Raw genomic sequence first — 144,179 nt, 5'->3', positions numbered from 1 at the left:
TCCAGAGTGTTTTCTAGCCTTTCTTTTTGGATTCGCAAGATTCCGTTTCCCTTCCCGAAAGGAAATGAAATTTCCTTTCGGGAAGGGAAACGGAATCTTGCGATTTCAATGGGCGCCAAGACAGGAATCTTTGGTGCTTGTCCCGGCACTTGATGACATACCATGCCTTTTGATGGCTTGGACTTTGGGAAAAATTTTTTTCCTTTTTTTTTCAGTTTTTTTTAAGTGTCCATCCCATGTCCCTCATAGCTTCCCATCCACGTTTTTTCTTCCTCCTCTGCTTTTTCCCATGCTTTTGCAACGTCTGTGAGCTTAGTTTTGGCATGGTTTGGTGTTTTGCACTGCTCTGAGAGAATCCCGGTCCATTTTCTTATAGTCTCTAAATTGCCCAAATTTCCCAAATTTTTTTTTTTTCTCCTCCAATTGCAATTCCTTTGATGCTATCTCCTTTCCAGCGTGTTTCTAAGTCCTTCTTTTCTCTTTTGGCCTTCAGCGGGGATCCATTTTTGCAAGCTTTGCTGCATCCTCCTGCACTTGATAGCATATGGGAAAAAAATTTTTTTTTTTTTTTAATTTTTTTTAAGTGTCCATCCCATGTCCCTCATAGCTTCCCATCCACGTTTTTTCTTCCTCCTCTGCTTTTTCCCATGCTTTTGCAACGTCTGTGAGCTTAGTTTTGGCATGGTTTGGTGTTTTGCACTGCTCTGAGAGAATCCCGGTCCATTTTCTTCTAGTCTCTAAATTGCCCAAATTTCCCAAATTTTTTTTTTTTCTCCTCCAATTGCAATTCCTTTGATGCTATCTCCTTTCCAGCGTGTTTCTAAGTCCTTCTTTTCTCTTTTGGCCTTCAGCGGGGATCCATTTTTGCAAGCTTTGCTGCATCCTCCTGCCCTTGATAGCATATGGGAAAAAAATTTTTTTTTTTTTTAATTTTTTTTAAGTGTCCATCCCATGTCCCTCATAGCTTCCCATCCACGTTTTTTCTTCCTCCTCTGCTTTTTCCCATGCTTTTGCAACGTCTGTGAGCTTAGTTTTGGCATGGTTTGGTGTTTTGCACTGCTCTGAGAGAATCCCGGTCCATTTTCTTCTAGTCTCTAAATTGCCCAAATTTCCCAAATTTTTTTTTTTTTCTCCTCCAATTGCAATTCCTTTGATGCTATCTCCTTTCCAGCGTGTTTCTAAGTCCTTCTTTTCTCTTTTGGCCTTCAGCGGGGATCCATTTTTGCAAGCTTTGCTGCATCTTCCTGCACTTGATAGCATATGGGAAAAATTTTTTTTTTTTTTCAGTTTTTTTTAAGTGTCCATCCCATGTCCCTCATATCTTCCCCTCCAAGATTTGTCTTGCTCCTCTACTTTTTCCCCTGCTTTTGCAACGTCTGTGAGCTTAGTTTTGGCATGGTTTGGTCCTTTGCAATGCAGCTCCTTTCCTCACAGACCATTTCTTGAAGACACTAAAACTCCCCATTTTCTGGGTTTTTTGGGCTTTTTTTCAATTGCATTTCATTTGATCCTATCTCCTTTCCAGAGTGTTTTCTAGCCTTTCTTTTTGGATTCGCAAGATTCCGTTTCCCTTCCCGAAAGGAAATGAAATTTCCTTTCGGGAAGGGAAACGGAATCTTGCGATTTCAATGGGCACCAAGAGAGGAATCTTTGGTGCTTGTCCCGGCACTTGATGACATGCCATGCCTTTTGATGGCTTGGACTTTGGGAAAAATTTTTTCCTTTTTTTTTCAGTTTTTTTTAAGTGTCCATCCCATGTCCCTCATAGCTTCCCATCCACGTTTTTTCTTCCTCCTCTGCTTTTTCCCATGCTTTTGCAACGTCTGTGAGCTTAGTTTTGGCATGGTTTGGTGTTTTGCACTGCTCTGAGAGAATCCCGGTCCATTTTCTTCTAGTCTCTAAATTGCCCAAATTTCCCAAATTTTTTTTTTTTCTCCTCCAATTGCAATTCCTTTGATGCTATCTCCTTTCCAGCGTGTTTCTAAGTCCTTCTTTTCTCTTTTGGCCTTCAGCGGGGATCCATTTTTGCAAGCTTTGCTGCATCCTCCTGCACTTGATAGCATATGGGAAAAATTTTTTTTTTTTTTAATTTTTTTTAAGTGTCCATCCCATGTCCCTCATAGCTTCCCATCCACGTTTTTTCTTCCTCCTCTGCTTTTTCCCATGCTTTTGCAACGTCTGTGAGCTTAGTTTTGGCATGGTTTGGTGTTTTGCACTGCTCTGAGAGAATCCCGGTCCATTTTCTTCTAGTCTCTAAATTGCCCAAATTTCCCAAATTTTTTTTTTTTCTCCTCCAATTGCAATTCCTTTGATGCTATCTCCTTTCCAGCGTGTTTCTAAGTCCTTCTTTTCTCTTTTGGCCTTCAGCGGGGATCCATTTTTGCAAGCTTTGCTGCATCTTCCTGCACTTGATAGCATATGGGAAAAAATTTTTTTTTTTTTTTAATTTTTTTTAAGTGTCCATCCCATGTCCCTCATAGCTTCCCCTCCAAGATTTGTCTTGCTCCTCTCCTTTTTCCCCTGCTTTTGCAACGTCTGTGAGCTTAGTTTTGGCATGGTTTGGTCCTTTGCAATGCAGCTCCTTTCCTCACAGACCATTTCTTGAAGACACTAAAACTCCCCATTTTCTGGGTTTTTTGGGCTTTTTTTCAATTGCATTTCATTGGATCCTATCTCCTTTCCAGAGTGTTTTCTAGCCTTTCTTTTTGGATTCGCAAGATTCCGTTTCCCTTCCCGAAAGGAAATTTCATTTCCTTTCGGGAAGGGAAACGGAATCTTGCGATTTCAATGGGCACCAAGAGAGGAATCTTTGGTGCTTGTCCCGGCACTTGATGACATGCCATGCCTTTTGATGGCTTGGACTTTGGGAAAAATTTTTTTCCTTTTTTTTTCAGTTTTTTTTAAGTGTCCATCCCATGTCCCTCATAGCTTCCCATCCACGTTTTTTCTTCCTCCTCTGCTTTTTCCCATGCTTTTGCAACGTCTGTGAGCTTAGTTTTGGCATGGTTTGGTGTTTTGCACTGCTCTGAGAGAATCCCGGTCCATTTTCTTCTAGTCTCTAAATTGCCCAAATTTCCCAAATTTTTTTTTTTTCTCCTCCAATTGCAATTCCTTTGATGCTATCTCCTTTCCAGCGTGTTTCTAAGTCCTTCTTTTCTCTTTTGGCCTTCAGCGGGGATCCATTTTTGCAAGCTTTGCTGCATCCTCCTGCACTTGATAGCATATGGGAAAAAAATTTTTTTTTTTTTTTAATTTTTTTTAAGTGTCCATCCCATGTCCCTCATAGCTTCCCATCCACGTTTTTTCTTCCTCCTCTGCTTTTTCCCATGCTTTTGCAACGTCTGTGAGCTTAGTTTTGGCATGGTTTGGTGTTTTGCACTGCTCTGAGAGAATCCCGGTCCATTTTCTTCTAGTCTCTAAATTGCCCAAATTTCCCAAATTTTTTTTTTTTCTCCTCCAATTGCAATTCCTTTGATGCTATCTCCTTTCCAGCGTGTTTCTAAGTCCTTCTTTTCTCTTTTGGCCTTCAGCGGGGATCCATTTTTGCAAGCTTTGCTGCATCCTCCTGCCCTTGATAGCATATGGGAAAAAAATTTTTTTTTTTTTTCAGTTTTTTTTAAGTGTCCATCCCATGTCCCTCATAGCTTCCCATCCACGTTTTTTCTTCCTCCTCTGCTTTTTCCCATGCTTTTGCAACGTCTGTGAGCTTAGTTTTGGCATGGTTTGGTGTTTTGCACTGCTCTGAGAGAATCCCGGTCCATTTTCTTCTAGTCTCTAAATTGCCCAAATTTCCCAAATTTTTTTTTTTTCTCCTCCAATTGCAATTCCTTTGATGCTATCTCCTTTCCAGCGTGTTTCTAAGTCCTTCTTTTCTCTTTTGGCCTTCAGCGGGGATCCATTTTTGCAAGCTTTGCTGCATCTTCCTGCACTTGATAGCATATGGGAAAAAAAATTTTTTTAATTTTTTTTTAAGTGTCCATCCCATGTCCCTCATAGCTTCCCCTCCAAGATTTGTCTTGCTCCTCTCCTTTTTCCCCTGCTTTTGCAACGTCTGTGAGCTTAGTTTTGGCATGGTTTGGTTTTTTGCAATGCAGCTCCTTTCCTCACAGACCATTTCTTGAAGACACTAAAACTCCCCATTTTCTGGGTTTTTTGGGCTTTTTTTCAATTGCATTTCATTTGATCCTATCTCCTTTCCAGAGTGTTTTCTAGCCTTTCTTTATGGATTCGCAAGATTCCGTTTCCCTTCCCGAAAGGAAATTTCATTTCCTTTCGGGAAGGGAAACGGAATCTTGCGATTTCAATGGGCACCAAGAGAGGAATCTTTGGTGCTTGTCCCGGCACTTGATGACATGCCATGCCTTTTGATGGCTTGGACTTTGGGAAAAATTTTTTCCTTTTTTTTTCAGTTTTTTTTAAGTGTCCATCCCATGTCCCTCATAGCTTCCCATCCACGTTTTTTCTTCCTCCTCTGCTTTTTCCCATGCTTTTGCAACGTCTGTGAGCTTAGTTTTGGCATGGTTTGGTGTTTTGCACTGCTCTGAGAGAATCCCGGTCCATTTTCTTCTAGTCTCTAAATTGCCCAAATTTCCCAAATTTTTTTTTTTTCTCCTCCAATTGCAATTCCTTTGATGCTATCTCCTTTCCAGCGTGTTTCTAAGTCCTTCTTTTCTCTTTTGGCCTTCAGCGGGGATCCATTTTTGCAAGCTTTGCTGCATCCTCCTGCACTTGATAGCATATGGGAAAAAAATTTTTTTTTTTTTTTAATTTTTTTTAAGTGTCCATCCCATGTCCCTCATAGCTTCCCATCCACGTTTTTTCTTCCTCCTCTGCTTTTTCCCATGCTTTTGCAACGTCTGTGAGCTTAGTTTTGGCATGGTTTGGTGTTTTGCACTGCTCTGAGAGAATCCCGGTCCATTTTCTTATAGTCTCTAAATTGCCCAAATTTCCCAAATTTTTTTTTTTTCTCCTCCAATTGCAATTCCTTTGATGCTATCTCCTTTCCAGCGTGTTTCTAAGTCCTTCTTTTCTCTTTTGGCCTTCAGCGGGGATCCATTTTTGCAAGCTTTGCTGCATCCTCCTGCCCTTGATAGCATATGGGAAAAAAATTTTTTTTTTTTTTTAATTTTTTTTAAGTGTCCATCCCATGTCCCTCATAGCTTCCCCTCCAAGATTTGTCTTGCTCCTCTCCTTTTTCCCATGCTTTTGCAACGTCTGTGAGCTTAGTTTTGGCATGGTTTGGTGTTTTGCACTGCTCTGAGAGAATCCCGGTCCATTTTCTTATAGTCTCTAAATTGCCCAAATTTCCCAAATTTTTTTTTTTTCTCCTCCAATTGCAATTCCTTTGATGCTATCTCCTTTCCAGCGTGTTTCTAAGTCCTTCTTTTCTCTTTTGGCCTTCAGCGGGGATCCATTTTTGCAAGCTTTGCTGCATCTTCCTGCACTTGATAGCATATGGGAAAAATTTTTTTTTTTTTTCAGTTTTTTTTAAGTGTCCATCCCATGTCCCTCATATCTTCCCCTCCAAGATTTGTCTTGCTCCTCTACTTTTTCCCCTGCTTTTGCAACGTCTGTGAGCTTAGTTTTGGCATGGTTTGGTCCTTTGCAATGCAGCTCCTTTCCTCACAGACCATTTCTTGAAGACACTAAAACTCCCCATTTTCTGGGTTTTTTGGGCTTTTTTTCAATTGCATTTCATTTGATCCTATCTCCTTTCCAGAGTGTTTTCTAGCCTTTCTTTTTGGATTCGCAAGATTCCGTTTCCCTTCCCGAAAGGAAATGAAATTTCCTTTCGGGAAGGGAAACGGAATCTTGCGATTTCAATGGGCGCCAAGACAGGAATCTTTGGTGCTTGTCCCGGCACTTGATGACATACCATGCCTTTTGATGGCTTGGACTTTGGGAAAAATTTTTTCCTTTTTTTTTCAGTTTTTTTTAAGTGTCCATCCCATGTCCCTCATAGCTTCCCATCCACGTTTTTTCTTCCTCCTCTGCTTTTTCCCATGCTTTTGCAACGTCTGTGAGCTTAGTTTTGGCATGGTTTGGTGTTTTGCACTGCTCTGAGAGAATCCCGGTCCATTTTCTTCTAGTCTCTAAATTGCCCAAATTTCCCAAATTTTTTTTTTTTCTCCTCCAATTGCAATTCCTTTGATGCTATCTCCTTTCCAGCGTGTTTCTAAGTCCTTCTTTTCTCTTTTGGCCTTCAGCGGGGATCCATTTTTGCAAGCTTTGCTGCATCTTCCTGCACTTGATAGCATATGGGAAAAATTTTTTTTTTTTTTTAATTTTTTTTAAGTGTCCATCCCATGTCCCTCATAGCTTCCCATCCACGTTTTTTCTTCCTCCTCTGCTTTTTCCCCTGCTTTTGCAACGTCTGTGAGCTTAGTTTTGGCATGGTTTGGTGTTTTGCACTGCTCTGAGAGAATCCCGGTCCATTTTCTTCTAGTCTCTAAATTGCCCAAATTTCCCAAATTTTTTTTTTTTCTCCTCCAATTGCAATTCCTTTGATGCTATCTCCTTTCCAGCGTGTTTCTAAGTCCTTCTTTTCTCTTTTGGCCTTCAGCGGGGATCCATTTTTGCAAGCTTTGCTGCATCTTCCTGCACTTGATAGCATATGGGAAAAAATTTTTTTTTTTTTTTAATTTTTTTTAAGTGTCCATCCCATGTCCCTCATAGCTTCCCCTCCAAGATTTGTCTTGCTCCTCTCCTTTTTCCCCTGCTTTTGCAACGTCTGTGAGCTTAGTTTTGGCATGGTTTGGTCCTTTGCAATGCAGCTCCTTTCCTCACAGACCATTTCTTGAAGACACTAAAACTCCCCATTTTCTGGGTTTTTTGGGCTTTTTTTCAATTGCATTTCATTTGATCCTATCTCCTTTCCAGAGTGTTTTCTAGCCTTTCTTTTTGGATTCGCAAGATTCCGTTTCCCTTCCCGAAAGGAAATTTCATTTCCTTTCGGGAAGGGAAACGGAATCTTGCGATTTCAATGGGCACCAAGAGAGGAATCTTTGGTGCTTGTCCCGGCACTTGATGACATACCATGCCTTTTGATTTTTTCTTCCTCCTCTGCTTTTTCCCATGCTTTTGCAACGTCTGTGAGCTTAGTTTTGGCATGGTTTGGTGTTTTGCACTGCTCTGAGAGAATCCCGGTCCATTTTCTTCTAGTCTCTAAATTGCCCAAATTTCCCAAATTTTTTTTTTTTCTCCTCCAATTGCAATTCCTTTGATGCTATCTCCTTTCCAGCGTGTTTCTAAGTCCTTCTTTTCTCTTTTGGCCTTCAGCGGGGATCCATTTTTGCAAGCTTTGCTGCATCCTCCTGCCCTTGATAGCATATGGGAAAAAAATTTTTTTTTTTTTTTAATTTTTTTTAAGTGTCCATCCCATGTCCCTCATAGCTTCCCATCCACGTTTTTTCTTCCTCCTCTGCTTTTTCCCATGCTTTTGCAACGTCTGTGAGCTTAGTTTTGGCATGGTTTGGTGTTTTGCACTGCTCTGAGAGAATCCCGGTCCATTTTCTTATAGTCTCTAAATTGCCCAAATTTCCCAAATTTTTTTTTTTTTCTCCTCCAATTGCAATTCCTTTGATGCTATCTCCTTTCCAGCGTGTTTCTAAGTCCTTCTTTTCTCTTTTGGCCTTCAGCGGGGATCCATTTTTGCAAGCTTTGCTGCATCTTCCTGCACTTGATAGCATATGGGAAAAATTTTTTTTTTTTTTCAGTTTTTTTTAAGTGTCCATCCCATGTCCCTCATATCTTCCCCTCCAAGATTTGTCTTGCTCCTCTACTTTTTCCCCTGCTTTTGCAACGTCTGTGAGCTTAGTTTTGGCATGGTTTGGTCCTTTGCAATGCAGCTCCTTTCCTCACAGACCATTTCTTGAAGACACTAAAACTCCCCATTTTCTGGGTTTTTTGGGCTTTTTTTCAATTGCATTTCATTTGATCCTATCTCCTTTCCAGAGTGTTTTCTAGCCTTTCTTTTTGGATTCGCAAGATTCCGTTTCCCTTCCCGAAAGGAAATGAAATTTCCTTTCGGGAAGGGAAACGGAATCTTGCGATTTCAATGGGCACCAAGAGAGGAATCTTTGGTGCTTGTCCCGGCACTTGATGACATGCCATGCCTTTTGATGGCTTGGACTTTGGGAAAAATTTTTTTCCTTTTTTTTTCAGTTTTTTTTAAGTGTCCATCCCATGTCCCTCATAGCTTCCCATCCACGTTTTTTCTTCCTCCTCTGCTTTTTCCCATGCTTTTGCAACGTCTGTGAGCTTAGTTTTGGCATGGTTTGGTGTTTTGCACTGCTCTGAGAGAATCCCGGTCCATTTTCTTCTAGTCTCTAAATTGCCCAAATTTCCCAAATTTTTTTTTTTTCTCCTCCAATTGCAATTCCTTTGATGCTATCTCCTTTCCAGCGTGTTTCTAAGTCCTTCTTTTCTCTTTTGGCCTTCAGCGGGGATCCATTTTTGCAAGCTTTGCTGCATCTTCCTGCACTTGATAGCATATGGGAAAAAAAATTTTTTTAATTTTTTTTTAAGTGTCCATCCCATGTCCCTCATAGCTTCCCCTCCAAGATTTGTCTTGCTCCTCTACTTTTTCCCCTGCTTTTGCAACGTCTGTGAGCTTAGTTTTGGCATGGTTTGGTTTTTTGCAATGCAGCTCCTTTCCTCACAGACCATTTCTTGAAGACACTAAAACTCCCCATTTTCTGGGTTTTTTGGGCTTTTTTTCAATTGCATTTCATTTGATCCTATCTCCTTTCCAGAGTGTTTTCTAGCCTTTCTTTTTGGATTCGCAAGATTCCGTTTCCCTTCCCGAAAGGAAATTTCATTTCCTTTCGGGAAGGGAAACGGAATCTTGCGATTTCAATGGGCACCAAGACAGGAATCTTTGGTGCTTGTCCCGGCACTTGATGACATGCCATGCCTTTTGATGGCTTGGACTTTGGGAAAAATTTTTTCCTTTTTTTTTCAGTTTTTTTTAAGTGTCCATCCCATGTCCCTCATAGCTTCCCATCCACGTTTTTTCTTCCTCCTCTGCTTTTTCCCATGCTTTTGCAACATCTGTGAGCTTAGTTTTGGCATGGTTTGGTGTTTTGCACTGCTCTGAGAGAATCCCGGTCCATTTTCTTCTAGTCTCTAAATTGCCCAAATTTCCCAAATTTTTTTTTTTTCTCCTCCAATTGCAATTCCTTTGATGCTATCTCCTTTCCAGCGTGTTTCTAAGTCCTTCTTTTCTCTTTTGGCCTTCAGCGGGGATCCATTTTTGCAAGCTTTGCTGCATCTTCCTGCACTTGATAGCATATGGGAAAAATTTTTTTTTTTTTTCAGTTTTTTTTAAGTGTCCATCCCATGTCCCTCATATCTTCCCCTCCAAGATTTGTCTTGCTCCTCTACTTTTTCCCCTGCTTTTGCAACGTCTGTGAGCTTAGTTTTGGCATGGTTTGGTCCTTTGCAATGCAGCTCCTTTCCTCACAGACCATTTCTTGAAGACACTAAAACTCCCCATTTTCTGGGTTTTTTGGGCTTTTTTTCAATTGCATTTCATTTGATCCTATCTCCTTTCCAGAGTGTTTTCTAGCCTTTCTTTTTGGATTCGCAAGATTCCGTTTCCCTTCCCGAAAGGAAATTTCATTTCCTTTCGGGAAGGGAAACGGAATCTTGCGATTTCAATGGGCACCAAGAGAGGAATCTTTGGTGCTTGTCCCGGCACTTGATGACATGCCATGCCTTTTGATGGCTTGGACTTTGGGAAAAATTTTTTTCCTTTTTTTTTCAGTTTTTTTTAAGTGTCCATCCCATGTCCCTCATAGCTTCCCATCCACGTTTTTTCTTCCTCCTCTGCTTTTTCCCATGCTTTTGCAACGTCTGTGAGCTTAGTTTTGGCATGGTTTGGTGTTTTGCACTGCTCTGAGAGAATCCCGGTCCATTTTCTTCTAGTCTCTAAATTGCCCAAATTTCCCAAATTTTTTTTTTTTCTCCTCCAATTGCAATTCCTTTGATGCTATCTCCTTTCCAGCGTGTTTCTAAGTCCTTCTTTTCTCTTTTGGCCTTCAGCGGGGATCCATTTTTGCAAGCTTTGCTGCATCTTCCTGCACTTGATAGCATATGGGAAAAAAAATTTTTTTAATTTTTTTTTAAGTGTCCATCCCATGTCCCTCATAGCTTCCCCTCCAAGATTTGTCTTGCTCCTCTACTTTTTCCCCTGCTTTTGCAACGTCTGTGAGCTTAGTTTTGGCATGGTTTGGTCCTTTGCAATGCAGCTCCTTTCCTCACAGACCATTTCTTGAAGACACTAAAACTCCCCATTTTCTGGGTTTTTTGGGCTTTTTTTCAATTGCATTTCATTTGATCCTATCTCCTTTCCAGAGTGTTTTCTAGCCTTTCTTTTTGGATTCGCAAGATTCCGTTTCCCTTCCCGAAAGGAAATTTCATTTCCTTTCGGGAAGGGAAACGGAATCTTGCGATTTCAATGGGCACCAAGACAGGAATCTTTGGTGCTTGTCCCGGCACTTGATGACATGCCATGCCTTTTGATGGCTTGGACTTTGGGAAAAATTTTTTTCCTTTTTTTTTCAGTTTTTTTTAAGTGTCCATCCCATGTCCCTCATAGCTTCCCATCCACGTTTTTTCTTCCTCCTCTGCTTTTTCCCATGCTTTTGCAACGTCTGTGAGCTTAGTTTTGGCATGGTTTGGTGTTTTGCACTGCTCTGAGAGAATCCCGGTCCATTTTCTTCTAGTCTCTAAATTGCCCAAATTTCCCAAATTTTTTTTTTTTCTCCTCCAATTGCAATTCCTTTGATGCTATCTCCTTTCCAGCGTGTTTCTAAGTCCTTCTTTTCTCTTTTGGCCTTCAGCGGGGATCCATTTTTGCAAGCTTTGCTGCATCCTCCTGCACTTGATAGCATATGGGAAAAAAATTTTTTTTTTTTTTTAATTTTTTTTAAGTGTCCATCCCATGTCCCTCATAGCTTCCCATCCACGTTTTTTCTTCCTCCTCTGCTTTTTCCCATGCTTTTGCAACGTCTGTGAGCTTAGTTTTGGCATGGTTTGGTGTTTTGCACTGCTCTGAGAGAATCCCGGTCCATTTTCTTCTAGTCTCTAAATTGCCCAAATTTCCCAAATTTTTTTTTTTTCTCCTCCAATTGCAATTCCTTTGATGCTATCTCCTTTCCAGCGTGTTTCTAAGTCCTTCTTTTCTCTTTTGGCCTTCAGCGGGGATCCATTTTTGCAAGCTTTGCTGCATCCTCCTGCCCTTGATAGCATATGGGAAAAAAATTTTTTTTTTTTTTTAATTTTTTTTAAGTGTCCATCCCATGTCCCTCATAGCTTCCCATCCACGTTTTTTCTTCCTCCTCTGCTTTTTCCCATGCTTTTGCAACATCTGTGAGCTTAGTTTTGGCATGGTTTGGTGTTTTGCACTGCTCTGAGAGAATCCCGGTCCATTTTCTTCTAGTCTCTAAATTGCCCAAATTTCCCAAATTTTTTTTTTTTCTCCTCCAATTGCAATTCCTTTGATGCTATCTCCTTTCCAGCGTGTTTCTAAGTCCTTCTTTTCTCTTTTGGCCTTCAGCGGGGATCCATTTTTGCAAGCTTTGCTGCATCTTCCTGCACTTGATAGCATATGGGAAAAATTTTTTTTTTTTTCAGTTTTTTTTAAGTGTCCATCCCATGTCCCTCATATCTTCCCCTCCAAGATTTGTCTTGCTCCTCTACTTTTTCCCCTGCTTTTGCAACGTCTGTGAGCTTAGTTTTGGCATGGTTTGGTCCTTTGCAATGCAGCTCCTTTCCTCACAGACCATTTCTTGAAGACACTAAAACTCCCCATTTTCTGGGTTTTTTGGGCTTTTTTTCAATTGCATTTCATTTGATCCTATCTCCTTTCCAGAGTGTTTTCTAGCCTTTCTTTTTGGATTCGCAAGATTCCGTTTCCCTTCCCGAAAGGAAATGAAATTTCCTTTCGGGAAGGGAAACGGAATCTTGCGATTTCAATGGGCACCAAGAGAGGAATCTTTGGTGCTTGTCCCGGCACTTGATGACATGCCATGCCTTTTGATGGCTTGGACTTTGGGAAAAATTTTTTCCTTTTTTTTTCAGTTTTTTTTAAGTGTCCATCCCATGTCCCTCATAGCTTCCCATCCACGTTTTTTCTTCCTCCTCTGCTTTTTCCCATGCTTTTGCAACGTCTGTGAGCTTAGTTTTGGCATGGTTTGGTGTTTTGCACTGCTCTGAGAGAATCCCGGTCCATTTTCTTATAGTCTCTAAATTGCCCAAATTTCCCAAATTTTTTTTTTTTCTCCTCCAATTGCAATTCCTTTGATGCTATCTCCTTTCCAGCGTGTTTCTAAGTCCTTCTTTTCTCTTTTGGCCTTCAGCGGGGATCCATTTTTGCAAGCTTTGCTGCATCCTCCTGCACTTGATAGCATATGGGAAAAATTTTTTTTTTTTTTTAATTTTTTTTAAGTGTCCATCCCATGTCCCTCATAGCTTCCCATCCACGTTTTTTCTTCCTCCTCTGCTTTTTCCCATGCTTTTGCAACGTCTGTGAGCTTAGTTTTGGCATGGTTTGGTGTTTTGCACTGCTCTGAGAGAATCCCGGTCCATTTTCTTCTAGTCTCTAAATTGCCCAAATTTCCCAAATTTTTTTTTTTTCTCCTCCAATTGCAATTCCTTTGATGCTATCTCCTTTCCAGCGTGTTTCTAAGTCCTTCTTTTCTCTTTTGGCCTTCAGCGGGGATCCATTTTTGCAAGCTTTGCTGCATCTTCCTGCACTTGATAGCATATGGGAAAAAAATTTTTTTTTTTTTTAATTTTTTTTAAGTGTCCATCCCATGTCCCTCATAGCTTCCCCTCCAAGATTTGTCTTGCTCCTCTCCTTTTTCCCCTGCTTTTGCAACGTCTGTGAGCTTAGTTTTGGCATGGTTTGGTCCTTTGCAATGCAGCTCCTTTCCTCACAGACCATTTCTTGAAGACACTAAAACTCCCCATTTTCTGGGTTTTTTGGGCTTTTTTTCAATTGCATTTCATTTGATCCTATCTCCTTTCCAGAGTGTTTTCTAGCCTTTCTTTTTGGATTCGCAAGATTCCGTTTCCCTTCCCCCTTTCGGGAAGGGAAACGGAATCTTGCGATTTCAATGGGCACCAAGAGAGGAATCTTTGGTGCTTGTCCCGGCACTTGATGACATGCCATGCCTTTTGATGGCTTGGACTTTGGGAAAAATTTTTTTCCTTTTTTTTTCAGTTTTTTTTAAGTGTCCATCCCATGTCCCTCATAGCTTCCCATCCACGTTTTTTCTTCCTCCTCTGCTTTTTCCCATGCTTTTGCAACGTCTGTGAGCTTAGTTTTGGCATGGTTTGGTGTTTTGCACTGCTCTGAGAGAATCCCGGTCCATTTTCTTATAGTCTCTAAATTGCCCAAATTTCCCAAATTTTTTTTTTTTTCTCCTCCAATTGCAATTCCTTTGATGCTATCTCCTTTCCAGCGTGTTTCTAAGTCCTTCTTTTCTCTTTTGGCCTTCAGCGGGGATCCATTTTTGCAAGCTTTGCTGCATCTTCCTGCACTTGATAGCATATGGGAAAAATTTTTTTTTTTTTTCAGTTTTTTTTAAGTGTCCATCCCATGTCCCTCATATCTTCCCCTCCAAGATTTGTCTTGCTCCTCTACTTTTTCCCCTGCTTTTGCAACGTCTGTGAGCTTAGTTTTGGCATGGTTTGGTTTTTTGCAATGCAGCTCCTTTCCTCACAGACCATTTCTTGAAGACACTAAAACTCCCCATTTTCTGGGTTTTTTGGGCTTTTTTTCAATTGCATTTCATTTGATCCTATCTCCTTTCCAGAGTGTTTTCTAGCCTTTCTTTTTGGATTCGCAAGATTCCGTTTCCCTTCCCGAAAGGAAATTTCATTTCCTTTCGGGAAGGGAAACGGAATCTTGCGATTTCAATGGGCACCAAGAGAGGAATCTTTGGTGCTTGTCCCGGCACTTGATGACATGCCATGCCTTTTGATGGCTTGGACTTTGGGAAAAATTTTTTTCCTTTTTTTTTCAGTTTTTTTTAAGTGTCCATCCCATGTCCCTCATAGCTTCCCATCCCCGTTTTTTCTTCCTCCTCTGCTTTTTCCCCATGCTTTTGCAACGTCTGTGAGCTTAGTTTTGGCATGGTTTGGTGTTTTGCACTGCTCTGAGAGAATCCCGGTCCATTTTCTTATAGTCTCTAAATTGCCCAAATTTCCCAAATTTTTTTTTTTTCTCCTCCAATTGCAATTCCTTTGATGCTATCTCCTTTCCAGCGTGTTTCTAAGTCCTTCTTTTCTCTTTTGGCCTTCAGCGGGGATCCATTTTTGCAAGCTTTGCTGCATCCTCCTGCACTTGATAGCATATGGGAAAAAAATTTTTTTTTTTTTTTAATTTTTTTTAAGTGTCCATCCCATGTCCCTCATAGCTTCCCATCCACGTTTTTTCTTCCTCCTCTGCTTTTTCCCATGCTTTTGCAACGTCTGTGAGCTTAGTTTTGGCATGGTTTGGTGTTTTGCACTGCTCTGAGAGAATCCCGGTCCATTTTCTTCTAGTCTCTAAATTGCCCAAATTTCCCAAATTTTTTTTTTTTCTCCTCCAATTGCAATTCCTTTGATGCTATCTCCTTTCCAGCGTGTTTCTAAGTCCTTCTTTTCTCTTTTGGCCTTCAGCGGGGATCCATTTTTGCAAGCTTTGCTGCATCCTCCTGCCCTTGATAGCATATGGGAAAAAAATTTTTTTTTTAATTTTTTTTAAGTGTCCATCCCATGTCCCTCATAGCTTCCCATCCACGTTTTTTCTTCCTCCTCTGCTTTTTCCCATGCTTTTGCAACGTCTGTGAGCTTAGTTTTGGCATGGTTTGGTGTTTTGCACTGCTCTGAGAGAATCCCGGTCCATTTTCTTATAGTCTCTAAATTGCCCAAATTTCCCAAATTTTTTTTTTTTTCTCCTCCAATTGCAATTCCTTTGATGCTATCTCCTTTCCAGCGTGTTTCTAAGTCCTTCTTTTCTCTTTTGGCCTTCAGCGGGGATCCATTTTTGCAAGCTTTGCTGCATCTTCCTGCACTTGATAGCATATGGGAAAAATTTTTTTTTTTTTTCAGTTTTTTTTAAGTGTCCATCCCATGTCCCTCATATCTTCCCCTCCAAGATTTGTCTTGCTCCTCTACTTTTTCCCCTGCTTTTGCAACGTCTGTGAGCTTAGTTTTGGCATGGTTTGGTCCTTTGCAATGCAGCTCCTTTCCTCACAGACCATTTCTTGAAGACACTAAAACTCCCCATTTTCTGGGTTTTTTGGGCTTTTTTTCAATTGCATTTCATTTGATCCTATCTCCTTTCCAGAGTGTTTTCTAGCCTTTCTTTTTGGATTCGCAAGATTCCGTTTCCCTTCCCGAAAGGAAATTTCATTTCCTTTCGGGAAGGGAAACGGAATCTTGCGATTTCAATGGGCGCCAAGACAGGAATCTTTGGTGCTTGTCCCGGCACTTGATGACATACCATGCCTTTTGATGGCTTGGACTTTGGGAAAAATTTTTTCCTTTTTTTTTCAGTTTTTTTTAAGTGTCCATCCCATGTCCCTCATAGCTTCCCATCCACGTTTTTTCTTCCTCCTCTGCTTTTTCCCATGCTTTTGCAACGTCTGTGAGCTTAGTTTTGGCATGGTTTGGTGTTTTGCACTGCTCTGAGAGAATCCCGGTCCATTTTCTTCTAGTCTCTAAATTGCCCAAATTTCCCAAATTTTTTTTTTTTCTCCTCCAATTGCAATTCCTTTGATGCTATCTCCTTTCCAGCGTGTTTCTAAGTCCTTCTTTTCTCTTTTGGCCTTCAGCGGGGATCCATTTTTGCAAGCTTTGCTGCATCTTCCTGCACTTGATAGCATATGGGAAAATTTTTTTTTTTTTTTTAATTTTTTTTAAGTGTCCATCCCATGTCCCTCATAGCTTCCCATCCACGTTTTTTCTTCCTCCTCTGCTTTTTCCCCTGCTTTTGCAACGTCTGTGAGCTTAGTTTTGGCATGGTTTGGTCCTTTGCAATGCAGCTCCTTTCCTCACAGACCATTTCTTGAAGACACTAAAACTCCCCATTTTCTGGGTTTTTTGGGCTTTTTTTCAATTGCATTTCATTTGATCCTATCTCCTTTCCAGAGTGTTTTCTAGCCTTTCTTTTTGGATTCGCAAGATTCCGTTTCCCTTCCCGAAAGGAAATGAAATTTCCTTTCGGGAAGGGAAACGGAATCTTGCGATTTCAATGGGCACCAAGAGAGGAATCTTTGGTGCTTGTCCCGGCACTTGATGACATGCCATGCCTTTTGATGGCTTGGACTTTGGGAAAAATTTTTTCCTTTTTTTTTCAGTTTTTTTTAAGTGTCCATCCCATGTCCCTCATAGCTTCCCATCCACGTTTTTTCTTCCTCCTCTGCTTTTTCCCATGCTTTTGCAACGTCTGTGAGCTTAGTTTTGGCATGGTTTGGTGTTTTGCACTGCTCTGAGAGAATCCCGGTCCATTTTCTTCTAGTCTCTAAATTGCCCAAATTTCCCAAATTTTTTTTTTTTCTCCTCCAATTGCAATTCCTTTGATGCTATCTCCTTTCCAGCGTGTTTCTAAGTCCTTCTTTTCTCTTTTGGCCTTCAGCGGGGATCCATTTTTGCAAGCTTTGCTGCATCCTCCTGCACTTGATAGCATATGGGAAAAAAATTTTTTTTTTTTTTTTAATTTTTTTTAAGTGTCCATCCCATGTCCCTCATAGCTTCCCATCCACGTTTTTTCTTCCTCCTCTGCTTTTTCCCATGCTTTTGCAACGTCTGTGAGCTTAGTTTTGGCATGGTTTGGTGTTTTGCACTGCTCTGAGAGAATCCCGGTCCATTTTCTTCTAGTCTCTAAATTGCCCAAATTTCCCAAATTTTTTTTTTTTTCTCCTCCAATTGCAATTCCTTTGATGCTATCTCCTTTCCAGCGTGTTTCTAAGTCCTTCTTTTCTCTTTTGGCCTTCAGCGGGGATCCATTTTTGCAAGCTTTGCTGCATCTTCCTGCACTTGATAGCATATGGGAAAAATTTTTTTTTTTTTTCAGTTTTTTTTAAGTGTCCATCCCATGTCCCTCATATCTTCCCCTCCAAGATTTGTCTTGCTCCTCTCCTTTTTCCCCTGCTTTTGCAACGTCTGTGAGCTTAGTTTTGGCATGGTTTGGTCCTTTGCAATGCAGCTCCTTTCCTCACAGACCATTTCTTGAAGACACTAAAACTCCCCATTTTCTGGGTTTTTTGGGCTTTTTTTCAATTGCATTTCATTTGATCCTATCTCCTTTCCAGAGTGTTTTCTAGCCTTTCTTTTTGGATTCGCAAGATTCCGTTTCCCTTCCCGAAAGGAAATGAAATTTCCTTTCGGGAAGGGAAACGGAATCTTGCGATTTCAATGGGCACCAAGAGAGGAATCTTTGGTGCTTGTCCCGGCACTTGATGACATGCCATGCCTTTTGATGGCTTGGACTTTGGGAAAAATTTTTTCCTTTTTTTTTCAGTTTTTTTTAAGTGTCCATCCCATGTCCCTCATAGCTTCCCATCCACGTTTTTTCTTCCTCCTCTGCTTTTTCCCATGCTTTTGCAACGTCTGTGAGCTTAGTTTTGGCATGGTTTGGTGTTTTGCACTGCTCTGAGAGAATCCCGGTCCATTTTCTTATAGTCTCTAAATTGCCCAAATTTCCCAAATTTTTTTTTTTTCTCCTCCAATTGCAATTCCTTTGATGCTATCTCCTTTCCAGCGTGTTTCTAAGTCCTTCTTTTCTCTTTTGGCCTTCAGCGGGGATCCATTTTTGCAAGCTTTGCTGCATCCTCCTGCACTTGATAGCATATGGGAAAAATTTTTTTTTTTTTTTAATTTTTTTTAAGTGTCCATCCCATGTCCCTCATAGCTTCCCATCCACGTTTTTTCTTCCTCCTCTGCTTTTTCCCATGCTTTTGCAACGTCTGTGAGCTTAGTTTTGGCATGGTTTGGTGTTTTGCACTGCTCTGAGAGAATCCCGGTCCGTTTTCTTATAGTCTCTAAATTGCCCAAATTTCCCAAATTTTTTTTTTTTTCTCCTCCAATTGCAATTCCTTTGATGCTATCTCCTTTCCAGCGTGTTTCTAAGTCCTTCTTTTCTCTTTTGGCCTTCAGCGGGGATCCATTTTTGCAAGCTTTGCTGCATCTTCCTGCACTTGATAGCATATGGGAAAAATTTTTTTTTTTTTTTAATTTTTTTTAAGTGTCCATCCCATGTCCCTCATAGCTTCCCATCCACGTTTTTTCTTCCTCCTCTGCTTTTTCCCCTGCTTTTGCAACGTCTGTGAGCTTAGTTTTGGCATGGTTTGGTCCTTTGCAATGCAGCTCCTTTCCTCACAGACCATTTCTTGAAGACACTAAAACTCCCCATTTTCTGGGTTTTTTGGGCTTTTTTTCAATTGCATTTCATTTGATCCTATCTCCTTTCCAGAGTGTTTTCTAGCCTTTCTTTTTGGATTCGCAAGATTCCGTTTCCCTTCCCGAAAGGAAATGAAATTTCCTTTCGGGAAGGGAAACGGAATCTTGCGATTTCAATGGGCACCAAGAGAGGAATCTTTGGTGCTTGTCCCGGCACTTGATGACATGCCATGCCTTTTGATGGCTTGGACTTTGGGAAAAATTTTTTCCTTTTTTTTTCAGTTTTTTTTAAGTGTCCATCCCATGTCCCTCATAGCTTCCCATCCACGTTTTTTCTTCCTCCTCTGCTTTTTCCCATGCTTTTGCAACGTCTGTGAGCTTAGTTTTGGCATGGTTTGGTGTTTTGCACTGCTCTGAGAGAATCCCGGTCCATTTTCTTATAGTCTCTAAATTGCCCAAATTTCCCAAATTTTTTTTTTTTCTCCTCCAATTGCAATTCCTTTGATGCTATCTCCTTTCCAGCGTGTTTCTAAGTCCTTCTTTTCTCTTTTGGCCTTCAGCGGGGATCCATTTTTGCAAGCTTTGCTGCATCCTCCTGCACTTGATAGCATATGGGAAAAATTTTTTTTTTTTTTTAATTTTTTTTAAGTGTCCATCCCATGTCCCTCATAGCTTCCCATCCACGTTTTTTCTTCCTCCTCTGCTTTTTCCCATGCTTTTGCAACGTCTGTGAGCTTAGTTTTGGCATGGTTTGGTGTTTTGCACTGCTCTGAGAGAATCCCGGTCCATTTTCTTATAGTCTCTAAATTGCCCAAATTTCCCAAATTTTTTTTTTTTTCTCCTCCAATTGCAATTCCTTTGATGCTATCTCCTTTCCAGCGTGTTTCTAAGTCCTTCTTTTCTCTTTTGGCCTTCAGCGGGGATCCATTTTTGCAAGCTTTGCTGCATCTTCCTGCACTTGATAGCATATGGGAAAAATTTTTTTTTTTTTTCAGTTTTTTTTAAGTGTCCATCCCATGTCCCTCATATCTTCCCCTCCAAGATTTGTCTTGCTCCTCTCCTTTTTCCCCTGCTTTTGCAACGTCTGTGAGCTTAGTTTTGGCATGGTTTGGTCCTTTGCAATGCAGCTCCTTTCCTCACAGACCATTTCTTGAAGACACTAAAACTCCCCATTTTCTGGGTTTTTTGGGCTTTTTTTCAATTGCATTTCATTTGATCCTATCTCCTTTCCAGAGTGTTTTCTAGCCTTTCTTTTTGGATTCGCAAGATTCCGTTTCCCTTCCCGAAAGGAAATTTCATTTCCTTTCGGGAAGGGAAACGGAATCTTGCGATTTCAATGGGCGCCAAGACAGGAATCTTTGGTGCTTGTCCCGGCACTTGATGACATACCATGCCTTTTGATGGCTTGGACTTTGGGAAAAATTTTTTCCTTTTTTTTTCAGTTTTTTTTAAGTGTCCATCCCATGTCCCTCATAGCTTCCCATCCACGTTTTTTCTTCCTCCTCTGCTTTTTCCCATGCTTTTGCAACGTCTGTGAGCTTAGTTTTGGCATGGTTTGGTGTTTTGCACTGCTCTGAGAGAATCCCGGTCCATTTTCTTCTAGTCTCTAAATTGCCCAAATTTCCCAAATTTTTTTTTTTTCTCCTCCAATTGCAATTCCTTTGATGCTATCTCCTTTCCAGCGTGTTTCTAAGTCCTTCTTTTCTCTTTTGGCCTTCAGCGGGGATCCATTTTTGCAAGCTTTGCTGCATCTTCCTGCACTTGATAGCATATGGGAAAAATTTTTTTTTTTTTTTAATTTTTTTTAAGTGTCCATCCCATGTCCCTCATAGCTTCCCATCCACGTTTTTTCTTCCTCCTCTGCTTTTTCCCCTGCTTTTGCAACGTCTGTGAGCTTAGTTTTGGCATGGTTTGGTCCTTTGCAATGCAGCTCCTTTCCTCACAGACCATTTCTTGAAGACACTAAAACTCCCCATTTTCTGGGTTTTTTGGGCTTTTTTTCAATTGCATTTCATTTGATCCTATCTCCTTTCCAGAGTGTTTTCTAGCCTTTCTTTTTGGATTCGCAAGATTCCGTTTCCCTTCCCGAAAGGAAATGAAATTTCCTTTCGGGAAGGGAAACGGAATCTTGCGATTTCAATGGGCACCAAGAGAGGAATCTTTGGTGCTTGTCCCGGCACTTGATGACATGCCATGCCTTTTGATGGCTTGGACTTTGGGAAAAATTTTTTCCTTTTTTTTTCAGTTTTTTTTAAGTGTCCATCCCATGTCCCTCATAGCTTCCCATCCACGTTTTTTCTTCCTCCTCTGCTTTTTCCCATGCTTTTGCAACGTCTGTGAGCTTAGTTTTGGCATGGTTTGGTGTTTTGCACTGCTCTGAGAGAATCCCGGTCCATTTTCTTATAGTCTCTAAATTGCCCAAATTTCCCAAATTTTTTTTTTTTCTCCTCCAATTGCAATTCCTTTGATGCTATCTCCTTTCCAGCGTGTTTCTAAGTCCTTCTTTTCTCTTTTGGCCTTCAGCGGGGATCCATTTTTGCAAGCTTTGCTGCATCCTCCTGCACTTGATAGCATATGGGAAAAATTTTTTTTTTTTTTTAATTTTTTTTAAGTGTCCATCCCATGTCCCTCATAGCTTCCCATCCACGTTTTTTCTTCCTCCTCTGCTTTTTCCCATGCTTTTGCAACGTCTGTGAGCTTAGTTTTGGCATGGTTTGGTGTTTTGCACTGCTCTGAGAGAATCCCGGTCCGTTTTCTTATAGTCTCTAAATTGCCCAAATTTCCCAAATTTTTTTTTTTTTCTCCTCCAATTGCAATTCCTTTGATGCTATCTCCTTTCCAGCGTGTTTCTAAGTCCTTCTTTTCTCTTTTGGCCTTCAGCGGGGATCCATTTTTGCAAGCTTTGCTGCATCTTCCTGCACTTGATAGCATATGGGAAAAATTTTTTTTTTTTTTCAGTTTTTTTTAAGTGTCCATCCCATGTCCCTCATATCTTCCCCTCCAAGATTTGTCTTGCTCCTCTACTTTTTCCCCTGCTTTTGCAACGTCTGTGAGCTTAGTTTTGGCATGGTTTGGTCCTTTGCAATGCAGCTCCTTTCCTCACAGACCATTTCTTGAAGACACTAAAACTCCCCATTTTCTGGGTTTTTTGGGCTTTTTTTCAATTGCATTTCATTTGATCCTATCTCCTTTCCAGAGTGTTTTCTAGCCTTTCTTTTTGGATTCGCAAGATTCCGTTTCCCTTCCCGAAAGGAAATGAAATTTCCTTTCGGGAAGGGAAACGGAATCTTGCGATTTCAATGGGCGCCAAGACAGGAATCTTTGGTGCTTGTCCCGGCACTTGATGACATACCATGCCTTTTGATGGCTTGGACTTTGGGAAAAATTTTTTTCCTTTTTTTTTCAGTTTTTTTTAAGTGTCCATCCCATGTCCCTCATAGCTTCCCATCCACGTTTTTTCTTCCTCCTCTGCTTTTTCCCATGCTTTTGCAACGTCTGTGAGCTTAGTTTTGGCATGGTTTGGTGTTTTGCACTGCTCTGAGAGAATCCCGGTCCATTTTCTTCTAGTCTCTAAATTGCCCAAATTTCCCAAATTTTTTTTTTTTCTCCTCCAATTGCAATTCCTTTGATGCTATCTCCTTTCCAGCGTGTTTCTAAGTCCTTCTTTTCTCTTTTGGCCTTCAGCGGGGATCCATTTTTGCAAGCTTTGCTGCATCTTCCTGCACTTGATAGCATATGGGAAAAAAATTTTTTTTTTTTTTTTAATTTTTTTTAAGTGTCCATCCCATGTCCCTCATAGCTTCCCATCCACGTTTTTTCTTCCTCCTCTGCTTTTTCCCATGCTTTTGCAACGTCTGTGAGCTTAGTTTTGGCATGGTTTGGTGTTTTGCACTGCTCTGAGAGAATCCCGGTCCATTTTCTTCTAGTCTCTAAATTGCCCAAATTTCCCAAATTTTTTTTTTTTCTCCTCCAATTGCAATTCCTTTGATGCTATCTCCTTTCCAGCGTGTTTCTAAGTCCTTCTTTTCTCTTTTGGCCTTCAGCGGGGATCCATTTTTGCAAGCTTTGCTGCATCCTCCTGCCCTTGATAGCATATGGGAAAAAAATTTTTTTTTTTTTTTAATTTTTTTTAAGTGTCCATCCCATGTCCCTCATAGCTTCCCATCCACGTTTTTTCTTCCTCCTCTGCTTTTTCCCATGCTTTTGCAACGTCTGTGAGCTTAGTTTTGGCATGGTTTGGTGTTTTGCACTGCTCTGAGAGAATCCCGGTCCATTTTCTTATAGTCTCTAAATTGCCCAAATTTCCCAAATTTTTTTTTTTTTCTCCTCCAATTGCAATTCCTTTGATGCTATCTCCTTTCCAGCGTGTTTCTAAGTCCTTCTTTTCTCTTTTGGCCTTCAGCGGGGATCCATTTTTGCAAGCTTTGCTGCATCTTCCTGCACTTGATAGCATATGGGAAAAATTTTTTTTTTTTTTCAGTTTTTTTTAAGTGTCCATCCCATGTCCCTCATATCTTCCCCTCCAAGATTTGTCTTGCTCCTCTACTTTTTCCCCTGCTTTTGCAACGTCTGTGAGCTTAGTTTTGGCATGGTTTGGTCCTTTGCAATGCAGCTCCTTTCCTCACAGACCATTTCTTGAAGACACTAAAACTCCCCATTTTCTGGGTTTTTTGGGCTTTTTTTCAATTGCATTTCATTTGATCCTATCTCCTTTCCAGAGTGTTTTCTAGCCTTTCTTTTTGGATTCGCAAGATTCCGTTTCCCTTCCCGAAAGGAAATGAAATTTCCTTTCGGGAAGGGAAACGGAATCTTGCGATTTCAATGGGCGCCAAGACAGGAATCTTTGGTGCTTGTCCCGGCACTTGATGACATACCATGCCTTTTGATGGCTTGGACTTTGGGAAAATTTTTTTCCTTTTTTTTTCAGTTTTTTTTAAGTGTCCATCCCATGTCCCTCATATCTTCCCCTCCAAGATTTGTCTTGCTCCTCTACTTTTTCCCCTGCTTTTGCAACGTCTGTGAGCTTAGTTTTGGCATGGTTTGGTTTTTTGCAATGCAGCTCCTTTCCTCACAGACCATTTCTTGAAGACACTAAAACTCCCCATTTTCTGGGTTTTTTGGGCTTTTTTTCAATTGCATTTCATTTGATCCTATCTCCTTTCCAGAGTGTTTTCTAGCCTTTCTTTTTGGATTCGCAAGATTCCGTTTCCCTTCCCGAAAGGAAATTTCATTTCCTTTCGGGAAGGGAAACGGAATCTTGCGATTTCAATGGGCACCAAGAGAGGAATCTTTGGTGCTTGTCCCGGCACTTGATGACATGCCATGCCTTTTGATGGCTTGGACTTTGGGAAAAATTTTTTTCCTTTTTTTTTCAGTTTTTTTTAAGTGTCCATCCCATGTCCCTCATAGCTTCCCATCCCCGTTTTCTCTTCCTCCTCTGCTTTTTCCCATGCTTTTGCAACGTCTGTGAGCTTAGTTTTGGCATGGTTTGGTGTTTTGCACTGCTCTGAGAGAATCCCGGTCCATTTTCTTCTAGTCTCTAAATTGCCCAAATTTCCCAAATTTTTTTTTTTTCTCCTCCAATTGCAATTCCTTTGATGCTATCTCCTTTCCAGCGTGTTTCTAAGTCCTTCTTTTCTCTTTTGGCCTTCAGCGGGGATCCATTTTTGCAAGCTTTGCTGCATCCTCCTGCCCTTGATAGCATATGGGAAAAAAATTTTTTTTTTTTTTTAATTTTTTTTAAGTGTCCATCCCATGTCCCTCATAGCTTCCCATCCACGTTTTTTCTTCCTCCTCTGCTTTTTCCCATGCTTTTGCAACGTCTGTGAGCTTAGTTTTGGCATGGTTTGGTGTTTTGCACTGCTCTGAGAGAATCCCGGTCCATTTTCTTATAGTCTCTAAATTGCCCAAATTTCCCAAATTTTTTTTTTTTTCTCCTCCAATTGCAATTCCTTTGATGCTATCTCCTTTCCAGCGTGTTTCTAAGTCCTTCTTTTCTCTTTTGGCCTTCAGCGGGGATCCATTTTTGCAAGCTTTGCTGCATCTTCCTGCACTTGATAGCATATGGGAAAAATTTTTTTTTTTTTCAGTTTTTTTTAAGTGTCCATCCCATGTCCCTCATATCTTCCCCTCCAAGATTTGTCTTGCTCCTCTACTTTTTGCCCTGCTTTTGCAACGTCTGTGAGCTTAGTTTTGGCATGGTTTGGTCCTTTGCAATGCAGCTCCTTTCCTCACAGACCATTTCTTGAAGACACTAAAACTCCCCATTTTCTGGGTTTTTTGGGCTTTTTTTCAATTGCATTTCATTTGATCCTATCTCCTTTCCAGAGTGTTTTCTAGCCTTTCTTTTTGGATTCGCAAGATTCCGTTTCCCTTCCCGAAAGGAAATGAAATTTCCTTTCGGGAAGGGAAACGGAATCTTGCGATTTCAATGGGCACCAAGAGAGGAATCTTTGGTGCTTGTCCCGGCACTTGATGACATGCCATGCCTTTTGATGGCTTGGACTTTGGGAAAAATTTTTTTCCTTTTTTTTTCAGTTTTTTTTAAGTGTCCATCCCATGTCCCTCATAGCTTCCCATCCACGTTTTTTCTTCCTCCTCTGCTTTTTCCCATGCTTTTGCAACGTCTGTGAGCTTAGTTTTGGCATGGTTTGGTGTTTTGCACTGCTCTGAGAGAATCCCGGTCCATTTTCTTCTAGTCTCTAAATTGCCCAAATTTCCCAAATTTTTTTTTTTTCTCCTCCAATTGCAATTCCTTTGATGCTATCTCCTTTCCAGCGTGTTTCTAAGTCCTTCTTTTCTCTTTTGGCCTTCAGCGGGGATCCATTTTTGCAAGCTTTGCTGCATCTTCCTGCACTTGATAGCATATGGGAAAAATTTTTTTTTTTTTTTAATTTTTTTTAAGTGTCCATCCCATGTCCCTCATAGCTTCCCATCCACGTTTTTTCTTCCTCCTCTGCTTTTTCCCCTGCTTTTGCAACGTCTGTGAGCTTAGTTTTGGCATGGTTTGGTCCTTTGCAATGCAGCTCCTTTCCTCACAGACCATTTCTTGAAGACACTAAAACTCCCCATTTTCTGGGTTTTTTGGGCTTTTTTTCAATTGCATTTCATTTGATCCTATCTCCTTTCCAGAGTGTTTTCTAGCCTTTCTTTTTGGATTCGCAAGATTCCGTTTCCCTTCCCGAAAGGAAATGAAATTTCCTTTCGGGAAGGGAAACGGAATCTTGCGATTTCAATGGGCACCAAGAGAGGAATCTTTGGTGCTTGTCCCGGCACTTGATGACATGCCATGCCTTTTGATGGCTTGGACTTTGGGAAAAATTTTTTCCTTTTTTTTTCAGTTTTTTTTAAGTGTCCATCCCATGTCCCTCATAGCTTCCCATCCACGTTTTTTCTTCCTCCTCTGCTTTTTCCCATGCTTTTGCAACGTCTGTGAGCTTAGTTTTGGCATGGTTTGGTGTTTTGCACTGCTCTGAGAGAATCCCGGTCCATTTTCTTCTAGTCTCTAAATTGCCCAAATTTCCCAAATTTTTTTTTTTTCTCCTCCAATTGCAATTCCTTTGATGCTATCTCCTTTCCAGCGTGTTTCTAAGTCCTTCTTTTCTCTTTTGGCCTTCAGCGGGGATCCATTTTTGCAAGCTTTGCTGCATCCTCCTGCACTTGATAGCATATGGGAAAAAAATTTTTTTTTTTTTTTAATTTTTTTTAAGTGTCCATCCCATGTCCCTCATAGCTTCCCATCCACGTTTTTTCTTCCTCCTCTGCTTTTTCCCATGCTTTTGCAACGTCTGTGAGCTTAGTTTTGGCATGGTTTGGTGTTTTGCACTGCTCTGAGAGAATCCCGGTCCATTTTCTTCTAGTCTCTAAATTGCCCAAATTTCCCAAATTTTTTTTTTTTTCTCCTCCAATTGCAATTCCTTTGATGCTATCTCCTTTCCAGCGTGTTTCTAAGTCCTTCTTTTCTCTTTTGGCCTTCAGCGGGGATCCATTTTTGCAAGCTTTGCTGCATCTTCCTGCACTTGATAGCATATGGGAAAAATTTTTTTTTTTTTTCAGTTTTTTTTAAGTGTCCATCCCATGTCCCTCATATCTTCCCCTCCAAGATTTGTCTTGCTCCTCTCCTTTTTCCCCTGCTTTTGCAACGTCTGTGAGCTTAGTTTTGGCATGGTTTGGTCCTTTGCAATGCAGCTCCTTTCCTCACAGACCATTTCTTGAAGACACTAAAACTCCCCATTTTCTGGGTTTTTTGGGCTTTTTTTCAATTGCATTTCATTTGATCCTATCTCCTTTCCAGAGTGTTTTCTAGCCTTTCTTTTTGGATTCGCAAGATTCCGTTTCCCTTCCCGAAAGGAAATGAAATTTCCTTTCGGGAAGGGAAACGGAATCTTGCGATTTCAATGGGCACCAAGAGAGGAATCTTTGGTGCTTGTCCCGGCACTTGATGACATGCCATGCCTTTTGATGGCTTGGACTTTGGGAAAAATTTTTTCCTTTTTTTTTCAGTTTTTTTTAAGTGTCCATCCCATGTCCCTCATAGCTTCCCATCCACGTTTTTTCTTCCTCCTCTGCTTTTTCCCATGCTTTTGCAACGTCTGTGAGCTTAGTTTTGGCATGGTTTGGTGTTTTGCACTGCTCTGAGAGAATCCCGGTCCATTTTCTTATAGTCTCTAAATTGCCCAAATTTCCCAAATTTTTTTTTTTTCTCCTCCAATTGCAATTCCTTTGATGCTATCTCCTTTCCAGCGTGTTTCTAAGTCCTTCTTTTCTCTTTTGGCCTTCAGCGGGGATCCATTTTTGCAAGCTTTGCTGCATCCTCCTGCACTTGATAGCATATGGGAAAAATTTTTTTTTTTTTTTAATTTTTTTTAAGTGTCCATCCCATGTCCCTCATAGCTTCCCATCCACGTTTTTTCTTCCTCCTCTGCTTTTTCCCATGCTTTTGCAACGTCTGTGAGCTTAGTTTTGGCATGGTTTGGTGTTTTGCACTGCTCTGAGAGAATCCCGGTCCGTTTTCTTATAGTCTCTAAATTGCCCAAATTTCCCAAATTTTTTTTTTTTTCTCCTCCAATTGCAATTCCTTTGATGCTATCTCCTTTCCAGCGTGTTTCTAAGTCCTTCTTTTCTCTTTTGGCCTTCAGCGGGGATCCATTTTTGCAAGCTTTGCTGCATCTTCCTGCACTTGATAGCATATGGGAAAAATTTTTTTTTTTTTTTAATTTTTTTTAAGTGTCCATCCCATGTCCCTCATAGCTTCCCATCCACGTTTTTTCTTCCTCCTCTGCTTTTTCCCCTGCTTTTGCAACGTCTGTGAGCTTAGTTTTGGCATGGTTTGGTCCTTTGCAATGCAGCTCCTTTCCTCACAGACCATTTCTTGAAGACACTAAAACTCCCCATTTTCTGGGTTTTTTGGGCTTTTTTTCAATTGCATTTCATTTGATCCTATCTCCTTTCCAGAGTGTTTTCTAGCCTTTCTTTTTGGATTCGCAAGATTCCGTTTCCCTTCCCGAAAGGAAATGAAATTTCCTTTCGGGAAGGGAAACGGAATCTTGCGATTTCAATGGGCACCAAGAGAGGAATCTTTGGTGCTTGTCCCGGCACTTGATGACATGCCATGCCTTTTGATGGCTTGGACTTTGGGAAAAATTTTTTCCTTTTTTTTTCAGTTTTTTTTAAGTGTCCATCCCATGTCCCTCATAGCTTCCCATCCACGTTTTTTCTTCCTCCTCTGCTTTTTCCCATGCTTTTGCAACGTCTGTGAGCTTAGTTTTGGCATGGTTTGGTGTTTTGCACTGCTCTGAGAGAATCCCGGTCCATTTTCTTATAGTCTCTAAATTGCCCAAATTTCCCAAATTTTTTTTTTTTCTCCTCCAATTGCAATTCCTTTGATGCTATCTCCTTTCCAGCGTGTTTCTAAGTCCTTCTTTTCTCTTTTGGCCTTCAGCGGGGATCCATTTTTGCAAGCTTTGCTGCATCCTCCTGCACTTGATAGCATATGGGAAAAATTTTTTTTTTTTTTTAATTTTTTTTAAGTGTCCATCCCATGTCCCTCATAGCTTCCCATCCACGTTTTTTCTTCCTCCTCTGCTTTTTCCCATGCTTTTGCAACGTCTGTGAGCTTAGTTTTGGCATGGTTTGGTGTTTTGCACTGCTCTGAGAGAATCCCGGTCCATTTTCTTATAGTCTCTAAATTGCCCAAATTTCCCAAATTTTTTTTTTTTTCTCCTCCAATTGCAATTCCTTTGATGCTATCTCCTTTCCAGCGTGTTTCTAAGTCCTTCTTTTCTCTTTTGGCCTTCAGCGGGGATCCATTTTTGCAAGCTTTGCTGCATCTTCCTGCACTTGATAGCATATGGGAAAAATTTTTTTTTTTTTTCAGTTTTTTTTAAGTGTCCATCCCATGTCCCTCATATCTTCCCCTCCAAGATTTGTCTTGCTCCTCTCCTTTTTCCCCTGCTTTTGCAACGTCTGTGAGCTTAGTTTTGGCATGGTTTGGTCCTTTGCAATGCAGCTCCTTTCCTCACAGACCATTTCTTGAAGACACTAAAACTCCCCATTTTCTGGGTTTTTTGGGCTTTTTTTCAATTGCATTTCATTTGATCCTATCTCCTTTCCAGAGTGTTTTCTAGCCTTTCTTTTTGGATTCGCAAGATTCCGTTTCCCTTCCCGAAAGGAAATTTCATTTCCTTTCGGGAAGGGAAACGGAATCTTGCGATTTCAATGGGCGCCAAGACAGGAATCTTTGGTGCTTGTCCCGGCACTTGATGACATACCATGCCTTTTGATGGCTTGGACTTTGGGAAAAATTTTTTCCTTTTTTTTTCAGTTTTTTTTAAGTGTCCATCCCATGTCCCTCATAGCTTCCCATCCACGTTTTTTCTTCCTCCTCTGCTTTTTCCCATGCTTTTGCAACGTCTGTGAGCTTAGTTTTGGCATGGTTTGGTGTTTTGCACTGCTCTGAGAGAATCCCGGTCCATTTTCTTCTAGTCTCTAAATTGCCCAAATTTCCCAAATTTTTTTTTTTTCTCCTCCAATTGCAATTCCTTTGATGCTATCTCCTTTCCAGCGTGTTTCTAAGTCCTTCTTTTCTCTTTTGGCCTTCAGCGGGGATCCATTTTTGCAAGCTTTGCTGCATCTTCCTGCACTTGATAGCATATGGGAAAAATTTTTTTTTTTTTTTAATTTTTTTTAAGTGTCCATCCCATGTCCCTCATAGCTTCCCATCCACGTTTTTTCTTCCTCCTCTGCTTTTTCCCCTGCTTTTGCAACGTCTGTGAGCTTAGTTTTGGCATGGTTTGGTCCTTTGCAATGCAGCTCCTTTCCTCACAGACCATTTCTTGAAGACACTAAAACTCCCCATTTTCTGGGTTTTTTGGGCTTTTTTTCAATTGCATTTCATTTGATCCTATCTCCTTTCCAGAGTGTTTTCTAGCCTTTCTTTTTGGATTCGCAAGATTCCGTTTCCCTTCCCGAAAGGAAATGAAATTTCCTTTCGGGAAGGGAAACGGAATCTTGCGATTTCAATGGGCGCCAAGACAGGAATCTTTGGTGCTTGTCCCGGCACTTGATGACATACCATGCCTTTTGATGGCTTGGACTTTGGGAAAAATTTTTTTCCTTTTTTTTTCAGTTTTTTTTAAGTGTCCATCCCATGTCCCTCATAGCTTCCCATCCACGTTTTTTCTTCCTCCTCTGCTTTTTCCCATGCTTTTGCAACGTCTGTGAGCTTAGTTTTGGCATGGTTTGGTGTTTTGCACTGCTCTGAGAGAATCCCGGTCCATTTTCTTCTAGTCTCTAAATTGCCCAAATTTCCCAAATTTTTTTTTTTTCTCCTCCAATTGCAATTCCTTTGATGCTATCTCCTTTCCAGCGTGTTTCTAAGTCCTTCTTTTCTCTTTTGGCCTTCAGCGGGGATCCATTTTTGCAAGCTTTGCTGCATCTTCCTGCACTTGATAGCATATGGGAAAAAAATTTTTTTTTTTTTTTTTAATTTTTTTTAAGTGTCCATCCCATGTCCCTCATAGCTTCCCATCCACGTTTTTTCTTCCTCCTCTGCTTTTTCCCATGCTTTTGCAACGTCTGTGAGCTTAGTTTTGGCATGGTTTGGTGTTTTGCACTGCTCTGAGAGAATCCCGGTCCATTTTCTTCTAGTCTCTAAATTGCCCAAATTTCCCAAATTTTTTTTTTTTCTCCTCCAATTGCAATTCCTTTGATGCTATCTCCTTTCCAGCGTGTTTCTAAGTCCTTCTTTTCTCTTTTGGCCTTCAGCGGGGATCCATTTTTGCAAGCTTTGCTGCATCCTCCTGCCCTTGATAGCATATGGGAAAAAAATTTTTTTTTTTTTTTAATTTTTTTTAAGTGTCCCTCCCATGTCCCTCATAGCTTCCCATCCACGTTTTTTCTTCCTCCTCTGCTTTTTCCCATGCTTTTGCAACGTCTGTGAGCTTAGTTTTGGCATGGTTTGGTGTTTTGCACTGCTCTGAGAGAATCCCGGTCCATTTTCTTATAGTCTCTAAATTGCCCAAATTTCCCAAATTTTTTTTTTTTTCTCCTCCAATTGCAATTCCTTTGATGCTATCTCCTTTCCAGCGTGTTTCTAAGTCCTTCTTTTCTCTTTTGGCCTTCAGCGGGGATCCATTTTTGCAAGCTTTGCTGCATCTTCCTGCACTTGATAGCATATGGGAAAAATTTTTTTTTTTTTTCAGTTTTTTTTAAGTGTCCATCCCATGTCCCTCATATCTTCCCCTCCAAGATTTGTCTTGCTCCTCTACTTTTTCCCCTGCTTTTGCAACGTCTGTGAGCTTAGTTTTGGCATGGTTTGGTCCTTTGCAATGCAGCTCCTTTCCTCACAGACCATTTCTTGAAGACACTAAAACTCCCCATTTTCTGGGTTTTTTGGGCTTTTTTTCAATTGCATTTCATTTGATCCTATCTCCTTTCCAGAGTGTTTTCTAGCCTTTCTTTTTGGATTCGCAAGATTCCGTTTCCCTTCCCGAAAGGAAATGAAATTTCCTTTCGGGAAGGGAAACGGAATCTTGCGATTTCAATGGGCGCCAAGACAGGAATCTTTGGTGCTTGTCCCGGCACTTGATGACATACCATGCCTTTTGATGGCTTGGACTTTGGGAAAATTTTTTTCCTTTTTTTTTCAGTTTTTTTTAAGTGTCCATCCCATGTCCCTCATATCTTCCCCTCCAAGATTTGTCTTGCTCCTCTACTTTTTCCCCTGCTTTTGCAACGTCTGTGAGCTTAGTTTTGGCATGGTTTGGTTTTTTGCAATGCAGCTCCTTTCCTCACAGACCATTTCTTGAAGACACTAAAACTCCCCATTTTCTGGGTTTTTTGGGCTTTTTTTCAATTGCATTTCATTTGATCCTATCTCCTTTCCAGAGTGTTTTCTAGCCTTTCTTTTTGGATTCGCAAGATTCCGTTTCCCTTCCCGAAAGGAAATTTCATTTCCTTTCGGGAAGGGAAACGGAATCTTGCGATTTCAATGGGCACCAAGAGAGGAATCTTTGGTGCTTGTCCCGGCACTTGATGACATGCCATGCCTTTTGATGGCTTGGACTTTGGGAAAAATTTTTTTCCTTTTTTTTTCAGTTTTTTTTAAGTGTCCATCCCATGTCCCTCATAGCTTCCCATCCCCGTTTTCTCTTCCTCCTCTGCTTTTTCCCATGCTTTTGCAACGTCTGTGAGCTTAGTTTTGGCATGGTTTGGTGTTTTGCACTGCTCTGAGAGAATCCCGGTCCATTTTCTTCTAGTCTCTAAATTGCCCAAATTTCCCAAATTTTTTTTTTTTCTCCTCCAATTGCAATTCCTTTGATGCTATCTCCTTTCCAGCGTGTTTCTAAGTCCTTCTTTTCTCTTTTGGCCTTCAGCGGGGATCCATTTTTGCAAGCTTTGCTGCATCCTCCTGTACTTGATAGCATATGGGAAAAAAATTTTTTTTTTTTTTTTAATTTTTTTTAAGTGTCCATCCCATGTCCCTCATAGCTTCCCATCCACGTTTTTTCTTCCTCCTCTGCTTTTTCCCATGCTTTTGCAACGTCTGTGAGCTTAGTTTTGGCATGGTTTGGTGTTTTGCACTGCTCTGAGAGAATCCCGGTCCATTTTCTTCTAGTCTCTAAATTGCCCAAATTTCCCAAATTTTTTTTTTTTCTCCTCCAATTGCAATTCCTTTGATGCTATCTCCTTTCCAGCGTGTTTCTAAGTCCTTCTTTTCTCTTTTGGCCTTCAGCGGGGATCCATTTTTGCAAGCTTTGCTGCATCCTCCTGCCCTTGATAGCATATGGGAAAAAAATTTTTTTTTTTTTTTAATTTTTTTTAAGTGTCCATCCCATGTCCCTCATAGCTTCCCATCCATGTTTTTTCTTCCTCCTCTGCTTTTTCCCATGCTTTTGCAACGTCTGTGAGCTTAGTTTTGGCATGGTTTGGTGTTTTGCACTGCTCTGAGAGAATCCCGGTCCATTTTCTTATAGTCTCTAAATTGCCCAAATTTCCCAAATTTTTTTTTTTTTCTCCTCCAATTGCAATTCCTTTGATGCTATCTCCTTTCCAGCGTGTTTCTAAGTCCTTCTTTTCTCTTTTGGCCTTCAGCGGGGATCCATTTTTGCAAGCTTTGCTGCATCTTCCTGCACTTGATAGCATATGGGAAAAATTTTTTTTTTTTTTCAGTTTTTTTTAAGTGTCCATCCCATGTCCCTCATATCTTCCCCTCCAAGATTTGTCTTGCTCCTCTACTTTTTGCCCTGCTTTTGCAACGTCTGTGAGCTTAGTTTTGGCATGGTTTGGTCCTTTGCAATGCAGCTCCTTTCCTCACAGACCATTTCTTGAAGACACTAAAACTCCCCATTTTCTGGGTTTTTTGGGCTTTTTTTCAATTGCATTTCATTTGATCCTATCTCCTTTCCAGAGTGTTTTCTAGCCTTTCTTTTTGGATTCGCAAGATTCCGTTTCCCTTCCCGAAAGGAAATGAAATTTCCTTTCGGGAAGGGAAACGGAATCTTGCGATTTCAATGGGCACCAAGAGAGGAATCTTTGGTGCTTGTCCCGGCACTTGATGACATGCCATGCCTTTTGATGGCTTGGACTTTGGGAAAAATTTTTTTCCTTTTTTTTTCAGTTTTTTTTAAGTGTCCATCCCATGTCCCTCATAGCTTCCCATCCACGTTTTTTCTTCCTCCTCTGCTTTTTCCCATGCTTTTGCAACGTCTGTGAGCTTAGTTTTGGCATGGTTTGGTGTTTTGCACTGCTCTGAGAGAATCCCGGTCCATTTTCTTCTAGTCTCTAAATTGCCCAAATTTCCCAAATTTTTTTTTTTTCTCCTCCAATTGCAATTCCTTTGATGCTATCTCCTTTCCAGCGTGTTTCTAAGTCCTTCTTTTCTCTTTTGGCCTTCAGCGGGGATCCATTTTTGCAAGCTTTGCTGCATCTTCCTGCACTTGATAGCATACGGGAAAAAAAATTTTTTTAATTTTTTTTTAAGTGTCCATCCCATGTCCCTCATAGCTTCCCCTCCAAGATTTGTCTTGCTCCTCTACTTTTTCCCCTGCTTTTGCAACGTCTGTGAGCTTAGTTTTGGCATGGTTTGGTCCTTTGCAATGCAGCTCCTTTCCTCACAGACCATTTCTTGAAGACACTAAAACTCCCCATTTTCTGGGTTTTTTGGGCTTTTTTTCAATTGCATTTCATTTGATCCTATCTCCTTTCCAGAGTGTTTTCTAGCCTTTCTTTTTGGATTCGCAAGATTCCGTTTCCCTTCCCGAAAGGAAATTTCATTTCCTTTCGGGAAGGGAAACGGAATCTTGCGATTTCAATGGGCACCAAGAGAGGAATCTTTGGTGCTTGTCCCGGCACTTGATGACATGCCATGCCTTTTGATGGCTTGGACTTTGGGAAAAATTTTTTTCCTTTTTTTTTCAGTTTTTTTTAAGTGTCCATCCCATGTCCCTCATAGCTTCCCATCCACGTTTTTTCTTCCTCCTCTGCTTTTTCCCATGCTTTTGCAACGTCTGTGAGCTTAGTTTTGGCATGGTTTGGTGTTTTGCACTGCTCTGAGAGAATCCCGGTCCATTTTCTTCTAGTCTCTAAATTGCCCAAATTTCCCAAATTTTTTTTTTTTCTCCTCCAATTGCAATTCCTTTGATGCTATCTCCTTTCCAGCGTGTTTCTAAGTCCTTCTTTTCTCTTTTGGCCTTCAGCGGGGATCCATTTTTGCAAGCTTTGCTGCATCCTCCTGCCCTTGATAGCATATGGGAAAAAAATTTTTTTTTTTTTTTAATTTTTTTTAAGTGTCCATCCCATGTCCCTCATAGCTTCCCATCCATGTTTTTTCTTCCTCCTCTGCTTTTTCCCATGCTTTTGCAACGTCTGTGAGCTTAGTTTTGGCATGGTTTGGTGTTTTGCACTGCTCTGAGAGAATCCCGGTCCATTTTCTTATAGTCTCTAAATTGCCCAAATTTCCCAAATTTTTTTTTTTTTCTCCTCCAATTGCAATTCCTTTGATGCTATCTCCTTTCCAGCGTGTTTCTAAGTCCTTCTTTTCTCTTTTGGCCTTCAGCGGGGATCCATTTTTGCAAGCTTTGCTGCATCTTCCTGCACTTGATAGCATATGGGAAAAATTTTTTTTTTTTTTCAGTTTTTTTTAAGTGTCCATCCCATGTCCCTCATATCTTCCCCTCCAAGATTTGTCTTGCTCCTCTACTTTTTGCCCTGCTTTTGCAACGTCTGTGAGCTTAGTTTTGGCATGGTTTGGTCCTTTGCAATGCAGCTCCTTTCCTCACAGACCATTTCTTGAAGACACTAAAACTCCCCATTTTCTGGGTTTTTTGGGCTTTTTTTCAATTGCATTTCATTTGATCCTATCTCCTTTCCAGAGTGTTTTCTAGCCTTTCTTTTTGGATTCGCAAGATTCCGTTTCCCTTCCCGAAAGGAAATGAAATTTCCTTTCGGGAAGGGAAACGGAATCTTGCGATTTCAATGGGCACCAAGAGAGGAATCTTTGGTGCTTGTCCCGGCACTTGATGACATGCCATGCCTTTTGATGGCTTGGACTTTGGGAAAAATTTTTTTCCTTTTTTTTTCAGTTTTTTTTAAGTGTCCATCCCATGTCCCTCATAGCTTCCCATCCACGTTTTTTCTTCCTCCTCTGCTTTTTCCCATGCTTTTGCAACGTCTGTGAGCTTAGTTTTGGCATGGTTTGGTGTTTTGCACTGCTCTGAGAGAATCCCGGTCCATTTTCTTCTAGTCTCTAAATTGCCCAAATTTCCCAAATTTTTTTTTTTTCTCCTCCAATTGCAATTCCTTTGATGCTATCTCCTTTCCAGCGTGTTTCTAAGTCCTTCTTTTCTCTTTTGGCCTTCAGCGGGGATCCATTTTTGCAAGCTTTGCTGCATCTTCCTGCACTTGATAGCATACGGGAAAAAAAATTTTTTTAATTTTTTTTTAAGTGTCCATCCCATGTCCCTCATAGCTTCCCCTCCAAGATTTGTCTTGCTCCTCTACTTTTTCCCCTGCTTTTGCAACGTCTGTGAGCTTAGTTTTGGCATGGTTTGGTCCTTTGCAATGCAGCTCCTTTCCTCACAGACCATTTCTTGAAGACACTAAAACTCCCCATTTTCTGGGTTTTTTGGGCTTTTTTTCAATTGCATTTCATTTGATCCTATCTCCTTTCCAGAGTGTTTTCTAGCCTTTCTTTTTGGATTCGCAAGATTCCGTTTCCCTTCCCGAAAGGAAATTTCATTTCCTTTCGGGAAGGGAAACGGAATCTTGCGATTTCAATGGGCACCAAGAGAGGAATCTTTGGTGCTTGTCCCGGCACTTGATGACATGCCATGCCTTTTGATGGCTTGGACTTTGGGAAAAATTTTTTTCCTTTTTTTTTCAGTTTTTTTTAAGTGTCCATCCCATGTCCCTCATAGCTTCCCATCCACGTTTTTTCTTCCTCCTCTGCTTTTTCCCATGCTTTTGCAACGTCTGTGAGCTTAGTTTTGGCATGGTTTGGTGTTTTGCACTGCTCTGAGAGAATCCCGGTCCATTTTCTTCTAGTCTCTAAATTGCCCAAATTTCCCAAATTTTTTTTTTTTCTCCTCCAATTGCAATTCCTTTGATGCTATCTCCTTTCCAGCGTGTTTCTAAGTCCTTCTTTTCTCTTTTGGCCTTCAGCGGGGATCCATTTTTGCAAGCTTTGCTGCATCCTCCTGCACTTGATAGCATATGGGAAAAAAATTTTTTTTTTTTTTTAATTTTTTTTAAGTGTCCATCCCATGTCCCTCATAGCTTCCCATCCACGTTTTTTCTTCCTCCTCTGCTTTTTCCCATGCTTTTGCAACATCTGTGAGCTTAGTTTTGGCATGGTTTGGTGTTTTGCACTGCTCTGAGAGAATCCCGGTCCATTTTCTTCTAGTCTCTAAATTGCCCAAATTTCCCAAATTTTTTTTTTTTCTCCTCCAATTGCAATTCCTTTGATGCTATCTCCTTTCCAGCGTGTTTCTAAGTCCTTCTTTTCTCTTTTGGCCTTCAGCGGGGATCCATTTTTGCAAGCTTTGCTGCATCTTCCTGCACTTGATAGCATATGGGAAAAAATTTTTTTTTTTTTCAGTTTTTTTTAAGTGTCCATCCCATGTCCCTCATATCTTCCCCTCCAAGATTTGTCTTGCTCCTCTACTTTTTCCCCTGCTTTTGCAACGTCTGTGAGCTTAGTTTTGGCATGGTTTGGTCCTTTGCAATGCAGCTCCTTTCCTCACAGACCATTTCTTGAAGACACTAAAACTCCCCATTTTCTGGGTTTTTTGGGCTTTTTTTCAATTGCATTTCATTTGATCCTATCTCCTTTCCAGAGTGTTTTCTAGCCTTTCTTTTTGGATTCGCAAGATTCCGTTTCCCTTCCCGAAAGGAAATGAAATTTCCTTTCGGGAAGGGAAACGGAATCTTGCGATTTCAATGGGCACCAAGAGAGGAATCTTTGGTGCTTGTCCCGGCACTTGATGACATGCCATGCCTTTTGATGGCTTGGACTTTGGGAAAAATTTTTTCCTTTTTTTTTCAGTTTTTTTTAAGTGTCCATCCCATGTCCCTCATAGCTTCCCATCCACGTTTTTTCTTCCTCCTCTGCTTTTTCCCATGCTTTTGCAACGTCTGTGAGCTTAGTTTTGGCATGGTTTGGTGTTTTGCACTGCTCTGAGAGAATCCCGGTCCATTTTCTTCTAGTCTCTAAATTGCCCAAATTTCCCAAATTTTTTTTTTTTCTCCTCCAATTGCAATTCCTTTGATGCTATCTCCTTTCCAGCGTGTTTCTAAGTCCTTCTTTTCTCTTTTGGCCTTCAGCGGGGATCCATTTTTGCAAGCTTTGCTGCATCTTCCTGCACTTGATAGCATATGGGAAAAAAATTTTTTTTAATTTTTTTTTAAGTGTCCATCCCATGTCCCTCATATCTTCCCCTCCAAGATTTGTCTTGCTCCTCTACTTTTTCCCCTGCTTTTGCAACGTCTGTGAGCTTAGTTTTGGCATGGTTTGGTGTTTTGCACTGCTCTGAGAGAATCCCGGTCCATTTTCTTATAGTCTCTAAATTGCCCAAATTTCCCAAATTTTTTTTTTTTCTCCTCCAATTGCAATTCCTTTGATGCTATCTCCTTTCCAGCGTGTTTCTAAGTCCTTCTTTTCTCTTTTGGCCTTCAGCGGGGATCCATTTTTGCAAGCTTTGCTGCATCTTCCTGCACTTGATAGCATATGGGAAAAAAATTTTTTTTTTTTTTAATTTTTTTTAAGTGTCCATCCCATGTCCCTCATAGCTTCCCCTCCAAGATTTGTCTTGCTCCTCTCCTTTTTCCCCTGCTTTTGCAACGTCTGTGAGCTTAGTTTTGGCATGGTTTGGTCCTTTGCAATGCAGCTCCTTTCCTCACAGACCATTTCTTGAAGACACTAAAACTCCCCATTTTCTGGGTTTTTTGGGCTTTTTTTCAATTGCATTTCATTTGATCCTATCTCCTTTCCAGAGTGTTTTCTAGCCTTTCTTTTTGGATTCGCAAGATTCCGTTTCCCTTCCCGAAAGGAAATGAAATTTCCTTTCGGGAAGGGAAACGGAATCTTGCGATTTCAATGGGCACCAAGAGAGGAATCTTTGGTGCTTGTCCCGGCACTTGATGACATGCCATGCCTTTTGATGGCTTGGACTTTGGGAAAAATTTTTTCCTTTTTTTTTCAGTTTTTTTTAAGTGTCCATCCCATGTCCCTCATAGCTTCCCATCCACGTTTTTTCTTCCTCCTCTGCTTTTTCCCATGCTTTTGCAACGTCTGTGAGCTTAGTTTTGGCATGGTTTGGTGTTTTGCACTGCTCTGAGAGAATCCCGGTCCATTCTCTTCTAGTCTCTAAATTGCCCAAATTTCCCAAATTTTTTTTTTTTCTCCTCCAATTGCAATTCCTTTGATGCTATCTCCTTTCCAGTGTGTTTCTAAGTCCTTCTTTTCTCTTTTGGCCTTCAGCGGGGATCCATTTTTGCAAGCTTTGCTGCATCCTCCTGCACTTGATAGCATATGGGAAAAATTTTTTTTTTTTTTTAATTTTTTTTAAGTGTCCATCCCATGTCCCTCATAGCTTCCCATCCACGTTTTTTCTTCCTCCTCTGCTTTTTCCCATGCTTTTGCAACGTCTGTGAGCTTAGTTTTGGCATGGTTTGGTGTTTTGCACTGCTCTGAGAGAATCCCGGTCCATTTTCTTCTAGTCTCTAAATTGCCCAAATTTCCCAAATTTTTTTTTTTTCTCCTCCAATTGCAATTCCTTTGATGCTATCTCCTTTCCAGCGTGTTTCTAAGTCCTTCTTTTCTCTTTTGGCCTTCAGCGGGGATCCATTTTTGCAAGCTTTGCTGCATCTTCCTGCACTTGATAGCATATGGGAAAAAAAATTTTTTTAATTTTTTTTTAAGTGTCCATCCCATGTCCCTCATAGCTTCCCCTCCAAGATTTGTCTTGCTCCTCTACTTTTTCCCCTGCTTTTGCAACGTCTGTGAGCTTAGTTTTGGCATGGTTTGGTTTTTTGCAATGCAGCTCCTTTCCTCACAGACCATTTCTTGAAGACACTAAAACTCCCCATTTTCTTGGTTTTTTGGGCTTTTTTTCAATTGCATTTCATTTGATCCTATCTCCTTTCCAGAGTGTTTTCTAGCCTTTCTTTTTGGATTCGCAAGATTCCGTTTCCCTTCCCGAAAGGAAATGAAATTTCCTTTCGGGAAGGGAAACGGAATCTTGCGATTTCAATGGGCACCAAGAGAGGAATCTTTGGTGCTTGTCCCGGCACTTGATGACATGCCATGCCTTTTGATGGCTTGGACTTTGGGAAAAATTTTTTTCCTTTTTTTTTCAGTTTTTTTTAAGTGTCCATCCCATGTCCCTCATAGCTTCCCATCCACGTTTTTTCTTCCTCCTCTGCTTTTTCCCATGCTTTTGCAACGTCTGTGAGCTTAGTTTTGGCATGGTTTGGTGTTTTGCACTGCTCTGAGAGAATCCCGGTCCATTTTCTTCTAGTCTCTAAATTGCCCAAATTTCCCAAATTTTTTTTTTTTCTCCTCCAATTGCAATTCCTTTGATGCTATCTCCTTTCCAGCGTGTTTCTAAGTCCTTCTTTTCTCTTTTGGCCTTCAGCGGGGATCCATTTTTGCAAGCTTTGCTGCATCCTCCTGCACTTGATAGCATATGGGAAAAAAATTTTTTTTTTTTTTTTAATTTTTTTTAAGTGTCCATCCCATGTCCCTCATAGATTCCCATCCACGTTTTTTCTTCCTCCTCTGCTTTTTCCCATGCTTTTGCAACGTCTGTGAGCTTAGTTTTGGCATGGTTTGGTGTTTTGCACTGCTCTGAGAGAATCCCGGTCCATTTTCTTATAGTCTCTAAATTGCCCAAATTTCCCAAATTTTTTTTTTTTCTCCTCCAATTGCAATTCCTTTGATGCTATCTCCTTTCCAGCGTGTTTCTAAGTCCTTCTTTTCTCTTTTGGCCTTCAGCGGGGATCCATTTTTGCAAGCTTTGCTGCATCCTCCTGCACTTGATAGCATATGGGAAAAAATTTTTTTTTTTTTTTTTAATTTTTTTTAAGTGTCCATCCCATGTCCCTCATAGCTTCCCATCCACGTTTTTTCTTCCTCCTCTGCTTTTTCCCATGCTTTTGCAACGTCTGTGAGCTTAGTTTTGGCATGGTTTGGTGTTTTGCACTGCTCTGAGAGAATCCCAGTCCATTTTCTTATAGTCTCTAAATTGCCCAAATTTCCCAAGTTTTTTTTTTTCTCCTCCAATTGCAATTCCTTTGATGCTATCTCCTTTCCAGCGTGTTTCTAAGTCCTTCTTTTCTCTTTTGGCCTTCAGCAGGGATCCATTTTTGCAAGCTTTGCTTCATCTTCCTGCACTTGATAGCATATGGGAAAAATTTTTTTTTTTTTTTTTAATTTTTTTTAAGTGTCCATCCCATGTCCCTCATAGCTTCCCCTCCAAGATTTGTCTTGCTCCTCTACTTTTTCCCCTGCTTTTGCAATGTCTGTGAGCTTAGTTTTGGCATGGTTTGGTCCTTTGCAATGCAGCTCCTTTCCTCACAGACCATTTCTTGAAGACACTAAAACTCCCCATTTTCTGTTTTTTTTGGGGTTTTTTTCAATTGCATTTCATTTGATCCTATCTCCTTTCCAGAGTGTTTTCTAGCCTTTCTTTTTGGATTCGCAAGATTCCGTTTCCCTTCCCGAAAGGAAATGAAATTTCCTTTCGGGAAGGGAAACGGAATCTTGCGATTTCAATGGGCACCAAGAGAGGAGTCTGTGGTGCTTGTCCCGGCACTTGATGACATGCCATGCCTTTTGATGGCTTGGACTTTGGGAAAAATTTTTTTCCTTTTTTTTTCAGTTTTTTTTAAGTGTCCATCCCATGTCCCTCATAGCTTCCCATCCACGTTTTTTCTTCCTCCTCTGCTTTTTCCCATGCTTTTGCAACGTCTGTGAGCTTAGTTTTGGCATGGTTTGGTGTTTTGCACTGCTCTGAGAGAATCCCGGTCCATTTTCTTCTAGTCTCTAAATTGCCCAAATTGCCCAAATTTCCCAAATTTTTTTTTTTTCTCCTCCAATTGCAATTCCTTTGATGCTATCTCCTTTCCAGCGTGTTTCTAAGTCCTTCTTTTCTCTTTTGGCCTTCAGCGGGGATCCATTTTTGCAAGCTTTGCTGCATCTTCCTGCACTTGATAGCATATGGGAAAATTTTTTTTTTTTTTTTCAGTTTTTTTTAAGTGTCCATCCCATGTCCCTCATATCTTCCCCTCCAAGATTTGTCTTGCTCCTCTACTTTTTCCCCTGCTTTTGCAACGTCTGTGAGCTTAGTTTTGGCATGGTTTGGTCCTTTGCAATGCAGCTCCTTTCCTCACAGACCATTTCTTGAAGACACTAAAACTCCCCATTTTCTGGGTTTTTTGGGCTTTTTTTCAATTGCATTTCATTTGATCCTATCTCCTTTCCAGAGTGTTTTCTAGCCTTTCTTTTTGGATTCGCAAGATTCCGTTTCCCTTTCGGGAAGGGAAACGGAATCTTGCGATTTCAATGAGCACCAAGAGAGGAATCTTTGGTGCTTGTCCCGGCACTTGATGACATGCCATGCCTTTTGATGGCTTGGACTTTGGGAAAAATTTTTTTCCTTTTTTTTTCAGTTTTTTTTAAGTGTCCATCCCATGTCCCTCATAGCTTCCCATCCACGTTTTTTCTTCCTCCTCTGCTTTTTCCCATGCTTTTGCAACGTCTGTGAGCTTAGTTTTGGCATGGTTTGGTTTTTTGCTCTTCTCTGATAGAATCCCGGTCCATCTTGTCACAGTCTCTAAATTGCCTACATTTCCTAATTTTCTTTTTTTCCTCCCTCAATTGCTTTGATGGTATCTCCTTTCCAGCGTGATTTACCAGAACCAACTAAAGAAAGTATCTTCTAGCTAGCAGGTCTTACCCTTTTATGAGTGACCAGCCCCTTAAAAAATAGTTGAACAAACATTAAAGCATGACAAGCCTTCCTTGTTTTAGTCCTTCTGTACAGATCCTGGAGAAATAAATAATAGATTTTCATTGCTCCCTGGTGCTGGCACTAAATATCTCTCTTTCCAGTCAAATTGTTCAACATTCTACTTCCAAACTTTAGATGTCAAGTGCATTTTGATAACCAATGAAGAGAATGCTTCCATTTGTTGCCTAAAGACATCTAAAAATAATGAGTTGTTTTGTCCTCTCTATTTTCATATCAGTGTGCAGTTACATCATAGTCATTGAAGTAAAGCAAAGGCTTAGCAAGATTTTCTCCTCTGAGAAGTAGCCAATTCAGTGAAAAAGCCTGAGGACCCTGACCTAACCCAGCATCTGGGAATGTAAGGTTATTCCCCATCCACTGTATGTTTTTCTGTAATTTAATTCATTTTAATTTTACATGAATATCACAATTGATATTTAATCACTTCTCATGGCAGAAAATCATTAGTAGCCCACTATTTTGTGTTCCAGTAGAAAAAAAGACAATGTGCTAATTGTAATTATTTTCTAGCCAAATAACAGCATAAATTTCATTTGGTTTTGCCTCTAGTATTGTGTGGTGGAATGCCAACATCAAAAATAATAATGCAAGTACATAATACCAAATTATACATCAACACAACTGCAGTAATTACAATCAGTACTCTTGCATTCCAATGTGACCCAGAATCGAGACAGATTAAAACATTAATCTCTACCTATGCATTTGCTAATGAAGCTTTGTCAGCTGAGATGACCCAGTCCCAGAAGATGCAGAAAGAGAAATTCAACACAATGAAACTGTTCAGTGTGGGCCTAAAATTTACAGCCTTGAAAACATAGAAACAATAGACATCTGCTCTGCTGGAGCAGCATGGCAGATCTTTCCTGCCTCAATCTAATCTGACATGACCAGTGGATGGAGAAGTGTAGCCATTCCCTGCAGAGGTGATGATTGATCTCTGCATCACAAGAGGAGTTAGAAAGCTTTGCCAGCCGAGATTTATGTCTCAGAAATCTGCAAAGTTGGGATGTTTTGTAACCATTTTAAAAATAGAATGTAGGACAGAGGTGAGACAAATGGCTGCCCACACTTCCTGGAGCTGATATCTATTTATATTGCAAAACTAAGCCTGACAAGCAACCAGTGAATGATTACTTCTTGGATGAATGTGGTGCCTTCATTCTTTGTGGAAAGAAATGCATGTTATTTCATACAACTTCATCTGAAAATAACAGGTGTTTGGTAAAGTTATCATGATTACTATGCATTTATTATTTATGAATTTGTGACCATAAGGGAAGCATCTATAAATGTGATAGTCATTAGGAAAATTAGAAATACTGATTGCCTTTTCAGTGGTATCTTCTTAGATGAAGATGTTTAGTCAAGTCCCTCCAGATATGTGTAACTGACTCTCTGCATACCTTTCTGATTCTCTAATCCACTAGACTTAATTCTTCTTTTTGCATCTGGGATGAGACTGTCTCTGCATTATTTGGGAATCTTCACGCAAATTCAAGTGTTCACCCCTGTCTGCAAAAAGGAGACAAAGAGCTTCATGAGCTCTTTGAGCTGCTGAAAGTGAGAAAGGCTTGTCCAAATATTTCTTATCCCATTCTTAGCTGTGGTGGCAAACATTCTCTTGCAGTCGTTCATCCCTTAGACACTTCTTTCCAAAATCCCTGACTCCAGCCTTCCTTTTGTCTGAGTCAAGTGGGCTGCTGCAGTGAGTTTACACTTCAGTGAGTTTACACTTCAATGAAATTGTTTCTCAACTAGATAAACATTTGAGAGCAAACACTGAGTTTTAAACATTGCCAAGATTGCTACAACACCCTCTAAATGCTGTCAGATGATCTCCTGTTTGCTGCAATGTTTACTGCAGTAGAGTCTGAAACACACAAATATCCCCCTCAATTACTTCCTGTCTCCTTTACTCTTATCTCACCTAGACTATGATCTCTTCAGAGTAGGAACTGGCTTTATTTTGAATTTTGCATGATAACAGGTAGAGTGTCAAAGCTCAATGATTAACAAACTGTTAAAGACAAATCTCTGCAGGAGCCATACAGGACTGCAAAGGCTGGATTTTCTCTAACAAAACGTTTCCCATATGAAACTTTGGACATGCTCTACTTTTTTCCACATGCAAATTCCCATTTTGAGCAAGGATATGCAAAAGATGAACAGAAATTGAGACTGTTTGCATGTACAGGGGCAAAGAGACTTTATGAAACAAGTGTAACCAAACTCCTCTATCTTTAAGAAGCCATAAGTACATTGCTCTTAGCTATATATATATATATATAGTTTTTTTTTTTCCAGACACATAATCCCAGACTTTCACTAAGGAATAATATAAAGGCAGCACCACCTAGTGGTACCAAAACCACAGTGTAGTATTTTCAGTGGTTTCCTGAAAATCCTTTTGGAAACACAGGGGAAACTCAGCTGAAATTATTTTTTAAATACTCACATGACATTTCACATGTTTTGGTCTTTTGTTTTTTTCAGCAAGAACATGAATAAATATTTGCAAGCTCTTAGCATACATATATATATAAATACATATACTTGTTTTCTGTTGTAAGTACGCTTTGGAAAGGAAAAAGGGAAGTGAACAGGTGCATTAATCACAGCAGATAAAATATTTTTCTTTTTATTGTACATATATATATATATTTTTTTTTTTTTAAATATCAGGTACCAGAATAATTACTCCTCATACCTTTCTATCCAGCGTTAGTATTTACTACTGCATGTGTAAGGTTTAGATGAAAACCAAACCTACACAGGAATAAGAAATACCTGGCAACTTTGGACCGCTTCCCAAATATTTTCCAGAGCACATTCCAGGGAATTGTAGTGTATCTTGCTTCAGTAAATATAGTCCATGACAGAGGTGCTCACCTCTCAAAAATCAGAAGGGTCCAATGTGTCAGGGCCCAGTTTTCCTCCCCAGAGATGGTATTGGCACATGGATTTACATCTGTGCTCAGTAGCTGTACAGTGCTGGGAGTATCACTTGGTAGCAGTTTAGATCATCCTACCATCTGCTTTTCACTTACCCCTGTAAATCCTCTATTGACACTTCTGTGACACTTCAGGAGGTGAAAAACCCTTGGATTCATCTGCATCCGTGGGAGCCTGCCAGTGCAAACTACCATTGTTCTGAGCAGTGAGAATCAGTGGTTTGTTACAGCCCTTCTGAGTCTTCCTCTGGGCATGCACTGGTAATGTTTGGCATTACCAAAGATATAAATCTGTAATAATTCTATGAAATTATATGATAGCATGTTTTAAAGTTAGAAACATTATGTGACAACATAGCATAGGAAGGAAAAACCTCAGTGATCAAAACCAGCAGTGGCCTTGTTTTTTCAATGCAGTGCAAATAGTACACAACAGACACTCCAAACTATTCCTGCCTCATCCCTTTTCTCTCAGCCTGCCCCATCCTCCTTGCAGTTCACATCTCACCTCACCATTCCTGAGCTGGCACCCCCTGTGGTATTTGGTACAGCCACAAAGCCTCCACTCCTGTGGCTTTCCCGCTCCTCCCTTCCCAGTCCCCAGCACCAGCCCAGCTCTTCTGTCCCTAGCTCCAAACTCACCCCCAGTGCCTGCTTCTGTCACAGCTGCCAGGCATCCTACTCTGCATCTTCACAGCCATGTCACAGCTGGGGTATTTCAGAAGCTCCTAAGTTTCATTCACCACTGGCACACAATGTTGCCGATGCTGGGACTATTTCACCACTGACCTCGTATATTCCTTCCTTGCCTACAAGAGAGTATGGAAAAACAGAGAACAAACTGACTGAATGGAGTTAAATCCTTTATGGAATTCTTTTATCATTTCATGGTTGGGGATAATTTAAGTCTTCCCCACGTCTCAGAATGACTTCATTCTAAACTCTAGTTCTCCTGATAGTTTGAAACCTTCCACACCAGGTAATTTTTTCATTGTTACTGGTGATACTTGTTTTGAACAGGCATTGTCCTTTGCCTTAGGAAGTAAAGAGCTTAACCTGAAGGTATATGAAGAGAAGATTTATGTCCTCTTACAATATTCACTTTTCTAGATTAATTACATAAACTTTTTGAGGATAAATTTAATCTCTTGCAGATATCCATGTTTCCACTACCTGTTATCTAATCCAACTGGAAAAAGCAAAATCAACTCAGCAGTTTTGTGTCCAACAAAACAAGTTCTCCAAACCCCATGGTTACATAGCTTCCAGATGTGCCAGGGCTTGATCTGCCAGCAAACCACAGGGAGGCAGAGCAAAAACCATTATAGTATAACCCTTTCTCCACTCACAGAAACTATTAATCTGATAATCTTAGTGTATCCTCATCTGTCCAAATCAAACTCTACCCTTCTTGAACAGTGAGGCACATTGTATTATAGCACTTAGAAGTATCTCTGACAGAAGTTGGGGAAGAATAGGTCAGATTGCATCCCATACATTGTAGGCTGTATTTCTCATTATTCTCACATACTTGCACTTTCTAGTCACCTGTGATTATCTAAGCCTTCCTCCACATATTACAGTTTCAAGTGGCGAGCTCCTCAAATAAATTATTTTAATTTCCTACACACATATATTTTGCTATTAAATTAGAGACCATTTCTATTACATTCTGGATTGGTTTTGTTGTTGTTTTGGTTTGATTTTCACACTTTATGCCTTTTTTTCTTTATATCTTTAGTACTCTTCTGTGTATTAAGCAATTAATCAAAACATTAACATTAGAGTCAGTCCTTGGGTATTTCTTGGATAACTTTGCCAGTACCTTTCCTCCACAATGACAGTACTCTTAACATGTTATCTCCCCTTTTGCCAACTCATTACACACCTTAAATTCTTGTAAGAATCCCCCTCTTTTCTAGCTGAACTATTACTTTTCCATGGAGTAGTGAATCTTTCAGTTCAATGCAACAAGTTAAAGACTTGAGGCTGCTAAAGAAAAATGCCAATATAAATAGTAATTAAAATAAGAACAAAGCCTTGTAAATTCTGTATAAATATTTTATTATGTATAAAAGACAACTTACATGGATAGGTGCTCCATTAGAACAAAATACTGGCTGTTTTCATTAAAAGGTTCAAATGCTACAAAAAGCATTTCAGAATGTCTCTTCCATCTTCTGCACTGACATTTTACTTAGGGACTCATACCAAGCAGCAAATGTACTGCAACATAGCAGTGGCTGGTGTTTCTAATGATGCTATGACAAAGCAAAAGGAAGGCACCATATGGCATCCAAATTTGGATTCAAGGCAGGAGCTCCTTGTCTCCAAGTCAACAAAACCAGGCAGAGTTATGGAGTCAAATACTCAGTCCATAGACTTTTAAACAGATTTTGCAAAGCATCTCCTTCGGGATGTCAGCTGGCTCTGGCAAATACAAATTTCTTCATTTGATTTAAGATGGAGACAATTGAAAATAACAATGGAAAAGGGAAAAAAAAAGGAAAGATGGAATAATTGGGAGGCTTGGAAAAATCAGAAGGCAGGCTTGTTCAAGGAAAATACTCCCTACAGAATACCTGGTTTTCTTACAGTACACATATATGCTCAACACAATAATAATATTTTAAAGTCCTTATGTAGGCATTTATTCCTCTAGTAGATCAGACCAGTTTTGTTTAGTGTTATTATTTTGCATAGGAGATCCATACAAAGGAGATTTTGGTTCTCTTTTGTCTAAACCTTGAAAAGGCATCACAAAAAGAAATCAAAATATTTTAACAGTGCAACTGTAGTAGCTAGGTGGCAATGTGAAATTTCATGTCCACCATTAAAACTACAGTGTTTTTAAATTTCTAACCTGTCTTTGACTTCCAAAGGCTAGACAACCAAAGAAAAATTTTGTCATTTTAAAAAACAAGTTGCAAAACTTTTGCTAAGTTTATTTAGCTGAAATATTTATGATTGCATGTAAACTACCTCCCAAAAAACAGTCAGAGCCTGACATGTAAACAGTTAACTATATATAATTACATATGTACCATAGTAGGATATGCAGGTTTGAACATTGTCCAAGGCATAATGTGGACACAGGGTACAAGGTTTCTCTCAAAAATGGGAATGTAAGGTTAGTGCAGTGATACTAAAGTTATCCAAAGTATCATGAAAGGGAGAGTTTTCTGTTGGCTGTCATAGGAAAAATAATCATAATAAAAAAACCGAACCAAACAAAACAACTCCCAAAAGACCAAACCCAAACTTCCAGGTGTCCACTCTTTCTGTTAGGCACCAGACAGTAAACAAACTTCTCTGAATACTTCAGTAGTCACATTTCCATCCAACAGAATTCTGTATTTGCCTATGGGTTCCGCAAGTTAAAATGGGAAAATTCCAGTTCTTACTGCTGAAGAACAGTAAAATTTACTGTTTCCAGTTCTTACTGTTGAAGAACAGAATAAAATCAAAAGTAGCATTTTAATTAAATGATAAGAATGTAACAACTACTTTCTTTTAATATTTACATTTAGGTTTGGCATATTAGCTAGAACAATGAAAGTGGCTTGTGCTTTGGTGATGAGAACAATGCCTGGCTTCAAACTCTCCAATGTGACATTTAAACTTTCATTTTTAAGACTTTTATTTTTTTTAAACTATATAAAAACATTTTATGGGGATTATGTTTAGATAAATTTGTATATGTTCTGTATTTCAAGTCTAAACAACTTGATGTATGTTGTATTTTTTCTATCCTTACTTTTCATATTACTGGAATTTTTTTTTTAATACATGTAGAGTAAATGTTTTTACATATTAAAAAATTATCTCAAAATTTCATTGTTACGTGGAAACTTTTAAAAAACACTGGAGGACAAGAAACAGGAAAATATAAAGTTATACATGCAGCTAATTTCCACATATTACATAATAATCCCCTTGCTCTCAAATGCACTCACTGAGTAGCAGCATGACAAAACCACTGAATGATACTGACATGTCTGAATTTACTTCTGGTTGGCTTTTTTCAATGCATGTGCTGTTATTACAAGGAATTCTCCCAGATAAAAGGAGATTCCCAGTGCAAGAAGGAATCTTTTTGGTATGTATTTTCATATGTGTAATTAACTGTTACAGGAGAGGTAATTGCTCTTATGTACTGCTAGAACTAAGGCAGAACATAAAACTTCATGATATTGTCAAATAGCTACAAACCAGAGAACAAGCATGTTTTAAACTTCCACAAAATGCAAACCTGTTTCCATGAAAATAGTACAAGCACTTCCAAAATGTTTGAGTTTCACTTCCTGTCAGAAAATCTGACATTGATAGAGTTTCCAGGAGTCAGAAGTCCATGAGTTTTGGCATGAACTGGTTCCGTTTTGGGAGAAATTTTGATTTCAAAATTCTGAAGTAGCTGTGAACATAAACAGGACAAGTATTAGAAAAACTGCAAAATTACCAATGAGGAGTAGCCTTTAAACAAGAGAACATAACACTGTCACAAGCAAAATTTGTGTTGCCAGTTTGGCAGAGTTTAAGTGCTATGATTCCCATCCAGGAAAAGAAAAAGAAGGTGTTACAAGGTAAAGATTATAATCCAAAATCTTCCTCCTCTGATGGAGGGAGGACTAAGCAAATCCTTTCGGAAGAAATCCCACAGAACCAGATTAAATAGTCTGAACTACCAGATTAAATAGTCTGAACTATCAAAGCAACTAAGGTCTCCCAAACTTTGTGAGGTTCCCCTCTATGTCTTTTTGATTTCACTTCCTTTAATATAAATCAATATGTGAAATTATTAAGAAAGCTGTTGGAATCCCAATCCCATCAGAATCATTTTTCTAAATGAAGAATACTTCAGCTCTCTACTTTTACACTTTCAAGAGGGAAATACTGCAACATTCTCAACTTTTCCTAATAATAAGTCCCAAACACTTTTTTCTGTAAATTAAGTAATTTTCTCTTATTCTTTCTCTAGTATGACTGATAACCAATGCATTATTTTCCGAAACATAACTACATTTTTCAGTGTCAGATGTCTGATGAAGCTTTTATTCAATTTTTCTTTTTAAAATCCCTCTTGTTATTATCTTTGTCTTCCAAATTTCTTTGAATTTGGCTATATTGTTCTTAAAATGCATTGCATGGGGATGGCTGTTTATTGTTGCTAAGTGAGGACTCATCAGTGTTTGGCAAGACTGAGTAATTTAGCTCCTCCTTCTGACATACAAAATGCTTGCTAATGCTGTTAATATTATCTAGAAACACATTGCCTTGTCAGAATTGAATGATTTTTTACTGTATCACTCCAGTCTATTCCTATGGTACTAATATTACTCAGACAGTTGTTCATAAATCTGTATTTATGCATTTATTTCTTCTCAAGGGCACTAACTTGCAACTGTCATTAATGAATAATTTTGTGTTGCTTCTAGAACTTTTCTTCTTTTTCTTCAAAATTCTATATTCACATCCCCTGATTTTAAATTAATTCACAGCAGCTTGGTATCCCATGCAAACTGTAAAATTATCCTCTAATCCATCACTTACACTGTTAATGAAAATAACAGCCTAAATCAAATGCAGGACAGACTTTTACTGAATTTTAATTAAATGCTTTCCCAGTTCAACAGCAATTATTCTATAGCTACTGCCTCCAGCTATTTCCTTTTTCCAACCAGCTGTGCATGCATTTTGTGGGCACTTCCATCTGGAACAAATTTTATTAATTTAATTGAGAGCAAAAACATACTGGACGTGTGAAAATACTCCCTGAAGTCAGAGTACATGACTTACTTTATACCCCCATGAGGTAAGTGATCAAGTCAAAGAAAGAAATTAGATTGGTCTGAAACAATTTCTCGTTGATGAGCTCCATGTGTTTCTAATTTTAACTCACTGAACTATCATTTCTGTGTTTGTAAATAGGTTGTGTGCTGATTTGCTCTAGTTTCTTTCCAGAAAACAAAGCAGGTTCTCCATTGCTTCCTTGAGCATCCTTTTAAAAAAGATGGAAATGTGTTTGTTTTACCAAGCCCCTGGGAGCTCTCTCACTCTCAGCTCCAAAAGACAGGCACTAATTGTTCAGAGATTGCTCTCGAAGTTTATTGAAGGAAATTCAAAGACAAATTCAATCAAGCTTTCCTTTGAATACGTGAAATGGATCTAAATATTTTTATAGTTAAGTAACTATAAATAATTGTCAAATCTTCACTATTTGATTGCACAGTCTGTACTCATTATTTGAGCTGTAGGCTGTCTTGTAAATGACAAAAAATGTAGCAGCTGTTGGGAACGTTTTCTTTATGATATGAACCAATCAAAAACAATATATCTAAATATGTACTATTTATATAACTATAAATGATGTATGTCTAAAATGAGAATGAGTTAAAAGAAAGAACCAGAAGAGACAGAAAAGCCCAGAACATAGAAAAATTCTACTGTTTGTCATCACACTGCGATCAGTACAAGGATATAAAATCTATTTTCCATCTTTGTAAGTTCTGAATTCTTCTAAAATAAACACAGAAATTGAGCAGGTAACCATTGTAATATACATTAAGAAAGATTTCTGATTTGCTTACAAAAGCCTTCTGTACCAAATCTATATATTTCCTTAACAAACTTACCTTTAGTTTTACATCATGTGTACTATACCATCTGCAATGTAGTTTAGGTACTATGCTGTATTTCAAGCATGATTATTTTCAATTTTTAAGTCTTTGCAGCTTGAGTACGTTAGACAACACTCCAAAACAAAGATTTTGAGCACTGTAGGATACCCAGAAATGGCATACATTAAAAAAACAATACCAATTCACTTTCTTCTTGTAGTGCTGTCACATAGCTCTAACCTGAATCAGTGCAAGATGGATTTCCAGCTCTGCAATTCTTTTTCCTATACAACTTCTAATGCCATAACCAAAGGGGATGGAGCCAAAGTTGTCTACTCTGTCCAAGTTATCTTTCCTCAGCCAGCGCTCAGGTCGGAACTCATTTGCCACTGAGAAATTTTCTTCACTGTATGAAGTGGCATAATGACAAAGTGCCAGCTGGGTCTGAGGAAACAAATGATATTTATATTCAGCTAGCTCCAACACACATAACAAAATTTAAAAGCATTTACAATTACTGTAATTTCTGCAATAAGAAGTGATAAAAATTAAGCAACTCAGTAATTCTGAAGACAAAAGGATACCTCAAAAATCAAATCCCTCACTCAGTTGGTCAAAGGAAATAATCTTCAAATTGTTTTCAATGTTGCTGGATATATTAGAGAACATGCAGTGGGGAAGGAGATGGGAACAAGTTACAAGTATTGGGAATTGTTTCATGAAGTTGCTTTGAGAAAAAGGGAGAAACTTTCCACAAAGGGAATTAACAGACAAAGAATTGGAAAACTGCAAGAATAATGAAATCTATGCTTTTTAAATTGAATTGTATCATTACACAGATATGTTATAAATAGACTCCACTATCAAGGATATTAAGAAGAAGTCATGATGATAAATTTCATTTGTAGGTGAGGACCCAAATAAAAAATATCAAAACAACAGCAACGAGTCAATCATAAAATCTATTTGTGGCATATAAATGGGTATTACTGAAATACTTTCCTCCTAATGTTCTAGCATGGTGAAAACTTTTAAAATCAATGAAGTGTATATATGTTGGAGCAGATCATATTTCATTTGCAAAAATTAAACTGTTCTCTGCAGAGGACTTCAACAGAACCTACCCCTTTAGGTATCAAGTATCCTCCAATGATCAAGTCTTTTTGGGTCACTCTTCCATTTCCTGGCAATACTGGATATAACCTAGTGAGAAATATTTATCTGAAGTTCAAAAGTAATAACTAACACAAATTTTAAAATGTTAAGATTCCAATTTGCATTCACAAATATGCAGGATGAATGCCATAATCATTCACACCAAAAATGTTTATAGAGTACAGAACACCTTGAAGCTTCAAAGACCTTGAATCATCTGTGAGAATATGACCATCATCTAAGAAAAGTTATTTATTAGTAACTGAAGATTGAGCTATTTGGTCTATGCATTTATTTGCTTTATACATGTACAAGCATGAAGGTAGGTGGTCAAGCTGGAGACATTTTAGCACTACTGCTAAAGCTGAAAAAGCCTTATTGATGCCTTCTCTAAAATCCTCTTACTCCCCTCCCCTCATTATGAACATTTAGTATAAACATATTTTTAAAAAAAGTATGTCACATGACTTTCATTTAAATCAAAAAGCTTACAATTGTTGAAGTGGGACTGTGAAGTACCAGTGTGGGGGAGAAGTTTGTTACATTTTATCATACAGACTAAAGGGAAAAATAAAGCTTTCTATTCCCTACCTTAATAGACATGTCCTATGTTTGTGATACCACTTCTACCATACTGAGAAACACTAAACATTATATAATCTATCTTATTCATTGCTTGAGCATCCTTGGACACAATACTGCTGAAATAAATAAAAGTAGAAGCAGCAAATTGCACTAGAAACAATAAACTACAAATGCTAAAATGGACTCAAAATTCATTAGAATAACATGGAATTAAATCTTTTAGTTGTCTGCTACTTACCTCAAGGTTTCTTTCAGGACAGCTCTAATCAAAGGCAATTTTGGGACATCATGAGCCACTGGAACTTGATCTTTTCTCAGTTTATTGACTATTTCCTCATAAACACGTTGCTGCACCTCTGGGTGCTTTGCCAACAAGTATGTGGCCCAGGACAAAGTGAAAGAAGTCTAAGGAAAAACCACAATCATCAAGCCCAACAAGATTACATTAATACTAATTTCAAGCCAAGAAAAACAATCAGCTTTCAACTATGTGTTTTAAATGTTTAAAGTTATGAAACAGGCTGGCAATGAGTCACATCTGGATTCAATGGGAGGTTGCCAGACATTGCCATCCCTTCCTTCATCCCTTTTCCATCTAAAAGTCCACCACATATCAAAACAATCCCTGCTGATATTTTCCCAGTGAAATATAAAAAGCAACAGACAAACCAAATGCAAACCCAACTATGTGAGCAATATTGAAACATAAACACTCCAAACAGCAATGGATTAAGTTAGCTCTTAGTTTTCAATATGCATTTCACCTTTCTTTCCAACAAAAACACTTCACAGGAAACAAGATAAGAAAATTCTTCTCAGAACATTTCCAACCCCTTTTAAGCATATGGGGGTCCCCCCATAGCATCCACACAACAGAATTGATATCACCACTGCCTAAGATTATACTTTATCCTTTTGGTAAGCAATGCTCCACCACTATCATTTAAAAATATTTTGTGTGAAGAAGAAACAGAACACGAGGCAGGACACGGTTCAACTTTGAGCACAAGAGGATTTAAAGAAGCCCATCATCTAATCTTTTTTCACCACAGCTGGATAAAAAATCAGTTTGTGCAAATGTCTTATTTTGGTCTTAAGTTTAAGATCAATTTAGAATGCAAATTCATCATGATGGTGACCTTTTATGTCTTGTCTTCAAACAGGGGTATAATGCTTGAAGAACAACTCTCATAAGCTTTTCTTGATTTTCTTGCAATATGGAATGGCTGTGCCTTCTACAGTGCAACCCAGAGCAGCTGAAAATTGTACAGAACTTCTCTGATTAAACAGTGTTCCTTCCCAGATTCCCAGTTCCTTCATAACTTCTTAAAAATTAGGACTGCTCCAGGAACAGACAAAATGCTTTGTAGCCAACAACTGCCTCACAATTCTGCTGAAAGCTTTTATTATCCTCAAAATCTCTTTCAGCTTCTATGATAAAATGAGATCTGAATTGACAGCAGAAGAAAAAAAAAAAAGGTTCCTTCCATTTTTGTTTTGTACTTGAAAATTAGGAAATCAGAAGTATAGTCCTCTCAGAAAAAGACTATTGCCAGCTGAGAAAGCTGAGTCAAATGGAAAGGGTAATTCTTCCTGGCATGAACATTGTCCTTTTAGTTTAATGAAAAATTTCACACACTAAAAATGGAAAATTAATGGTGTGAAAGATTAGAAAATTAATGGGATTAATAACTGTTTTACTTAAGAACCAACATCAAAAACCTCTGCAAATTATTAAACCCTTGGGACATTTAACCAATGGAGTAATATTCAGCACATAAAGAAGTTTTACATATTCTCCTTATTTTGGAATTCAAAAGTGATTGCTGCTGGGGTTTTTTGGTTTAATTTAGAAACCTTACAAAATTTCTTAAGCCAAAAAAATCTGAATTCAATTATCCAGAGAGTTTTTCTTTTCTTTAAGACCATTTTACTTTTTTACTTATTTTAAACCTTTTTACTATAAGACTATTTGAGTCCTACATAACACTTCTCTATCAAATTAATACAATTTCCTTAAAAAATTTGTTCAGTAACAATCATTTATAGTAGAAGTGTTCACCAATACTCTAAATAACTCTGTATACATTTTACATACAATAACTCATCTTTCTCTTTCCTTATTCTTCCAATGGTCATGCTGCAGTCAGTACTGAGCTACACTGATTTCATATGCTAGGAATGAGGGGGGAAGTACACACGACATTAATTTTTCTTCAAATGTATGGCAAATTAGAAGAATAAAGAATGAGAGACACCTGAAACACATTCCTAGGTGTTCACATATTGGATACACCAGCCCCACTAACCCTGAGCCTCTATCACAGGTCTCTGCCTCTGCCTGACTCTATGTTGCCAGCACAAGCAGGGGCAGAGTGAACTTGTGCCTTATCCACATCATTGCTGGCCTAACATTCCCCCAGTAATGGATTCCAGCAGAAACCAGGTATCTGATCAATAGTGTGTGTCCCAGTTGATTTAATTAGCCATACATGGAAATCCTTTACCAAACTCTACATATGAATTTATTGATCAATGTTTTTCACCCTAACTTTCAGATAACCTTTCTATCGTGCTCCACCTAAAGTAGCACAAACACCAACCTGATAAGCAAACTAGTAAAAGAAAATATATGAAATACAAGCTGAATGTAAAGACAATTGCTATTTTATCTGTTTAATAAACTGAGGAACAGACTCCCAAGTGATGGGTTCCTGTAAACCACAGCTAGATCAGAACGCTGATTTCATTCCAGTGGAGAGATTACACACTACAGGAAGTATTTTGTATCACTTTAAAGGCCTCATGGCTTAAATCTGTTAAAATTACATCCTTACCAGTAATTTAACCCCCCTGAAGAGAGCTGCCAGTGATCCTGGTGTACAAAAACAACTATGCACAAGAAAAATGGTAACAAGCTTACTGTGTCCACTCCTGCCAGAAGCATTTCAGTCATGTTGGCATAGATCTCTTCCAAAGTAAGTTCCTTACTCACTAGGAGGTGTGTAAGTAGCCCACCATTCACTACTTCTCCTTGGTCCAGCTGAGACTGAATAGCCTTCAATTTGTTGTCAACATGGATTTGACCTTTGGGATTCAAAAAAATTGTTAAGCCTCCATTTTTATTTTTGTGCTGCTTCCATTCAGCAATCACTTTTCTCACACTACACTGCACATCTAGGGGAAAAAAAAATCCTTTTTTCTTAAGGAAAAATCCTAGAGTGATGGTGGAGGTCTTTAGGTACTCATGGCAAGGAAAGATTGAGGTGACAGTAACCTTGGCAGCTCACAGCATGAGAATGCTGAGCACAAAGAAAGGACACAAGAGACTTCAGTGCCCTTCCTTGAGGGAAACTCAAGGCCAAGTTTTATGCCCACCTGGCTTGTCTCCTGGCGACTCTGCAAGAAGTGGTGGACTCTGCAGAGCATGCTGCAGCTCAGCACAGAGGCTGCTGCAAGATACTAGCAGCAACCAGAAGGTCAAAGCCACAGAACTTAATTATTTTGAAGAGGAAGATGAGGACCATCAAGTGATAACAAAAATACAAAAACTTCAATGAATGACACACTGAGCAATTTCACCCATAGCTCCATGTACATTCTAGTGACTGCAAACAGCATCTTTGGTCAAGCAAGGAATTTAAGAAAAGAAAAACTCCTCTGAAAGTTAATGGTTCACAGAATGAGCTCACAGAATGAGCTTACAAAAAATGAAAATGCATGCAGCTTTCTAATACTTGACAGAGAAAAAGGGTTCAAGTTTTTTAACACTCAAGTACATTAAAAAAAAATAAAATTGCAAAGACAACTCCTTCTTCCTACTCACACGAAAACTGATTCATAAAGTAGCCTGGAATGTTTTATTTACCAAAAAGCCCATATTGTAGTACATCAGTGTACTTCAATGTCAACTTATACACTTGTATATATATAAATAAACTTTACAAAGTGTTTAATGAATTGCTAGTGTCTAGTTTATTAACTTTCTAGTCAGTTCTAGTGGTGATTATGTTAGGGTGCCTAATTAAAATTTTGCTGAAGTCAACAAAACTACCCTCATTAAAACTGAAGGGGCTTAAGATAAAACCTTGGCAAAGCTCTTGGACCTGGAATGACAAGCGGGTGCTGAAACAGATGAAGATAAATAAAGAAAGAGCAGTATAAAATAGGGGAGTTTTGAAATGTACTGATAAATTTTGTTTTCAGTAGAATATTTTTTAAAACAGTTCCCCTGGCCAGTCTGCATTTAATATGAAACTTACTTCTGCCACAATGTCTTCTTATAATTTTAGAAGAGAAATGCAGCTTGTCCCGTTCAAACACACACAGAACCTGCAGAAATACAGCTGAACTTTTCTACTACTAAATCTTACTAAATTTGAAGAGTCCATCCCAGGATCTGCAGAACTCTCTCCAGGGTTTTGGAATAAGTGGACGAAGCCATTTAGGAATAGCACCTGCATACATAGTGGTCTTAAACATGCTAAACATCAATTCCAGAGCCTCAATATATTCAACAGTCTGCTGTGGGATGTTGTTTTCCAGGCAGCCCAACCGGCATTCATACAGAATAGTGGCCACACCTGCACATAAAAAAATGAAAGAATTGTCTATATACATACATGATTATATTAATAATTTAAGGAATTAATTAGCATTAAATGGAACTACTTTACAAGAAATTTATTACTACTTCAGTTGGGGAACAGATAAAACAGAAATCCAGAGCACAGTAAAAGAGCCCAGCTAAACACTGCAGCAAGAGAGTAGTTGCTATGTCAATAATGCTCAGCATGAGAAGGCAGCCAGGAATTCCACCAGAAGCAGAGCAGCCTCCAGCCTGTTTGCTGTGTTTTGCACTGCATTGTGAATCCTAAGCCTGCCCTGCTGGCCTCTGAACACTCAGGGACACACGAGTCCAAAAATATTTCTGATAACTGCTGACAACAGAGGAGTTTCTACTACTGGCTGTGTCTGTCATCAGCTGGTAGCAAATGAATGCTGAGTTTGTGTAAATGGATAAAAATCTTGCACTCCAGATAGTGCTTTTACTGCACACACCATTCTCCACCCGACCCTAAAAAACAGCAGTGTGACACTGTTGCAAGTGACAATATTGACTGTCTCTTGTTCTGACTTGCTGTAATTTTCACGGATCTTTTTCTGCAGTTCTGCAGGCACCTCCACTAGACCTTATCTTTACTAACAAAATTAATTTTGAAATTTGGTTATTTTTAACTCACTCTTCCTTTCCTAATTTTCCTCCCTGGGAAGATATTTTTCTGCATCTTTTCTTTCCTTTTTGCCTCTTTCAGAAACTGCTAGTTCTTATACATCCTCTCACTGCTTACATGGTCCCTTCAAAGAAATCTTATGTATTGGTTCTCTGAACAGTTACAGGCTAAGTTAAATAAACAGCAAGTCATATAGAAAATAAATGTGTGCCAGGCACAAGTTACAAGTGAAAAACTAAAAGAATGTGAAGAATTTAAACCAACCCATCAGTTACAGTGAATCTGTAAGCTCACAGTTTGAAATTCCATAAACTGGTAGTTAAATGCCATTTTTAGACACTATTAATGTGAAACAGACCAAGCAGGCAGCCAGTAATTTGACACAAAGTGAGCAATCTGGATATTCTTCAAAACCCAAATTACTCAGTTGCCTGTCAGCAAAGAGTACCAATGTTTTTAAAAGGCATTACATATAACAAGATGGGGTTGTATGCAGTCAGTTAAAGAAATATATAAAATATGTGTCACCATGAGATTTCTATAAGAACACAGGAAATGCCATACAGGCTCAGGCCAGGGTTTCATTCAGCATTCCCTCATTAATGGTAGCCAGTGGCAGATGATCTTAAGGTAAGCATAACGATCCCATAGTTGGCATCGGTAGGCAGGGAAAAGCAGTATTTTTTCCCACATTAAGCTGTGAACTGAATTTAGATACATCACATGGGGATTCCTCATTGGAATTTGGCTGGTATATTGTGAAATTAACATGCCTTAGAAGTCACCTGTTAGAAAGTCAGCACCCTTATTCTTGAGAAACTAATACAGAAATACAGAGTACTGAGACTGTTCAAGACCTTGACTGAACATTTTACCTATACACCAGCACTTCCATGGGAATTGCTCCTTAATACAAGGACTCTAAAAAGGAATCCTACTGATACCCAATGCACTAACTAGGAAGACACACAAATGCAGAATATCAAACTTCCTTTTTCAGATTAATCAGCACAGTCATTTGACAGAAATTCCTAACCACAACCACACTGCTTTACATCCATTTTCTTTACAGATTCACCCTGGGCTTACCTTCCATTGAATACTTGAAGAAAAGGTTGTTAACATTGGTCACTGTTTCCCCATCCTCCTCTTGGCTTCTGAGGGTGTGGATTCTTTTAATTAAGTCTGTGATAACTTCATTGACTCCTTCAGAGTAAACAGCCACATCTTTGGGTTTCAGAATTTTTTGCCTCAGTACACTTCTCATTTTTAGCCACTGCTCCCCCTCTCTAGAAGAAATTATTAATAATGTCAATACATGATTTTCCTTAACAATCATCAGCTGGGTAAGAGCTCTGCAACCAAACTGTTTGTAATTTTTCATGTCAAATGAGAGCAAACGGTAAAATGAAAATTATGATAATGTATATTTTGTATTGTGCTCCTACAATTTTATTCTGCTCCTACAATTATATTCTGTATTATTGCATGTCCTCATTAAATTTCAGTGATGCAACCTGTATCTTAAGGTGTAAGTCAATCTCTGGGTTGAGTGACAGAACTTGCCCACTCAATGATCCGAATTTGATGAGTGTCCCTATGTTAGTCTGTTAGTAGTAGCTAATGCAAGAAATTTGTAAGATATTCTATTAAAATTACCTCGAATGGGTGCTCTGCAAAACTGCTTTTACAGAGAACCAGTACTTAATTACCAAATAAAGGTCTCACATTCACATCTGACAAATCAACAACTTGAGCTGGTACCATAAATTCTGTTACTGATACATCACTTTCAGCTGTCCCAGCTCTAAACCCACAAAGTAACAAGAGAGCAGAGCTACCTGCAGAGAAACAACTTACAGCTACACATTCTGCTTTAGCTGAGCTATGTATGGAAACCTTGATGCTGAAGACTAAAAATCTGAATTGTAGTATCTACATGCTCTGTATGAGCAGCGTATTTGGGAACAGTGGCTCCAAGCATACTTTTCAATTCCTTATGAAAATGGGCAATTATCTTTTATGTGTTTATTTAAAATTGTTATATTTTCCATTACTTTTTTTACCAGGAGCAATGCCATTGCAAGGCACAGAAACTTATCATCCAGCAGAAGAATTTGATCTCTTTAACAGATATCTCCTGAGTCTCCTGATTTAAGATCTCTTTTCACTAAGTATCAAGGAACTGTTAGTTTGAGTCTCAACTGCAGCTTAAGATTTGAGTCTGCAGTGCAATACATAACACTTTTGCTACCATGAAAAACAGACTGTCCATGACTCAGGAAATTAATTTCCCTCTAAATAAACATCCTATGTCAGTGGGGACTCTGAGTAGTTCCCAGTGGCAATTAACCACACCCACACGCGCTGCCAGGTTATGCAAGCTGCACAGACAGATAGCTCTTCTGGATCCAGCCAGATTCAAAAATATCTGTCTGGGGATGCACTACAGTGTGAATTGACCATTCTTTACATTTGTCTACTGAGGGGGCACTTCAAAGAACAATAAAGCTAAAACCAATCTGAGCCAACAATTCCACACAGCACACTGCCTGCTAGATAGAACAGTCTAGAACTGATGCAATGAACCCACATTCATGCAGTGCAGTGCCAAAGCTAGTAAGCTCTATTCTGTAAAACTGCTTGCAGGTAAGTGACTCAGCTCAAACTCCAGTTGATACACACTCCCAAAGAATGTCTTTGTGCAAAGTAGCTCACTGCACACTCAACTACACATCATTGCCATGCCTTTGAAACTTCACAGCAGGACAAATTCACAGCATTCACCACAAATACTTCTCCCCAATAGACACACAAATTTCCCCACAGAGAAAAGCCTGATTTCCCAGATGACCTGTACAGTCCTTCAGAAAATCCCTAAACTTGCACAAGAAAACAGGGAAAGTGAAGGGCTGAGAGCACTTACGCAGAAATGAGCCCCGTGGCTCTCCCCCGTAAATCTCTGTACTCCTGCCAGGATTCCATGTTGGCTCTTTGTGGTGCTCTGCCTTCTGCTCGGAGCACTTGAGCAACCATGTCTCGATCTGCAATGGATACAACAAACTGGGGACCAAAGTGAGACTTGAAGATCTTTCCATATTCCTGAGTGTGTTTTTGCTACAGCATCACCAACAAAGAGAAACAGAAGTCAAGTATTACTAAGGAAAACTATGACAAAAGGAAACTAACAATTTGTTATACACAAACTCTCTCACATCTAGAATTTGATCCCCAGCCTTCTAGTCAAGGAACAGTTTGAAATGTCAGGAGAAGCATGTAAGCTTCACAAGGAAAATATTCACAAGGAAAACAGAGAGGTCACACAGTTCAGGACCCTGACTGGAAAGACCCAAAGCTCTAAGGCACAGAGTATGAGTGAAACCAAACACTGAGAAGATGAAAGCACTTCAAAACACATCCCTTCAGATCAAACAGGTCAGAAAGCATGTCTGCAAAAATGAAAAACATGAAAGCATATAGGGTTAAATTACCACTACAATACAAAGATATCTTTTGTGAATAACTACTTACTCTACCATTTAATTGCTTATAAAGAAGCTATGCATAAGTTTCTCACACCTAACCAAGAATAATGACAGCACAACAGCCTAGTGAAAAACTGCATTTTGGAACAGATTGGTCAGCAGTAAATTTGAGAGAGACATATGCTAATTCTGCAAAAGAAAGGAAAAGGTGGGATCTTATTCTTCAAATGGGGTTTATTAAGTGGTTGATCCACAAATCATGTGATTCAGGCTTGAGGCAAATAAGAGGATTGGAAATTAATAAAGAGGATTGGAAACATTAAGCTGTGTGTATATATATATTAAAACAAACATACAAAACCAACCCAAACAGTTTTCCAGTAAGATTGCACTATCACTCTCCCATGAAATCTTACTGATTATTTCAAATAAATTTCATTCTGACATGGTCATGAAGTGAAATTCTCAACTCTTACAAATTCACTTGGAGTCAAGGTACATCCTCGTTTCAGATGGGGGAAAAACTCCCCCAAAACTGCAAAGCAGTTATTCAAAAGATATGCTTAAGACTGTGAAAATCAATTTTAAAGCCTTTATTTCTGGTTAAAGTATTAAGACAAGTTAAACTGACCAAAGTTTAAGTTTGACACATTATCTATATTCTAATCCAAAGACATCTGCACGCAGTTATGCTGATTATAAACCAAAGATGGTTGACACCAACTGCACTTGTGAAAATCTAGTATTGACCCAAGATTAATTTATGTGAAATATATTTTATTTAATCTTAGTTACAGAGATGAACTGTTTAATTGCCAACAATAAGTTAAAGACACATGAATCACTCTTCAGAATATGATACCAAGTACACTTAAAAAAATGTAATTCTTTTTGTCTAGTCTCCAAATAAAACATGAGTTGTGCAATTGTGGTCTCTGCCAGTCACCTCTTAACTACTTTTGGAACACAATGGACAATTTCAGTCACAGGTCTAAATATTCTTACCATTTTCAAAAATCAGCATCTAGATTCATATGAGACACATGTATTGGTCATCCTGATGAGGGAAATGCTACAGCAGGAACTCAGTTGTCATTTCTGTGTGGTCTGCTCCTAACCAACACCACAGACAGACCAAGTATGAACAACCTCTCCCAAAATCAAAAGCATCTCTTGCCTTAGAAATACTTTAGGGATACTGAACTTGGAGATAATAACTTTGAGAGTATGTGTCTTGAAAGAAAAGCATGAGTTGTGAAAGGAGTGTGGCAAGGAAAAATCAGTGGAGTGAGAGGAATACAGGCCACCAGTCACAGAAAAACAGGTTCAAAAAATTTTGGTACTTAGGGAGCAGTTTATTTTTTCAGTGATGGTGAGGTTTACATGGGACAACAACTTCAACAGAAAATAAATCAAGTGACAGCCATGCAATCAAATAAATTAAATACTAGTTTAAAACCAGAAATGGACAGGAACAAATTATTTGGAAAGAACAAAGTATTTGGACATGCTTTCTTTCAATAGATTGAACACCATTCTATCAACTTCATGTATTAAAAAATGCCCAGGATTTCCATTTCAATATTTTCTATCACAACATGGGTTTTTTCTTTCCTTTGTTCCAAACCTTGAAAATGTTCCTCTCTGGTGCCTCACATACCACTCTCACACCAGTCATTCTTTCACACACCATAAATTCAAACTGCCAGCATCCAAATCCCTCCCTCCTCACCTTTCTTTTCTTTATCCTTGCATAGCACTGATGAGACAAAAGAGATCCAACTCCATCAAATTAAAAATACTTTCCCTTTGTCATAATTGCTGTAGGCATTACTACTTTGGCCAGATCTAGCTGGAATCATGTTACTGAGAACAGAACCTCCTTTGTGAAAAGGCTCTCGGCTTCCCCACCCCTTCTGCATATAGCACACAAATATTTGTGTGCACCAAAGGACATCGTTTAAGTAGCTGTGCTGGTTACCAAAGGGTTTGGGATTAATTCATTCCTGATGTTCACTGTATTGTTAAATTTAACAGACTGTTAAATTTAATGCCTACTTGCATTCTACGTGTAGGCAAACAGGGCATCCTGTGATTCTTGAGACTCTAGGCAGAATAAAAAACTAATATTACATTGCAATTTCTCCTTATCCTTCCTCACGCTTTTCTTTCTAGGAATAGAATTCACTAAAGAAAAAAATACCCATATCAGCTAGTGGTAGTGAAAAGGATAAACTATTTAGGATGTCTTATATTCTTTTTAATATTTTGAATGATTTTCACTGTTTTGACAGTGAAAGAACTTGAAACTAATGGTAGGTTTTTAGTGTTATGAAACTATGATGAGTACCTCTCAAATTCTGTACACCACCACAGAGTTAGAGGAGAAAAAGAAACAGAATGAAACAAAGAGCTTTAGCTGTCTTCAACTTCCACGTGCATGTCTTAGTTAGCAAGCAATCAAGCTGAGCAATTCATCATTAGCAATCTAGTTTGGGTGCCATGGAAGACAGCATACATCCTAACATTTCTTCTTAAAAATCTAAATTGTCAATATAAGAAAGCTGGACAAAACTAAGCAACTTATGTGATGCTTTATTTTTCTATCTCCTGCCTCTTCCTGGTGTTTTTAGGCCCTTTGTAAATCTTAACTTTCAAGTTTTGATTCTCATACCATTTAAAGTTCGTTTTTCTTTACTTTCCCTTTTCTATTTTTATTTTCCTTTCTCTCTCTTCTTTTTTCTTGAAATTTCAGTAATTTTCAGACAGCAAACCTCTTGGGGTTTGTGAATTTCTGACTGTGAATTTCTTAGCGATTTGGGAAAGGCCACTAAGAAAAGCAAAATAACAAATGCCCAGTTTGAAGTATTCCCAACAAGATATGTACTGCCGGTGGAAAGCTCATGGATCCACAGCTGCAGAAGAGTGAAACACGCAGCTTTACTCCCTTATACACAAAGGGCTTCCTTTAGAATCGCTTGGACTGCACGGGGAAAGGGCCCCAGGAGATGCACTGTGACTTTTCAGGAATGAAACCCACATGTTTGGCCAGGCAACCAAAAGAATTCATCTCTGGATAGCGACAGCCTTACGGTAAGAGTGCTGCCCATGCCAGCATCCCACACTGGCGCTGCACAGAGATCCTCGTTCCCTAGCTCCCTCAGGGATAACGCGCCTCGCTCACCCTCACCAGGTGCGCCCGAAGGAGACGACCTGCCACGGCTCCACAGCAGCGGAGGTGCCCAGACCGGAGGACGCTGCTCAAGCCCCACCTGGCCTCTGGTTCGCTTGGCCGCCTCCCCCCGCTGCAGCACCGCCACACGCCAGGTGACAGGAGCCGCTCTCGGCCCACCCTCCGTCCTTCCCTCCCTCCTTCCCTCCCCTCCCCTCACGCCGCCATCCGGCCGCGCTTCCCGCCACCGCTCCCCTCCCCCGCGCCAATGTGGCGGCCGGGCAGGGGGCGGCAGGGCCGGCGGCGCCAGCCGCCACCATTCGCGACCACTCCGGGCCTGTCCCTCGCCCCCCCGGCGAGTTCGAACCGCCCGCCTCCCGCCACAGGGCCGGCCAGCACTGACGGCAGCGGGGCCAGGCGCATCTACCCCTCCCTCAGGCACCGCGATAGGCAGAGTGTATTTATGTAAGGGGAGGCCGGGGCAGGAGAGACAAAATGGTCTCGAGCACGGCGGGGCCGGGCTGAGGGAAGGGCAGCGGCCGCGGCGGGGTTGGGGCGGCCCCGGGTGCCGGCGCAGCCTCACCGCACGGGTGGGTGCTGCAGTCCAAGAGTCCGGGGAAGCCCACGTTTCCCAGCCCTGCCCGCCGAAAATAAGCCCTCTGCAAGCTTGTGAAACAGCCCAGTTTAAAAAAAAAAAAAAAAAAGTGGGTTTTGTTGGTTTTTGGTTTTTTTTTTTTTCCTTCTCTGAGCTCGAGGCACCTCCCCAGCGGTTGAAAACGCGCACAAAGATGCGCGGGGAGCGCTCGCGGGCGCCGGGGCACCGGGATCGTGGGATCCCCCGCGAAACAAAACTGCCGGAGCCTCCGGGGCTGCGGGAACTGGAGCGGGGGATCCCCTAAACCCAGCTCTCCCCTGCGGGAAGGCAGGGCGGCGGCGATGCCCGGCTGCGGTGCTGCTCCCCCGGCGATTCACCGGCGCTTTGCCAGGGGAGGAAAGGAAAGGTTTAAGTAACCCTGGCGTGATTAACGCGTTAAGTACCCGAGGGAGCTGTACCTGGATTTCATGAATGCGGCCGAAGCCGTCCTTCCAGAAGAACTCGTAGAGGTTGTAGAGGGTGTTGGGTCCGGGCATTTCGTGCAGGCTCTTCACCCTGCCCAGGCGGCGCCGGGGGAGCTCCAGCAGCTCCGCTCCGCGCCCCTCGCCTTTGTTCGCCGCCGCTGCCCGCCGGCCGCTCCGCACCTCCAGCGGCTGGCTGCTGCTGCTGCACGGCCGCGGCTGCCCGGGAAACCTGCTGCTGCTGGCAAAAAGCGCCTGGTAAAAGTAAGTCCTCTCACGTTCAAGTGTCTGCTTGCATTTCATCGTCAAAACTCTGGTGAAGAAAGACATGGCTTTCAGTTTCAGAAGGGTCCACTTTGCTCCTGCAGCTGCTTTTTATTTGGTTGTTCTTTCTTCGGTGCTTGCTTTAACTTGTACAAGCAGCACTTCTCCAAACTCTTACTGCATGAGCATCAGTTTACACAGACCATTATTTAACGCTCCCTCCCCTAGGGCTGGAAAAGGGGGGTGGGTCTGGGATGAGACTTGAATAGAACGAACCTATTATTTTGTATAATTCAAATCAGATAAATTTACCCATTATACATGCAGCCAAAGTCCAGCTTTTGCCTCTTTCACCCATTAGTTTGGTGAAAAGCTCACCCCATCTTTCTCCTACTTTTTATAAAAAACAGGATTAGGCCTATTTTTAAATTTTTTTTTTGGTGGCATTAATTCATTCCCCTGCGTTAGAAAATAGGGTATTTTCTGCAAGTTGTTCTCTTAGAACCGTTCATTATCCTGTAACATATTTGAAAAACATTTGTGCATCCACATACAAGTAGCACTGGTCTTACGCAATAACCTTACACAAAGGATTCCTGTAAATGACAATGTTCAGAGGTGTTATTTGTATTGCAGAATGATTTATCTTTTGGACAGGATCTTATCACTGCATAAGTAGCTTGTCAACTTTTGTAGAAATCCACACAGTTTAAAAAGTATTTGTGTTATTTTCGTATGTATTTCTGTATCATTCCAAACATGTTAGTGATTATCTGTAAAATGTTGATTAGTTTCTGAAATTATGTGGAAGAGACTATCTTGGTTTTTAAGTGAGTCAGACACTCAGATAAAATTTGAGGACAGAGGAAAGTCTCAAGGAAGATCCACATTTCTAGAACAGAATTATGAATAACCTGCTGGAAACGTAAATCTAGTAAGCACCAAAATCATTCACTTATGTTTTCCTTATTTATCTTTACTTAGATTTTTGAGGCTGTATTCTGATTTAGCTCTGTGTACATGATTACTGTGGGCACTGATAACTCCACTGAAACAAGTAACTCTGAAGTTAGGCGCATCAGTCTTTATGGATACAGCAGTAAATTTTACAGGAATAAAATCTGTTAAAAAACATGCTGTTTTAAGCTAAAATCATGTCTTTGAAATGGACTGCATCATACTTGAAAGGGTCCAGAGAAGAGCAACAGGAAAAAGAAATTAGAAGGTTTTTAAAAACTAAATAAGAAAGGTTGAGAGACTTATTTCATCTGGGAAAGATGACTACCACAACCATGACAACAGCCTACAGATGTGGACATCTTTTGTTAAAAATGGTGCATGTCAGAGAGAGAAGAATGAAGATGATGGGCTTAGTTTGCAGCTACAGATTTCTTGATTACTTTTCCAGGTAGCCTTGGTACCTCACATTTCAGGCAGCCAGGACGTTACATACTTGCTATCACTGAGCTTTGCAAGAACAGGTTTGAGAACATCATCAGGGAACCTCTGAAATTCTCCTACATTTCTACGAAGTGTAGCTACATTACTTCTTTGATATATATCTGAAGATGCTTGGAGAGAGACAGTTACACAGATTTTTAAAATTATATTAACATTGTAATTTCTAGATTGCTGGAGAGAATATGTGCACCCTTCCTAGAAACTCCTGCTCAGTATCAGTATGGTTGATTTTTTTTCTATTTTGAAGTAATACATGGTTAAGGTAAAGCATCTGCTGCTATTAATATGCTAGTGAGATAAACTTAGATACATTATGCTGTAAAGGTTACCGTTTTGCAACTGGTAGTAGCTTTCTCTGAGTGTAGGTTTTTCCAGTTTCCATATATGGAATTCTCCATTATTTTCCCGTTACCCTTTTCCCATGAAAATCATTGTAGGAAATATTGTTTCCAGCCACTTGAAAAAGTTTCAGAAGCTTTATCCTTTAAGTACTTCACCAGAACAGTACCTGCTTTCCTTCTGAGGAATTTCTGGAGGTGGCAGTAGTCCCAGCATAGGAACTAAGGGTTGTATAACCCCACCTGCACTCAGTTTCTTCTCAGTTTACTTATTGTTAGATTTGTTTGTTTGCAATAAAATGGTCTGAAACACAGACCCCATTAAAAAAACCAACATGTAAACACTCAGAGAATTTGCAATTTCAGTGAAACAGTGAGCTCACCTGGTGCAGCCCACAAAACAGATGCAAACCTTCAGATCTCATTACTGGCAAACCTCAGCAAATTTTTAGTATTTTAAAGAAAGAGTGGAATGTGCCTTTTGAGAAGAGTCCCAACCCAGGAGTGTCTGTGAGACACTTCTATTACTGCTTATCATCTTGTAATTTTATTACAAGGAGGCATCAGTGTTTTATAAGCAAAGCCAAAACCACACCATCCTGAAGAATTTCCAGAGTATATTACAGGCAATGGCAGAGTGTAACAAAGAAATAAATTAATAAGAAAGCCCAAAGTGGCAATGCACTAATGATAACAATTGCCAAATTTCTTTGATATAACAGAAGGATTTAAAGGGGTGTGTAAAGGTGCCATTATGCAAATCTATATAGAGTACCCTTCTTGCACAAATGGAGATGAATAGATTGACATCTACAGAAACTATTTTTTTGTAGTGCAGATGGTACCCAGAGGTAGGTCTGATGACCGGTGGGCCAAAAGTATTTATAAGTAATAGATATTTCTAGGCAGTTTGCCAGAGGGAGTAGAAATTCAGAGCCACTGACAGATGCAGCTCTGGTACACTATTAAAACCTTGCTCTACAATAATCATCAGTAATACCATAGCAACCCATCAGTGCAGATACAAGTTTCTTTTTCTATGTAAACCGTACAAAAAGAACACTCCAGACAACAAAAGCCAAATTGTAAGGTGGTTCAATAGCTGAACACAGGAAGGGAATGTTTATGAATGTGAGTGAATACATGTGGGCTACCACAACATGGAATGTGTAATTAAACCATTCACTTCTCTTTGCTGTGCCAGATCGTAATTGCGTGGTTCTGTTTGACTTTCAAATTAAGAGTTTTAGTGTACATATGTGCCACTAATGTTCCTGCTTCACTGACACACTTCACATCCTTACTACTGCAGAATCCGAGTTGAAGATCAAACTTGCAAAACTGCAGAACATTGAGTAGTCAACATTATGAGTAAACGCCAAAATTTACGCGACAAGAGACAGATGAAACTGAAATAAGTTTCCTAGAATAGACTTGAAAAAGAGAAAGGAAGAGTAAAGGAAAGGAGCCAATAAACATTTGAAAGAGCAGCAGAAGATGAAATGTTTAGAGGGCAGCCTAAAATGGTGGAGGGGTTGGCATTCCTCCCAAATATGAACACAGACTTATTTCAGGTAACAGAAGTCCAGCAGTAGAGCCACAGAATTCCCAGGAATAAGGGTGATATAGCAGCCATTATACAAAACCTCCTTCCAATTCCACATAATGCCACCAAACCATAAAGAAGGGAGGAGTTATGCCATCAGCACAAACCAACCAAAACACATTTATGTGACTTAAATATTTTCTCCTACTTGTACAACCTATCAGTATATATATTTATCAGACATCTTAACACTGACTCAGAAACACACACAGAGTCCTTTAACTTTAAACAATGACGTTTGTCCTAGCCTGTTGGTCCTTGGAGTCCAAAAATATGTTTTATGTAACAAGTCAATTGGGACTTTTGTTATTTCAAACAAGTTGGAGCACATGCCCTTCACAGCAGACACACTTCAGTTTTAGTTAACTTTTGCTATGTAATGGGATCATAGTATAAACTAAACTTGGCTTATTGATAATTTAGATTATGTATTATTTTTGGATAATTTGTCTTCAAACCCACAGTTCCTGCTGTTCTCTCAGTCTAGACACCCCAATGGTCTGATTAATTGTACTTTGTTACCTTCGTTTAGTTATTTCTAAATCCAATTTAAACTTGCTCTCCTCTTTGCAGGAACTCTGACAAAGTTCAGTCAAAGATCTTTGTGTCAATAACATTGGTATTCAGAGTCAATGGTTACATTATCATCTTACCAGGAATTCTGTTTTCTTAGAATTATTCTCACCTTTTAACAGTCTTGGCTATATCTGGTTTGTAATTCTTTGAACATCATTTTATTACATCCAGTATAATAAATATTGTACTGTATGTTTTACATATCTGTTGAAATAGCTACAAGTATAAATAATTTATAAGTATAATTTATGGACATAAAAGATTTTACAGGAGGCATTTAACTTTGCCCAACATTTTCAGCTAGGACTACACAGATATGCTCTTCAGAACATTTGCAAAGAAAAGCTGAAAAAGGGTTGCATTGTCAGAAATATAAACAAAAAATTTCAGTGTAGTTTAAAACATTTTCACTGAAAAAGAGATACAGTTAGTCATAATTTTTTGCCTTTTGTGACTGTCCTCAAGCACATCTTCTGAAAGATCCTTTCAGGTTGTGAAGCCACTTCTTTGGAATTTTAAATGCTCTCTAAATTCCTGTTTTTTCCTGAAAACAGGACACATCTGAACTTCACAGGCTAAATACTAATCAAAGATTGTACAAAAAGAAGGTATTTAAATGAGAACAAGCAAGCCAATTCTGCTGTGACTTACTGTTCAGCCCTTGATAAAAACCCATGAATCAACTGTAAAGAATTCAGTTCTACGTGCAGACTTCTCATAGATTTAGATCCTTGCCCTGTGCCTCCCAGGGCATGACACTAAGTTATACTGAGAACCACTTGCCTTGAAGTCCAGTTTTTAAACACAAAGAGGAAAGTATGTCATTACAAAAAATGACCATCAGGAGGGCGTAAGGAGACACAGAAACAGAAACTGGCTGTAGTTTTGTCCTTGGGGGAGCTGTAACGCTGTGAAATTGCCACCCCACCATCACTGCACTTTTTGTCTATAATGCCATTTTAATGAGCAACAGCAGCACCCTTCAAGCATTAACATCTTCATGTGGACACTTCCTGGTTTGCCACAAGAAGGAAGGGCACAGAAACACAAGCTTCAGTATTGTAGCCTATTGGAAACACAAACAGCAAATATTAAAGAAAGACAATTCCTGAAGAACATTAAGTCTCCTCAGTATGGAATTCAGACCAAGGAGGGGACCAGGGAACAGGGGCCAGCAAGGAAACCTGAATGACATCCAAGAATATCACACCTCCTCTATCCACAGACTTCCAAGAAATAATTTGCCTACCCCTGAGTTCACCTGCCTCTGGCATCAGTCATAATCTGAATCACACTTCTGCCACACTATCTGTTCTTCTGTGGACAACTGAGTTTCCTTGAGGGCTGGGATTAGAGATCTGGAGCTGGCTGTGACCCTTGGGTGCACTGCCAGAGTGCAGCAACTCAGCTGTGGTGAGTAAATGCACCAGTCTGCCACTTGCTGCTACAGCCTGGAGTAAGAGCAGGCAGTAATTACTGCACTTTATCTTATCAAGGTCATGAATTCTAAAGTGTGAATACCAAGATGCTATCACTGATGCATGGAGTCATTCATACCTTGTAAAATTATTATGCTTTACTTGATGCTGAATCTACAGCATCCCACACACATTACTTAAAGGAGTGAGATCATTAGTCACGATTTACTACACATGAACTACTGCAGTCCTAAATCCAGCTACTACTAGTGATTCCACAATTACAGGACTCAGTATTAAGCCATTTGCATTTAGTAGGTTGTGAGTTTTTTCAAGTTTATGAAGGGTGGAGAATTGTTTCAAAGCAATTCATAAAGCTTTTTAAAAGAGAATTATGCAGAGGGCCACTGCCTTACTTGTTCAGCTAAACCTCTGTCACAGGCCCCTCCCATTATACTAAATTACCATTTTGCTACTAACTGTTGCCCTTAGATCTGGTCCAAACTACCATCAGAAGTAAATAATGCTTTAAACTTGGGAGTGGAAATCAGCACCAGAATACTGCACAATTATCTCTTCTGTATAAGCCACTCCAGCACTGCCACGGCTGGTTCCAGGTTGAGGCAGAAGACTCAGCATGAGAGAAAGCATCAAGTGTTACAGGGTAAGGCTCAGAGCCTAAACAAAGTTTAAACTGAGGCAGATCAGTTCCCTTTTTAAAAATTACCTGAATCTGACACAGAGACCAAAACCAAGCACCATCTGTTCTCAATTATTAAATGCTTCCAATATTTCTACATTCTCAATTTGTGAATTCATGCTAATAAGAAAGAAGAATTCAGTATTCTTCTGAAGCACAGTTGTCATACAACCAGAATAGCTATACCACACATGCTCCTTCCAGTATGGTAAACCTTTATACAAACCTATTTTCAACCAACAGAGGTCGTTCCTAAAGCTCTACAAACAACCAGAGAAATAACACCTCTTAATACAACACCAAGTAGCATGTTACATTATTAAGCAGGTGTTACTTAAAGCATTAAAAAGCATTCTTCTGCCACAAACCACCAATATTTCCCTATTTTTTTCTAGAATTATAATGCAGTCTTCATTAAAAAAAAGAAACTCGGGAATCTTTCTTTCACATATTCTTCCAACTCACCTTGTGAGAAATCAAAATTCTTTTTGATTCAGTAATAACCTCTGTGGTGACAGTGCACTGTTTAGCAGTTACGAAGGCTTTATTGCATGGTTAATAAATAGAATATAAATAACAAGAGAAACAGCTTTTATTTGAGCAACTTCTCAAGAATAGCAAGAAAAATTAGGAAAACAAGCACAGAATTCCTTTGTATTTACTACTAATGCTGTCCTTGAGTTTACTTTGGAGACAGTCTCTTTTTCTTCTTGTCTTCAAACTCCAAAGTATTTCTGACCTATCTGTTAGAATTTTAATACAGGTAAAGTCACAAGTATAAATTATCTCTCCGTTTAAAAATATAATGTAAAGTGCTCCTCTCAGGATTTGTTCAGCTCACTGAATGATTTTATTTAAGCATTTTGAGAAACAGTATATTGTTGAGCAGACACAAGAATCAGATAAATAATATCTCAAACATCAGTACAAACTTCATTTACAAAACCTTTTCAGGACTCTTCTGAAAAAGGATCTTCAGCTGATAAAAATAAAATCTATTAATTACCCTGAAAACCAGACAAGTACTTCTCTTGAATGAAGTGGCCCATATGCTTCTGCCCTCCAGCCATGAGGAAATGAGGGCATAAGACAAAGAGCACAGTGCCACACAAAAAAAGTATGTGCTGTGACATATTTGTATCTTAAAGTTCCTAAAAATATTTTCATGGTAAGATTTAGTTCCTTTTTACTTTTCCATTCACCTACAAGAGCACATACATAGCTAAGTAAATATGTGGCTGTACAGATGCACATAAAAGAGTCTGTTAAAGGACCTGTCACAACCTCCAGCTCCATCTTTGCAGTAACAGGAACACGGGTGACGTTCCAAGGAGATGCCTGTGTGAAGGGTCACTTGCGGAAGCGTTTGAACAGGGGGTGGATGTGCTTGTTGGAGGACGCCTTGCTCCGGGACGCGTGGTACTCCATGTACACCGTGTCATCTGCCCCAGACATGGAGCTCATGGTGCCTGCACGGCGCGACACCTGCGGGACAAGGAGCACACACGCGTGCTTAGGCTGGCATCAGAGGCGTAAAATATTTGCGTTGCACGTGACTTAAAAGATTTACTTCAAAATCTGTAACAATAGATCTGTTACCTTCTCCTTCAAATATGATGGAGAAGGACACAAATTCCATGTTGAATTTTTTCTGAGTGCCCAACAAGTGAATTATTCCAATAGCTAAAGGCTAATACAGATTAAAAAAACAAATCTGTTCTCTAATGTTTCACAAAGATACCAGGCCATCCACGATGATATCACATTTAGAATGGATGGAAATAAAATGGCCCAGTTCTGTCCCACCTGTGGTCATCCTTTTCAAAGAATTCTTCATTACCTGAGTTGACTTTGAACCATATTCTCCAGCAACTACTTCCTCCTCAGCATCCAGGTCAGATGCTTGCAGGACTTTCTGGAGAAGCTGCTGCTGTTCTTCTTTGGTTGAAAATGAAAGTTCTTCTTCTTCCATGCCTGCCAGCTTTGTGATTACCTAAGAAACAAAGCACACTACAAGGTGAGGGCTCTTCCTCCTCACTGTTAGCTATTCAAAACCAAGACAAGTATTTCTGATTCCATATCCTGTTGGAACTGGCTTCAACTTTGATCACTGGTTGGAACAACCTCACACTACAGATAGCACAGATATATACAAAATCTTGCTGAGTGATGTATATATACATACACTCACAGCTCTTGTTATATCCTGTCTGGAAATGCAAAAGACAAATCTTTGGGAAAAAAAAAAAGGGAAAGAAGAAAGAAAAGCTCTGGGCAGAGCACGTCAGCTAAACATTGTTTATAGCAGCTTGACCAAGAACCTGACCAAAGCACATATAACTCAGACATGTATTCAACTTACTGCAAGGTTGGTGTCATGCTGTAGGCTCAAGATTTGTCTAGTTTAAGAACCAGTATTTTATATTTGGCAAAAATAATTCACTAGCTTTGCAGAGACTTAAAATTTTAGCAAGAAGCATTCAGGACAATGGGGAAAAGCTCCTAACAAATTGAGATGTACAGCTGTTGGGAGACAGTGCAGCAACCTGCAACAGAGCATCAGTCACAGAGCAAAAGGACTCTTCCAGCCTTTGAGTACTTAAACACTGGGTAACTTCAGTTAAGTTTGTTCTCCTTGGAATTCTCAGTAACTCATCTGGTAACTGTGGGTGCAGGGCACATGTGACCTACTGGCAATGCAGTGCCATGGGCTCCATCAGCTGACAAAGCTCCTCTTCTGAAGAACTGAAAGAGCTCAAGCTTCTGTTATAAAGATTTGCAACAGGCAGCTTACTTTCTTAACCAGAGCTACTTTGAAAATGTCACATTTGACATGGTTTTGAGAAAGACATTCTAATTCAACCACTGATTATGTAGTGTTTTCCCTCATCTTTTCTGCTTACCTCTTGGGTCAATACAATTAGAAACTAATTACCTCAGCAGTCTGGGCTGGAGCAGATCACAAAAACACTGTAAATAAAGTTTAAGGTAAAAGGAAATCCATATTAGCTGCCAAGTACCATTTTTCAAAAATAGGGTAGGGAAACACTGGAATGAATAATCAGTGCTGTGGGCTGTTATTTGTGGGAATATCTAGTCTGAAAAAGGATGACATTTCCTGAGACAATGTCCAAGCTTGAAGAATCCATTAATGGAAGGAATCACTCGTACATGGCTAAAGGAACACTATGGTACTCCTTGTTTATTTAGGAGTATATGTGCTATGGTCATTTCAAAAATAAAGAAAAAGGAATCCCAAAAATCCATTTTAAATTGTATTTGCCTGTTTCCAGCTCTGGTTGCAAAACTGTGCTAGCATGATTCAAAAAATGGAAAGAATTCCCACTGCATCATCTTTTAAGCTGTCCAACTGATGCTCTGTTTAAAAGTTACCCCTAATTCTTTAATATACAGAGTTCTTCTGCAACTGGTTTAAAATTTAGTATATCCTACATTTAGTCTCTAAAATAAAAAAAAAATACAGTAGCAAAGGCAACTGCTTAGCTAACAAAAAAAAACCCAGCTAGCAGTGCACTCCAAGCAGTAAACTGTAGTAAGGCTGATATTTAAGAAGCAAAGACAAGGTATGTGGATTTAGCAAAAACGGATTCCTCCAGTTCTCTTTTGGATAAAAGGCAAAGAATGAACCTATTGAGAGATGGCAAGAAGAAAGTAAGTCGTAAACAAAAAGTTAAAAGAAAAACCTTCATTAACGCATTCCACAACCAGAATTCTCAAGTACTGGACCAAATACTAACACTAAACAATATGAAAATTACATTCTTAGGCCTCAAGTATAATAGATAGAAGGAACAAATTACCTTGAAGCTATAACCTTGATCTACAAGAAACCGTTGTCGTTTTGTTGAATATGCCATTTCCTGAGTGTCTTGGGATACAAGGGAATAAAAAAAGGCATTGTATTCCTCTGCAACCATGCCTAAGAGACAAAAGCACTCAGTGAATACTTTCATTTGCAACACTGCAACAAAGAACAACCAAGGAATAAATACTGAAAACAGGTACTTAAGTAACTTGTCCCCACAAAGCTATTTGCATTGTCTAGCTGCACCCAGACCTTGCATAAACTGATTGAAACAGAAAAGGAAACGTAGACTAACACAATCAAACAGGCGCTCTAAGAAGAATCCACTGCTTTATTCTGCTAGGCAAGGTGAAAGATAAAATTGTTTTTAAGTTTATCATGTCAAGAAGAAGTGAAAAGTCAAGAGCAAGGAAAGTCCAACAGAAAAAGACAAAGGAAAATTTTTATCCATATGAACTAGACTTTACAGTGGTTTTGAATTTAAAAATTGAAGCAAAGATACTTATCTAAGAATTCACAGCACCATCTAAAGACCAGCACATACCAGGCTGGGCATAAACTTTTTTTTACACTTAGAGTCCTTAAGATCTGTTACCCTGGTAATAGGGTCCTCTTTTAAAACTCAGGATTTCATTAAGACTTTGCCAATTCACTAACATGGGGTTTGTTTGCATTTTCAAACAAAGCCTTACCTGTAACAAGCACAAACTGCTTGTTTTACAATATCAAAATATATAAAATATACAAACTGCTTGTATTAAAATAAGTATATGCAGAGCTTAAGTCTGAGTAGAAAGTATTTTAAGGGTAATTGTTCTAAACAAAAAAAAATTCCTTTGGCCATGCTTTACAAAAACACACTAGTCAAAAACCAAATCCAATTTTGAAAAGTAAGTCATCTACAGTGTCAAAAATGTGATTTTTAGAGGCTTGCATCTTAGAACAATACTATGATCCTACACAAACAATTTCATGTTGAAGAAAATATCAAGGAATGAAAGAGTGAGAGAATTGCCATAGAAAGTCAGTTTTCTTTCAGCTTTTTTTGTCCTTTAGAAGTTTTCTCATCATTAAGTTTACTGACCCAGAAGATGCTTCATTTTCATTCACTGGTATATAGGTATATTCTCTTTGACTAAAGCCTAAGGACAGTATAAGGAAGCCTCATGAACATCCAGTTTCCCCTGCTCTATGTTGCTGTGATCCAAGGCCTAGAGCCCAAGCACCACCTCCTTTACCTTTTTTGGCTCTCAGCACTCGTCCCAGCCTTTGAGCCTCCTGCCTCCGAGAGCCACCGTGGGATGAGATCTGGATGAGAACATTGGCCTCTGGCAGATCGAAGGACGTATCCCCTACCTGCAACAGAGCAGCACCTCTGAGCACTCTCATTTCCACATCTCCCCAGCCAACACCAAATACAAAGCACAGCTTTCTTTGTGAGCTGTGATATGAAGATGTCAAATGCACAGCATGCATGTGCAGCTGACTCTTAAAGCTGACTCCAAAGATAGGCACAAGGACACAGTGAATATACTCCCTCACCTTGGAAATGAAAATAGTGTTGATTTTTGGATTGTGCTTGAAGTTCTGTAGAATTTGCATTCTTTCCCCTTGCGCAGTAGGACCATAGATATAGGGTCTGAAAAGAACACAACGTATACAAATGAAATAAATTCAAGATTTCTCACTCATTTCTTATGAGGTACCATGGGAAGGAGTGCAGGACATCTCTGAGCAGATATGAAAACAAAGCAGATTTTGGTACAGATATCAGTTTACTTTTATCTTGTTTGACTCTTTATGGCAGCTGCCCAGGGGTTTGTAGAACCCTCTGCAGCAACCCAGTCAGCCAGAAAGAAATTCTGACAGTTACAAATGTTTTGCAATTACGTGCACCAGTGAAGCTGTATATCAACAGACTGAATACATTTGCTAAGCCTACATGAAAGACTGAAGGCAGCTGTTGAAGACATTTTTTTCCTCAAATGTACTGAGTTAGCACATTTACAGCTGCAACCTTTGCTTCCTGTTTAAACACTTGAAAATACAGGCTTCTCTATCAAGGATATGCTGGGTGTCACAAATGGGCTGCTGGGTGTTGTTCTGGGAAAATTATTTTTGCTTTTCAAGCTAACCTCTTGCCCTTCTAATACCTTCTGGGCTTACTGAAATGACACAAAGGCCTCAAACATTTCATGAGCAGCTCACAGTGGCATTTCACCTACGGTTTCTGATGTCTGACAATGAATTAAATGGAACATTTAATGTTTCAATCCCAAAGGCTCACACAAACTCAGTCACTCACAGACTTGATGAGTAACTTGGACTGCTGTGAATTTTCCAGTGTCTGACTGTTTTATTTCTGCCTAAGCAGAGTTAAAAAACCAAAAAGCTAAGAAGAGGTGAGCCCACACAGAAACAGTGAGCTGCATGCAGGATAGCATTGCCACTGCTTTGTCATCTGTTGTACTACTTTTCCAAATTAAGGTTACCAAAGCATCCCCAAACAATAGGAGTTAAATTTTCCAATTACCGTTTTGCTCACATTTCAATAAATTATTTCTAACACAAGGAACTAAACTCAAATTTTCTATTTAGTATTGCACATAGATCATGGCTGAACATAAACATGGCAGTGCATGGTCTTAGGTTTTCTATTATCAACTAATCCCCTGCACAGGCTCCTCTTGCTTTCTTTGCTACAAACTTTATTCTAGGGTTTTTTTACCAAACAATCCTAGTAATCTCTAATCTAATTCTTCTATTTAATGTATTTAGGCAGACTTTTAGAAAAAAAACAGCTAAAAAATGAAATTAGCAAATGAATCAATTCTGAAAAAATATCTTCATTATTCAATTAGTAATATTCAGTAATATCTTAAGTCTTATTTTAAGTTTAATGTATTATTTAAATTGTGAAGTTAAATTGCAGATTTAAACTGAAACTAAATTTTTGAGCCTTCCTTTCCTTAAGACCAAAGAAGGCATTCAACTACATTTTGTATTAAGAACAGAATAATCCTGAACTCCTGGCTATCAATCCTTCATTTTAACTTGCCCAGATCCTACTTGACAGTGATTTGCTGGCATTCCTGAGTACTTTTCTGAATCTAGAACATTAAGTGCTAAATGGATTCTTTTTTTAATGACTCATTTTCCTCACTGTGAAAAGACATTTGAGGGATTTGCAAAGACAGATTCCTCTGCCATTAACTGACAAAACTGATAAAACCACAGAGGCACAGTCCTTCAGAAGCTGTGATTTAAACATACTCCTAACACTGAAACCAGGCAGCACATGAGCTATGCTATGCTGGATGACAGAATCATGACAGAGGGAAAGCTGGCTGAGCAAATTTGGATTCTCTGGCCCCAAAAATTGCGGACAAAGTAATTCCTGTCATGTGCATGGTCTTTCCCACTACCAAGGGCAAGGGGGTTAAGGGAGGAGCTAACAGAGGGAGCCACACTGTGGACACCTCTCCCGCCACGGAGGAGGCCCACCCAGCCCACAGGCTCCTGTCAGGCCATGAGAAGGGCAGTGGGAGTTGTGCTCCTGCTGGGCACACAGCCTATCACAGCACTCCTGCTCTACCCACGGGGCTGCTCTCTCCTCCACACACAGAGTTCCTGCCCTGCACAAACTAACAGTTCCCTTTGGTTTAGTCTGCTCACAGCAAAAAACCTCCAGTTAAAACAAACCTCACCTTTGTCCAGCACAGCAAGCCTGTGCTTACTTTCTAACAGTGGCAGCTGGATAACCTGGAGCTCCATAAGTGATGTGGGAAACACAAAATTCCCTCTAGAACATAAAAAGGGGCAACCTACTATTTCTTCAACTGGTTTTCCTGCCACACTTCCACAGCATCTACCCCGCTTACAACTGCTGTGCCCCATAGCATCCCCTGCCCCCCCAGCATTGCCTGTGCTAAAGGCTTTGTCTGTGGTACACTGAACACTGCTAGAGACATTCCAGAGGCATCATTACAGCTAATCTCTGGCCAGACAGATTAAAAAAATGATGAAAGAGACCACGGGTGTTGGAATTCATCCAACACCGTTAGGTCTGCTTGCTATTTGATGTCACAGCATACCAGCACCATACGGCCCCTTAAAATGCTGTCAGACCTGATCATGAATTTTGGAAAGTGTAAGGCTTGTTTGTGGTTTTGCTAAGGAATACTGCTGAAATTCCTAGACATGAAATCATACACCATCAAAATGCCCCACAGCTTCCAGCAAGCAAGGCATTATTTGGTCTTGTCAAAGAAAGGATGAGGCCAGCTTATAAGGTCATGTTCCCCAAAAATCGCTCTATGCCTGATCCTGATAAACTCTCCCTGACCATCCCTCCCCAAATCTTAGCAACAGACTGATGCTGACCCCTCATTAAACCCTCTTTGCACAACCTCCCATAACTGCACTCATGTTACAGTCATTTAAGGTAATCAAGGAGCTTTAGGGAGAAATGTCCTTCAGTTTATTAAACAAGTACTGCACTTCTAGGCAGTGCACTAGTAGAGCACAGATACCAAAAAAGCCTGTCTTTGTTTTTTTAGACAAGAGTAAGACCTTTTGAGAACCTGAAGAAGGCAGCCCTGGGTCTCAGAACATCCTGAAAGATCCAGACAATATATATTTGAAAACCTTTTTCTCAGAGAGACAGGGAAAGCTACCATCCATTAAAGAAACAGTTCTAGTGATATTTCCAAAAGCCCCTCATTTTTCCATTGGCTTTTATTAATTAAAATAAAATAAAAATACTAAATCTTTCACAAAATTCTGGATGCAAACTTTTCTGCAACAAATGCCAAACAGAGACTCTTTTCAAACACCAAAATCATGATGCAGTGCCAGTAAGGTCCATCCAAAAATACCCTCCTGAGCTTTTTATGCAGGAGGACTGGAGTTACAGCATTACAAAAAATATCAAAGACTACTGAAAGCTGTGAGATTGCAAGGAAATTGTCATGGAAGGAGGAAAATAACAGTTCCATCACTGGTTGAACACTTACTTCCCAAGTCTGACTGCATATTCCTTCAGTGCAAACACATTGTCAGCAAAGACGATGATTTTATCATTCCGTCGCTCATGAAACTTAATCAGGAACTGACAGGCTCTGAATTTATTTGGGTTCATGGTGTAGAGCAGTATCCTTTTCTTTGTTTTAATAGCTACATATTCTCTGTAAAATTCAGGTGACATTGGGCACCATACCTACAATTAGAAAACACACACACAAAGTAACACTCCATTATTTACTTATTTAATCCCAGTGGGAGTTGAAAAGATATTGGGGGCTGGTAATGCATTAGGACTTCCTGTATAGGGCAGGTTACACATTTTAACACAGTCATTTCTGTACCAAAAGGAAAGCTATCAGTCACTGATGTCTCCTGCACCACTAAAATCTGTTTTTACAAAATGCTTTGGCATTGAGATCCATGACAGAAATAGGCAGTGGGACTGGAACAAGACTGAAAGATAGTTACTTCATGTTCACACTTAAATAATTTACTAAATACTACTACTTCCTACAAAGCAGTAATTAAGGTAATGAACTGTGTAGTCTACCTCTCACAGCAGTCAAAGCTTTGTCCCATAAAGACTCATTTTCATCCATATTCTGAATGCTAAGACACATTTTGTCTTCACTACAGAACAAATCCACCCATCTTTCCCCATATATCCACAGCTATTGAGTCTAGAATTTCCAAAACACTGGGACTGATTAGAGGTTTTCAACAGACAATAACATCACCCCAGGATACCTAAACAATTCTTCTATTATGTAAACAACAACTATAGTACTTCAACAAGTCTAGGTTTATTTTTTCTATTCTAGCATGAAAAAAGAAGAAATTATCTAGTTTAAGCCAATGAAGTGACACTATTGATAATATCTGACACTGTCCATAGGGGATATAATTTGGGCAACATTCACTCTGCTGTATATGAGTTATTCTCTCATATCCAGTGGGCAATAGAAATTAACAAACTACCACAGAGAAAAGCCTCTTTCATAACCACCATTCAGCTACGAAAGTTTATGACAATTTAGAGTTTATTTAAACAACATTAATTGTTCTGTACTGATAAGACCTAATTTTTTGTTTCAAAATATTTTTTCCAGTGACTTAAATGCCAGATGATGCTTTCATTATCCTTTGACTACATTAAAATAAATTCATGCACTGAATAGGCTATGTTGTCATTGTGTGCTGTCTACATGAAATACTTAAAACTCTTTTGAACCAGAAGACAATTACATCAAAGTGACAATGACATACAAATACTGAATATACTGACTGTGGTAAAAAATTTCATCTATTGCTCAATGCCTCTGACTGCATGGCAAACACATGTATTTTGTATTTTCATTTTACATTTTGCAAGACAGGCATTCCAATCCAAAGACTTAGTATGGCTGCTCAAAAAGGGATTATTTGTAAATTACAAAACTCTGAAAAAACAGGTAAAGAACAGGTTTGTTGTCTTTTTTAGAACTTTGTGTAACTTTTTAAACTGTGCTGCTCTTTCTCTTTTAGAGCAGTGAAAGAGCTACATCTTCAATTACCACGACCTGCCCTATGAGACATCAGCACTGCCCTCTCCAGCCACCTGGGAAGAATTGCACGTGAAGAGTGAGCCAGACACCTTTCCTGGCTGAGGGGAATAAACCAAGTTGATTAATGGTGCTGCTCCTCAAGGAAATCCAAACCAATATCCAAAGCAGTTGTGCACATATTGGACTCAACACTGGGCTTTTTTGTTCTTTGCTTTTGGTAGAGTCATCAAATGTTAATTCAAAACACTGGCCTAAGGAATAGAAACTTGCAGAATTTTCCCATCATTCACAACAAAAGGTAGCCCATGCTTCATTTTTTAATGACTAAAGGGCATTTCAGGGACTGAGAATTTTGCTTAGCAGAACTAACCAACGTGCCTAAATGCAAACCTGAATTTGAGGAATGGTTACTCTCCCTTCAACAGTTATTTTCTAGGTGCTTTTCACTTGCATTCTGTGAGTTCAAAGCAGTGGGTTTTTTTCCTTCTACAACCACCAGTTTGCACAGTGCTCAAAAGGAGAACAGCTGACCTACATTTGCATATTTTATTCCAGTACCAGAGCTAGGGAGAATTGCATGAAATTAGCAAGACAGGCTTAAAATAAACCACCACAACAATAACAACAACACAAAGACAAAAAACCCCAAACTCTACCATAATGCATTGCAGCTGCTAAAACTTTACTTCCATTCAACAGGAGACCAAATAAGTTCATGAAAAAGAAATCCCCTAATGCTTACACGGAAACATCGTAAATAACAGCTTGGAGAAAGTTATACTCTTCCCTAAGTATCTTCCATGTCAATTATCAGAGATAATACATGGAATTAGGCTTTCCAGAAAGATTACTTTAACATTCTAATGTGCCTGTATGAAAGATTTTCACCTCTTTTGATACCAGATTTACCTCTCATCCATATGCTGGAAAGAACAGAGGTCACATCTGTACACTAGAAAGAATGGTGAGACCCAGTCCTACATTTTCAAGTTTCACCCTCACATGTTCAGGCTTGAAATAAGCAGGTGCTTTCTTACATGTTTTAAAATTTCTACTATCGATCTTTTTTATAAGAGCTGCAAGAATTTTTCTCAACTTTATAAGCATACTAAATAAACACTAATAGTAGCAAAAAGCAGAGCATCACCTCAGCACACTGGACTTTAGCAATGTAGCCATTGTTCTGCAGCTCCATCCAGTTGGCTTCATAGAGCTTTGGTCCAATCAGGAAGTTCAGGTCAACAATTTTATCATCTTCTCTGACCAGGGTAGCAGTCAGCCCCAGTTTACAGTGAGCTTGGACGATAGTGAGCACACGTCTGAACATTTTTGCTAAAAAATCCAAGACAAATTTTTTGTTAACTCTCCTGAATGGTTTCAGAAGATAAATACTGCAACTTTTAAAAGACATTTTCATCAACTCCTGAGCATAAGGCAAGCACAGCATTGAGAAATTGTACCCCACTGCACACACACTCCTAAAAAATCAGTGTTAGAGCAAAACTTCACAGTGATTGCAGCTTTGCTTTGCATTGTCAAGTACACTCTGAAAAATCTCAGTAAACCTTTTTTATTATTTTCCATTCCCCAAGAGAAAATTAATATATTCACAAGTTACATGCTTTGGTTTGGGTCTATAGTATTTCCTAGCAAGAACTATGACACAAGGACTCTTGGCTGACTGCCACATTCAGGACGTGCAGGATATGGCAGAATTACTCATCTTTAGTATTGCTAGAAATCACAGAGGAGTTGCTGCACCTTCATTTCTATGAAACCAAGCAAGAACAAAAGTAACAGAACAGTGCCAGTATGCTACTTTGATAAAATGGCAATTAATCACCAAGGCCTACTTCTGTAGACACCAAAATATATTCAAATAAGAATAAGGAAGAACAGCTAACAATCTTGGGTGTTTTTTTAGCCAGGATTATTCCACAGACACTTTAATAGCACATTATTGCTTTCCAGTAGTACAGATCTCAATTACATGGCAATTTCAAAGACAGCAGTTATTTCTGGATGTTAATCACTATGGTTACTCATAGATATTAAAAGCTGGCCTGCAGTGACACTGCATCTATGAGAAGAAGGCAGATGAATTTCTCTCCTGTCCAAATATGTCTACAGCAAAATTCTGCAAAGGTAATTCAGGTATTTTAAGAGCACTTTATCAACCTACATGGAGGAACTTTTACTTTACACTGCTATTACAGAAAACAGAGCGTCTAATTTGAAGGGTTCAGAAAACTAGTGGTCAGTTAAACTATGTAGTATCAGAAGGGAAAAAAAGAAAAAAAAAAGCAGAATTAGGCAGTTTACTTGTTCCAAACCCCTAAGCCATGGGTTTACTCACTACATTAATCATGAGAAGAACAGCAAAAAAACACCACTTCTACAAGAACAGAAGGACATTAACAATGTGTGCAACATGGAAGGTTTGCACACCTTTTCCTTACCAGGAATGGTATGGACTTCATCCAGTATCATAAGGCCCCACTCTTGACTTTTAAGCCACTCCATTACCCTTTCTGCTTCCCAAGACCTTTTAGTCGTGTGCCCCAACATGGAGTATGTGCTGATGGCAACAGAGCAGCCAATGGGCTTGTCTTTGGCATCAGAGGTGAAGCGGCAGATCTGGCTGTCGTCGATGGTGGACCACATCTTGAACTGGGCCTTCCACTGCTCCACAGACACGGCGGAATTGCCGAGCACCAGGCAGCGCTTGCGCACAGTGCACGCGGCCGTCACCCCCACCAGAGACTTGCCAGCACCTGCGGGCAGGAGCAGTGACACTCGTTAGGCATCTCTCAGACACCACTGGAGTGGGAGGAAAACAAAACCAAAAAGCGAAGGAAAATCATGAGAGGATATGAAATCAGGCAAAGGGAATTTCTTTGTTGTTTCTTTGCTACAATAGTCATAAAGAGATCAAGTATTCGCTCCTTAAAAGTGCAGCTGGATTATCTACAGGACACAACCGTATTTCCTCAAGAAAATAATTGCAAACAATGGCTTTGACAATTAGAAGCAATCATTCTAATTCTTTTAAATTTCAAAAGAATGTTAAATTACAGGTGGCTACAGAAAGCTTCCCTAGGGTTGCTCTATTCCTCTGTCTCTGCCAGGTATACATTCCCCCACAAAGCAACTTCTTAAATCTTCCCATCTTTCACACTTCTCCCAGCACCCCTTACACACTCTCAGGCCCTCATCACAGGTCCCACCCATGTGCCCCCTCCTCTCCCAATACTGAGGGCACTGGCACACAGCCTCCTGTTTGCTCCTTTTCCCCCAAGTTTTCTGTAGACTGTCCCAGTCAGCATCTTTCTCATTTCATCCTCAAACTCTCCTGCCCAGCACCTGTACACCCAAGCTCTTTCCTTCCTTAGACATCCCTTTATGCCACCTTTGTATTCCTAGCTCCCTCCAGTTCCCCCATTCCCAACCAAGGAACAAATTCCAATGCCAACTGCTTTACATTTCACAGGAAGATGAACAGAGGTGGCAGTGGGCACAGCAGAAGCATGACTGGCACTGTGAGGGTACCACAGCTGCTCCCCAGCCCCTGCCAGGACACCAACAGCTCTGTGACCCAGCTCTCCCTCAGCACAGCCTCACCACTAGCTCAATAAAAACCACCAGGACTCTGCACACTGGGACCAAACAGTCCCTGCTGCTGCCTGAAATCCAGGCAGCTGTCATCTTTGGAATTTTCTTTACTACAGGCAAATAAAAAACAAATTGTCTAAGTACCAACACAGAAACTTACCACATGGCAAGACAATAACACCAGACCTGGCTCGTCCATTCCCAAACATCTTCCTTAGGCTTTTCTCTTGATAGGGCCTGAGGACTGCAGTAGGTTTCAGATCTATATTGATATCAGGATTCACAGAATCATTTCTGAAATCATACTCTGCTAGCAAGGGGTACTCCAAATGGATACAACGCTTCTGAAGTTCTTCAATCATCTCCTGAAGAGGAAACAAAGCTTCAGTTGATAAATCTCCACATCTGAGTTAATTTCTTTTCCCTAAAAACAACTAGGTTACATAGTACCAAGTGAAGTTACATTTATTTTTTATACTTATAAAGTCTTATTCTGGAAACTTTACCTGTGATTACCCCAGCCCCCAAAACACTTTGAACAACAGTTAATATTAGGCAGATGGAAGAACATGACACATTCAGTTCAGATTGCAATGACTAAACTACATCCTGAAGTCCTGCAACAAAGAGTTCAGTAACAGACAGGAAAGGTTCTCTATGTTACACAAAGCTGCACATCTGTTGCCCTGAAAACCTCCATAGCCTGTATGGAAGTTATTCCAAGACAATGACAGGCTGAATCAGTCACCAAGAGGTCTTTGGTTTGGGTTGGTTTTTTTCAAAAAACAAAACAGCTACTAAGTAATCCTTTTTCCCCTACTAAGGCATCATTAGAATCACCAAGTCCAAAACCAACTTGAGAAGTTCTGTACAAGCTTTCTCTGAAGGTCAAGCAAGGACTGCGCTCCAACCTCCAGCTCCCCTTCTCAAGTGATGAAACTGGAACCACCAAGAAAGAGCTCCTTCTGCAACCATGAATTACAAACCAAAAGCAGGAGGGAAAAGAAAAAAAAACAAGCTCTCTAAAAGCAGCCTCCACTGAATTCTCATCTTGAACTAAGTAATACTCAGTCACATGTGATGGGGACCTCCCTAAATCCCTGGAGCCTCTCTGGCCTGTAAGCACTGCGCTCCACAGGCAGGTAAAGAACACCCACACTGCCACTCTCTAAGATTCTAAACTTTGGAAGGTAAAAGGAAAGAAATGTTAATGACTTCCAGTGATCTGCTCTACCAAACAAAGAGCCACAGTAATTCCTAGTAAGTTCTCATGCTTATGTGCTTCTGTGCAATATTCATACCTGCTTGACTTCAAAAGACACCGTCTGCGTTTCCTCCTCCTCCTCCTCATCTTTGTCCATCTGTTCATAAAACTCAAACAAGTCAGCTGGGACATCTGGCTTATTCTGAACATCTGTTCCCTGTGAAGTTGATGGACCAAGGCCACCTTCACTAGATTTGGAAATCTGAAATAGAGGAACATGAATTTTCACCAAAAGTTTCATTAGAGACACATTCTAAGAGGCTCCCCTCTTCCCCCCAAATTCGGGCTCATTAAAGAGGCAGAGTTTGTTACTGGCAGAATGAAGCTGATACAACAAACAAACAATAGCAACTCCAAACTACCCAAGAGTTTACCTCCAGTCAGCACAGTAATTTTAGAATAGGGCTGGACATACCGCTGATTTACTTGTGAATGTCTCTGTAATCAGCTCTGTCTCTTCACCTTCAGCATTTCTCAGGCGACATTCTTTAATTACATGGTCTTGCAGAAGCTGCTGAATGACATCAGGGTGGGTACTTTCCACAAAATACCTAAAATGAAAGAATAAAGGAAAATATTTTTATGAATTCATCAACTGAGTAACTCACAGAAAGAGTGGCATAGATGCATAACCAGATGCACTCAAAGCATCCAGTCTTGGGGTGCTAATTTAAAAATAAAGACATTATGGTAACTGAAACTTTTAAAAGATGCCTCATACCAAAAGTATCATGTACTGTGCAGTCATCCCTCCGTCTTTTTCAAATGCTCTCTAGCCTAACCTGAGTGGCAAACTCCAGCAGAAATGCCCACACAGACCTCTCACACACCCATCTTATTTGTGGCATGCAAATGAAATAAATTTTGACTGAACTGAGGTGAGTTTGTGGAAACGCCAAATGTGCTGTTTTCAAGTCCTGTCCACAGCACCAGAAAAGCCCAAAAGACAAAACCCCGAACTTCCAAAACACAAACCACCTAAAAATTTAAAACTGATGCATCCTGGAGATTCCTCAATGATGATGCTGGTTGGAGATCACAGTTAGAATATGCACTGACTTCTCCAGGCCCCTTCCAGCATTATCCTCTGACTTTAAAACAGATCAGATTCAACAGAGACACAAGATCCACCTCTTGCCACTGGATTTACTCATCTTTCCCAAATGATTTGAAAACCTCAAAAGACATATTGCAAGTCCAAGCAATAAACAAACAAACTACAATATCAAATTTGCAACCTACTTTTAAAAATGTGATGACAACCAGAGCTAGCTCAGGATAGCCAAACACAATTTGTCAGCTAACGTATTAAATACTTCCAAAAGCTGTAAAAGTGATGCCTGAGAGCTGCTACACTCAGCTGGCAGCTGTGAGACTGCAGAGCTCCTGAGAGCACTCACACACAGCTGTGCATTTGGAGGGTTTGCTGCCACAAGAGCTAAGGAAGAAGCCACTTACCTGTTATGTTTCAGAACCAGCTTCACCTTCCCATAGCTGACAGTGCACAGCTACAAAGAGAGCAGTCATTAGGAACATGCAAAAGAGAGATTCCATGTTTAGAACCAAACACTGCAATGGCTTTAGGTTTTTGTGGGGAAGCACCTTACCACAAAACATTTACTTGCGCTGCTATTATGCTCACGGAACAAACCCGAAAAGGTATTTTCAGAAGGTGCTCACATCATCTCACACAGGAGATCAGGCACAGATATTCACTTTTTAAACCTAATCTCAAACTGTTTCCAAGACTGTGAGAACACACTTGCAGGATAAGGCAGGCTGTCTCATAGTGCCACACTATTACAGACTGCTTCTTATATACTCAGTTTTCCTTCAGAGCAAATCTGAGGAAACTTTCCCCATGTACAAGCTGTACTGGCTGAAATTATCTACAGAGATGCTTAAATGTACTTTTTATCAACCCCACAAAGGCTATATTATGAAAATAGTATGTGTGCAGCAATATCCTATGCAAAAAGACAGAAAAAAAATTCTCTTGAAACAATGACAGAAGAATAAGACAGTTAAAAGTGATGGATGATTAAAAAATAATAAATCAATTAGGCAGAGGCATCAGGAAAGGAATTCCTTAGTAGAAACAGATGTATTTCCAATGCCAGTAGAATAGCCTTACCTTGATAAACTGAATTATTCCATCTGGGACACCAGTCTTGCTGAGTTTCTGCAAATACTCAGTGATGTCACTTGTCTGCAAGCCCACACTCACAGCAGCATACAGGGAGTAAGCAGTCAGCTTGTACTCGTGAATATGGGTGGGTCTGCACACAGGCTCAGCAATGGCAACCAGAAAGTCTTGTGCATATTTGTAAACTGGAGAAAAGGCTTCCAAAAATATATGGCCATCAGGAGCCTACAGAAAAAAACAAATGCTGAAGGCACAACAGTGTTAGTTGAACTGAATCTCATAAATGAAGTTACAAGAAAATGAATAAACATGTAACTTTTGTCTTCTGAAAATGGTCCAGGAATTAATTTATCCATGTTCCTTCCATGGCACTATGAATAAACCCCACCCAGATCAATAAAGTTTTTCCAGACTGACATGCTGGGGTATTCCTTCTTTTTTAATGCTAAAGAAATTGCTTGAGTAGAGGCAAGCTTCCAGCCCCATTCCCCTGGAACAAAAAAACTGCTGGCTCATTTTATGCAGAATGAATGAACAAATGAATGAATGAAAGGCAGCACTCGGGTGTCACAGCCCCAGGTGCCTGTACAGCACTTGATGAGAGGCACCGTGCAGAAGCTGGCTGGGAAACCACCTCTTCCCTAGATGGTCAACCACAGGCCAGACCTTGGGCAAGTTTACTGACATCCCTTTCAAAGCGCAGAGAAAAGGGCACCAGTTACAGAGGATGAGGCCGGCCTGTCTTAAAGCCGTTTCACTGCAACATACAAACCCTGCTACTGTATTACTGCCGTGACAGATCCCTCTCGTGTCATCAGCTAACACGCTCCTCCACAGCCCTCCCCAAGACGTCTGGCTGAGCTGCGGCTGTGCCCGGTCCTGCAGCACACCCGGACTAGCGCGGACCCCGCCTGGAGCTGCCGGGCAGCAGCAATCAATCCCAGGGCACTGCCGGGACCGCAGCAATCAATCCCAGGGCACTGCCGGGGCCGCAGCAATCAATCCCAGGGCACTGCCGGGGCTGCAGCAATCAATCCCCTGGGCACTGCCGGGGCCGCAGCAATCAATCCCCTGGGCACTGCCAGGGCGCCTGTCCCCGCACCGCCCCGAACCGCATCAAACCCCGCTCCAGGCAGGCCCGAGGCTCTCCACCCGCACCCTCCGGCCCAGTCTGCGCTCCCCGCCTGACCCCGCAGCAGAGCCGGCTTCTCCCCCTGCCCGGCCCTGTCCGTGTCCCGCAGCGATCCCGGCCCCCGCGCGTCGCACCCTGGGGCACTCGGCGACAGCGGCCCCGCCGCCCCCGCGCACGCACCACCCAGAGGGGCCGCGAGCTGTGGTCGGCCTTCAGCGGCATCTGCAGCCGGTAGTCCTTGGCGCCGTACTCGTCCACCTTGGTGCCGCTCTCCTCCACCTGCTTCCCCGCCGCCGACGGCACCGCCTCCTGCGGCTCCTTCCCGGCACCTTCGTCCTCATCGTCCTCGTCGTCATCGTAATGGCGCTTCTTGGACTTCTTCTTATCTGGGAGCAGAGCGGGAGCCGTGACTGAGCCGCCCCAGGTCTCCCCTGCCCGCCGACCCGGCCCGCGCCGCTCCCCGGCCCCGCTCACCGCGCTCCTTCCTGCCCATGGCTGCCGCGCGCCGCGCTGCGCCCGCCCGCGCGTCACTTCCGCAGGGCAGCGCCGCGAGGGGAGGAGACACCATCGTCTCTCTGTTCCCAGGGCCGCCCCGCCGCGGGGAGACGCGCGGGCGGGCGCGGGGCGGGGCCTCGGATACGGGGGGCAGCCACACCCCGGGCCACGCCCGGAGCAGCGGGAAATTCGGAAAAATAATTAAAAATTAATAAAAGAAATTGAACTTGCGGAAAGCGCACCGTAAATAACAATGAAAAAGCCAACGCGGAATTGAAATACGACAGTGACATTGCGCAGTGTTCTAAAGTACAGAATTCTTAAAAGAGAAATCACACTGTTGTCCCTACAGAGTGTTTTAATATATTTCTAAGTACAATTCGTGTCTGATTTTGGAAATACAAATACATTTCGAATGGTTAAAAACAAAAATTAAAAAAATATTTTGAACATCAGCCAGCTGAAAATATATTTATCTAGTAAATCATCTCTCAAAGCTTTTATATATTTAATTATTCTAACTAAACATAGTACCCTTAAAAAACAAGTTCATAAAAATGTAGAAATGAAATTGTGGAATAAGATTACTGGGATATATACACACACACATTCAATGCATACACAGAATTACAAGGCGGGGTTGGTTGGTTGTTTTTAAGTTTGGAAGGTTGTTAGACAACGGAACTAGCAAGCAATGCCCAACTCCTGAGTTCCTCAACCATGAAAACCATAACCTAATTTTTAAATTGTTTTTATCTTTTTTTTATACACAAGATATTCCATGTAAAGCAGCAACAGCAGTGCAGTTACTGGCAGCAACATCTCAAAAGTAATAAAAAACCCCATACATCCAGACAGTAGTACATTGCACACACACATGATTCTCATACACCCATCGACAATTGGTCAGAGTATTAAATCAGTGTACAAATTAAATATTTCCAAAAATGTGCAAAAAAGTCAACGTTGATAGAAAAAAACACCTTTGTGTACATACATTACAAACTGTGCCCAGCATTCAACTGAGAGTAAAAACATTTACAGTGAGAAACCGATAGATTAAATAGAGAATTTAATGGCTACATAAAAATGTACATTAGATCAAGAGTAAATTTACAAATTTTTATTCATAGCTTCATGAAAACTAAAAGCCTACGTTCCAATTAATCTAAGTCTCCTCCACATATTTACAGTGATACTCCATTATACAACCCCTGTGAGGTCTGAGATGACAGACACTATGCTTTAATAAACCATTCCAATTTTAGGGTGACACCACCTTCTTTTACTGGTATTAACAAGAAACAAACACCAGGGAACTGACAATCTAATGACTGTTCAGAAAAGAAAATGCAATCCTTGTTTTTATATCCACATTTTATAAACCTCTGTGGAAAAAGGATTATCTAGTTTTCAGGTAAAAAGCACAAAAAAGCTCTGATGTATTTCCTATGACTATCCACTCATGAGCTGGAGTATCCTTTTCCTTATTTCTCAAAAGAAGACCCTGACTTCCAATCCATACCTGTGGACTCAACATAAGGGCTGAACCATGAGATACAATTTTTATGCCGTTTAATCCAGGTCTTCTCCCTTTCAAATAAGTTTCTGAAAACTGAGCCCTAGCCAAGGTGTGACTGCTCTGAAACATGAGAAATATCATTTCCTCCACCCCATTGATCTCTCCACTCTGTATACAAATATATTGCTAGAGGAAACCCAAGGATTGCACCAGCAAACTGGGAGCTGCAGCATCCTGGGTTCAAGTGATGGGCTCCCTGGTCTAAAGCTGGACACATTACTCAGGAGCTATCATAGGCTACCACCTATGCAGGACTTAAGCTTTGCCAGCTAGAAAGAAAAATAAATGGTGGGGGCCAAGTGGGGGATATCAAGTGAGAAAGGAGCTCCTTTGTTTCTGATCACAGATTTTGATTCAGAAACCCTGGCTTGATAGCAAACCTGTCTGACCCCTCAGTGCACATTAGTGGCTCCTCCTGAAGGCAGCACCCACATCCAAGTACCTGTGGGTGACATCTGGCTGTCACATAAAGAGGACTGACCGCTTCCCACAGCTTTGGAACATTCTCACTATGGTGTACAAAACAGATCAGGTCACAATTTTATCTTCACGGTGTTCCTGACATGTCCCAAGGCTCAAACCCAGCTACAGAAGTCACCAGGTTTTAGTCACCAAGCTTATGCAGTAATTTTAGAATGACAACAGTAAGATTAAATTAGAAAGAGCTTTTAAAAGGAAAACTCTTCATTTTAATACAAGCATGAGTTTTGCATATCAAACAGCAACTATAAACACCCACATGTCTGAAATATGGGCAGTGTCTATCACTTTTTACTAGTACCTGCTTTACTCAGTCAGCAACAGCTTACTGGTGGATACACACTATTTATAAGAGACATGAAACATCACTTTTGGCTATATGTATATGGGATAGAAAAGCTTTGGTAATTGTATGTGATTCTACACTGCAGACTTGTCATTGCCACAAGACAGCAAGTTACCAGCAGGAAGAAATGACACTGGCGGCAATACTTTCGCTTTTCCAGAAACACCATAGAAACTTACATTCAAGCACACACATTATACTTCTCTATATGCGTGACACGGTCTTTCAAGATTAAAAAAGTAAGAAATTGGTTATAAATAACTGTAGATCTGACCAATTTTCTCAAGTCTCTGAAGCTGCAGTTAGACATAGCTCTATGCTGTCCAAAAGAATGGCTTGCTGTACTGCACTGTACCTACGGGTGCTACGAGGCTTTCAGTCACGACAACAGCAGGGTTAGGATTATCCAAAAAGCACAGGAAAGAAATCTGTTTGTTTGCTTGGACAGATCAAATTCCCGTGCACTGAAAGAAAACAGCTTTTAATACAGTACCACACTTACAAATATACCAACTTTGCTTTCAAGCCCAGTAAGAAACTCTGCTGCAGAGTCTGGTACTCAGAGCCAGGAAGCCAAATCCTGACAATCCAGTTACTTCTGTGCATGCAGACAAATCCTCTTTCTGGCCTGTACACTGGTGTACAATATCCAGAATGCAAATACAAAATGTGTATTAGCACAGGAAGCCAAAAATCACTTTCAAGTTCTGAATTTGAATGTCTGCTGCAGATTGTAACTCCAGCACACTTTTCAATGCAGTTAGGCAAGCTCTGCTTTGGGCACTTTGAAAAAACCCATTCTCTAAGACTGTTTTGGTGACATGGAATTGTATGACATATTTCAATATGGTGTTCTAACATGAACCAAATTAAGGCATACAGAGAAAAAGGCACTAGCTAAAAAAAACCCCAAACTGTTCATTTTATTTTACTGAAAGGACTATGTAGCTACAAATCTAATTGGAAATCAAGTTACAAGTTTTAATACTATATTTAAACTGTCAAGAAAAGAAGACTGTAGAGTTAACTATGCAATTATTAGATCCATAGGTTTATGAGTTCTTCCACAGATATTCCCCAAATAAAAAATAAGCAACTTTCTCTAACACAACACAACTGAAACCTTGAGTCATGCTCTAACAGGGCTGTTAGTTACACCATTAAAACCATAACGCAGAAGTAGCTTTTGTCACTTAATATGTGCAACAGACAGACTACTAAAAATCATTAGATAAGTAAGACTTTTGAAAATACACATACTCACCATGAATTTCAACCCTTATTTTTTGGGAGTACAGCTTCATCATGGTGTTTATAGAAAAGCAAACCATCCCTGCAGCAGTATTGCTTTCACTGGATATTTTTTTTAATTGGACTCAATAATTAAGACCAATTCATGATTCTAAAATGCTGGTGGCTTTTTAAGTGGGATACAAGAAGTTGTGAGTAGGGATCTTGGCTTTGCAATCCTCCTCCAATGGAGTTTAAAGCTTGAAATTCCATGCAACCTCACAAATTCTAGAATGGGGGTCATTCACCATCACCCCAGGAGTCCCTGTAAGTGTTTAACAAACCCTGTATATAGGTTGTTTTACTACATTACCCCACTAGGGGTAAGTAACAGCCAACCTCTTGGTAAAAGTCTGATTTAGCTTCATAATTAGTTCTAGCTCAAAATATTTGTGTTAATAACCATCTGATTTACTGTAAGTTATTTAAGTCAATAGAGAAATTATCCTTAGGGTGAAAAAAACTAGCTCAAGCCTAACCTTGGTTAAATTTATAAAATTTTACTAGAATCACTCAAACTGGAAAATGTCAACTTCATTTAAGAAGCACAGTCTTTACATTGGCAGCTTTCTGACATGCTAAAGACATGATGAAAAATGCATTCTTAAAGTTGCTTTTTTTCCTGGCTCCAAAATGCTGACCGTTGTCATGACTGAATGCCATTTTTTTTTAGAAAAGGCACAAAAGCAGCAAACTTGATTGTTCAGTAATTAAAAATCACAACAAGGAAGTGATATTGCAATATACATGATCCAGCACTGTCTCACAGAAAGGTCATATTATAAGAAAACTAGATTCTGAAAATTTTCAAGCTTCAGAGAGTGCAGTTTCTCTTTAGAATAGTATATTTAAATGTTATGAATGCTACAGATAAACCTGGTTACATTTTCCCTTTAACGTCCTTTTTTGGTAATATAAAATTTCCTTACCTTTTCAGGAATCACTGACCACTATGGATTTTTATATACATTTTCACCTTGGTTTTGGTACCTTATTAGTCTGAAATTCATCATTTCAATTACATGATCTTGAAAATTACCTACATAAACTATTAGGTTCTACATTGAACTTCCCATTCCTACTGTCACTAAAATTTGCTTATAAAGCAAAGGTCCCTTACAGCAGAGTACATACCAATTCTTCTTAAAGGCTGCTTCATAGCTTTTATCTAGTGATAGAGAAACAAAAAAACAGTCAGTACAAGCTGCCTTTCCTTTCAGCCTTTTACACTCTTCCTGGTATGACTAGTTCCTCCTGTGCTCAGGAAACCTTGCACAGTTGTGTACCCTGACCAAGAAAATTTTAAATTGGGTAAAATACTCACATAAGCTGAAGAAATCACCACTCTCAGTCTCTGGAGAGATGGCCACAAAAAGGTCATTTTTACTCCACTACAGGTAAAGTAATTAGGATAGATCCATACTCCTGCTTATGCTCTGGTAAAACATATGGAATTCAGCAGAATAAATTCAGAAATCTCATATGTAAGTGACTGTGGGAATGGGTAAGCTTATTGTTCTGTCTCCATGCATTTTGCAAACCTGAAAGTCCTCCAAAGAGGCAGAACAGGTGGAGCCTTGTCAGACTGGACAAGGGTAACAGTACCAGCCTGGTCTGCCTTTAAAAAACAACAAAAGCAAGTAATGAATCATCCAAAACAGTAAACATAATTTCAGTTCTGTTGTCCAATAGTTTATTTCCAAATGCCCCTTTAAATTATCTATGTTCTGTTCTTCTACAAAAATATGAGAGTCTTATTTTTCTGTTGTGAAAAGACAGTTATTCACTACACCTGATCAGTACCTGGGCTTCTCAGATGAGAAGCAATATTTCAGATTTTTAATTCTTTTATTATGCTTTTTCAGAAATAGAAAAAGTAATTAACGTACACTTTATGACAGCTGGAAATCTGACAAACACCAATCTGGATTATCAGGCTGTAATATTCACCCTCATGTTATTTAACTGCTGGCTCTCTCTGCACTTTTGGCCTGTTCTTTGTACAATTTTCTGTGCTGTGCCTCCTTCTTCATAGGATTCATCAGTGCAACCTTATTAAAAATATAACTGGAATCTCAGATTTCTCAGTGACTCTTTCCTGATGTTAAGAGATGTTTGACTTTATTTCAGGAATTTTCAATGCATCCTAGATGACTGACCTGCATTACTAAACCATTTTTTTTTAGTGCAGAATGGGAAGAATTTTATATTATTCAGGCACTTGATGTTGACATACATTCCATCCTAGCGCCTTTCAACAGCTTTGCAAACATTTCTTATAGCTCATTCTGAATCCAGTAACTCATATACTGCACAAGGATTAGTCATTCCCTTTCCCCTGCAGCCATTTGTGGGACTGTGGAGGAGAACTGACCCTCAATATCAGTATTCTTTATCAGCTAAGATAACTGTCTCCCTCAAAGCTTACGCAACAGAGGTTCTCTTTGGCAGATAGAGCAGGAGGCATTCTCCTAACTATTTACATCCAATAGCTGACCCTTGTCTAGCATGGAAAATTTCCCCTTTGCAGTATAGTAGTTTCTAGGAGTCTGGGCCCATAATCTGTTTACCTGTAATTATTTTCATATTAAGATAATACAATAATTCTACACCAAAACCTCTAACTAGTACATCAGTTTTGAGCTCGTTTTTGTTATTTTCTTTTGGTCACATAGAAGTACCAGCTAGACATGCTGCTGCACAAAGAGTTCCAAGTTCTTCCAGCTTCATCAATTAACTCTCAGAACCGCATGTTCCTGCTTAAACTGTACATTCCAGAAACTGATTAAATGCTAAAATACAGTAAGAACTTAGAACTCTCTGCTTCAAGTACCTACAATATAGATAAGAATCACATAGAAGTAACCTTCTTGTCCTTTAGCTGCATGTCTATTTTTCCCTGCACCCTGAGTCAGTCAGCGGTGTCAGAAAAAGTCACACAGGTCCTGACTGTCCAAGCATTTGTAATTTTTTTTTCCTCTTTAAATAAGGAACAAATATGTACTAAAGTGCTTTATCTACATCAACCACATCAGTACATTATAGAAACAAAAAGTTCTAGTCCTGGTGGGAGGGGGGAAGAGAAGATTCTCATTTTAGATACAAATTTTAGATTGTTTACAATCTAAGTGAAACAAAGATTCAAGAGAATATTCTCTCTCTTGTCTTTTTTCGCCTTTTTCTTTGTAAAAAATAAAAAATAAAAGTGCAGTCAAATAGAAAATAAATGCAGTAGATGCAGGCTGAGTTGAGGCAGGTGTTAGTGATAGTGTGCAAACGTGTGTCTTAGCAGTTCATCTGCAAACGGTCGCAGCTTGGCCTCGATAAAAATCCGTTTCAAGAAATCCCGAGCATGGTCGGAGACGTGAGGAGGGAGCTGGGGGTTGGTTGGCTGAGTGGCAATTTTAAAGATGGCAGCCATGGCTTCAAACTCTGCCCACGGGGGCTTCTCAGTGAGCATTTCTACCACTGTGCAACCTACACTCCTGAAACAGAGGCAGAAGTGAAACAGCAGGTTACAACAGAGTCATGGCCTCCCAGGAAAACAGGAAATAGCAGAGAGGGACTAAAATATCACATATAAGCAGGGTCCACATAATACTACAGAGTAACTTCAGCATGAAATAGGCATTGGAAAAAAACAGCATGTACTACTATACCTTTACCTTAGAGTTACACAAATGTCTCCACTTCATTACTTCCCTGGGCTGAAAGCTACTACCTCAGTGAAGGGATAATTACATATTTATCCAGGCAATATAACTGTCATAGGGCACTGCCAGCACCCAGTGCTCAGCAGGCCATGCACTCAGCATTGCACTTGGAAGCTTTCCTGCTCCTTGAGGCTGAACAGAAATGCAAAGCATCAGGAAAGCTCCATGCGTGCCATGTGTGGTGCCAGCTCATTAGAAATACACAAGTTATCACCAGTGAATCGTGTGAAACATAATATGGCAGCTGAAGAACAAAAGCCCTACTTTCAAGGTATCTTCTCTTTTAGTTAAAGATACTAAAAATATACTTAGATGGACAAACCAAATTTTAAGTTCCTAAACAATCTTTGTTCAGGAACAATGTTTAAAGAATTTAGGAAGGTAAAAGGGCATATATATGGCCAGAGAAACTTTGTTCCAGAAATCCTTTAAGATCAACATCTTCCAATAACAAGTGAACAATACTGCAAAATGGATAGGCTGGAATAATTTTCCAATTCTTCGAAAGTTTGAATGTTTTTCAAGATGCTTGCAAGAAGTTTTGTGCTTAAACAGAGGTACATTGCACAATAAGGATTAACTGACTGACAACTGTCTAACTTTGGTATTTTTTCTTAAGTTTTCACCAAAAAATACACAATAACCTTCGTACCAATATTTGAAATTTGAACAAGTGAACTGCTTGATATTATAAGGTTGCCCTATTTTTCGCTTATAGAGTAATCACTAAATAATCTGAAGTAGCCTAAATTCATTTCCCAGAGGTTAAAAGTATTGCCATTGCTTGGATACAACGTAGTTCCTTTTTAAACACACAGCGTTACTTTTCCAGCCTGTCTGCTGCTGCCAGCCCATTGCTGTGTATTCACAGATCACCTGCAGTGCAAGGGGTCTCATTGCCAAAGTCATCTGTCCACTGGGCTGGAGCCATGTTAGACTGTGCATATACAATGTTTCACTAACCTTCACTTTTGCAAATTACCTTTCCCTCTTAGTTCTTACATATTTAATAACAAAAACCAAATTTTTTTTATACTCCCTTTAAAATCTGGCAAATTCACTCTTAAGTGTTCAATTTTTAGAGGAGTAGCATTTTATTTTCTGCCTTGCATCAAAGGTATTTTGGTGTTGAAGTTTCATTACAACACATTGACTGAACTGATGTTTCAAAGCTTCACATATTGCTTTCAGTCAGTACCTCTCCAGAACTAACAAACAGTTTGGTAATCTTAACTTCATGCAAGGTCTTATGATGTCTAAACTGATGGGCTGAGAAATTGCCATGTGAAAAATTAAATTTCAGGGTTAAGACTCTCCAAATATGACTGTCAGTGTTCACATTTGCCACCTTCTTCAGCTTAAATCCCAGGATGAAACACTGCAGCAGCTTCAGATAACCAACACCTACTCTCTATTGAAAATGAAATGACACTTTTCAGTGGAGAAGGGGTTCAACATACCAGATGTCTGCTTTTCTGCCGTACCCTTCTCCACTAATAACTTCGGGACTCATCCAGTAGGGAGTTCCTGTGACAGACTTCATTCCCGTACCAGACAGACAGATGGTCTGCAGCCGTTTGCTGGCACCAAAGTCACCAAGCTTCACGTTGCCTGCCGAGTCCCGCAGAATATTTGCTCCTGGAGGGAAGGGAACACAGCATTAACTTCATAAAAGACTCAGGGTTTTGGTGTGGGAAACAGTAAAAGAAGTTTGGATACAGTGGTACAATTCAACATCAACCTAGGATTTCAACCCAGAGAATTTACTTTCTCTGCTCATTCTTACTAGTCTGTTCTGGAGTTCAGAAAATAATGAATTGCTCACACTGGTTTGCATCCCAGGCCTTTTCCAGGAAGGGGCAGTCCCTTTGTAAAGCCCTCCTGACAAAATAAGGAATGTGCTACACATGGGAAATTAAAAGAAACGGGGAAACAATTTCCACACAGCTGAAAATGTCTCCCATACTATTGTAAAGCAAAACCTCAAACTGTGTTACAGATTCATTCAAAACAGTTATCTGCACAAGATGTACAAATTGACTGTGATATCTCAACCTGCTTTGGAACAAAACACTGTTGATACAAAGAACAACAGAAAAAATGGTAAAAATATTAGGGAATACAACAGCATTGTGTTCAACACACCTATTCGGCACATCACCATCTTCCTGCATACTCACACCTTGCTTATGCAACACTTGCAAGTCACCTGCACCTGTCTGCAAAAAGTAGATGTTACACCAGGTTTCCTAGCAGTAAAATGGAAGAAGTCTGATCAGGCAAGTCACCTCTGCTGGTCACTTCTTGTACCAGTGAAGTGCTGGTTAATTTCTATATAATTGATGAAAAAAAACCTCTGTAAATTTAAACTTTTAAGTCATGACACTTTCCTCTGCACAGTCTATTTCTAATGACATCATCCTCCAATATATTTAAAGCTATTAATAGTAAAATAAAATCAAAGGAATTTATCCTGCTTGTTTTACAGTTGAAGACTAAAGAAACATTGCCAGAACTGTGCTAGAACATCCCAAAGTTGCTTATTTTTCCCTCCCAGGTTACAACAGCGACAAGACTAAAAGATGGAAAGCAATCACACTGATTTTAAGTCAGTATTAGTATTTTGGTATTTCAAACTTAATTGCATTTTAGTGCTTCACATAAGATTGGACAAGGATCAGTAATACAGAGCACTGAACTGTGCACAGAACTCTCATTACCTTTAATATCTCGATGGACAATCATATTACTGTGCAAATAGTGAACTCCTTCCAGAATCTGCCGTGTGTATTTACGAGTCACGTTCTCTGTGAGCGCTCCGTATGATTTCAACTGGTCTTTGATGGAACCCTATGGCACAGAAGCATAAAGCACTAACACTTCTAGAATTCAACTGAAATTCAATCACATTTATGCCTGAAACATAGACATTTAAAATTACAATTCTTCTTGATTTAACCTTAAAACTTGCAAGCAGCTGAATAGTTCCAGTACAATGTACAGAAAGAGAACAGCCCCCTAAACAGCTTCCTAAAGTTTTTGATGGGTGACACTCAGGATGAACATAACACATGCCCTTTGGGTTAGCTTATACTCAGAAAAAAACATTGTCAAGAAAAAAAACACCATGTCCTATAGGGTGGTAAAAAATAACAGGTAAGCAAATCTTAGCTTAAAATAAGATTAAATCAAAACTTCTTCAAAAATAGTTTTGCAACTATTTTTGTATAACCTCTCTTTGTCACATGGAGTTACAAACTGCTAAGATTACTTCTGTCACTTCTCCAAATGTCAGAAGAATTCAAGACATGCCACAAAACAAGACCCAGAACTCAAAAAAATGAAGAAGCAAAAAAAAACCCCACCACCACTTAGAAACCAAGGCCCAGACACTGCTTTTCCCCTCTGGAGTCTCATAGTAAGTAGACTGCTGTAACTATTCAGAAATACAGAGATACTCCAGAAATACAGAGCCTCTGTTTTTATAGGAGCACATTTTGTTTAGCTCTGCTGACCCCACTTCGGTGAGAAAATGAAAATCTACAGTTTTCTGACCTTATAGTATTTCCTAACAAAGAAGAAGAACAGCAGTTCAGCATGTACTAGGTGCCAGACAAGAAGCAAGCACCAAGATTATTTTCTGTATGCACTTATTCTCACCCCCATCTCAGCTACTCTTTGTTTTCCAGAAATACTTGAAGTGTGGCAAAACAAAACAATAAAATTCAGGGAGATTTAAGAGATTACTAATGATAATATTGCCTTTCCAAAGACATTGCCAGGCACCACTTATGCAAAAACCAAACACAAAGAGCTTTTGTACAAACCACCGTAATTCTGAGAACCCAAGCAACCAATGGAGAAGACAGGAGGTTGCAAGCACTTGTCAGTACCCATCTTTGGTGGTTTTAATTTGGACAGTTTGAAATATCTGTGTGCACTTATGCAAAGCTGAATGCTTGGGTGCTCATCACACTGCACACTATGGATGGCTGAAGTGGATGAGCTCTCTTGCTTACCCCAGGCATGTACTCCATGAATATTGAGAGTGTCCTTTCAGGTGGATCTCTCAAGAAGCCATAATATTGAACAATTCTTTCATGCAGCAGATTTTTCAGCAACTGAATCTCACACTCAAGTGCATTTACTTCCTGAAAGGACAAAACAGGACAGATTAACCATGCTTGATGTAGTAAAACTAAGATTTTGGATTTGAATTTTTTCAGGCAGAGCAGTGTGTACATATTAAAGTGTAATGCAAACTAAGTAGCAAAATACTCCTACAGCTAATGTAAAGTTTTTGCATTTTATGACAACAAAATATCAATGTTAAACTGAGGTAATTAAAACCAAGCAAACTTATATATTTTCTATACATTGTCTTTGGGATGGTTTAGCTAGTTTTTCATTGTTTCTCTTTTCTTAAAGTTATGCTTGTTTCAGAGCACAGCAGATATCAATATGTTCATGAGGTCAGTGATCATTATGCAACACGTCATACGCCTCCACTTGGGTAAAAAAACAACTAACAAAACACAGAAAACCACCCCACATTTTAATCTTTGTGGTGGAATACATAGCATTAATCCTTAACTTTTCCAGGATAATAGACTATACTTTAAAAATGCCTTTGAGTAGCACTTGATATTGTAATAATGAAATGCAGCAAAGGAAAACACTAACAGCTGGTGCTTTCTCTGCAGCCATCCAAAACACTATAAATTTTGCAAACAGGAAGTAGTAAGAATCTCAAACTGTCTTCATACCAAACTAAATTTCTTTTTGGCAATTTGTTTTCAGGAACACTTATATTAGTACAGCTTCTTCTGCTTATAAATGTAACTTCTTCCAATTCCTGTTAGTATAACTAATTATCTATTTCAGAGCATGCTTCATAATAATTTTTTGATTTTAGAGACTGAGGCAGCACCAAATCAAATTATGCATCTTCACAGCATAAGGATCTGTCTGAAAATTAAAATGTGATGTAATATTAAAATCAGGTAAGCAGACTAATTATCTATGGTACAAACAAACAGAACTCCTAACAAGGACATGGTTTCCTAACACAACATGGTTTAAAACATGTTCATCCTGTTGAAAGAAAAGAATGTGAGCCTGGTCTAGAACACACCACCTCAGCAGGAGCCTTTTCCAAGGTCTCTCTTTGGGATCACTTACCTTGCTGGTTTCCGGGCTATCGGGATCAAACTGAACTTGTTTAACAGCCAGTTCTCTTCCAGTGTCAGCATCATAACACAGATACACTCTGCCAAAGGCACCTTGACCCAGCAGTTTACCAAGTCTCCAGTTAGTTGGAGCTCGTGGTGCTGAAAATATAAGTATGTTTTGGTTTTCAAATGAGCTTGTTATTCAGCTGATCGAGAAAAACTGGAATACACAGAAAATAATTTTTTAAAAGACTACTCTTTCAACAACAGAGACTGTGCGTCCTAAACTTCACCATCTAAATTACCAAGATCAATAAAACTCCCTGTAAAATGGAAAACATGAGCTAACTAAACTTATTCACAAAATAAGATGTGGTAGAACTAGACATACTTAAAACAACTAGCAATAGCTAATTTGAAAAACAGAAAAAGATTGTTAAAGAAACAGCTTTCTTTTTAAAAAAAGAGAGGCATAATTACAAGGTATGAGCTACTGAAATCATCACAAAGTATATTTGCTCCTGAAATTCTACCACAAGTATGAAGCAGTACCACTAAAAATTTACAGTTTAACTGAAAACATGACCAAGATCTGCAAAAGTAAATAGTAACTGCAACCTACAAAATCCTTCTCAGGTCCCAAAGAGTCTAAGAAATCACTTTCACAATGTTTTGTTATCACAGATGTAAATTCCAATTGAAAGTCTACATGGAGGTTGGTAAGATAAGCAATGAAAATACTGATGAGCATACTCTTGACCTTCGCCTATTAGAGAGATAAAAACATATTATGTAATAGCATGTTTGGATGGCATGCTAGGTTTTGACATGATATATTTGAAAAGTAAGAGCTTTACAGTGGGGTTCACCAATGGCAGAACTTACAGCGGCTGGGTGGGCTTATGTCCATGACTGACAACGTAGGATTGTCGATGTCACTGCCCCTCCTCCTCATGCGGTTATCTTCGTACTCTGGGGTGAAGACGCTGCTCCCACTGCTGGTGCTCAGTGAGTGATCAGTGGGACTGAAACTGACCGGGGATCGGAAGCTGTTGCCCTGAGTCCTTCTGGCTCTTGGAAAAGTTTTACGACCTTCAATGGTAAACAGAGAACACAAAAGTTACAGTACAAAAAGATACTGCAAAGAAATGTGTGCATGCAAATACTTTTATGAGTTCTACATCATCTCATTCAAATCTGTCACAGTAGAGGACAGGACACAATCATCATGAAGTTTACTGGACTACAATCATCATGAAGTTTCCACCTAGAAGAAAACAAACATTCATCACAGATGTATCTAAGGACTAGACAGAATCAAAATCTTGTGTTTAAGAGATGAAAATTGGGACCAAATCCTGGAATTTTTTTCAAAATATAATCAACATGCTTGAAAGATCTGGAGACCTATAAGAGGAGGAATGAAAACGCCACGCCTCCACTTTTATTGCTCTATTAAATGTGCAAATACCAATATTCTGATATTTAGGAGAATAAAATACACGTTTACAATGCTGTAGTGCCCAAGCCAGCCTCTTCCTTCTGTAAACTAGAAAGAATTTAATTCAGAGAAAGACTGACACCTGGAATCAAACAGGAAGACCACAAAAGTATTTTAAAAATCAAAACACAAGCAATGCAAAATTTGGAGATAGCTATGGTATCAGAATGAAAACCAGAGCACTGATCTTCAACATGTTAATTACAACCAGATGACTAATACAATTTATGCTAATCTATTTAGATAACACAACTATTTTTAGAATAGCATCTCTTGATTAAGTTTCATCCTAGAGAACTCAGCAATAACTGAATGAGTCTCTGATTCATTAGGTACTACGTTAGAGGAGGAGCTCCCAGAGGACTAAAGAAAGCAGATAAAATATCTCTGAAATAGTAGACTCAGCCTTATATACTAGTCTGGACAATTTAAATTCCAAGAAAAATATGCAAACAAGTTATTAAGCAGTTTTATTCACCATTGAAAAGATAAAAATGTGATAAACCAGTCATAATTGGTTTGTCTCATGTAGCTAATCCTATTTTCCCATTTCAATGGGACATTCCCACAAGCTAACTGGTGAAGTGTTGCAGACCATCTTACTATGCAGATTATACTCAAGACAGATTCAGAGCAGTTATCAGTGATTTCTCATCAAAGGGGAAGATAAACTGCTGGGGATGTCCACTTAAATTATCTTCATTTCCATGCACTATTTTAATCCCTCATGTACATATGATGGAACTTAACACACTGAAATATTGCAGATGACATCATGTTAAGTGTGGCTGAAAGTCCATTTAGAGATAAAAATAAAAATTTACAGTGAAATTAGATGTTAGAGATGATTCAAAAATCAAGATGAAATTCAGTAAGGAAGTACAATATACATACTTAAAGAGAAATCTAATGCAGAAACTACAAAATGTAAAGCAATTGGACATCATGAAGAAAATGATATAGGAAAATGTAACCAAAGACTGAAGAGCAGTCAGAGTGGTGACCAGAAAGTAGGGTCATTCTGCAATATATTAATGTGACTGCTAGGTACCAAATTCTGCTTATATCCTGTGTTATATGTAAAGTGGCCATGAGAAAAACCTCAGCTCGGGCAGAAGAAGAAAACAAAGGCGAGAAACCAGGTGTGTGTGTGTGTGTGTGATGCAGGGATATAGAAGGGCAATGACCAATTCTTCACTGTGCTAAAATAGACTAACTAGTTCTATTTCCATTTGCAGGAAAAATGTCTTGGGAGACAGAGAAAGTTAAGTTATAAGATAAGCTATCTTGGAAGATGATAACATAAAGGAAATGTATGTCTTCTGTTAAAGTCAATTTAGAGTTTACTTGAAAGTCAGTGTGACAGATCATTGCCTCCTTAAATCTTGCTCTAGAGCAAGGAACTGGACATTGCAGTGCCTAAGTTTGATATTTCTGTGATTCCTGTAACATAATTCCATTTATTGCTCTGCACATTCCACACTGCAAGTGAAGCCATCTGGTCTTGGGACACATTTCTTTGTAACTTTTCTCAACTAGTGCTTGACACACCCTGAAGTATGAAAATCCTTCAGCTGCTCCTCTCTACTTCCTTTAGAAATTTAACACATGTTAAATTTATATCAATGGTATTACTGTCCAAACCAGTTTTATGGACACATCAGCAGGTGCTGCCTTGCATTCCAACAATTTATTTCACCAACTAATTCTCAGTTTACATCACTGCTCTTAAATTTTATTTACTCTTTTAATCTAAGAAAATGTTAACAGGAACTCCACTGGACTTGGGATTTCTTAAAGCAAAACCAGACATTATAAACAGACATACCTACTTTAACTAGAAAAGGGTCACAAAGGTCAAAAACTTATACTGTATGACTTGTGTGTGGCCAAAGATAGCAAACATTTCCACAGTTGTGCATATGACTCAGGAATTCCATAATCCGTAACTTTACCAGAGATAAAACTGCTCAGAGGTTCTATCAATCATTAGAAGCTTAGCAAGTGAGTTTGGGGAAGAAATTTAAGCTTTCAATTTCATCACTGTTGTCATTTAATTTCATTAAGATCTTAAAATTTTATCACATTTTCCAATGAGAAACACAGATTAATAAAACTGTTGCAGTGCTTACCATCATTGTAGTCTTGTTGATGATATGAAATATGGTATCTTCTGGGATAAGTACCCCCCTTTCCAAATTTCTCAAATATTGGGATATCATACTCTACTAGAAAATAAAATGATTCATTTCAAAATTTAAAATGTGACAAAGCATGTTAAATTAATCACTTTGATAATACAAACTTAAAATGGGTGAGAGTATCAGAGGATATGAAGGGCAGAAGCATCAGAGGAAAAAGATTCATGGAACAAAATTACACAACTCACAAGTACTAAAAGGACTTCAGTCAAAAGTCCCAAAGGATCAAGAATTCAACAGCTCAAGTGGTTTGTAACCTCTTGCTTAAAAGAATGTTGGAGGACTGCAGTATGCCTGATTACTCCAGTTTTAAAAATACTTTATAGAGGAGAAACTATTCCAAAGAATAGAATTTAAAGTTGTATAAATATGAAAAATTGGTGAATGAGTCAACACAGCTTGAATTACGAAAACACATTCAAAAGACCCTAAGATCCTCTTTTAAAAGTTATTGAAGGGGAAAAGTATAAGGTAAGGGAAAAAGTCCCTCAATGCATAAATAATTGGTTACATGGTAAGTACATCAGAAGGGAGGAAACAGTCTACAGTCCACAGGAATCTGGGCTAAAACTCATGCAGTTTAATTATCCATGAATTCTCTGCACAGAACAAGGAACAGGGAGGTGACAAAATCACTTTGAGAAATAAAACCAAGAGAATAATTAGAGAAGGCCCTTAAGAGGCTATGTGACTGGATAATAAAGTTGCAGATGAAATTCAGTGTAGGCTTCTGTAAAGGTTTGTGATAGAGACTTCCAAAAAAGCAGCAGCTGAACTCTTTTTATTAGCTGAGAAGAAAATTAAATGCTGTAAGATACACTGAACAAAGTTTTGGTCTACTCAATTTCAAAGATTTCAATAAACGGGTAAATATTCAGAAGTACAGAGATGATCAAAGATACGAATTGCTCCTCCATAAGGAATGTAGGCCTCTAAATTCTAGAAAAGCAACAGCTCGAAGGGAGCAAAAAGATCCATAAAAAAACCAAACCAAACAAAAAAAAATCCACTGGAAAAACAGTAACAGAAAAAAAAACCAAAATGAAAAAACCCAAGCCTTAAAAAAAGTTACAAAGCACATACTTCTTCATAAAACATAATAAATTGCACAACTTTCTGTTGCAACCTACAGCTGATGCTGAGAAAGTTTATAGAATTTGAAATAGGGACAAGAAAAATTTGTAGAAGGAAAAAAATCCATCAAATCACAGAACATCTTGCATTTACAGAACCCTTGAGCAAGACATCACTAGGAATATATTCTGAGAGACGAATATTACACACCCCTCTGTAGAAGCCCAGTACTGGTGGTGGCAGGAGTAAAGACTATGCCAGATTGACATTTTTTTCTGCTTCTGTTACACTTCAAATCATGAGAATAAATATTGAATATGGAATTAATGATTGCTGTCTATCCCACTGTTAACATACTAGAACATGGAATGGGGAAAGAACACAACAAATCCCAATAAAAATATTGCAAGATAATCTAACTAGAAAAGTAACCACAATGAACACAAATGAACTAGATTAGGATTAGGATTATACAAAAGGCAAAGTAATTTCTGACATTTCAGACTCTTTTGGTACTTATCTCTGTTACCTAAATGCTACTTACACACAGTTTTAGTTTTATTTTTATTCAAAAGTGGTGCAATCTGTTAAGCACACTAGAATTCTAAAAAGAAAAAAACTCACCATCACAGATTTATCTGGATAAAGCTTCAAAATCAAAATAAAAAGAAGCCTTAAAATATGTAATAGACTGAAGGAATACAAAACCCTTTTGATTTACTGGAAACTAATTATTGTTTAACAGCTAAGTTTTGTAGTGAGACATGACTGTGAGAAGACACTTTAGAACACTTTCAAGGTTACCCACTGCACTTTGCATCCTGAGCCCTGCACAACTACTTAGATTAGAGCCAGAGTACTGTATGAAAAAAACACAAGTGGTGATGATTAACTTATAGGCACAGCACACAGCTCTCCATCCTTTCACTTTGCAGCGCTTTCAAATACAGAAATCATGAGCACTTCAAAGTGATACTTATTTCACAGAGAAGAAAACACAAGCTCCATGTACTTGTTTTGGCTGGGATAGAGTTAATTTTCTTTATAGTGGCACTTACGGTGCTACATTTTGGATCTGTGGCCAAATCACTATTGATAACATATTTTAGTTATTGCTGAAGCACATTTACACAGAATCAAGGAGCTTTTTTGCTTCACATGCTGCCCTGCCAGCTGGTAGAGCAGGCTGGGAGACAGAAGAAGTTGGAAAGGAACACACCTGGGACAGCTGGCCCCAGCTAACTCAAGGGATATCCCATATTATCTGAGGTTTTGCACTGCAACAAAGGCTGGGAGAAAGATGGAGGAAGGAAGGAAGGAAGGACATTCATAGTGACAGCGTTTGTCTTCCCAGGTAACCACTAGGAGTGATGAAGCCCTGCTTTCCTGGAAATGGCTGAACACCTGCCTGCTGATGGGAACTGGTGAATGAATTCATTGTTCTGTTTTGCTTGTGTGTGCAGCTTTTGCAGTACTATTAAACTTTTCTTACTTTTCAGGGCTCTCTCCCTGGTCTCACATGGGGAAGTGAGCAAGCAGCTGTGTGAGGCTTAGCTGCCAAGTGGGGTTAAACCACACTACCTCCAAATAAATTGACTACAGTTATACAGCAACTTAGAGACAGATAATACAGTCCAATTTAACTAAGTGTGCATGCCCCTATGCACTGCACATTTGCTCTTCTTACAGAAGCAGATAGCTATATTACACCCACTAGGAGTGATGTCACACACAATAATCTAGAAGAAACATGAAATTTCTTGTATTTCCATGGTATCTTTCAATGTGTGCATTTGGTGTTGCTTTGCTTTCTTCTATCATATTGTTTGTGTAATACAACACTTCTCCAGAGTGAACATCCCTTCTAAGTCCTATTATTTGCAAGAGGAGCAGTTCTGGAAAGCTAGTGTGTCTCCAGTGATTTTTGCCTACCTGAGAATTCCTGATGATTATCTGGATAGCTCTGTGCTCTTGGCATCCGAGACTTGGGATAGTTGTCCCTGGAAGTGTAAAAATACACAGAATCTAAAAACTGCTGTTAATCCAGACTTAAGCTTACTGTCCTCTTACTGATGAAAAGCCACTGCTATACAGATTGCTGCAGAATGGAACTCAATTCTGAAACTCAATTCTAGTAGGCAACTGTAACAATTAAGGATCAGCAACAATGGAGAAGCTTGCTCATTGAGCTTAATGTAGGTAAGAAAGCAACAGACTCTGTTAATGAGCAATGATATTAGTAAAAACATGAATTATCACAAGTACAGCCACAAAGGAGCACTGTTATGTTTAACACCTTTATGGCTAAACACAAAGGTTTACAGACTGGCAAAATGGGTTATACAGACTACAAAAACTCTTGAGGAAATTTAACCAAAGAAATGTAGAACCTTTTAATGAGAAAAAACATTTCCTCTTCTCTCCATGAAAGTCATAGGATTAAGAGAGTGATTTTATTGAGTTATAGAATGATGAAGAATTTTTTGGTTCTTACATGATCACATTGTTTCTTACCTACAGTTGGTATGTAACTCCCAGCCACAAAAAGGAATGGATGGGATTGCCAGTCAGAGCAATCGATAACAGTTTATTTCCATAAACATACCAAAACAGTGTCCTCCTTTTTCTGGTAAGAATTTCTCTAATGGGTAACAGAAGCTAAATGGAGACACAAAACCTACATCTTTGTAGGAAATATTTAAATGAAAAAAAAAAAAAAAAAAGGAAAACAAACTAAGTAGAGGTGTCAAATTAAGTAAATAAAAACAACCAAAAAGAGTTTTGAAGAAGAAATATGAGTTGCATTAAGTTTGCTTTGTTTTCCCCTTCTTTCACTCACGCCTACCCCACAAAACCCTTAAATTTGGCAATTAGATAGAATTTCTTTTCTATGGAACTACATTAAATACTGTGTACGTCTAATCTACCACACTAAAACCACAAAATACCTTTCATGTCTACTGTCTTCTTCCTTGTGAAATGCAGACTTATTAGACTCAAAATTGTATTTGTTAGACCAAATCTACTTGTGTCCTCAAACCACATATTCTCAAATATACTACTGAAATAGTACTACTGAATAATACAGCTCTGATTAATTGCCAGAGGCAGTGACCTCCAACTCTTCACCTTTCTACCAGTCAAATAAAATATTTTATTAGCAGTTTTATTAGTTTTGCAGTTTGAAATAAACAAAGAGCAAATCTGCACATTAAATCCAAGGTTATTTGCCTGACCACCATAAACCAAACAGGAATATGTTTTACTTGATTTGGCTGGTGGACAGTGACCCCTCAAAACGCAGGGATCTTCTCAGAGGTCAATCCAAAAAGACTCCCCACAGCACACACTGCCTCTAGCTGACTGGTGGGCTTTAACAAAGAAAAATCAGTTGAAAGTTTGCAGGAGGAACAAGGGGAGAGGAACAGACAGTAATTGCAAAGGAAAGGAAGGGACTGTCTGTTGCAGCCAGCAAATGATTCTACCATCTTCTTGAATTGGGTACCCCCGCTTTAGCAAAGAAAAGCCTACTTCATATGGCAGCGCTTAAGAACTGTAAATTCAATGCAGTGGCTCACTGCCAGGATATATACACCACCCATGAGAAAGACCTAGCAACATTTAGTAAAAATCTTCAGTACATTTTTGTAGGACCTCAAATCTAAATTTTTGTGGTTTAAATACAAATTGTTGAAAAAAAGAAAAAAGCACCACAGTATTTTCCATGTATTAGTAAGCAATTAAGTTTCAATAAGCTTTTATAAACATTCTATAACTTACAAGGGAATTTCTGGAAGAAGTACTGTCACTTGAAAGTGTGACCTTGGGAAATTCTTAAAATACAGCTTAAAATACAACCTGAACGGAGTTGTATTTTACAACTGAGACATTATGCAATCTAATAAAGATAAATAATTAAATAATGAATGTAAATAATTTTTACCCATCTAACGGGCTGTCAAGCGAGGGACAGCTTCCCGAGCCAGAGTTTTCAGGACTGCTCAAAGACAATGGATCCAGCATCTAATAAACAATAAACAGAGGAAGATCAACAGGTTCAAGGTTTTTTTCCACATTTTTTTTCTAAATAGTTAAGGGCTTTGCTATAAAACAGCTAATAAGAAACAAATCCAAATCACATATGAACTGGTAAAAACAGAATGGAAAGCTCATCTCTTGACTTAAAATGAGCTCCTTCCTAAAATGAAGTTTGTTTTGATATATTGTATAACATCTATTATTTTCCATGAATTAGACAACAGTCTTTTGCTGTAAATTAAGCACTTACCCCTCCAATTTTTATGGTCTGTGCTGCATCTTAAAGGTCCTAGGTACCTACTTTGCCGTACACTAATCAAGGATTTATTAAAGAAACAGTGTCCTGAAAGTGAATTTGCAGAGTGCAAACTCTTAAATGAACTCTGTATTGCGAAGGACAACACTTACCACAGGTTCAGCATTTTTATTCCTCTTGTCTCATGCTGAACAATACTGAATACTTCTCTAAGCCAATGCATTATGGCCCAACTGGCAGCCCATGGGTTTTATCCAACCCCTCATCTCTTACAGAAAGTGTGAGGTCTGCTGTCAGAGTGCCAATAGCTGTGCTCAGGCAGGTCAACAGCAGAGCAGAGCAAAACCCTCCATTCCCTAATTCCCTTCTTGTCTTTGTTGGGCAGGCTGTGACAGATAAAGGCAGCATGGCCAACACTTGCCAAGGTGATGTGGCAATGTAGGTGGGGGGAGCAAACAGAATTTGTGAGCCCACCACACCAAACTGGCCCTTAAGGCTGCTTAGGTTGAACTAACCTGGCTTCTTATGAAAATAAAATTCATTAATTTAAACCTGCTGACAGCTCACACAGCAATGCATATATGACAGGTTATATATTTCTGGAATACTTAGGAGTGAATGGACATCCCAGGCTTCAGGGACCATCTGTCTGTCTGACCAGTCAGTGACCAGAAATTACTTTACCCACACCAAAAGTAACTATTTTCCTGGAATGAACCCAGACTTGGGCTGGATCTGACGACATGGCTATGATAATGAATAGCCCTGGTCTGGAAAGTAGGAGATTCTGTCCCTATTCTCAGCTCGGTCATTAAAATTGTGCAATAAATTGCACTATCCCCTTGCCTTTATTTTATCATCTGTCTCTCATTTAGTCAGCTCATAAAAATTGTTGCCTCTTGCCTTTTGTAAATACACTGCCAATGTCAACAACAACTTGAACAACTGATTTGTGTATGCAGCATTATTTTTCTTTCCTCCTTGAAATATCTCTTTCTCCATTGCCAATTCTGTGAGCAGTTACATTCACGCTCCTTTTCCTGCTGTTTTGAAGGGCAATTTTTTAGATTCAGAGAGCAGGATTTTTATTTTGCTAACTGTGCAGACACCAGACATTAATGCAGGTGAGTAAGAAGAAAAAAAACAACATACATTTGTGATCTTTACACACTAAAAAAGTGAATTTGGGAAATCTTTCAGAGCTTATTTATGCCAGGCCTACAGCCAACCCCTTGCCTCTACCCCAACACAGTACCTACCACACAGAATCACAGAATATTCTGAGTTGGAAAGAACCCACAAGGATCATTGAGTCCAACTCTTAAGTATCAACTGAGTCCAAATAATTCTGAGAGATCCAAACTCTTTCTAAAAATCTCCTTTTAATTACCTGGAAAAGTTGTAAAGCTGGTCCTGCTTACGTATCATTCTCAGTAAAATAAAGGGGCTTGTGTTTTCTAATGTTTTCCGCTGGCATCTCTGCCGTTACTTGTATCTATCACTATCTCACTCAACAATCATGGCAATTAAGAATATTAGCTTTCTCCTTGTAACAGCATATTTTAAAAATTGAAGAGACAGAGTAAAAAAAATAAGCAGGTTCTGGAGGACTAAACAGCACAATTATTTCAACCTTATGTCAAGGTTGAAACCAATCAAGTTTTACAGAGTTATCATCAATTTTTTTGCTGTTCCTTCTAATAATTCCATATCCTTCTTGAACAGCAGTATTACATAAATAAACTTAGCAAAAAATTTTAATTTCAATATTCACAGACATACCTGATCCATACTTTCTGGAATGAATTCACCCTCACTGTTGATACTGGTGAAGGATCCATTTCGAGCCACCTGATGCAGCTCATCTGGAATGTATCCTGGGGGAGGTGAACTCCTGTCACGAGTATTAGAACCTTTTGAAAGAAAAGAGCCAGTCAGAGTCTCCACTAACCCAGAAGTCAAGGCTTTACTGAAATGCTTCACAGGCACTGAGCCTGCCTGGGTCACTTCTTGCTTTAGGAATCTCTCAAATGCTTATGCAACACAAGACTTAAGTACAGCATTTAAAATCTACAATCCAGAAATTACGAAAAATTTGGGGCAGAGTTGCCTCAATGACATTAAAGAGAATTTTCATTATACAGGAACAGAAACGTAATTTGCCCACACATCTAGCTGAGTAAATTCCTTGTTTTGACCGAAACCAAAATCCAAACCCATCTACCCATGCCAACTAATCCTTTCCAACTCTTGAGAATTTCAGTTTTTCTCTGCTGAATATTAAGTCTGTAAGAACATAAATACATATATTCATAACAAATGCATAATAATATAATTAAATTGTCAGGAAAATTATTAATTAAGCTCTCCAGTTTCATAATTAAATTCGGAAGTTAGTATCACCCAACTTTAAAACATGAATAAGTCAAGAGGGTACATCAATCTCAAAATCAGTATGTTAAACAAAATTTCACACAGTAAAAAAAATATGGGGGTCCTAATCTGTTTTATTGTCATATAAACAGATTTTTCAGTAGCTCATTCCTGTATCGGAAACACCAGCTTTTTAAGTTACCCTGAAATAGCTCTACATACACTTATTTACTTGTGGGGTTTTTTGATAATTTTCTGTATTATATATATTTAAAACCCTTTTGTCTTAATATTCAAAATCCACTCCCCCAAATGCAAATTTTATAGTAGTCATTGATGAGTAGAAGAGACAGTCTGTGTTGAGAGCAAAATTTTCATGAAAAGACAAAAGACATTTTTACAATTAAAGCTATTGAAATGTGCAGCTTACCTATTACAGACAGCCGCCTTTTTCTCTCTGTCACACCAAACACTGTATTATCTAAATCTTCCAGTGAGGGCAAGGGTTCCACGTTATTTACACTGGGTGACTGAAAATGCATAAGTATTACAACCTGCAGTTATTACTTTACATTCCTGACAATGAAAATACTTTGTAAGCTTTACAGCCTTTGTGCAGTACATTCCATTTTTTAAGCAGTCAAAAAAGCAGCTTGGCTATTTAACTCACAATTCATCTATTTTAGCAGCTCACTCGTAGTCTTTAAAACTCATTTTCAATATGTGCCAGTATACAAGTCCTATGAATATCAATGCTATGATTTGTTAGATAATACCAAAATATCTCAGCATTTAGTCTATAGACTACTAGTCTTTGCTTCAACAAATATTGAACTGCCCATATATGACTTAAAGAACAGTTTCAAATAACTACCATTACTTAAATTCTCTATGTTTGTTTTGTATCATTCTACCAAGGTTTACTTTTCTACACCTGTAGGGTTGGCAAACAAAAAGACAGGAACAGGATCTAGGAAAGACTTAAAACTGAGTCAGTACAAAATGCTAATGGATGCTTAAAGTGAAATGAAGAAGCAATCAGTATTATATTCAATTGGGAAAATGCTATATTTAAGAAAAGATACAAATTATATTTCATTATGAAAACTGAGGAAGGTATTTAGCCTGTCTGCTCATACCTGTGTATTTCCATGTATTACAAGCAGTATCTTGAGACTTTTCATATGTACACTACGGTCAAGTAGTTCAATAGCTTTGTCCAGGTCATCCTGTGTGGTTAATGGAATTACAAGCTACAAAACAAGGGGCAGGGAGAAAAGAGTCTTAAACAGGACACAAGAAAGAAATGAGGAATTCAAGTGCAGAGAAACAAACAGAATGTTTCCTTTCATAGCAAACAACTTGAAAATAAACCTTATTAAGTATTAAAATAAACCCTTAAGTATTAAAAACTCAACCTTAACTCTTCCTTCAGATTCCTCTACTAAGTGGAACAAGTCTTCACAAGAAGCAATCATTTTGCATATACAGAACTTAAATATTCAGAAGTTTCACCAAAACGGGTACAACTGGGTCAATGCCTAAATTAACACAAGTCTAAGATAAATATAAGTCCTATTTCAAAGAGTATAAAGCAGATTTTTGTATCTCAAATGTTACTAATACACTTGTTTAAAGTTTCATCACTAAAAGAATTTCTCCAATGAAAACCAGCATTTGTTAAGGAAGATGTGATCCATGTGCAACAACTCTAGTCCTCACTAGAATCCTACTTGGATCTAATTAACTAGAATTAACTTGGCATACATCTATCTTTAGAACAGAAAATTATGCCATTAATGTGCAGTTGAGATCTGAATTCTATAACAATGACAATTTGGCTCATGTTTCAGGAGTGTAAATTACAGCTTCTGCTTGTAACAAAGGAAAAACAGAATACAGATTTTTAAATCTATTCCACTCGTAAACAGCCTCAGGCAATGATGCTTAAATACAGTACTTTTATACAAAAAGAGATGGAATTGAGGAGGAAGATCTTGGTAAAATTAAGAGTATGCTTATTTGTTAAATTACACTTTTAATACTAGTGACACATTATTACCATCACATTTCTGAAAGGTGATTTGCCAACTAGTGCAGAGGGTAAGAAGCAGAAAACCTACTCAAGTGACTAAAAATCTACTAGTGGAAGGAGCTGAGGCTAAAGCATTATGAAGGGCCATTTCACCTGACCTTCCTAACATCCAAAAACCTTCTGCTGGAATTCTTCATTTTGAGGATCAGTTTCACAGAAATGTCTGGTAATGTAATGAGTAACTAACAAAGAGCAATCACTGGCATTTTCTTCTGCAAAGATGCAGGGTAGATACAGCAGTTACATTGTGCTTAAACAAGCAGATGAATAAGCCTCCATGCACTTTGCTGACTCAAAGCAAAAGCCAGATGTAACCCCTAAGAATGGATCCTGCATCTGTAAATACATTTGCTATTAATAATTCTATCCCTACTTCTAAAGGAAAGCCAGAAGTAATATTGATCAGGCAAAAGTGGCTGGACAGTGCTGGCCCTGTTACCAAGAAATCTTTGGCAACCAGACACTTTAGAGGAGCAACAGTTAAGCCCAGTTCTCCAGTCTACACATTATCTAAATGCAGCATTCTAGCAATTACCTAACAAGATTAATCCTTAAAGAAAATTACCTACAAGGAAGGATAAAAGCTATTTTGAATTTACAAATATGCCAAAGCTCAAAGAGGTAAAGAATTTCCCAAGGTCACACAACAGGACTGTGGAAGATCAGGAAGATAATTTTTCCACTCTTCAACAAGTCGGAGGCATCATTATGATATAACACTACTCATGAAACATTTCATGCATTTCCTGCCTATCCTAATTCAGACAAGACCTACATGTTTGAGAAAACACACATTCGAAATCTGGGGTCTTGTCACAGGACAAAAGAGGTGGTTCCCACTTCTTACAAGAGCAAATTTCAACCTTAAAATGATCAATGGCCAAGGCAAGAATTTTGAGGACACAGCATATTACCTCATTATTGCTGTAATGTAAATCCATAGTCTGTCCAAAAGCAACTTTAGCTTTAGCTGCAAGATCTTCAAGTTTAACAGGCCTTGGTAATTGCAGGATCCTGAAACACAATTTAAGTTATAAAGAATTTCTATCCATTACTTATGAAAAATCTGGCAACTTATTACTTAAGAACTATCTCAGAACTAAATTTACTACTAAAAAGACTGTAAGAGACTATACTTTATTCCCTGTCCTCCATATTTTGAGACTTTTAAAAAAGAAAGAAAAGCAGTGAAAAATCTAAAAGGAATAATCAGATACAGAATTAGATTTCATTGTAACTATTTTACTTGCTTAATGTTTTGCAAGCCTCCATTTCTGAGGGAAATTCTTAGAAACTTCTACATTTTTCCACTTTAGAAAACTACAACAATGGAGTGCCATAGACTGACAAGCATAAGCATAGAAAGGAATTACTCCTGCAGTCCCCATTTTTTGGAAATCCGAAAGACTATCTTACCTGAGGAAGGTAACTAAATGTCACCATCTTTACCATAATGAACTACACACTCAAACTGCCCAGTCCATCACTAACTGTGCTTCAAGTGTGCTCCTGTAAGAATGGTGCAGTTGTAGGTCAACAACTTAAGATTTTCTTTAAACTCAATGTCCCATCAAACTCATCAGCCCAAACTGTGTATAAGTAACCTTTTAACTATAGAAAACCATTTCATTTTTGAGATACGACACCATTAAACAAAAAAGTGCTTTTAATAGGGACTAAGCTATCAAGGTACATTCAATTCACATTCATAAAAGACAGAGCACTCAAATTCTGTGAAGTAGAAAAGTTAGCAAAGGGTACCTGTCCCTTTCATCAGTAGTTCAGTTAGTAGTGTGGTGGTTTGGGGGACATTTTTTCTCACTGAAATGAGGCTAGAAACCAGGCCAATTTCAATTAAAAATTATTTTTAAAAAATACCCTAAAAAACCAAACAAATCAACCCCCCCAAAACCCAACAAACACCAGTTTCTCACTGTAGTTAACAATTTGGGCAGCAAGCCTGCAACTCTACCCATCACACTACATGCTCCTTGGAACAAAGTGCCACATTCACCACTGAAAGCAAGTCTGGAATCACTTCTCTTTTTCACTTCCCTTCTTAAAAACTAGTGAGAAAGCCATTGCATAATTTTTTTCCCCTGCATGATTTCTTCCCTTGATCACTAGAGCTACATGCTCGAGCAAACCAACATATTATAACTCATGCTGAGCAATGATCCTAGGCTGCCCAGAACCCCTGGGCAAGCAGGCTGAAGTCACTTGGGACAGTTCATCACAGACCTGGGTTAATGAGCATAAAAACCTGGGAAAGGTCTCTTTCCATGCACTTACTTTATGCTTGTATTAATATTGAACTGGTTAACTTAGTCCATTGTGAAACTGAAATATGATGAACTGCAAAATGCACCATCTGTACAGACTGGCAGCATGCAAACATTCCTCTGTTTTTAAATTCATGCTTCCTCTTACTTCACTAGAAATTGTTAGGTAGATGAGACCTCAATTCTCAAAACTTTCAAAAAAACATATTCCCTCCAAATTATATAGAGAACTCAACCATTACTGATGCACTTCTACATGTGATGTTCAGAGAGTCACACTAAGGGCTGCCCAGAACTAGTATAGGGTTTATTGAAGCTAATTTTTTAAAAAGAATTTAATATTTCTCTTGAGAAATAGCATGCCCAGGACATTACTTCCTTTTTTGTGTAAGTATTGTCAAAGATCTTATTCTATCATAATTTGTCTCTAAGTAGAATGAAATTTGGTACTTTCAGAGACAGACAAAATGAATTGTCAACAAACCAACAAATTGGAATTATACATCCAATTCTCTAAAAGTTTTTGAGCAGACACCAGAGAAGAGATTATATAGAGACAGATGTTTTTATACTTTACCATGTGCATCATCCACCTCTCATAAAAAAAATGCAAATAAATTTTAACTGATTAAATTAAAACAATCTGAGTCTAATAAATTTTCCTCTTATAGTTGTCAGACTGGCACCCCTGAAGTAAAATCCAACCTCCTCCTCTGGGTATTACAGTAACAATACATTATCACACATTTATTTCACACTCAATGAAGGACAAAAATGTATTTTCTGGTCTACTCAAACTTGAGATCTATTTTAAAGACTTAAGTAATTATACAAGGCTACAAACATCTATCTGAAGTGTAACCAAATGAAGGATACTACACTGGACATAGTCACAGTATGATATTTAGGTGTTTGCACACTTAGAACCCATATTTTAAACATTTTAAACAGTTAATTCTCTCTAAATTGTGTTAAAAATTAAATTTAAGCTCAAAAAAAAACTTAGAGATCTGAAACACTTCAAACTTTTAATCTGATACTTTATGACAGGAGCATAACAAAACCATAAACGAAGAGACAAGACTGTTTCTTTACCTTTTTTCACCTCGATGTTCAAATTTGACTCTAACATCATTCTGTAAGAAAAGAGATAAAGGAACCACTATGAGTTTGTTATTACCTCTTTTGATGAAGTCAATGAACTCCTATTCAATAGTCCTACACTAGAACTAAATTCCATATTAATTTTCTGTCCTTTCCAATATATCAAGTATTTTAATAAGCTCCATTTGCTGAGGTACACGATAGAGGCTTAAAGAGATCAAAACCAAAAAATGTTAAAAATAACTTCTAGTGTTAAAATACAAAAACTTATTCTGAAGTGCAATGAATGCTTCTGTAAATAAACATATTATTTTTTATCAATACATGTTAATATTATAACATATTTATGACTTCAAATTTAATGTGGATGTGGTTACCAAAGAATTCTGTATCCTGAATAGGCAGATGGATTTAGCTACCAATAATATGTTTGTGAGTACACTTTGCAGCTGAGGGTTCCAGGCCTAAGAAACATATCTTGTTTCATAAGCATAACCATAGAAACCCGGGCCTACGATTAAGCCAGCAGTCATGCAATACATCTCCCAATAAACACCTCTGTATATACTTGCAGTTAACAAAAAATAACACTGCTTTGCAAAATCATAACTTTAGGAATCAAATTGTATTAGCAACTACTGCAGGAAAAACAATAATGCATTCAACCACAAAGTTTATCTAAGTAACGGTGTTTCATCTTCCAAAAGAACTGATTTTCAAATGATTACTTTCAAAATCCACAAATTGAAACAGTGATAAACATTTCTTCTAACTTTCTAAACACAGATTATACTCAAATCATTTTGGATCATATGTGCATGTTACCACAACATCTAAAGTCACAGCTCAGATGTGAGTTTCAAGACAGTAGCAAAGCACCACTGTGTTACAGACTGAACTCTAACAACTTTTAAAGCACAGAATTAAAATTATGTAGACATGTGGCTTTGACAGTTTAAGAGCCAAATATATCCGAAAATTTTCATTTTTAAAAGGTTAAATTAACACAAACTGAAGTTTATTGAACTGTAAATTAAGGACCAAATCAAATAAACATACAGTTAACTCAATTTAGGTAGAAGTCTACATCCTCTCCTAATCTCTCCATACAGTAGTTCAAACCCATCAATTAAGTATTTACTACTTTTCTATTTGTGTTCAGTATCTACAGAAAAAAATGCAGCTGAAAAGAACTCTTATTTCCAGCTGCATGAACAAGAAATTGAGGCAAAAGATGCAGTGAAAGAGTTCAAGCATATTTCTGCTGCTGTACTGACATTTTTTCTTGGTATGATATAGGTGACATTTGGATTATCTACTAAACCTATAAAATTATTCCTTGGTATTTTAAAATAGTATAGTTCCAATATAATAATAACAACAAATATAAAATCACTTTACATATGGTGTAAATACCTCTATAATCTTCAATTTATTTATTTAAGCACACACTATGATCTGTTCTGAAATGCCATTTCATTTTGCTGTTAATATAAGAATATGAACAAAGAAAATGGCAGCACACGTGGGAGACTAATAGCTTATTCTGGTATGCTCACTGGTCTGGCAAGAAAAATAATTACAGAAGTCACAGCAGGACACTCCATGTTCAGTACATTAGTGAGGATATTGAAGATTACCTGTTTTTTAGGGGAAGATGACTTTGGTTTTCCTGTTTCTTGCTGGGGCAATACAGGACGACTGGCCTTATGAAGCACAGCCAAATCCTGCATGATTGAATTCAAAGCTTGCTGCTCATCTGCTCAGAGAAAAAGACCAGACAAGTATAAAAGGCTGTTACTTTTGAAGGGCATTACTGTCTCATTTCACAATTAGGCAGGCATTAGTCTAAAATCTAAGAGTCTGCATTACACTTCAATACATAATTACCAATTTAAAGAAAAATTGTTGCCACATTGTAAACATTTTTATTTTATTTATCATTAACAGTGCTTAAGGAAATAGCTTAATCAGTAACCCCAATTCAATAACAGGTTTAAAAAAACTGAAGTCATAACACAGATTAAACTTTAAACAACTCCAGGCTGTATTAATAAGAGAAAGGGGATGCAGGAGAAAGCCTTGCCTATTTCGATTCAAACAATATCCATAGATGAGACATTTACTTCCCACTCCTTTACATAAAATAAAGAATAAAAAGCAAGTTCTTTTGAACTATTTCTCCTCTGTCCTGAACAGGTATGATCATGCCCATGAGAGGCATACACAAACTCCCACATGAACACCTCAACTGCCTGAGCATCTGCTGATATCCCATGGAGCATTATAAAAATCCAAAACAAAAACATCACCACAACAAAAAAAACAAACCAAAAATAAAACACCGCAGAACTTTTCCAGGACTGAAAATACAGAGGATTTTAGGGCTTAAAGGACGAATTCACATGGAGAACCAGAAGCTTTGAACCCAGGGGATAATTTAGGGGCAGGAATGCTACATAAATTAGGTTCAAGGTGACAAAAAATCCTAAATCCTGACAATCTGCTGCAGCTGTGATGTCCTGATGTCATGATAGACAAAATCTGCCCCAGAACTGGGATGTTCCTTTAGACAGGAAAGCACTTAGGAACTCAAAAGCCTGTACATCCATCACTAAGAGTAATTTATTTCAAATATTTCATATTAATTCCTTGCTACAGCAATAGTAGTGCACTCAGCATGTATCTAGAACACCAGACAATAAAATTTATCTCCAGAGGTGTTGACTGTGTGCCTTCATGCTCCTTCACAAGGGATATGCTTGTTGAAGAATTCATTGCTAAATGCTGTGATTTACAAAGAACTGGATTTCTCAACATGGACCTGAGAAAAGCTCAGCATTAAAAGCAGCAAGCAAGCATCTCAAGTATTCAGCAACGAGAATTCCTTCCTTCCTATTCTAAAATATATTTATCATATAAGGAAATTTAAGTGTTCTAATTTAATAGATTCCTTATAGAACAGAAAGCTGGTCTGAAAATGAGTAACTCTGATCATCACTCATGCTGTCATAATTCATAACTCTACTAAGATATGCAAATCTATAAAAGCAAGTTTTACCAGCAATATTTAATAGCAGAACTAAAGGTGTTCTTGCAGCTCAGTTATTGATTTCTCACACTAAAACACGCTTCAAAATTTGCCACAATTAAAACAGTTGAACTATTTTATTGTGTTATGGCCTATTGCAGTGCTCAGCAATGCAAAAAATAAAATAATGCTTTAGCAGTTTGTTGGAGTTTCCAGTGGTTACTGTATTGGATATTTTATACAAAAGAAACCAAAGTACTGTGGCAAAGCATCTAAAGTTACTAAATATCCAGTATGACTCAACAGTCATTTCTCTCACACAAAATGTCAGAGAATATCAGAAATCTGAAGAGTGCTGTATTCCTAGATTGAGCAACTTTATTATTAAGCATAAGGTTAGAAAAATTGGCAAAATATTGAAAAATAAACAAAACCAATACAAAAATGTGTGTGGTGTGGTTGGTTGGTTGGTTTGTTGGGATTTTTTGGAGAGGGAGCCCCAAGAAATGATTACAATAACAACATGGTGAACTCACGAAAAACATACAGCTTGAAAAATTGACATACAATTTAAAGTAATACAAATGTGCCACGTAAGTAGAACAAGTCAAACCATCTGCACAGAAGTGGCTTGGCACTGTCATGACACAAGGCAGTAAGATAAAGCTCTTATATGTAGATTTTGTGTTTTGAGTTTGATTCTAGCACCCATCACCACTTAGAGCACAGTAAGTATTGCTCAGTACCTTAATACCATGAACCTCAACTTCCTTAACTTGAACCTGTAAGTACAGCTGAAGACAAACACCTTTTGTTTCACATACCAGAACTGTGAACATGGAGCTGAATTTGATGTTGTGTTTATGACTTTCTGTTTTGTTTGCCCTCAGCACTGTGGTTTTATAATAAAAAAAAAAAGAGGGAAAAGTACTAAAAGTACTATATTATAAGGAAGGGGACAAACCAACCAACCAACCAAAAAAACCCCAAAAAACCACAAAAGGAATATTTTCAACACTAGTGAAGCTGCTGAACACTGCCTTTCACATATAGATGTTACATTATGTTAAACAGCCAAAACATGTTTCGCAGGAATTGTAGTAAATTTTTATGTAAGTTACACAGAAGACTTACCCATTATGGCAATGAGTCTGAAAAGTCAAACTTCAGGGAAATGGTTGCTTCATTAGCATTATTTTATTTCCTAAAAAGCAAACCCAAAAACCCCACAATTACTAAAGTTGTCAAAGCCATGTAAAACAGTTAACTTTTCATTGTTTATAGGTAGTTTTTCTAAGATTCTACATACCAAACTCACATATAAACTACAAATAAGCTTGCATAAGACATATATGTGGAGAAAACAGCTTTTGCATCCCCAAGAGTCAAAAAAGCAGAACACATATTAATAATGATTTCCTATGCCGTGTTTTTTTTGTATCAGCAGTTGCCTTGGAGAATCTTCCAAAAAATTATTCACTTAAAGTGCTTATTAAACATCTTTTTAACTCTGTATTTGATCCAACTGTCTTAAAATGAGAGCTAATGTAATTTTCAATAAAATGTCTGTTTTAATTAGCTGTCAATACATTAAACATAACAGTGCATTTCATGATTTTAGATTAAGCACTTCTGTAATATTTCTTTGTAAGCATTCCAAAGAAATACAGTAGTTCTGTGAGGAATTTTAAATCTTCTACCACACCTGAAGACAACAAAACCAACTTATATCTCCAAACAAAAACATCCCAGATGTTCTTCCTCAACCTAGCTGAAAAAAACCAAACTTGAAAGCTGAAGATATTTGAGCTTAAGGGCTCACATAGGGCTGAAGAAAAAAACAGCTCCTCCAAGTTCCCCCAGCTACAGCAACTCATTCTTTAGCCTTAATTTGTGATATGTCTCACTAAAACATAAGCTAATAAGTAAGCATCCATTTATTTTCCCCTCCACTTCCTTAAAAGAAAAAAACCCAACTTAAGAAAATTAAATTTCTCTGAATAACTTATGTTTCTTATTTTATTGCCCCTTTTAACCAACCTTTTAACCAAAATTATCAGTTCAAATATGAAGTATAATCAGTCACCTTAACAACCTTTGTGTTAGCATTTAATGTTACCTTAAAAATAAGCTAACAACATTAAAATTTCAATTAGAAACATGACTCAGACCCAATTTTATTAAGACCTTTATGAATTTGCCTTGTGAAATGGAAAGACTTCTTTTTTTAACTAATCATTTTCACAATGGTTATAACAACAGGGTGGTTGTGGAGAGTGACTAAAAATAAGATAACAAAAATCAACATTTTTCAAACAAGTCTATATAAATTCAGTAAAATGGAAAAAGCATACCCTAATCCCTAGCTGCAAAGCAGCATAAGTATAGCACACACACAAGAGTAGATTACAATCCAAGACAAAAAAAAAGGAAGGAAAACCAAAAAATTGCAACTCAGAGAAAGACTCAGGAGAAGCAAAGGCTGCAAACACAAAGAGCAGATGCAAAGGTAGAATAAAATTATGTCAAGGTCTTGCAGAGAGACACAAGCAGCCTGAATTTGAATGTAATTAAAGAAGGGATGACAGAGTGAATTTCAAAAAGGTGTTTGCTACACTCTTATCACATCATCAAAGGAGAATATCCTAGCAACAGCATTTTGTATATAAGGGTGGAGAGATGCTGATTCATATTCATGATTCATTTCCCACCAGCCACCTTCCAGAGTCTGGAAGTCTTTCAAAATCTGAGAAAGCTAAAAACAATTTCCAAGAATCACAATTTGCAAATATCCAAGAAAATGGCTATTTTCTTTCTTCGGTGGCTTTGTCAATGCAAATGAAACAAAGCCTGAGTACAAGTAAGCCGTGCTGATGATGCAGCTGTTTCAGACACCCTGAGCTAATTGCCCTTTCTCACACACTTCTATAATAACCAGACACGGTGCCTCTCAGTTACTAAATCAAGAAGAAAAAAACCCAGTGAAGCAAGCAATCAAGTTTAGCCTGATTTAGTAAGGAATTCAGACTTACACAGGAAGACTTTACCTACATAGAAAGGTGCTTTACACTTTCAGAGTCCAAACCTGTTGCAATAGTGGGGCAAGAATCTCAAGGATATCAATTCCCTCCATTAAAATAAATGAGTGCAAAGATAAATGTTTTCCAACCCTTACAGCAAAGCAAAATGACATAATGTGAACTCAAAATACGAAAGATGCACTGTGATTACTTCAATCACAGGTAAAGATTAAATCTGACTTACACTGTATTAGACACAAGCAAGTTAAATCAAGGTAATACAAGACCAGTATCTGCTTGCACTGCTATTCAGAGAGACACATGTCTATAACACATGAAGCAAAAAGAGCCAAGTAAAAATGAAGAGTGAGCATTCACAGGTGATTTTTCAGACTGTAGAATGGACAATCAGAATATCACGAAAGACTGTAAAATTTTATTTCATAGCAAGAAGAATGAGCCAAATAAAATGGTTTTACTCTAAAAATGTTATTCTTAAACAATCAAATGCTTGGTCTCACACAACCAACATCCTATAAATCACAGCAAGCAAGGCTGACAAAACCTCAAGTGATCACCTAGTCAAATACACCTACTTAACCTTTCACCAAAATAATGTGCAGCACTGCTTGTTAAGGTTTATATTTTAAAAAAGTAAGCACAGTATCTGTGAACAAGACAAAGAGTAATACCTAAATCTGTACTTCTGTAACATTTTTCGTAACTCAAAGCAACTGCTGGCATAAATAACAGTAACGACACTACATAGTGTGGTGAGCATAGAAGTCAGTATTGTTACAAGACATTAGAGGGTAACTCCATAGAAATGAACATAAAGAAGAGGATTGCATATGGACATAGACACAAATGAATACTGGACAAAAAGCCAGCCTTTTCAAAGAATATGAAAGCAGCAGCAGTAGCACAAAATCGCAAATGACAGAAAAAAAGAGAATTGAAGAACAGTAATGAGAAAAAGCTGAACAGTAACACATCAGATGTGACACCAGCCTTAGAAACACTTGGATCTTTAACATATTGTAATAATACATTAAAAACACATTTACAGGGAAAGCAGATAAGGGAGAAAAAGACTAAAATAATCCAAATCAAAAGCCAATGATACATTGCTAAATTAAGGTAACATTTGGAAAACAAAACTATAGTAATAAATGATGCAAAACATAGCAAATGCCTTGATTTCAAGGTTTACTGCCAAGCAAAATATGTCTTCTTGAAATAAATACAGATTAGTTAACAGGACTAACTGCAGCAGTCACCCCACTTAGGTTTTTTCAACATATTTGGCTAAATATCACATACTTATTTGCTTTAAAACCTCAATTAATTAACAGGAAACCCAGCTGATGGACTAAAATAAAAGAAATCTATATTCCTACTTAGCAGAAAACTCCAATGAACATGATTCTCACTGCAGGCCCCTGGAGACCAACAATGATCAGGCAGGCACAATGAAATAGACAAGTTAAGGCTTAAGGAAATTACCTGAATCATGTCTGAAAACAGTTGCAGTCCAGCAAAATGTATTTAAATACCATTAAGTGTTTTAAACGCATATAATAATTTACTGTGGTTACTCCCCATTTATTATTAATTAAAAATAATAAACACTTTAAAACTGAGATGAACTGTGTTTATGATATTAAAATTCACAGGACTGCTTTCTGAACTTCTATACTCCCTGCAACCAGGAGGGCACCACCCACAATTAGAAGCTGTGTTTCATGCAGGTCTAAATACTGTGGTTTATTACATTTACTCAGTAATGTTTTTGCATTGAATGCATTTGGACATAAAGACAATCATTTAGGCAATTGGAAAAAAGGTTGCAGCCACAAGATTTGACAGTCTTAGCAAGAAACAATTGAGAAGAATTATTAAATCACAATGTAATTATCTAACATAGGTGCAGCACACATTAAAGTGGCATAGTGAAATCCTTGTGTGTATAAAAATGCGGTGAATGCAGAAGCCATCTTGCTTCTGTACACAACCTGCAGGCACAGTGCTCTGTGCAGACTGCACGTGTGGGATGGCTGAAGCATCAGAATCTTTGTGGCTGGCACAAGAGGTATCAGGTGTCTCTACAATGAGCAGACTTGTGATTTCTTACACTGAAGACTTTAAAAATCTTCCTGGCAAGCAAAAGAAAAGTGAGTTAATGTCTCACTGAGCCTACAGGAGCATGCAGACTTACCTCATCTATATAGATACAGACATGATTTGGTATTTATTTTATGAAAAAAATGGTTACTAGCTGTACTCCTTTCAAGTTCAATTTAATACACAGACAAACAAAAAAAGTAACAAAAATCTCCAAACCAATAAAACTGACCAGAAGACTTGCATAAAAATCAAGATCTATGGATGGTGCCCTCCCAGTTCCAGGAAGAATAAAACCTCAAAAATCAGTGCTGTCAGTTCAGGCACCTTAAATGCAGCTCTCACTCAAATTACCTAGGGAACCAGATTTCAGAATTAACTGAAGGATCCAATGTGCCCAGTGACAACAGCAAAATTTCATTCAGATTAAATCTTTAGTTCCTGCTGTTCAATAAACTGTAATTTGACAGAGTCATGTAACATTTATCAGCTTGATGAACTATGATGTTGACTTGAAAAACTTACAATGTGCTGGAAGGTTTGAGAATGTAAGGACAGAGTTTTTAAAGACTGTTCTCATAAAAAATGGAAAGCAGCAGTTCAAGATGAGTTTACACCGAAATTAGGCTTTTGAGATAAATATCTTAACACTTACAGCAATATTCACAAAGAATAACCAGAGTCTACGAAAGCTAATCTCTCTACACTTCCTTTACAGTTGACAGGGAGAGATAAGCATATTTAGAGAGTTTCAAAACACTCAAATGCAAGTTTCCTGCTTTGAATGAACCTCTTCTTTCCAAGTAGTATCAAGAGCCTCTATTAGCTACCCTTCGTAGGCCTACTCCATTTCAAGTACACCAAAAAGATAAGACTGTAATTGGCCTCAAACAGAAAAACATCTATTTTCCTCAACAAGATCTCTTTCCTCAACAAGATCTCTTTCCTCACCTAATTCGAGTTTTACAGAACTTCTCTATTTCCTGTATCTGTCATTGCCTCGGCAGCAGCCAAAGCACTTGACAGCTCATTCCTCAACCTAACTGAACAATTACTTTGCTGATACATCAAGCAAATCTTCCTTGAAAGTCATGATGCTTTCTTAAGATCTGTTCATGATTTTTAAACTTAAAAATGTCAAATTGAGGAAGGGTCACAGCAGCTGAAACTTACAGACAGGCACCACAGCGACACCTTGCAAAGTATGTTAGTGCTACCAATTTTGCAACAGAACATACTGGCTGCAAATTGACTGCTCATTCTCCTCTCTTATCCAGGAACAGATTTTCTCACAAAGATGTGTCAAAAAGACACAGCTCACTGGGCTACACATAACTGCATCACTGCCTCCAGAGCATTCTGACATCTTGGAAATTTATCACAACCATCATGGTGGAAAGCCCCAGCACCACAACACAAACGTTCCTTACCATTAGCTGGGCTATTCACATCATAAAATCATAGTTGCATTACTGTATTAAGGCTAACTCAATATATTAAGATAACATTGGAGTGTTGACAAACACACACACAATAAAACACTTCTCTGATGTTTGTAACTTTATCCTAATTTACTATCTTACATTAACTGAGTAGCAGCTGCATAGAAGGTGTCTCAAACAAAATAAGTATGAAATTTTTAGATTCTAGAATCCCATGAAACATGCACTACAGTGAGTGAATATTAGGTAGATTTAGGTGCTTCTGTGTCTCCTTCCAAAAATCTCAAGTGGTGCTCTTGGCTCAGCACTTAGCACTGCCACTTGGAGCCCTTAGGCTGAAGCTGTCACGAAGGGCACCAATATTTATTTTTCTCCAAACTTTAGACTAACACGTCAAAATACTTGTGAAGAAGGGCTAAAGGTGTTACAATGAAAACCATCCCTCACTACAAATGTAACTGTTTGTGCTCTATCCAAGGTCCTACAGGAAGACAACTGTTTGGAGGGGTTTTTTTCCAACAGAGAATTAACAGCACACACCCTCAAAGAATACAGTTTAGCTCTCATCCTCGTGACAGCAATCAAGATCACCAGTTCAGCCAAAGAACTAAATGTACACAGTACAAACTCAATCCTACCAGCACTACCAGTACTGATGATTCCTGCAACCTTCACTACTCTAAGAATGGAAGACCATGCTACAACCAGCGACAAATAAATGGATTTTAAGACTAACCACTCACTAAAAGAGTAAACCTATCACAAACCACTTGTATCAGCAATATTCTATGAGCAAAAATAAAGTACATTAGAAAAAATGCAGTCTTGCAGCAGTTACTGAGTATTGCAAACAACTGCAGCATTTCAATTAATGTACAAGAGTGATTACACACAAATCTTCAGTCAGATATGGCTTTTGAGGACATACAGAAGAAAGCACCTACTCAAACTCCAGTAACTAGTTCTATCCTTTTCACTTAACCTTCCAGTTTTGTGACTGTGATGGGTTGAAATACAAGCATTTTGGGAAATAAGCCAGACAAATAACCCCACTCTCCTTTTCTACACCTAGTTTTAATACCTACCTTCAGGTACTGAAACTGCAAAGCTTTGTTTTTCTTCAGTCTAACAGTCATATTTGGAGGACAGAATGGAGGACAGAATCCTCCATTCAGAGCAAAACTCAACTATTTCAAATTTGCAGCAGTTGAGAGTTTAAATCATGGCTGCAAATCACATCACCATTTCAAATCAAGTACCAAAAAAAAATGAACACAAGGATACATATGAGCCTTTTTGATCAATATGATCCACCTGGCATTTTGCTGTGACGCCAGGAAGAACAGAATCTAAGTCTCCAAGAACATTTCTGCGTCTCCAGCATGAAGACAGCTCAGTCTCAATTACTCTCCATCTTCAAATTTTTCAAGACATAAAGGAGAAATTGTCCTCAGTGAACAGCCTTTGTTATACACTATCTTACTCATTCCTCAAAGCACAGTTGTTCCTCAAAGCACAGTTCTTCCTGCTCACTACTCAAGGCAGTGATACATTGAGGAAATACAGAGTACAGTAGTACAACTATGATTTTTCTCATCTTCTGCTGCCTTGCTGAAATGTTTTCCCACTCCAATGACGCACCAGCACCTGAAGCTTCTGCCTAAAATGCATTTCCTGGCTCATACTCAATTCTTCCTCATTAAGTACCCCACGTGCTCTTCTCATCGTAATTCAAATTAGCTTTGTACATTCAATCAGACTGTTCCTTCATTTTTTTTCTATCCTCAAAACAAGTATAAAATGCAAAAAACCCCTCATAATATGCTAGCATGGAATATTTAAGTAGATGAGACATTGATGAGCCATACAGATTTCCAACACAGCATAGAAAAAACACCCCTGAATCCATCTCTAATTCAAGAATAAAACATGCAATAACAAATAGCAATTAATTGAACCAGGGTGTCCCAGGTACAGACAGACTCAGACCTCTCACACTTGGAACTGTACAGAGAGCTCAGTAACATCACCAAGAAGAAAGGTGTGCAATGATTATACACTAATGGAAACAGTAAAAACCATGTGCACATGCACAGCTAACACATCATATGCAAAATCCAACTATTCTTTTACATGACTGTGCAGCATTTTTGTAGCAAGCAGGTCTTGGTGCGCAGGTCGAAATGGACAAATTTATACGTTTTTACCCATATGCAGTAGGCACTGTGTTTTAAACTGGATGAATCACAGAGGCTAAAACACTAAGAGTGCTAAGCAGTCAAGTGCACAAACTCTTCATCACTTTACACTTTGATCTTTAGCTCCCTGTGAATCAAAAAAAAAAAAAAAAAAATCATAATTCAACCCAAACCCTCCTAATAACATTTAAACCAAAATGTAAAAATAGAAACCTAGGTTTGCCAAAACACCCCAGAATGAAATGCAAAGACACAAGGACAACATATTATCATCAGGTTTCCTTCTCACACCTGCACTAGCACAGCCCTTAGCAGTGGGTACCAAATGATGAGGGCTATGATGCTTCATTATTGTACTTTTCCCTCAAGTGATAAAAATGTAAAAACCTTCATAAATAGAGCTAATAAGGAAAACTAACTACAGTTCTAGAGAAAGGATTACTATGCCTGTGCCCATTTCTATCTATCAACTTTAAGAAAACTGTTCCACTGCTAAGGTTGCATTTGTGTCAAGAGAGTAGTGCTGCTTGTCTGCACTAACTGCTGCTGTCCAGCTGAACCTTAATGACAAGCAGGAGATCTGGAGCCAACAGATGATCCAGCTGAAAAGATTTTACATTTTAATTAATAATCGGCCTATCTAACTGGTTTCACATTTCTACAGTATCAATGCCAGCACAAAGAATAGAGCAAGAACTCGTGCTGGAATCAACCCTCTTGGCCACTGCACAGATCTGGATCTTTTTAAAAAGATGACATGCATAATGCAGGGATTTCAAGAAATTACACAATATTAAGTGGGACATATAACAAACTACAAATAATGGACATATGCATAATTGTGATAGAGCAGGGAGGAGCAGATATGGCTCTCCAAAAAGAGATCCTCACTTTCAAATCTTGGTGCCCTCTGTGTATGTGTATAAAGAACTGATCTCAGTATCATGGTCTACTTGGATTTATGGTGCTGGAGAAGTCTTGCCAAAGGCCTTCTTGCAGTCACAGAAAGATCTACCCTTGCATGAATAAATGGTTACAATATAGAAGACATAGGACAGACAGTTGTTTTCACAAGGAAGGAGGATACCAGTGGGCCTCCACAACTGTGTGTGTTGTTCAATATATTCTAGATTACCCAAGAAACAGGAGCTTTCTGAAACTCCTATTATTTGGGAGAGCAAGGAGAGGACTGACAACAGTAGAGGTGGTGGTCTTTATCAGAGAGAGGACTGAGCAATAAAGCAGGTAATTACCAGCACTGGCGAATGAAAGTCCAAGTGGAGTGGAAGGTAGGAAGGAGAGCAATGGTTCCAACTTTGTACATGAGAAACCAATGGGCTTTGCACTGAATACTGCCAGCACTCAGAAAAAAAGCTAGTGTTAGGAATTGTGAACAAAAAGTGTGAAACATATCACTGACTTTACATTTTGAACACCATTAGCATTCCTGGGACCTTCAGCTCCAGAAGAGGATGTAGCAAAGTAGGAGAAGGTACAATCAAAAGCATAGAATGCTTTTGTTCTACAGGGGAAAAGAAACAGGCAAATTAGAACTGTTTCAATAACATTTAGGTGCGGAGAGAAAGTGATAAAGGGCTACAATATTGTACAATGAACAGAGAGCTGTATTGTGATAGCACAAAGACAATGTCCACTCTCCTCCAAAAGAAAGGTGGCACCAAAGGAATTCAGTAAAAATGTTTTGAAAGTTTAAAAAAAGAGTGGTTCTAGTTTTTACTAGAACCACGAACATTCCTATAGAATTTCTTGCAAAAGGATATTTGGATGCCAGACATTTATTTAGCTACATGCAAAAAAAGGCTGAGAAAAAAATCTAAACATTACTAGCTACTACGCAAAAACTATTCCAGATTTAGAATCAACCTTTACTAAAAATACTTAGGGATTGAAAGAATATTCAAGCTAAGAATGCTTGAATGTAACACTAAGAATATAACACTGTTCACACTCTTCCATAAGCATTCATTCATACTCATCATTGAGGGATGAATACTGGATTTTCTTTTGTTTGATTCTATGACAGATTAAGATTTTACCTAAAACTTGCCAGACAGTTCACCAACAACATATAAATTTGTTTTTAAAAGTCTCATTCAGTATTCATAATAGTGCCAGTATCACAAACACAGAAGCATAACAGATATTCCATGAAGGAACTTGCTGCAGCAAGGCATTCATTAGGCCAGCCATTAAGAAGTCATTACATTATCCACGTCATCCCTGCCTGAAGTTACTGTGCTTACTGCTACCAGCAGGACAAAAAACGCTTTTCTAAACCCAACTTTACATCAAGACAGTTATCATCAAGCCATTATGGAAAAAAAAACCCACAATTCCCATGGGGATTTGCTATTCAAATTGAATTTTATTTTTACAACAAAGTCTTATGCTGGAGTTACAAAAATTGTGGCACTGCTAAAAACACACGTAGTCAGTGTGACAAAACAACAATTAAATACAGGTTGAACTTTACCAGTTTTCAACTGCTGCATTAATAAGATATTTAGGATGACAAATCTCATGCTCTTCAATAGAATGTTATATTTCTTTTAGTTTTTCTTTAGAAGTTTAACTTCTGCTTGTGTCAGTGTCTTAGCTCTCTATTCTCTTTTTAAAAAATTATTATAAATTCAAACAGCTTGATCCAGATTTTTCCAGTTTTCAAATGTTTGTTCAAAGATGAGACTATAGTTACTTCCAGTAACATGGCATTTAAACTGTTAACATTTACAGACCTCTTGTCTAAATTATTTTAAAATAATTTTAAGGACAGGTGAGATGCAATCAACATTGACTGCTTGAATACTTCTTCCTGCAAGAAACTAAAAAGGGTCTTTACTAGTAATCATTATTGGTGTCCATTTAAACTTTTGTGAAGAACACACTGTTGAAAGAATTACAAAATTTGTCCCATCTGTGATCTAGCCTCAAAAATTATGGATAAAAGCATTTACATAAGTCTGATAAAATGGAGTAAAACCAGGGAACATGCTGAACACATCTGTTCCATAGCTGACTCTGCAATTCTTCCAATAAAGCATGCCTATAGGATTAAAATTTCTTCTGCTACATCACTGGACCATATGACATCTCAAGAATGGCAAAAGGCTTGTTCAGGTACAGTTGCATTAAGAGACGTTACCTCAGCAATATAATTCACTCCAAAAGACAGCACATGTACAAAACAGACCAGTGAAGACACACTTGTGCCAACAGAAACTGCATCTAGCCCTAGGAGAACTTGTCCTCAATCCAAATTTCCTGTTGTAGAGCAGGCTTATGTTCAAAAGCCACAGGGATTGCACGTGCTGGGAAAGAGAGATGCAAGAGCAGCAAGTGCATACTCCGCTAAGTCTAAAAATGCTAAACAGAAGAAAACGAACCCAAAATAAAGACTGAATTCAATACAGTTCTATTCCTTGAAAAGATAACTCCAATTCATATATTGGAGTTATACTGAAGAAAGAGATAGCTGATAGAACAAACACTAGTATGAGCTCCCGTGTTAGCAAATGCAGGAGCCAGGAACCTGATGCTGTTGGCAAGAAAAGAAAAATGCCCCAACAACAAAACAAAAACAAAACCCAGCCAAACCTGCATGCACACACCCTAGAATGACATTTTAATAAGGCCACTAGGTTACTTCTGCTACTTGCAGAGTAACTTAATTATTCTGTTGCTCAAAAACTGTCTGTAGAACTTTGAAAAAGATACAGACAAATCAGTGCACAGGGAGACTGAAGAACAAAAATCCTGTTTGGACAGTTTAGTAAAGAAAAGTCTAAAATAAAAGGAGACAGAAGAAGAGTCTTCAGGTATGAAGACTTGGTGAAAAGAGCACAGAAACCATTATCCTGCATGAGTATTAATATTTGGATGAGAATTAAATGGCTTAACTAGCACCAAGACAGAGTTAAATGTTAAGAAAAGCCTCCTAACAACAGTGATAGTCATATGTACCAGCTATAAATAGACCAGTGAAGAGGTGTGGTATTCCCCTCTTCTGAGTTTTTTAAGAGAAGATCAGACAAATGTCTGTCACACATGATTTCAGCATATTTCCTTCTGTCTCTGGTGGGGGCTGAGAAATGAAATCCCTTCCTTTCTTACACATCCATCATCCAAATCAGAAATGTTCATCAGTGCTATCAAACCTGAGCTTCAAAAGTACAGTCTTTCCAATATAAACATCAGAAGCATGTGAATTTTATTGCATTGCTGTTGTCAGATTGTTCATGTGCTTGGCACAAATCATCTCAGGAAAAAAAAAAAGCAGCATCTTTTACTGCTGCAGATAATCCACAAATGATGACTGAAAATACAGGAAGAGAAGCAAGTGAGAAAGATATTGTGAAGGATTCAAAGAAAAAAATGGCTGAAAACAAAGTTACAGCAAAGAAAAAATACTTCAGCTTAAAGAAAATTATTTCCCTCTCACATGAAAATTGAGTGAAAGTATGCTGGTATATCTTAAAAAATATGCAATAATTTGAGATAGAGCAGTACACATAAGTAAGACTTCACAAACAGATGGGACAAAGACACGTCTCTACAGGACTCCCTGCATTACCAATTCCCAACTGCCAGTTTTTAAAGGAACATGTAGACACTTCTGCTTTGGTCCTGCTCAAGTAAGTCCAACTTCAAATAACCTCATCAAGATGGACCCTAAACTGTGCCACATGTGCATTTGTGGGTCAAGTATATATAGCAGTGGTTCCCATTTCCCAGGAGAATCCCTGTAATATCACAACACAGAACTCCATCTTTCCTTTTCTCATTGTCACCAATATTCCTGCTGCTTCTAGAAGATTACATTTAAGATGAATATATTAAAACATCCCAGAAAACCTTGCAAATAAGCATGGTTAGTCTAAGAAAATGGGTTTACATAGAGCCATAAACTTCATTTGTCATATTATTAAATCAAGATGTCATGCCAAGATCCAGAAGTGAGAAGTGAATCACGCATAACATGCTGTATTCTGAACACGTTCCCATGTTTCCAATGTTATTCTACAAGCTGTGTGCAATTATAGCACGCATGATCTATTTTGACCTTAGCACTACAAAACACAAAATATTAAAATAGCAAAAGAAGCATTTCTTCCTAAAGAGATTTTTCTTTCTTCTCACAGAAAAATCAGTGTGTTTAACAGAATTTATGGATTTTTTTCTTTTTTTAGTTTAATACTGTGTCAATTCTACTTGAGAATTCTAAAAGCTTGCATTTAGAAATTGAACTTTCAGGACAGCAAATCTAATAGTTTGCCTAATTAGATAAACCTAGAATCACTAGGCAATATACATATTTACATTAGCTTGTCATGTATATGAAAACACATGACATTTTCTGCAAATGTATTTAAGATCTACTTAAATACATCAATCAGTCAAATTTTCATCACTCATTTCTTTTTCTCCAAAAAGTCTAAACAAAGGATATTGTTAGCATCTAAGAAGATATTACTAGAAAGTATGTTCATTACTCCAAACTAAATGGGTGCCTCTCCACAGATCAGAACACCATTGCCTGTGTGTTGTGGAAGAGGGGGAACAAATGAAGGAAATCAATCTATTATCATTCTCAGGCTGCATTTTATAAGAAAACATTACTTTTAAGTTCAGAGGATGCCCAGTTAGAGAGCCACTGAACAACTTCTCACAAAACCAGATTACTCATTACTTCTCACTTAAGTTTGCTGAGGTAAAAAGTCAGCCTACCTTTAATATGAAAGAAAAAAATATAGAACTTTAGATTGCCGAGATTTCAAAGCTTTTTTCTCCATAGTTCCTCGCAAATACTTATTATTAATGACAAACCTCGTCATTCTGATTTGTACCCAAATATGAACAACTTCTAGGAAATGATCAGGAAAAAATGTGACGTAAAAACTGTAACTGTGGACTAAAGTTACAGCTTGACCAACTTGCTTGCTTTCTCCAGAGCAAACTATAATAAAACAATCTCTCCAGCATTTAGAATCACTAGGCTTTAAATTCCACAAGCCTGTGCACTGACTGGCTTTCCCAGCATTCATAGCAAAGAACCACTGAAAAAAAATTGAATGTTTATTCATTTTTACCGTAAATTAGTTTTATCAACATAAAGCAGAAACAACACAAAAAAGCTTGCCTACTGATATTAAACAAAAACATAATGCTCATTTCACCACATGACTAAATTCTGTCACAGCTCTCTACCTAATAACATTTACTACAAAACTCCTAAGATTACCAAGCTATCTTGGAAAAAAAAGATTCTCTGACAGTTCAGAAATCTCAGCAAGCCAAGGCAAGCAATGCAAAAACTTCTGTTTTCTTCACCTTACTCTTCTATTAGTGCCAGGTAAACCACCTGTTCAAACACCAACACAGAATTCATCAAGGCAAACTCTACACAAATTTTTCTTCTCAAGCAATGAGTCAATCCGACAAATGTTATCTTCCTGTTCTGCTTTATCAACATACACTAAAACCTTGGGGGAAAAAAATCAAATTAATTATATACAGCTTTCTACCTGAATCAAATCTGAGTTCAATATGTATTGGTGGCAGTCATGATAGAACACGTAAAGGAAACAGGAATTATAGCAAGTTCTGATTTTAAAATAGATTTCAGAGGAAATCACTTATTTACAGAGTCACTGTAAGGAAAGGTACAGGTGAAAGCAGGAAAAAAATATCAAAAAAAGCGCATCAATGTCCCTTCCCTTAAAAATATCCACAAGGAATTCCACAGGAAACAATACTTTCTAGGCTATTTCGTTAGTGAGTGCTCTGCCACGAGAGAACCCAAGATGCTGTGCATGACAGGCCTGTAGCCATTCACCCTGCTAACACGTCTCTGCCATATACACAGCAGTACAATTCCGAAGGCCTCCAACGCTCTGCAACGTGCTGCATTGTTTAAGAAAAGAAACGTTGTAGTTGAGAGACATTTTCTGCGCGGACTAGAAATCCCCCTTATTTCAAGGCAGGCTTCTATTATCTTTTACCACCCTCTTAGAGGACACTGCATGATACAATGCAGCTTAGAAGCTCTCAGCTAATTTAGCGCTTTGATCTTCAGTAATGCCACGGCCAAAAACTAAAAGGAGATTGATGAAGCAAGAGCAACCAAGGGGGAAAAAAAAAAGGCAAAAAACCCCTCCCAACCTCGTGGGTGCTGCAATGCACTTCAAAAGCAACACGGGAATAAATAATCCAACATTCACTTTTTCCCCTGACAAAAACATCTCGCAGAATTTGACCTACATACCCAATTCACAGCACTACCACTGCAGAGCAATTCAAAGACGAGAAACCACAGCAGCATCAGCGAGCAATCACGGCAAGGTTCAGGGTGACACAGAAATACTCGGCAGGCACATAAAACACTTAAAACACTGCAGCGGTAATGTAAGCAAGCAACACTAGCGTGTGTCTCCCGGCACCGCAAACAACTACACCGCCGCGCAGCTCCACCTGCACCGGGCCGGCTCCGTGCTGCCCCCGGGCCGGCTCCGTGCTGCCCCCAGCCCGGGCACCTCCGGGACGCCGGGCCCGCCCCGGGGCCCCGCAAGGCGCCCGGGCAAACCCGCCCCGGGGTTCCCCCGCACTGGGGCCGCCCCCCGCCCGCCCCCTCCCCGCGCACCGACCTATGTCACGGCGGAGGCCGGGCGGCCGCCGGGGACCCCCCGCGCTTCCCGGCGGCGGCGGGAGCAGCCCCGGCTGGGCGGGCGGCGCGGAGGGAGCGGCCAGGATTCCGGAGCGGAGCCCACCCCCCCGGGGGAGGGGGGGAAGGGGCCCGGGGCCTGCCCGCGCCGGAGCACGGCGGGGACGGTGACAGGCGGCGCCGAGGCCGGCGCGGAAGGAGCGATGCGACTCGGCAGGCGGAGAGGAGCGGGGCAGGTGCCTCAGGGCGCTGCGGCCGCGGCGGGGCCGGGCCGGGCCGGGCCGGGGGTCCCGTCGGGCGTGAAGCGCCGCGGCTGCCGCTGCTGCCGCCCGCGAGCTCCGCCCCGCGCGCGCCGGGCCCCGTGACGGGGAGGGAGCGCGAGGCGTCACCGCGCGGCGGCGTCACGACGAGGGGGCGGCGCGCGCCCGGGGGCTCCGGGGGCGCGTGCGCGCCGGGACGTGCCCGGGGTTCGAGTCCCGCCCGGGACCCTCCGCGAGCTGAGGGGAGCGGGGCCGCGCGGCTCCTGCCGCTGCCGGACTGGCGAGCCCAAGAGAAGCCCGGCCTAGAGCCGTTCCGCCGTGCGAGGGCAGGACGGGAAGGTGCAGCGCGGTAGAGCCATTGCCATTGCTCACTGCAACAAATCCCCCGCCCCTGCCGGGCCCCGAGCGCAGCCAGCGCTGCCTTGACTTGCCTCTCACGGGGACTGTGCGCGCTTTTAGGACAAGTTAGAAGGGCGCTCTGCCACCTTCAGGGCGCCCATTGCTCCCGGCACAGACTGGCCGCGCTCCGCAGGAGGCACCTGCTTCCCGCAGGAAGTCCTTGCATGCAGGGAAGAAGGATGCTACCCTCAATTAATCAGCGAGGAAGCAGTCCCTGATACGTAGCAGGGCAGCTATTACAGATACCCTTGCGGTCTTTAGTAGCCGATGACAGTAAATAATAGCAGGGCACTGTAATTAGTTTTGTACAGATTTAACAGTAACCTCAGAGGCATGAGCCATTGTGTGTGGGATGCACAAATGAGCTGTGCGTGTTTAGCGGCGCCCTTTGAGACACTGCCAGGCCCGGTGTGTTCACACAGAGACAGCAGTGACCGGTGCTGGGGCACCTGACTCTGCTGCTGCTGCTGCTCACATGCTGCTTTCTGGGCATGTGCTAGGAGGTATTTAACATGTAAGAGATAAGAGGTTTGCAAATCCAGGACAACCTCTCAAACAAGGGTTGGGGGGCTACTTTTGGGTCACCCTTAACAAACCTCTGAAATAAATCTTAAACTTCTGTTCAAGAATTACGTGTCAATTTCCAGTGGGAACAACATATGAAACTAAGTAATTGCCCATTCAGGTCCATAATCTGATTATTTTGAGATCTTCAACTAAAATAGGCTGCAGAGAATGATAAAATAAAATACCATCATATTTTTTAAAAGGCACTGAAGAAGACAGTGCTAAAGAGCATCTGGTGAAACACATCCAAGAAAGGCACAAGGCACTGACTCACTGATTCCAGATCCATCATGCAGGAGACATAGTCATCTCAAAGCTAAGACACTTTGCTCCAGAATTGGGGAAATTGTCAGTGGTGTTCACAAGACGCTTGTCATGATCAAGAGTCTTTAATGAGGAAGTTAAAAAGGTGACCTTTTCTGCCAAACGATGGGGAAACAGCCAAGAAAATGCTGATGTGTGATGCTCCTGCACCATCAAGCAAAATCAATGAGCCACAGCTGCTTACACAGCTTTGAAAACACATCCAGTGTTTCCCTTGCCTTAATGTTCCATTTCATTGCCATTTGTCAGCTTTAGCATCTTGTAACTGGATTTAACTGATGGAGGAGGGCTTAGCAAATGGTAGGTTTTGAAGTCAAAGTTGTTTCACTACAGAAGAAGCCAGCAAGGATTGTGGAAGATCATCCCACGTTCCTCTGCCTGTGTGATGCTCTGTATTGCTGCACAAAGCCTGCCCAGCACAGAGCAGCATCCTGAGAGTGCCTGGCAGAGGTGATGTACATCCTGACAGGCATCAGTGTGACCATGCCATAATCCTGAAATCAGAGCATCTTCAGTACCAGGAACAGGATAAACAACTAAATACTGACTCTGAGATAAAAAGTACCTATCAACATCAAGGACCAGCAGTTATGACACTGGCTCACAGTGAGCTCAGCCCAAACCCAGGGGCATGGTTCTGGGATCATGTGTCATGCAAAATAAATCTTACAGGAATAGTCTAGTTGCTGATATGGAAAATAACAGTAAAAAATAGCTGACAGGAGTTGAAATAAAGTATATCAGTTACTTATCCATTCAGTTCAGACCCTGTACAGGTGACAGAAGTTGGGAGGTGTGGGGGTGGAAATCATAGAGTAAGCACATCTCAGAACAGTGTACTCAGGCAATTGACTGAAATCTGGCAGAATGGCTTTCCCTGAATTCCAGAATCAATACCTCATTGCAATGAGAGGTTCTCACCTCCTACATGTATTGCTTCAGGCTAACAAGTGCCTGTATTAGTTGACACCGGAGCCACAGCTTCTAAACACTTTAAAAAGGAACAAACCAGCCCCTTTTCAGAGCCATGCCATCATTCTCCTTTTTCTCCCATGTTTCTTTGCCTCCCACCACTCCTTCCTATAGATGGCACCGTGTTACCACATTTTGAATGGCATCCAGAAAAGGGTAAGTTAGTGATTAATTTAATATATATTTAATCAAATGAGGGGTTAACTGACAAAGGAACAAGCTGCTGGAGACAAAGCAGGTAACAGAAGTCAAAATGGCTTGTTCTGGGAACTGCAGTAGGGTAAAGCTTGAGATGCCAGGATGTTATAACATGATCCAGAGTCTTTCCTCACCAGCAGGAGGGCCAACAGTCTGTTTATAAGCTTAAATCCAGCTCACATGCATTAAGGAAACAGCAGTATTATTTCAAATCTTTGCTAGTCATGTGTGCTATGCTCCTCTGCCTTCCCATGACAGAAGGAAACAAGTGCCTGCATCTCAGTACTTGCACCCAATCCAAATGCACCATCACTGTAGGGCTGATGAGAAAAGAAGGAAGAGCAAATATCTTGGGGAGGACAGTCCTAAACCA

General features: G+C 39.1%; 4 protein-coding genes across 9 annotated transcripts; 1 reads left to right on the top strand and 3 right to left on the bottom strand.

Annotated features, from left to right (window-relative positions):
- Positions 1–47,423: 47,423 nt before the first annotated feature.
- On the bottom strand, positions 47,424–67,166 carry CYP27C1 (cytochrome P450 family 27 subfamily C member 1). Of its 4 annotated transcripts, XM_077181597.1 has the most exons (10): positions 66,678–67,166; positions 61,894–62,084; positions 60,057–60,256; positions 58,107–58,316; positions 56,657–56,820; positions 53,972–54,138; positions 53,118–53,196; positions 52,234–52,437; positions 49,629–49,790; positions 47,424–48,818 (listed from the first exon to the last, which is right to left on the bottom strand). In XM_077181597.1, exons 1-9 carry the CDS (start codon positions 67,008–67,010, stop codon positions 49,674–49,676), a joined length of 1,665 nt encoding a protein of 554 aa, XP_077037712.1. In that variant the 5' UTR covers positions 67,011–67,166; the 3' UTR covers positions 47,424–48,818; positions 49,629–49,673. The 4 variants fall into 4 exon arrangements, with proteins under 4 accessions (XP_077037712.1, XP_054492683.2, XP_077037715.1 ...); XM_054636708.2 differs by having other exon boundaries at positions 47,424–49,790; XM_077181600.1 differs by having other exon boundaries at positions 47,424–49,790; positions 61,894–62,011; positions 66,678–66,815.
- On the top strand, positions 65,330–90,876 carry LOC143694528 (uncharacterized). Of its 2 annotated transcripts, XM_077181602.1 has the most exons (3): positions 65,330–65,545; positions 65,646–66,944; positions 83,419–90,876. In XM_077181602.1, exons 1-2 carry the CDS (start codon positions 65,493–65,495, stop codon positions 66,091–66,093), a joined length of 501 nt encoding a protein of 166 aa, XP_077037717.1. In that variant the 5' UTR covers positions 65,330–65,492; the 3' UTR covers positions 66,094–66,944; positions 83,419–90,876. The 2 variants fall into 2 exon arrangements, with proteins under 2 accessions (XP_077037717.1, XP_077037716.1); XM_077181601.1 differs by having other exon boundaries at positions 65,330–66,944.
- ERCC3 (ERCC excision repair 3, TFIIH core complex helicase subunit) lies at positions 73,569–92,178 on the bottom strand. Its single transcript, XM_054636707.2, has 15 exons — positions 92,067–92,178; positions 91,773–91,978; positions 90,449–90,685; positions 89,773–89,822; positions 88,730–88,865; positions 88,352–88,516; positions 87,211–87,415; positions 85,898–86,212; positions 84,586–84,770; positions 81,885–82,087; positions 78,412–78,508; positions 78,108–78,225; positions 76,865–76,983; positions 74,884–75,036; positions 73,569–74,528 (listed from the first exon to the last, which is right to left on the bottom strand). The coding sequence occupies exons 1-15, from the start codon at positions 92,158–92,160 to the stop codon at positions 74,394–74,396; spliced, it is 2,418 nt and encodes an 805-aa protein (XP_054492682.2). The 5' UTR covers positions 92,161–92,178; the 3' UTR covers positions 73,569–74,393.
- A 249-nt stretch (positions 92,179–92,427) lies between these two features.
- Positions 92,428–141,442, bottom strand: MAP3K2 (mitogen-activated protein kinase kinase kinase 2). Of its 2 annotated transcripts, none has more exons than XM_054636503.2 (17): positions 141,070–141,442; positions 125,759–125,828; positions 123,234–123,352; positions 121,585–121,625; positions 119,122–119,221; positions 117,252–117,365; positions 116,543–116,642; positions 115,522–115,652; positions 113,389–113,468; positions 111,378–111,445; positions 108,303–108,398; positions 105,555–105,761; positions 104,680–104,828; positions 103,518–103,649; positions 102,219–102,348; positions 100,959–101,136; positions 92,428–99,270 (listed from the first exon to the last, which is right to left on the bottom strand). In XM_054636503.2, exons 2-17 carry the CDS (start codon positions 125,760–125,762, stop codon positions 99,045–99,047), a joined length of 1,875 nt encoding a protein of 624 aa, XP_054492478.1. In that variant the 5' UTR covers positions 125,763–125,828; positions 141,070–141,442; the 3' UTR covers positions 92,428–99,044. The 2 variants fall into 2 exon arrangements, with proteins under 2 accessions (XP_054492478.1, XP_077037711.1); XM_077181596.1 differs by having other exon boundaries at positions 108,303–108,395.
- Between the last annotated feature and the right edge of the window lie 2,737 nt (positions 141,443–144,179).

Source organism: Agelaius phoeniceus, chromosome 7 (assembly GCF_051311805.1).
Source record: "Agelaius phoeniceus isolate bAgePho1 chromosome 7, bAgePho1.hap1, whole genome shotgun sequence".
NCBI lineage: Eukaryota > Metazoa > Chordata > Aves > Passeriformes > Icteridae > Agelaius > Agelaius phoeniceus.
This window is presented reverse-complemented; position numbering and strand designations above follow the sequence as displayed.

Bases quoted from the DNA above. Each gene is read 5' to 3' on its own strand.
- LOC143694528 (XM_077181601.1), top strand. From the start codon at position 65,561: ATGCCAGCATCCCACACTGGCGCTGCACAGAGATCCTCGTTCCCTAGC.
- CYP27C1 (XM_054636708.2), bottom strand. From the start codon at position 67,010: ATGTCTTTCTTCACCAGAGTTTTGACGATGAAATGCAAGCAGACACTT. The intron at 60,257-61,893 runs GTAAGTGCTCTC...AATTTCTTCTAG, and splicing joins GCCACGGGGCTCATTTCTGC to AGAGGGGGAGCAGTGGCTAA. The intron at 53,197-53,971 runs GTAAGTAGCAGA...ATTTCTCACTAG, and splicing joins GTCCTGAAAGAAACCTTGAG to GTTATATCCAGTATTGCCAG.
- MAP3K2 (XM_054636503.2), bottom strand. The intron at 104,829-105,554 runs GTAAGTTCTGCC...TTATATTTTCAG, and splicing joins CATAAGCCCACCCAGCCGCT to CACCACGAGCTCCAACTAAC. The intron at 101,137-102,218 runs GTAATGAGAGTT...CCTTCCCTCCAG, and splicing joins TGTCCATCGAGATATTAAAG to GAGCAAATATTCTGCGGGAC.
- ERCC3 (XM_054636707.2), bottom strand. From the start codon at position 92,160: ATGGTGTCTCCTCCCCTCGCGGCGCTGCCCTGCGGAAGTGACGCGCGG. The intron at 87,416-88,351 runs GTATGAATATTG...TTTCCTCTTCAG, and splicing joins TGTCTTTTGAAGTCAAGCAG to GAGATGATTGAAGAACTTCA. The intron at 74,529-74,883 runs GTAATGAAGAAT...CTTGTCCCGCAG, and splicing joins ATGGTTCAAAGTCAACTCAG to GTGTCGCGCCGTGCAGGCAC.